A 144,179-nucleotide genomic window follows, 5' to 3' on the forward strand; every position below is an offset into this window, starting at 1 on the left:
GCTACAGGGCAAAATCTGTTTATTTTGGTCTTCCCATTCTAATGTTCAAAGCCAGAAGATACAATTACAGAGAGGTTAAGTGAACCAGTAGAAACAGCAGCCATAGAAATTAAACTCCACCCTCCTGGATTTCAGCTCAGGGCTTTCCCAGTGGCTTTTTCCAGGGTTGCCGGTCCATGGATGAAGTGGAATATTTTAACGAACTGAAAGCATCTGTAGGCAGTTGATCCTACCAGGAAGAGGAACAATTAAAGATAAGGAGTAGTTTGAAATGCTTGAATAGAATATGGTATAGCTGAAGGGTCATCTAAGCCTTTTGTGGGTTAGCATAGGCCTGCCTTTAGCCTCACCCTAACAGCCATTTATAATAAAGAACAAGTTTCTCCCTCTTCCACCTACCACCACCGATGTAGAATAAAGACCATGGTCTTCACCCAGATACTTGCAAAGATACAGGGTGCCACATTTTTTAAAGCTGTGTTCTTTCTCTTTGAAATTTAACTTCCCATAGGAAATCCATTGTTTTCACAAACAGCCTATGATATTTCCTGTCCCCTAAATATTCTCGTGAAGCATCAAAGGAAAAAAGAAGCATTTCATTAGATATCTTCCATTAGGAATGAAACCCAAAACAACCACCCAAAAAAACCCTTTGCATTTCCAAGCCATGCCAGATATTTCCCTGACAACTCATTCAGATGTTTAAACCCTTGTAACTGTATACGACTGCTTCTTATCTGATCCCCAAGAAGCACATTTCCTACAGAGTGCTGTACAAATAACCCCTCCGCTCATTCAGCAGGTCTGAGCTGGGTAATGCTTTCCAGCAATGCCTTGAGACAAATTCTGCATCCCTCTGAGTGGGCCAGGCTCTCACTGATTTCAATGGACTTCGAAGCAGGCTCATGTCCTGTCATCTCTGCTAAGAGGAGTTATGTATTCAGTGCAAACAGAAGCTGCTTCCTTTGGAAGACTCCCGACCCCAGACAGAGTTTCCCTCACCTCCGTACCACAGCCTGCAGAATGAGCCACTGTCTTTAAAACAAACACTCAAGTGCTGTGCTTCTCATTAGCCTGAAACTTTTGTCCCCTTATTCATGGGAAGGAGTACCTTGGCCACCAAGCAGTCATTTCAGTGACGCCTCACTGAATAGCGCCTTATTTATATGTGTGGTGCCTGCCTGGCCTGCAGCTCTGTGTGGCCAGAACTCCAGCAAACTGAAACAGGAATTCAGCTGAAACAAGACACAGAAAGCACCAGGATCAGGCCACAAAGACTTAGACAAAGGCAACAAGCACATAATAAAGCCACATGAGAACTGATCATTACAAAAGGCTGTCCCTACAATCAGAGTGATGTATTGCAAGAGTTTTCATCATGTTTCTCCCTGCTTTATCCAAATCCAGTCATCCCTCAAGTTCAGATGCTTTCTATGTTTTGCTGTCATTTTTTCCCTCTCTGCAGTACTGACCACAGAACAAGGTGCGGACTGATAAAGAGTCTGGTCCCTGCACCCAGCAGCCTCAGCAGGAATGCTTCTATAGTAAACCTGCCTCACCTCATCCTGGTTTAAAGTCACTGAAGATCACAAGCAAACACCAACATTTACAGTCTCAAATAGCATAGTAACAGCTCAAGGATGAAAAGCACATTAAATCCTTTGATTAAGCCAATTATTTTATCCTCTTATTTTTAAGGACAGCCCCAAGTTCAGGTGGGAACCAGAACAGCTGAGAACCTACCTCCCTGCATGTAATCATATTCCAGCCAAGTTCCCAATTTCCTAAAGTTATCAGGCTGCCCCCAAAGCAGCAACAGCAGGTAACAGAGGGGAAAGGTGAGAGAGCGGTTCCAGCATCTATACCACTGAGGTAAGGGAGAAGAAATCCATATCCAGCAAACAAGTTTAGTTCTGAGAGGACAGCAATATTTACACTAACATGGTCAGATATTTTATTTAGACTTGGCATTATTTAACTGACCATGAGCCAAAAAACCAGCTCTGCTGTCCAACAAGTCATAGTCCTTACTCCATTATCAATGAGGCTGTGCCCTCAGAGATTTTTATAAAGGAACATATTAGTTTGGCAATCTGATACCCATCATGTGGAAAAGAGAATATTGTCTGAGTTGCCCTTAAGTCCACTGAATTTTAGCAGAAAGGACGGGTGGTGGGGGGGGAAGGAAAATAAAAGGGAGAGGGAAAAAAAAAAAAAAAAAAGAAGGAATACTGGACAAAAAAAAAAAAAAAAAAAGGGCAATAAATGTGACATGCCTGTGCTGTTTAAGACAAGGCAAAGGAAACGTGGAACCTGAACCCCAACACCTGCTGGACGTAATGGACTCTGAAGTGTTGTTTCAGAATTAATCAAGTCATTTAAAATCATAGCTGTAGTCTCCATTCGCTACTCCTGTGCATAAACGCGCTGATCCCGATACTAATCCATGTCGGGTGACTTGAGCAATATATCACCATAATCACCATTTTAGGGCTGCAAATTGGAGCTAAAATAACCAGATGCAAAAGAGATGGCCATATCATACTCTCAAGATGGATCTTCAAAGTTCAAGGAGAGTTCAAGCATGGAAGAGGCAATAGAGAGGGGTCAAGTGTAAGGAGATTGTTCATGTTCAAGAGGCATTAACTTTACAAATATATTGTTTCTGAGGTGGTAATTGTACCATCTTACAGCAATTCATACCTCATTTAATCTTTGCATTCTTCTCAGCCATTAGAGTGATTGTTCCTCATTGAAATAAATTTGATTTTGACAAAATATTCCATTTAAAACTGCAACTAATTTCCCCAAGATTTTTTGTCCTAAAATAATTCTCTCTGAAACCACACAGTCCAGAACCAGCTGCAAGATCTTGAAACTACAAGCTCAGGATCCACGTGCAAGGCAAAAGCACTGAGACTGCCAACTCGTTTTATTGTCAGGGAAATAGGAAGTCAGACTGGCATATGACAATTAACAAATACAGAGCTTGAGATCTCATAAAAAAAGAGTGCTAGGAGCCATGTTTTTGCACACTATCATGCACTGCATCTGTGGGCCTGGTCTTGAAACTTCAAAGTATTCAACCACTTCAGCTACCATGGCTTCTAAGGTTGCCGACACAGAAATACCTTTTAGGAATCAAGGATATTATTTCCCATATAACTTGCCAAACAGAAGTTCACACAAACAGAAAAGTCAACTGTTCTCTGAAAAAATCAAGCTACAGACATGGAGCATTCAAGGGCAGGACTGTAACAACAGAAACAAATTGTACCACATTGTTTTGCTGAGGCTTATAACAAAGACATACCTGTCATCAGAAAATGGCAGTCCTAACACACCTGCACAGTCCTCTAAAATCAAAACAAAAGGCATTTTAATAAGCTGTAGGGCAAGTGCATGAGGAAGGTTTAAGCTGCTCATGAGCGCTAGTTTAAGTTATTTTCTAATCTGACAGGGTTCTCTTTTTAAGTAGTCAGATGAGCCCTATAATTATGTGTTCCTTTTCTCAGCTTCAAATTGCACCGTTAAAGTACAATTGTTGAACCACCACCAGACCTAGCATTACTGTTGGCATCTAATAAGTCATCCGCAGTGTCTGAGAGAGAAAACACACATACCATTGTTTGTGTAACGCTGGGTCATAAGAGTCTCTACTGCAAAGCTGTGATTTAAACTTGCTTCTGCTACAACTCCAGCAGATAAAGAGACAGCTTTTCAGCCAATGTAAATCAGCACAGTACCATTGTACTTTGGATAGCTATGCTAATTCATCCTGGTGAGGATCTGGTGACCTGAGCATGTCCAAACAATAGCATTACAAAAAGCTAATGTGCTATGGGTTACTTGATAATTTCTGCAGCATAATTGGCCAACATGGAAACGTTAGAAATTATTGAAGTTCATAACTAATTGCAATCATTACCGAGACAGCATTATTTATGATTAACTGCCTGCAGTAGGCCTGATTCATCTCATTCCAGTCAGTTTTTTGACAGGTAGGTTGTGACAGTTCCTGTGTGCCCAGCTTCTGGCTTTTGGAAGAGGCTAGCTCTCATGGTTACAGCTGTGTTTTCAGCAGATAAAGTTCTACATCATACTGAAAACATTAAGAAAGCCAGGTCCTCGGTGCTTGAACTCAAGGCTGAGTGGGAAAAAAAAGGACTGTGTTCAACTTTTTCTTTGATTTCACTGCCAGCAGCACTCTGCTAGCCCACCCCTCAGGTCACTGCCCGCTCCTGGTGCTTCAGGCAGGCTGGTAACTTGACTGTCTCTTGACTCCCCTATTTACATGACTGTCAAGAAGGGTGGGACTACTGCAGCCTCATTTGGCAGGTTCAGCACTGGCATTACTTGTGTTTCAGATTCTCACATGCTGCTTTGTATGGAACTGGAACAGAGCAGACAGATTTCCTCAAAAAGCTCTCACTGCATTGACAGTACAAAATAAATGGCTTGAATTTCCAATTTTTTTTCTGTAGGTTTGACCACTCAGTCTTGACATCAGCTTTTGGGAGCTGGCTTTCTTTTAGAAGTCTGCTTTCAAATATGGGTGCTCAGCTTTGAAACCTGGCTGGCCAGAGCTGACTCACAGCGGATCGAGTAAGTTGGGAATTTCCTAAACAGAGAGGAAAAAAAAAAAAATCAAAAAAAAAAATCAGTGTGAAATTGTAAGGAATGATGGACTGTTGTTTTTGTATAACTAAGAACCTGGCGCCTGACCCCAGCAAGGGGGAAGGACTAAGAGACAGCAGACTATGAATCCTTAATGTAAAACAAAGTCTCTTCAACTAATTCTAGAATGCAAACTGATACCTGTATTTACAAGTTAATCTAGGGGGAAGGGTAGCCAAAGAGCCAGGAGTCCATATTTTAAATAGATTGATAAGGGGAAGGGTATTGTATGTAACCTGAGGCAGCCGTCGGTGTAGTCTGTAAACCCTGCAGTACCCAACCAAGGGGGAACAGGGGAGGGAAATTGCAGGAGGGATTTTGGGGGGACACAAGCAGGAGCTTTTTGCCCTCTTATGTGTGCCTACCTTTAGGTAGAACACCTGATCTTGCAAAATCATTATTAAAATATGCTTTGCTGATAGATCCTGCCTGGGTCTATTCTGTTGGCAAGGTAATTGTTTCCTACAGATACAACTATCACTGCCCTGAACACAGACACATACACAAACATACAAATATATATATATATATATATAAATAAAATATGAAAATCAAGTGTCCCAAAAAGTCCCCTAATTGGACACACTCATGTTTGACACAGCCAAGTCAGAGCTTGAAATCTCTTGTGCAGAATGTACAGTTTAATATCTTTATTTTCATGAGAGCCCTTGTCTAAAAACAATCATCTGCAAATTGTAATTTTTCTCCACTTTTCATAAATATCAGCAATACTGCAGCCCACTCTGCCCCTCTCTTTTTCTTATTCAGGATATCAGGCAGATAAGAGTTATCACTAAAGGTCATCCTCAATTTCTGTACAGAAATGATCTGTCTCCGGTATGTAATAAACATTTATCCATGCCTTTATTAGCTATATTGGATCTGACAGTTCTGTTAAACCATTTTCTTTCATTTTGCTAGGTCATGACGGTTAATGCTGCTAAAAAATCTCATCACTGCTTTTGATCACTGTATTGTCTTCTCAGTATTATCGGGATTTTGTAAAGGTAAGCACTGGCTGGAATGACCTATTAAAGTTACAGCCCGTTGAGTTCCTGGCTTTTTTCACACCACAGTAAAAAAGCGAAGGAGTGCAAAGCATAAATTCTACTTTCGGAGTTATATTTAGTTGTGCAGTTGACATTTAGTAGAGCAGTCACTTTAAGCCCACTTTGCATTGGTTTCGCTCCATCTTTTTCACATCCTTGAGTTTCTGAAATGGTGTTGGAAGACACACCATAGCAAATGAGCCCAGTTAGTGGCACCAGCAGGTCCCAGTTAACCCCTACAATGCCAGCACCGCTTTAGTCATCTGCTCAGTATTTTTAAACAATTCCCATGATTTATGAAGCAGACTCCACCTGCAGACTGAGAAGCATTTAAAGCATTTTCATTCACTCTCACATGCTCATGGCAGAGCAGCATGTGTTCCAAACCTCAGTATGCATTTTAATTCAGCAAAGCACTGGAAGATATTCACAAAGTTAGGAACCTACGTCAGACTTGCTGCAATTCTGATTTCCCTCCACCCAGGTCTATGTTTCAACCACTATGAGAGACTTTGTTTCAGCTTAATAGGAGTCTGCTGCATCTAAGCCCAGCACGCCTTTCTTCAACCTCTGCCCATCATTCTCTGTTGATGCTCACACCAAATTCATCACTATGGTGTCTGAGTACACTAAACTCACTGTTGTCTCACATTACTGAGGGGGACATACAGAATAAATAAAAGAGAAAGCCCTCTGTATGCCTTCTTGGGTTCCTCTTGTCATGCACCATAGGGTCACAACTCTGCAGTGAGATCAACAATCATAATTTTCACTGTTATGGGATCTAACCATTAGTCCTCTTACCAAATTGCTCCCCAAACTGCATCCTCCGATTAGTACAAAGTACGGATTTAACATGGTCTCATGCCCTGTGTCAGTGCACCCTCATTGCAGCTCAGATGTCTGGGCTGGGATGTACCATCATGCCATGACACTGTGCTGCTTATTTGAAGTGAAGCCATGCTTTCCTTCCCACAGAGCAATACATACATATCACTTGGACCTTGAACCAGAGGCCCATTACCCACAGGCCAACCATGGGGCACATCCAACCCATGGACCAGTTCCAACCACTGTCCATTAGGAAAGTTTTCCCCTCAGAAATCAGGAAAAGCTGCTTGCATTAGCAAATGCAAGAGCATTTTCCCCAGTCCATTCTCAGTGAGCTCCAAGGAGTGAGCAGAAACATTGTTCCTTCAGCAGCAAACCAGCTCCCTGTGGTGGATCTGATGGACATGCTCCAGGGCAAGTAATTAAACTACCTCCTCCCACTGAGGTGGGCCTGGTAGCCTGTTGCTCTCCAGGGAGAGAGCAACAGTGACCCTCTCTGGCTCTGCTGCTGAGACTGCTTTGATTCTGAGTTGGGAAATAACATTTCTGTAACAAACAAACAAAAAGGCGTTGATGTCTCTGCAGATATGCTGCTCTGTCAATGCCTCTCACTGATTCCTTGGGCTTCTCAAGACCTCTACAGCCTTCTTTTAATGTTTGCTCTTTTCAAGGTAAAGGTAGTATTTCTCCACTCTGTGGTTCTCCCTAGCCCACTTTATTACAGGCAACACCAGTACACATTCAATTCAGGACAGTGCTTGGGCTTAGCATTATCATCGCAAGTGATCCACAAATTTTAGGCCATGGATTCTCAAACAAGTTATGAAAATGAGCTAAAACAAGAGTGAAGAGCCAGTATGGCTCTTTGCACTCCATTGGAAGTGCAGAAATGTATGTATGATGTCAGTTTTAACTCAGACATTACAGCAGCCATTTGCAGAAGCTGGCATCTTCATGTTATCCCTGGATCCTGGTGCACTTGGAGATACCTATATCCTTAAGTTTAAAAAGAAGAAAGGCACTAGCAACTCTCAAATAAGAGATCCTATAAGAAACTATACCCTCTTAAAGAGACTTTTGCCCATAGTATTTTAGTGTCTCTTGTAACGGGTATTCACTAGATGTGAGGTCTTCCAGTTCTTGCAGGTAATTTCCAAGACTGGTCGAGAGAAAGCACTGCCTAAGGATAAAGGCACAGGGAATATCAAAGAGTGTGCCCTGTTCACAGCTGCTGAGCCTTCACAGAACTAGGATCTGCAAAGGCCGTAAAGGGAATGCAACTAACCTCCAGCATACTTGGGCAAGTCCCATTTTCAATGCAACTCTGACAGTCTCCATGTGAAGTGTAATGTAAGTTTAACCTGCTGTTCCATACTGTGAGGATTTGGGAACTGGTGAGCTGACACCGAGCAAAGGTCCTTTTGGTCTGCTGTCCTGCTAAGCATAGTACCCAGAAACAACAGGTTCAAAGGTACAGATATTTGTTGTGATGGTTTGCAATGTAAACCTGTCCCCAGAAGGAATGACTTTCTTATCCCCATTGAGTTGCAAACGGCTAACATGCAGTTTACATTAAAAAAAAAAAAAAAAAAAAGGCAATATGGGATACTGCAGACAGTTACAATGACTTCACTGGAACTATGTTATACATCCATGGCTAAAACCCTACTTTCTGCTTGAAGCCCCATTTTCAGTTACAGACTGTAACAAGGAGCTTGAGGTCAGTGGTATAAAAAGGCATAATAACTCTTCATGTAAGCAACATGTTGCTTTTCAATTTCCTCAAGAGTTCCCTTGTTTAGTAGCAACAACCCATCTTCACCTCTCCAGTTGCACCTAGCTGTAGCTTCACTGACTTCTAAATGCAACAGGATGGACAACTTGCAGCAACTCACAAGAACAACCAGCACAACATTTTCCTAGTCTCCAGGACAACAAGCATATCAAAAAGACAAATCTCTGAGTGCTTCTTCATATGCTCTTCATCTCCCTGGGTCCTGCAAGTCTGTGTTCACCACAGTCTGTGTGATATATACCTGCAGCAGGAGAAGATATCCTATCTTCTCAATAAAAATGACAAGCTTGTACATACAGCAGACTTACATCTCTGCTGCCACGATACTTGTGAGCCCCAGCAAAATGCAGGAATTGCCTACTCTGGCTTTGTGCATGCCAAAAATCCCACAGCTTTCAACAAAGGAAGATCAAGGGTGTTAACCCCAATGCCCCAGCTAACTTAACCCAAACCTTGTTCCCGGCACCCACATTTGGAGAAAGAGGCCTCTCTTCCTTGTCTCTAAATGGCCACCCAGCATAAGTATCTCCCCATAATTCATGAACAAGCTTCAAATGGTGCAGGCTTGGAAGAGGAGGTTAGCTTAGACATGATTATCCTTTTCACCAGCCTAAGTTAGAAGTGTAGACAATAGACACACAGACCAATAGATGCACTCTGACCTTGATGTTTCAGACCACCAGGCTGTTAAACAAGAGGCAGCACCCCTGTGGTCATGGGAATTTCCAGCATGTGTTTAAAACTGTAACACTGTATTTATTGGTGAACTTTGCCTAAGCTATCTTTAACATTTTTCAGTTGCATGATATCTACTTGCAAAATTTTTTGCACTCTGTACACACACAGACATACACACAAGCACAGGTGAGGAAAAGAAAGAGGTAACTCCTGGTAACAGTTTTTAAATGACCAGTTAGCAGCAGCTACTGCCTGCATTTTTTCATGTATCACTCGTTTCTTTAGTCCGGTTGAAAATAAATTTGCTGCTGAGTCTTATCACACTATAAACAGGTAAATCTATGTCCTAATTTAAGACAACAGTTTTGGATCAGGGCTCCATTTTCTAGGTATTCTGCTTAAAAACAACAGTGTTTTCTGATGGCTGGGAGCAAATGGATTGTTGATTCATGCACTACAGAGAATTCATCTTAAGTAGCCAGCTTTGCCAGGCATAGTTTACTCTCTATACAGTTTTTCCTCTATATGTCAGAACAGGACTCAAAGTGGATATGGGACTAATTCGTTTGGAAGGGCTAGTCTTCCAGGAAGATGGAAATTCTGATATCTGGCTTCTATATCAGCTAGCAGATCTGTGCAAAGAAGCAAGAATATCTATTAAAATCACGTAATTGACCAATTTGCCAAGTTACTTGCCTTTAAAATGAGACACTTAACATGTCCTGCTATATGCTGATGAATTTTACTAGTGGAGAATAAACACAGTCCTAAAAGATAAAATCGATATCCAGATAATGCAGCTGGTAGTTAATGATTACAATATGTGACACTTCAAATATACTGAGTCAATGACATTTAGCTGATTTGTCTTCCTTATTTTTTACTAAGCAAGTTAGCAAAAGAAGAAAAATGATTGATCTACTAACAAGTTTAACACAACCTTGAAATAAATTACATTCAAAAGCTGAAGACTGACTCAGTTTAATAGCTAAATCATTTATTCCTAGGCTAAAAAAAAAAAAAAAAAAATCCTGCCCTGAAGTCATTATCAGCATGATCCTCTATTTGAAGTCTTGCAAAATGTTCAAGGAATGGCCCTTGTGATTTGGCCAAAAGGAAACAACGCACCCAGCAGCTCTATGCAGGCCAAAGAAAACAGAGACTCCCAGTATGAGAATATTAAATTATTATGGCTCTTGCAACAGGGGCCACAATTGTTAGTGGTCCCCTTCCTCTGATGGCCAAGTTATGTTCCTCCCTGCCGTCAGCATTCATTGTCATACCTAATATTTGCATGCTTTGATAATAATAAGATTGTCAAGATAATAGCAGGGAAGTTTCAGTAGAAAGTCAATTTTCATAAGCCAGCTGTGCATTGCCCCAGTCATTTTTTCTAAGAAGATGCCTTCAAAAAGCAAAATTAAGCCTTGCTCATGAGAAAAAAAAAAAAAAAAATCCCTCCCCAAAACAAGAAAAATAAGAAAGGAAAGAAGGGTTACTGGACAAGAGAAGGATGAAAACAACTTCCTAGCGAAATTATTTTCACATGAGTATCAACTCTTTTTGTTCCCCAAAGCATTTTGGTTGGTACAAACAAATACTACTGCAAACAGAAGAGCAGGTCTTAAATCAGAGAATCACCTTTGTGAGCTTTATTGATTGCACTGATCTAGCTGAAAGAGTTCGGGGGCTTTACTCTCTCATCCACCTTTTGGCATGACATTAACATTCAGCAGCTCAAATGAGGTAGGACATAATGTGACTTTTGGAAAGAATGGTAGTATTGTTGAAGTCCACAAAATCTGTATTTCTTAGGGTTTTGGCAAACTTGCTCCTTTGTCCACACAAAATAATGGCTTAAAAAAAAGAAAAAAGTCCACTCCCTCTCCCCTTTTGCCCTTTATCCTTATTTCAGACCATACCATCCTGAGTTATCAAGGCTGAGGGACTTCTAAACATTCCTAAAAAAGCCCAGCAAGGGTTAACATTGTGGGCTAAGCCCTAATTGTACAAAAAGCCAAACCCCAAACTGCCTTCCTGTAGGTCGGGAAGGCTACCCAGCAACCTACAGCAGCTAAAGAACTATACTGTCGCTAGCATTAGGCAATCTTCACGTGTCTCTTCAGTGCTTTTTGCTCACTTTGGACTGGTTTTACACTTTAAATAGCTGTCTTTTTAAAGTAATCTGAATTATTTGTCCCAGTGCCATACACACCTCTCCAATGCAGCTGAGACATAGAATTTAGAATTTTACTTCCGAGTTCAGGAACTTTCTTTCTGTGAATGAATTGCACTGAGATGCGCTGGTCTGCAGCAACCTCTGCCCCAAAGATCTTTTTACCCAACAGAGGGAGAGAGAATCAGTGTCAAAACCATTCTTCCACTAGGACACTGAGCAATGGAAAAACATCTCAAGCCAAGCCAAGCCAAGCCAACCATCACCTTTCTCTTGTTGACTGTGCCACTATTTCTGCAATTCAAATAAGTCTTTATAGTCCTTTAGTGTAACTAGATTCAGAGAGCACACTTCGTACAGTCTGAAATGCAGGTGATTGAATCCCACAACATTTTAGGTCAATTGTACTGAGCAGGGAGAGCTCATTGTAAGATTTGTATTCTGACCCTTTGTAGGAAAAAGACCAACTCTTGGGCCTGCCAGCAGAGATCCACTGACTGAGCCCCCTCAGGTTTTTTTTCATACTGCATAGCAGAAAGCAGACTTTACAGGACATGTGTACAGAGTCTGCTCCATTCTTTGCAAGTGTTTCAGCCTTCAAGCAGCTGATGGGATGACTTACCTGGAAGGCTTCAGACATCTCATGGATTTATATGTTCCTGACCCTTGCAGGCCGCCAGAGAGTCAGAAGCAGGTAGAAACCTACCTATTTTTCACATGAAAATGGGATGTGTCTTTTCATTGGCTTGTGCCTTGTAGAGTTATTCATACAGCAAGAGTGAAATGACGATAAATTACCAACAAGTCAAATGCCTTCACTGACTCACATTTGCAGTGCCTTGCTCGCTGGGCAGGCACAATCACAAATGAGGGAGCACAGAACAAGAACAAAAGAATATGGTTTTACCTAGGCAGAGCTGGAACCTCAGGCAAGACTCACTGAAAGGTAATTTCCTCAAAGGTAACAGTTCCCTGCAGCAGCCAAGAAGCTGCTGAGGGAGCTGCAATTTGTAAAAGCAAACAACAACAAGCAGAGAACTAACTTGACACTCCTAAGGTAAATAAAAATCAAAATAAGAACGGCAAGGTTTGAAAAGCAGATCACATTGCTAATAACTCATTTCTTCCCACTGACTGATGCAGACAAGAGTATTCCACCACCATCTCCCTGCTAGAAGACAACGAAAAGACAATGAAAACGTTTTTTTAAATGCTTTCGAGTTCACCCCATAATTCTAGTAAGGGAGATACAGACATATATTTGTGCAGACATCTCAGCAGCTCAGCCTTACTACTCCAAAAGTGCTGATCCCAGGCAACCAGTTAGCTGAACACTCACCTATTTCTGCCTTTATCATTTCTGTGCTTCAGACAGCAAGTGAACTTTGGTGAGCCATACATGAAGTTCTTTTTTGTTTCATCTTGTCCTAAATTATCCATTTGCAGCAGAAGAAACCAGAAGCATGTCCAAAGAATACATATTTGCATTGGCAACTGCTCCACTGCAGCAATAGCCTCTTTCACAAAGGCAAACTGAGGTATAACTCCAAAGTGCTTGGATTAAGGCACTTATAAAAGGCAAATATATTGCATATATTTATAAATGCACACACATAGACATACAAACACACATACATGCTATGAAAGAAAATAAATGTTTTAGTATAGTAAGCTTACTTGCAATGGGCAATTAAGTATCCAAAGGCACACACCAATTAAAGGAAGATCTTTGTGGCCTTAAATTGTTAATGTTTCTGTATTATACCTTTGCCTGTTGTTCAGTTTCTGTGGAGTTCCATCAGGGTAAAAGAGCAGAAAAGCAGGTCCCTAATTCACCACGTTAAAGTCAATATTTAAAACAGTGAAACTTGTCAAAACTGAATTCATATATTATGTAAATGGACTTGCTGTTATCCTTTGCGGGTGGCAAAGCACTCAAGACAATCATTAGCATGGTATGTATCACCTCTAGGCAGGGGGCGAATGAAAAAAAAAAAAAAAATACTCTGTCATACTCTGTCAGCTGGGATGCCCAGCCTTCTGTAAGGGGAAAAGGGAAAAGCTAGATAAACAACCACTACTGGAGGCAGCACCCTCAGCTAAAGTCAAGAGAGTAGAAACAGCTTGAATTCCCTGACAACTTTATTTCTCTTCCTCTGTTGCCGGGCTTGTGCTCCTGCGCTTTAGCTTTGAATTTCCGATATGCCACTCACTTGTCCTTTAGAAGCTAAAAAGTTTGACATCATCATGCCTTTCAGAAGGAAATCTGTCGATAAGAGCATGAAGAAATAAAACGGGTAGAAAGCAAAGAACAAAACTGCATTTTTACTCCAAAACATAGAAGTAACTTATACAGCACATAGGATTTGAGAGTTTTCCTGGCTTGGACAAGCAAGAGAACATGCATTTTGCTGGGAACTGCTCAGTCTGAAAGGACAATGTTACAACTCCTTCCACAAAACAAGTTTATCCTAAAGCTAGCTGATCTTTTCCTTTGAGAGGGGCAGTATGGGACAGAGAAAGAGGGGGGCTGGGAGGGGGAAGCTTTTCTTTACACTTGTGCTGTTCTGAATGTGGACCATCTGTGCCCCCAGCTGGAGTGCTGGAGATGGTCTGGCACTTGAACCACACCATATTTACAGATCTAAACACAAATGGCTACTGCCTGATTGTTTCATGATTCATTAGTCAGACAAGCTCTCCTCTCCCGCCAGCACAGCTGTTACAGAGTAAACCTTTGTCACTTAATAGGCCTGATTATTACTTTCCATCAAAGGTATTGATCTGTGTCATCTCTACTTAAGGGAAAAGGGGAGAAGCAAAAAGGAAACCAAAATGTGTTGGGAAAACAAGAAGGGGGGGGAAATAAAAAATTAAAAACCAATGACATTTGTATGGTGACTAGAGGCGTTGGTCAATACATTTAATCTCTCCTGGATGTACTGTATTCATGTATTCATTTACCACAGTGACTAGGTTACTCATGGAGATGAAACATTTCACAGGATGTGGAATTTCTTGCACTGCACCAGACTGCTGCAGTCAACAATATGGCCATGCATATAACTGGTCAACAAAATGCAGAATGTGAATGAATAAATAGTATTTTAAAACATAGAAATCAATTAAGTTATGTAGCAGAAGGTAAAAATACAGGTTCATCTCTAAATGGCATGAGATTATATGAAAAGATGCATAGCAAGACTCCAGAGAATCATCCGAGGGTCAAGTCCTTGACCACCCAAGTCAGCAGTGCTACCCCGCTTTACACCAGTGGAGGAGCTGGCCCCTTTTGTTTAGCAAACCAGCTCAGGGTAGGACATGGTCTGCTACATAATTGCGACCTAGAGTGTATTTACCACAGCTTGAAAGCTTCTAGTTGCTTCAGTAGCCGCCTGACAAACTGCCATTGCAGCAGTTTCAGTTTTACTGCAATTTCAATCAGGAAAAGGCTTGCAATTTCCAGATTTAGAGTTTCATTGCCTATCCGACTCACAGCATTGTTATTAGTAGCATTATTGCTTCCCTACTGTATTTGAGGTGGTACCTGGTAGACAGTTCAGAGCCATGGATGTGCCTCTGTTGGGAGGGTTGGCTGTGGGAGTGAGGAGTGAGCTCTTGAGGAAAGATGGCTTCACTCTTTCAATTTTCTTTATGTTTAAGGCATCATTTCTCTGAGTCACAAGGCCAAATCACAAAGCCCTTGTCCAGTCCACTTCCAGATCAAACAGTGTTGAAGGTCCAGGAACCATGGGAGAACAAAGGAGCCACAGCAGAGAACTTCTTGGCTTGCACCCATAGCAGCATCACTACTCAAGCTACTGGAATTGAAGAGGAATAAAAACCTTAGGTGCATCTTTGGAGCCAAATGGGACATACAAAATGTGTGAGAGTTTCAAGTGTGGCATTCAGTTCTCTGTCCCAATTTGGGAACAGTTTCAGGAGCAAGCCCAAAATTTCTGCTGCTTAGCTATTCCAGAACATGTTTGTTCTGGGTGAAATCCACTCCGCTTGTTCCAAGTCTCAACAGCTTTAGGACAGGGCAAGGTGTCATTGTTTTAGCCCTTTTGGACCAGAGAAGTCTAGAACGCAAACACATTCCTACACGGTACAGTGTGCCCTTGGTTATTCCCTGGTTGTATCGACATACACACCTGCAATATAATTCCTGTGTTTTAAGTAGAGACCAAGGTCTAACATCAAACAGGCAATTACAGGATTGGACGTAATTTCTGCATGAGAACAGAACAATAAACAAATGCATAGGCCACTGCTAACTACTTAATAAAGGAGATCTGGTTTTCCTTGTGCAGCCTGTTTGCTGTGCAGTCCTGTGAGGTCCAGCTCAGTTTTCTGCACCTTCCAACAAACTCCTTTCCCCCCCACCAATACCTCTCCAAGAGCAGTCTATAAATACAAGGAACTCTTTCTCAAACCAAGACTTGCATTTTCAAAGCAAAGAGGTCAGTAAGACATTACACAAGGGAATATCTGTCATTTAAGCCAAAACACTGTTGAGAGAATGAAGGAGAAAGAGTGGGAGCTTAAATTAGAGGTGTGGAAGACCTGCTCAAAGCACTTCATTTTCACCTAAGGTCAGCCCCCCTCCTGTGTCCAGCTGAGGTGAGCAGAGTGCAACAACAGATGATGGCCCAGCACATCAGTGGACAGGGAAGCAATCAACACTCTCATGAGAGAAGCACACAGGTATGTTGGCAGCTATGACATGGCATATTCTGTTACAGTCCAGTTTCCACCCAAAGCTCTGAAACACACCAAAAAATACATGCTTTTCTGATTAAATCTGTGCCCCTAAGGAAACCTGGCCCCTCCATCCTAGTAGTTCCCCCAGCCTGCCAAGATCCCACTTCTACCCACTCACTCCCACATCCTAAAGCACATGTATTTTCACTGGATGGAAAGAAAAATCAGACGACTGCGGCATGTGACACCAAGCAAGAGTTGTGGCACACACAATCCATAGGAAAGCATTGCTTGGCAATACTGTGCGTGCTCAGCTTCCTGCCAAGGGACCAGCGTTGTCCCTGTGCCAGGAAATCAGCCATTCAGCTAACAGGCAAAGCAGCGGCCACAGAAGACAGAGAAGCAGAAGGGAGCCGTCAAACTGAAGAGACATGCTTGCTCTCTTCTCCTCATACACTACAACAAATAGCAGGGGGGTAGGGGTGGGGGTGGGGAGTGAGGAACCAGAGAGATGCTGTAAATTTTAGTTTAAACCATTTATCTTTCTAATGCATCAAGGAAGAAAACTGCTTAGTCAGTTGTTAAAGAAGGACCAAACCAAACATACTGAGACAATACCTTAGAGTTAGGTTATGAGCAAAATCCCTCCCATTTATGAGCCGTCTTGGAATGCAAAAGGCTGACATTTTGTCACCAAATGATTTTAAAGTAGGCTGAGTAAAGCAGGCAGAAACAGGCTGTTAGGAACAATCCTGCAGTAGGCAGGTCTTTGCCATTGTCAATGCTTTGTTTTCTTCCCTTGGAGACAATGTTAGATTCTTGTAGTTGGTGACAGGACTAGAGCAAAAAGCCAGCAAAAGAAAAGAAAGACACTGAAGGGGGAAAAGAATTAAAAAAAAAAAAAAGAAAAAAGAAAAAAAGGAGAGAGAGAAAAAAAATCTACTGAAGTAGCTCTTGAATAAAACCCTAGCTTTCCAAAATCTGTCCTTTCTGGGTACTTGCTGAAAGGTTTTATTATTGATTCATAGAAGTGGGTTATCCTTCACATGTCAATGCTGCTAACTAACTTCACTATCCTTTTTAAGAAAGTGCTGCTGATACACCCCAGATTCATTTTTCTTCCTCTTCTCACTTACGCAATTCAGGAACAATTGGACATAAGCACAGCATCACACCTGCTATCAGGGTAGCCCAGTAAGATCCCGGGTAGACAGCATTAGCAGCAACATCTCTTCAACTTCACAGCAAAACTCAGGTATAAAACTTTTTCCTGTAGTACATAACAGAACCTGCCCCAACACCCAGAGTTCTGCATTTTTCTTCTTAAGTCAACAGGCACTATTGGCCCAGGTGGATTTCCTACTTATTTCCAACACTGAGTTTCTCCGTTCCCTGTTGTTTAAAATAAACCCTTCAGACAGCCTTGACAGGCACATGAGGCCTAAGGCACTGATGACATGGTATACCCACCTGCCAAAAGCATAGATCTGAGTTTTCTGAGAGAAAGACACTCAACTACATTGTTTTGCTCTTACTTGTGCCCCTGTTGCTGTGCTCAAAACAATGCTGAATTAATTCACACCTATATAAAGCAGAGGTTTAACAGGTTAGACCAAACGATGTCAACTAATAGAGCTCCCCTGAATCCTAAGGACCTACTTTGCCTAAGTATTTCCTGGCAGGAAGATCCTCTCTCTGAGAAACAGCACAATGCTTGTAGTATTACTGAACATCTATGAGCCATCATCCACAGTTTTGAAAGGACTCAGGAGACATTCCAACACAGCTCTTCAGAGGGCTTCTTCACAAAGCAGAGAGATCTTCTGACCAGCTGCAGTACAAGGCAGGAGCAGACACAGCCTGTCTCACACAGGCAGGGAAGGCAGCTGCCTGGGCCAGCAAAAGTGTTTCTTGACTCTGGGTTGCATGAGTGGCCGCAGCCTGAAGAACATGGCCAACGATTCTCAACTTGCCTCAGGCCACAGGTCTCATGCTGGATCTGAAAGGGACCAACTGGCATAAAACTCCTTGCAGCTAGTGATGGGAGGGGAGAGTAGGAACAAAGACCTTTTCATCTTGGTTGTGATGAAAGGATGTTGAGGCTGCAGGAACACTCAATTGAGTCCATCCCCAGATTTTCCAGATAAATATATAAGTTGTCGCTGGTATAAGTTGCAGCAGACCTGTGTCAGGTTCCTTCTGCAGGTCTTGTCAAGTACCAAGCCTTACAACTGAACTGTGTTGTCAGCCAAAGACATTTTCCGTGGTAGGGGAGGTGGGGGGGGGAGGAAAAAAGTAAAAAAAAAAGGAGGGGCAGAAAGCTTCAGGTCAAACGATTGATTACAGTTTTGAATTACAGGGGGCTATTGATTTTTCATTAAACACCATGTACTGCTGTAAAGCAGAAAAAAAAGTAATTCATTGATCAGAGCTGTGGGCCATGTTCACTTATTGGCTTCCTGCCACATCCCATTATTCCCAGTTCTAAATGTATATTGAAGTCAGTTCATTCTAATCATTGCCTCCTGTCACCAGAAATGTCTCTCAGTAACTATTAGTTTAATCACCCCTTTCTTACAATGGTAATGAGTGATAATATCCAGCATTATGGCAGATTCATGAATATTATTCATTGTATTACAGCATTGCATTTCACAATGCTACAGTTAAGGGTCTGTCAGCATTTCCATTACAAAGCCCCCAGGCCTGAGACTTTATAAATCACTCCTAGAAATTTGCTGCTGGCAGAATTGAGGAGCAGAGGGTGTCTCAGTTCTGGAGAGAATATTGTTGGAACTGCTCTCCGCAAAAATCTTTCTGGCCACAGTTTAGCTGTGTTGAATGAGTGCTGGAAAGGGGAGAAAAAAGGGGGAGAAAGAAGAGGAACTTTGCCAGCTCAAGCTGCTTTTTCCAATTGATTAAAATGCCATCATTTCAAAAACAGGATGATCTTGCTGTTACATTGGATGGTAATTCAGGAGACAGGCATTCTCTTCCTAAAGCTGACACACACAGACAAGACTACCATATTATCTTGCTGATAGAGACACAATAAATTTAAGAATGTCTTATTTAAACCATTTGACTTCTGCAGTATGCTTTTCTCTCTACTGGCTTCTATGTTTGCTAACCTGCAAATTGCTTCCTGTAGGGCCAAGTGTTGAAGTCCTCATATTTTATGCAGTGTTTGCTTAGGTAAAGCTTTGACCTGGGAACAATGGCAGGTACAATTTTAGGAAAAGGTTTGTATCTGATTCCAGAATCCAGCTTGGAGGTTTAGAGGGAAACTAGGCAAATTTGAGGTTTACATCCACACCTATTGGAAGCCTTTCTGTTTCAATGATGAGCAAGACATAAAGGTGTTACTGGAACTATATGCCCTAAAACTGACAGCAGGCTCTGACCCATTATTTTCAAAACCCTAAGCTGATTAAGATTTGCTGAGGTGAACAGTTGTTTTTACACTACCCTCAAGCAAGAGGAGGAAAAGCAGATATTGCAGGATTCAAAACTGTGCTATGATGATAGAAGATAAACAAGTGAAGAGAACAAGAAGCAACAAGGAATATCAAGTGGGCGTGCTGTCTTAGGCTACTCAAGGACTCTTCATGATTTTCAACTTTGTCCTAGTTTTCCAGATGCCAAAAGTATCTCTGGTACTCAAGAACATGTACTTGGACTTTGCACTGGCTGTCTAAAATCATCCTCTGGAAGGAGAAGATGTGCACAGGTTAATAAATATACACCAGATTTATTTATTCCAGTATGTGAAAGCATTTAGAAAGGAAAGATCAAATATAGGAGAAAATATGGAAATGAAACAGATTAGTACCAAACTGTAACACAGCCCTCATGCTAATTAGGTAGAATTAATATAAGACAGACACTCCTCCAGTATCCACACACTGATGGTGATATCAATGACTTTTGTCTGCCACTTTGTAGGCATACTCCAAGCCATCAAGCCCAGTCTCACACAGTGAAAGTCATTTCAATTCCCTGCACATAAGCCTCCTGTTACATACAGGCCAAGTTTTATCTTTATTGCTAAAACTTCAGCTGATTGCTTTCACTGTTTAGTCCAGAGGTGCAAGCGCTACTCTTTCCATCACCATTTCATCACCAACGTGTCTATTGCCAACATTTACTGCTGGTGTGAACAAGAGTCATGACAAGTGGGATTCACTGTTACACCTACCCCAGGTAAGGAGCTCTCATGGACAGATTCAAAAGGGGCAGGCAGGGCACACTGAAAAGGACTGAAGAATGCCACCTTGCCCGTTCAAGGAGACAGAGACCCCTGTGAATGCAAATATTTGCATCAAACACCTGAGGGAGTCCTCTTTTTCATTAGGGGTCTTCAGGCCCTCCAATCCTGCCAGAAAGCAAATTCCAGCTACAAGTAGAAAAATAATAATTCATTTACTTACCCATGTTTTCTTGCATGAAGTGTCATCTACAATGTGTTCCAATACATTGCCTCTCCCTGAAGCCAAACTCCTGCTGAAGCTCTTCACAGTCTGTTGTGAAGGAGAAGATGAAGTCTGCTAATTCCTGCTTTTGAGTCCAGAGCCTGTACTTGAGAGGTCAAGTGGGGCTCAGGGTGACCATCTGGACAGAAAAGAAACAGTAAAATCCAGCCACAAACTTGCTTTTGTACAATGGGGCTCTGGGGTTGCAGGGGTAGAAGGGTCCTATACATGATGCAGCAGAGGAGGTGGTAGCCACTGTAAATAAATTCTAGTGAGGAAAAGAGCTAATGGGTGAGTTATAGTGTGTGGGAATAAGTTAGTGGGTGACTGCAGGGCTAGCAGTAATCAGCTTAGGCACATCAGGTGAAGCCCAAAGGGAGCTCTTGCTTCTTAGAGGATGCTGAAAGGATAAATAACACTTTTTCTTACCAGACACGTGCACAAAAGAGCAGCTTATCCATGTCAGGTAGTTATATGGCTCCTACTATCAAGTAAGCACTTTGCAATCTTTATTGTGTTTATTGTCACAATACCTTGATGAGGGAAGAAAACAAAATTCTTGCAGAAGGGAGCAGGTTCATCTGGGTACTTCGAGTATGACAGGGAAAACAGCATCGTTGAATCTAAAGATAGCAGGACTCAAATTATCAAAGACACTTCAGCCTCTATATCCCACAGAAAATTACTTGGAAGTCAATGTGCAAATACATCTGAGGATTTTGATCTAAGTGCCTAATCCAAGCTCACACAAGGAGACTGCAGCAGAGCAGGAGACTTACCTGCGGTGTTCTCAGGGAAATCTTACTTTCATTGCTGCTAAGACAAACACACCCAATATGGACAGAAGGATCCCATATTTGCATGGCATTCACCTAGCCCTACAAAAAGTTAGAGAAAGAGCAAACAAAGGTGTTTTTTTGGCTGCCTGAGCATTCATCATCTCCCAGAAAACCCTGTGCCTACAGAAGCCAGGTCATTTTAAATTAACTGGTTGATGCTATTAAATCTACACCCTAGGAATGAAGTCCTTTCTGGCAAGACCTGTTTTTTTCCTCTAATGTCCTTATGTCGTGCCAAATAAACAGTGTTGATTTCACGTCATTTGCAAAGGACAGAAATCCTCTGCAGTGATGCAACAAACGGCCCTTTTTCCATGCCAGTATGCAGCATGCACCTCTTGGGGTAATAAAGCCTTCATTTCATGCTTCAGCACACCTGATCTAAGGCTCAGATTCAGCAATGTATTCAACAACAGCTCAGATTCAACAATGGCTTTCACCTAAATTCACTATGAATGCCCCCATATTTTATTCACATGTTTAACTTTTAACCTGGTTTCCCAAGGGAAAAAGCAAACAAAAACCATTCAGACTTTGTACTTTCCAGTTCTCTGGTAACCTTTGTGCATACTGTAACCAAATCTGAAAGAGTACTGACAGTCTTCAAGACAGTTGAGCTCCTGCAAGTGTCATGAAAATAGATGGCTGGTTGCAGAGAATGAACATTTTACTTCAACAGCAACTTAAACCAAATCTTCAGAGTTGACCCCTTCTCTAACTCTCTCAAGCAAGCTACTTCTTGCTGTGTGTTTTGTAATCAGTCTGTATGATTGGTCTATCAGAGTCCAAGAGGATTCAGAGCCCCCAAAAATTCATGTGTGCTTGTCAAAAGCATAACCTAAATAGTTACAGTGCTGTAAATATAAACAGCTGCTGTACTTTACAGTTCAAGGTAAGACAGAATAGCTGATGTAAATTGTGCCAGCGTGCTATCAACACATAAAACAACAGGGCACAATATATCACTCCAAGCCCCAAGCATTTCACATCTGTCTTGACACCATCGTAAGTTCGATAGCCATCAGTTCAATAGGTAAAATACAGCTTGCAAAGGGAATCATTTTGGCCCTGCATCAGACCACTTGTGTCTACCACAGGGCAGGAAGACAGGACTCTCTGTTCAGTCAACATTAAAAAAAATCCAGGCAATGAAGCATGAGACAAATATGCTGATCCGTTCTACAGGAAAATATCTACCAAGACAAGTCTTGGTCCATCTGGGTGCTTCTGCTGGCATATAACCTCAAGCACCTATTTGAAGAGAGCTGCTTGCAGTCTTCAAGTTATGCACATACTTATGTTGTAGCCATATACTAGAGTGGGCTAAAACAGGACCTACCAGACGCTACCTCACTACGGCATTTCAAACAGACTAAACGATATTCCTTGCCAGAGCCAGTCTTCAACACAAATTTCACCATACTCATTACCATCTCCACTGATTTAAAAAGATCACTTCCCCACTCCTGATGGGAAGACTGCTTACTTCCTTCTGGGCAACAGGAGGCTTGCTTAGATTATATATTATTTTAAAGCCAGCAAATACACACAGACACCAAATAGGGTATAACAGTAAAGGCTCATGTAAAAATTGGACATTGGAGAAGAACAATACAAGCCATAGTCAATACCTGCTCTTCTGATCCAAGCCTTTTCTGACCTTGGCATTGCTTGGAAGGGAAGATAAAATAAGTAATTCTTTATACAGTCATTTCTTATGGGGCTTTGGTCTGATAGAAACCCTTGGCTTTCAGCTATTCCTCACTTTATAACCACAAAACCTTTCTCCTACCCTGCTGTGACAAAATCCTTCTCCTCAGGTTTAATTGGAGGTACCTGCATGATTTTACTAAGGTCATTGGCTGCATATGCACTTCCTTGTGTGCATCTGGGAGCTGGGAAGGGTTTTGGGATCCCTGAGTTCGGAGGGACACAACAAGACTGCATGTCTTCTTCAAGTTAGAACTTCAGGGTTTTGTGGAATGTCAAATAAACTGGTTCAAAGCATTCAGATGGTACATTAGCAGAGCACATCACTACAGGCCCAGCTATCACACTAAAGCCTGGCACACATCTAAGCAGCTTGCTGAATCAAGACCTGAGCTCCCAAGAATTTGAGAGCATGGGAGAACCAAGCTGTCACTACGGTCTTCTCCATATTTATTCTGCAATGGCATCATCTATTCTGGACACCATTAGGAGCATTATTGATTTTTGTAGATAATCCCAGTTGCCTTTACTCAGATGTAAACCTTCAGATGCAGATTTAGCCCTAGGGAGTGAATGGAGCAGAAGAAGAGCAGAGCCAGGCACAGCAAGCATTTGTGACTGCTAGTGAGCACTGAATATTGCCAACCATTATAAAGCACAGGAAAATAGCGAGCAAGGCTTTAGTCAGTTTAGATAATCCTGCAGGGAATACTTCCAATAGAAACTAATGCATATGCAAGCTACAGCAAGCTGCCTGGGAAACTGAGCATGTTGCCTTCGGTGTCAGATAAAATGCAACACTTAAACTGCCTTTGGTCCAGCATTACGTGTATTATTTAACATACATATACCCCCAAAAGACTGTTCCCGAATATCTACACAGATCTTATCCCCTCTTGTTAAAAGTTTTAGCACAGGAGGTCAACACTATGTATGTGGTCTGAATTAAGAGTAACTGATTTTGCAAGTCTGGAAACAGTCGAGATTTCTCCCTAAGTACCTGGGAGGAGAATTAGACCATGTGGAGACATATCCCAAGTGACAGCAGTTGCTTTTGTTTTCTTGGGAATAGTCAGTTTCTTCATTTAAACATCCTGCATTGTACTGTTTTACTTGCATTGCCCTAGACCTGCTTGCTCATTCGCTCTTGCTGTTGGTGTAAACTCTTGGTCTCTCCTTCTGCAATCCGTTTCACTTCTTCTAGGAGGGCTGTGTTGCTCTCCATTGTGCAATCCTGCTGCATATGTTTGTAAAACACTGAAGTCCCAGATAAAGGGAGGGTGCATGGGCCCACACGCAACATAATAGGATTGCTATGCCCAGAACAAAACATCCCCAAATGGGGGTGGTCAGCAGTACAAGTGACTATCAGAAAGTCGGTGCAAAATTCAAGAGGCTGAGCACTCTCAATTACAATTAAAATCTGCCATTTAGTTCATCATGTTTATTTAGGCATTAAAAGCAATTTTCCAAGCACATGTCTGTCACATTTAGACACAATGGGCTAGCCTGTAATTAGGAAGTATATGATCTCACTGGCTTTAATTGGGAGAAGCCTGTATCCAATCCATTTACCAGATGATAGAAGGCAACTGGCATTAGAAGGGAAGTTTGGTGTCAGCTGGTAGAATGCAGACGATACCTGCTATAATGGCCCTCAATTCATCATCACTCCCTCTACCATCAGGACTTTGTCAATGGTTTGCTCATCAATTTGCTTGTGAACCAACACAAGAGATCAGGATACAGATACTACATCACAGAGGAGGGCTTTTATCACATATCAGGAAAAAACCCCAAAACAACAGCAAAAAACCCCAAAACAGTAATAGCAAATCTTGCTTTGGCAAGGGAGCAGGGCAGGCATGGAGCCAAAGCCAGGTTTAACCTAAGTGGCTGTAACTCAGCTAACTTTACACCTGCCAGAATTTAGCCCATATTACTCATCAGGGCACACTGTAGGTTAACACACAAGAAAGAAAAAGAATACATTTAGGACTGAAACAGCCTAGTAGAAGGCAAGTATAACAAAAAGTCAATTGTTGTAGAAAAACACAACAAAGAACTGAAAATTCAGCTATATGTATCCTATGAAATAGGACGTACATTTTGAACTGGTTAAGAGCTGGCAGACCTATTTCTCTACCTCCAGTGCACCTCCACTAACTTCTGTAATGCTGCACAGATGCTCCTGACTGCTGGACAGGCCACATAACTATGACCCATTCCAGGCACTGGCTCTCAGAGATAAATACAGCTGTTGTCAGTAGTTTCAAACACAGATCATCACCCTTCAAAGGCATCGATCCGCAGGCCCAAGAAGTCCTGCCAATTGATTTTTTCAGAAGAGGGAGGAGACAAGGGAAAAGCTACTGTGTATAAGTTAAATGTAATTTTTGTTTTAACTGTGATAGCAACAGGATCTGCAGCTCTACTACATTAAGAACATGACTAGTTAAAGACACATGGGCAAAGAACACGCAAAAAAAAAAAGTTAGAGATAAGAGAGGCTCACGTTCCCTTCATCACCAACAATCTCTGTACACTAAAATCACATCCTCTGCATTCTGGGGATCACTTGTCAGCTCTGTTTGCTGGTAGAAGGATACAAGGATTTCCATACCTCTAAGAACAGGTCTCAGGTCAGTCACTGCATTTATTTCTGTTGGCTATACTGCTTTGCCTTGAGCAAAAAAGCATCCACTCCACTCCCTCGACTACAAGCAGCCTCTCTCTTCAGCTAACAATTTCATATCACCAGTAAAAAAAAAAAGCAGAAAAAGTGAAAATTGAGAATTTTCATCTCTCAGGGTTTTCTAATATTTTAAAAAACATATATTGATGAAATGTTAGATGGATAGTTAAGTAGACAGATAGATCAATTATTTTTTACCTCAATTTGAGATAGAAAGCCAAGATCTCAGAACATTTTGCAGAATGAAATTCTGTTTCTGTTGAGCATCCTCCAAGGGGCTAAGACATTTTTCCCTGTACACCAGCCAAAACATTCTCACTTGTGAAACCAGCCAAAGGTCAAATACATCAGCCTTCTTATTACACAGATTTCTCGTACAGCCTCAGTAATTTCACCTCGAACTCAGACAACAGAAAGAGTATGTAAGCACTCTCTTGGCATTATCTTGGAGAAGGGAAACCAGCCTCCCATCCTCCTGCAATTGCAAGGAAACCTTCAGGCACCAAGAGGAGTCTAACCTGTGATTCTGGAAGCCGAGGTGAGCTCAGAACGAAACATGCTCCAAGGTGGGAAATATTGTCAGATCCTGCTAAACGCTGCTGTTTCACAGGAAAGCTGAATAAGCAGCTGGTGTGGAGGGACTCAGCAGCCCCATAATTTGGCTATGCTTGCTGCAGCTCCTGGGCATTGAGGAGGTAATCCATATACCATCCAAAACCAGGGTGGCTGGAAATGTGGTACATCTGCGTACAAGCTTTCACTCTTTTCTTGAGTTCAGACTCTCTGTCCTGGCCAGACCTTTATTTTGAAGAAAACGTCGTATTTCCACTGACCATAACTGCACAAGATTTAATTCAGAGAAGAAATAGTTCAGAGATGCTGGTCAGACATTAATTGAAAGGCAGGGTGAAATATTTACAAATATATTTTTGCTTCTGCTCACTTGGCCACAAAAAACCCAAACAAAACCAACCAAACAAACCTCATACAACACACACCAAAACACCACAAGGCTGACATATATGAAGAGTTAGCACTGTTTCTTAAAAAAATAACCGCCATAAGTGATATGCACCTGCTGCTGATTACTAAGTGACCCATTATAAGCTGCTTGTGGTGAACTCGAGCACAGTGACAGAACAGGTTCACAGTGATATCAGATAATTGTGCTTTGTCATTACTTGGAGTGCAGTGTGCAAATGAGTGATCTGGCAGAAAGTAGTCTCTAGCTAATAGGAACATCCTGTAAAAGAACAACTGCATTCCCAGCAGATTTCCACCTTTGTTTTGGCCTATGTCAAACCAGCTAACTGCTTGGTCTTTTTGTGGCTGACACATTTTACCAGTGCAACAGAGAACCCAACCAAGGTGAGACAAATATTCAGGCACAAAGAAACACAATGAGTATGTAAAGGACAAAGCCACTCAGATCTTCCACATAACTAGTCTGGCTTCTGTTCTTAGCACAATTAATGAGCTCTAATGCCGAGCAACTGGCCTCCTAAGAGGCTGCCAAAGCATGCACTGGTTGTAGCAAGGCCTCTTGCTTCCTTGCATTTGCAGTTCCCTCCTTCATGCCTGTGCTAAAATAACCTACTTCTCCACATGATTTCTGTGTGCTCTTGGCCTGCTTCAGTTTTCCTTCAGCATCACAGCTCACTGGGTTCATCCCATGCTCCTGTCCCAGTCATCCATAGGGTCTGCCTGAAAGACATGACAAAGAGGGAGAGTGGAACTAGTTGCTACAGTGCACCTGATTTGTATGCAGAGCACAACTTGGGGACAGACCCCAGCCTCCAGCCACAGCTTCATGATATAAAGCTGGGCCAGTGTGGGAGAGAGAAGCTACCTGCTTACTGTTTCCAGCAGACATAAATTATGATTCTCAATGTGTGCTCTCATTAAAGAGGGGCTGGGGGGGGGGGGGGGGGGGGCGGGGGTAGAATTAATAGCCATTGAGCATATCATGTAATAGACCGATGAGCTAAATAAGTAACCAAAAAAAAAAGCACGCAGAGTAAGCATACAAGGGGAGGCTTATTACGTTGCTTGCATTAGAGGAAGGGAGCAGACGATGGGCCTTCAGGGCCTCCAGAGCAATAAAACGCCCTTGCTGTTTTTGGATAGGCAGGGCTGGCCATGGCTTTGACTTGTGTGCAAGCCTGCAGACATGGCAAGCACCTCACTGGAAGCTGCTGCACTGACTTGGAGGCATCACATGTGAAAGCTGTCAGTGTGAAAGCCAATTGTTTGAAAGCAGAGGCTGGTGTTGGTGAAGGGGGTGGGAATGCTGGTGGATGGGCTGTGCAGTGCAGAAATGTGTGCCCATGGGCTGGGGCAGGTGATGGGGGGACAAAAATGTGGGGCGGGGGTGTCAATTGCAGAAAACACAGTGCCTGGCACTGTACATGGCTGAAGAGTAGAAGAGAACATAATTTCTTTAAACTCATCTTGCTTTCAGCCAGCTGCATATAAATTTCCCTCTATCTCATCAAGCTCTCACTGTTTGGCCTCCTCTGACTGATATTGGCTCATCATACTTAATCTAGGGTGAAATTTCCTCGTCTGAGCTAAATTACTCGCAGCCATCAAGGGAAATGATATTTATTTTTCGTGGGGCTAATGACCTGTCCCCCAGACCCACCCACTGATGGTTATTTACTAGGGCCCAGATGCTTGGGCTCAAAATGAGTGCTAATGTCAGTGGGGGCCATTTCTCATTCAGGTCTCTGACTGAATTGGAGCGATCCCATTGACATTGACTCTGTGACTTTTAAGGCCATTACCCTCAGCAAGAGATGAACCTCTCATCATTGCTCCAGCACTGACAGCTGATTAGCGACAAATTACAAGCAGGAAGAACCTAAGGCTTTGTTGGGTGAGGGAAGGGTGGGGAAGGAAGAAGAGGAGGGAACCAGAGGAGGCAAGGGGAAAGCACAGAGTTGGGGAAGGTGGAATGAGTAGAAGAGGGGAAGAGTGGGAGGAGAGAGCAACACTCAGAAGCTGATGCAGCCTGTTGCCGTTGGTACTGCTCTACAGACTTTTCTGAACACAGAACAGAGCTCAAAGCCAAAGGCTGGAGGGAGTGGTGAAGATGTATACTGACTGCAGGGCACTTCAGTCAGAGAAGGGCTGGGAGGAAGACAGTGGGTAAAGAATGGACAGCCAGGCCAAAGCCACAGCAAGCAGTCAAAGTGCCATCTGGGGAGCACAGGCAGAGAGCTCAGTAGCTGTGTGCTCTCTTGGGAGCCGTGGGAGATGACAGAAAATCTCTAAGAAAGCAAAAAACTGCTGCTGTGAACTGACAGCCCCAGGGGTTGAGTAGGAGTCTGTCACTAGCTCTCACTGTGCAGCCTCCAGCAATCTGCTCACCTCACTGCCTCAATTTCCCTACTAGGAGGCTGGGCGATCAGGAATGCCAATAATCCAGACAACACCTCCCTACATCCGTCAGCCACCAATGTCTGACACACAAAACACGTGCTGTGGAAAAAGCTGCCTGACAACTCTGCTACACATTTCAGTCATGGCCCTTGCATTTTCAGTGTTCTTAGCTAACAGGCAATAAATAATACATAAACATAAAACACACTGTCACCATGACATATTTTGCCAAGCACGGTGGTACCCAAGCTCCTCTTTTCACCGCTATTATATTAAGGATAAAGTTTTGAATTATTCTGGGCCATACTCACAGTTTTGTTTCTAACTACAGAAACACAGACACTCCTGCTGTGAAACATGGGAGCCAGCCAGTAAAATGCACCAGCTTTCAGAACCAGCTCCTGCAAGGGAGTGAAGAGTGGGTGCTATTTTAAAGCTGTCAGAGAAAAATTCCATACCTTAAAAATGCTACCTGGTGTGGATACAGTTCTTGTTACCTGGATGATTTGTCAGGCAGACTATGCTCCCCTAAGTAAAAGTGAATATTTTTAGTGACACAATTAATATAAATGGAGCCATCTTGAAAGACATCACAAGGAGGCTTGTTGCTCTGCAGTCCTGCATAAGCAGGCTCAGAGACACTTTACAGCTCACAAAACATCAGGCCTATTTAAAAGAAAAAGTGGCATGAAATACCAACGGAGAAAATGCTTGCAAGGCTGAACTGCCACGGTCAAAACTGCACTCTCTGAAATAAAAACTGACTTTGGTTACTCAGGCAAATAAATGCAGTATGGCTAAGTACAGCCTTGGCATGCCATGTAAGCACCAGAACTGTGATATCTGTTCCTCAAGACCTAAAAAATCCAAATGGACCTTCAACAGTGGTGAGGGGTGTTAGAATCTCAGCCCCCACCTGAAGAAATGATGTTCTGAAGGAACTCAAGCCTGTGATCAAAACCCCCCATGATAGTACTTTACAGCTGTGTTTGGCAAGTGTCTGCCCACCATTCCTACAGAAACCCAGCAAAAGCAGTTCCACTGCTTTCCCCTCCCCTGCCTTTCTACCCTCCTCTCCACACCATTTATTTTATTCAGGAGTACACTGTGAAAGATAACACATATTCAGACACCCTAAAAACCTCTTGAAGACTTGGCAACAAACAGTGTAGTGGACTAGCTGCACAACTCACTCCATGTTATGGTCCACGTAGAAAAAACCGTGATCTCATTTATGCTGATTGAAGTCCAGAGCTAATCCATTCAAGTAGATTTAAGATACCCCACTGCAGAGCTGATGGGTTTGTGATCAGGTTTGGTTATAGTTGACAAACTGACATATATTTTGATACAGCAACTGACTAACAACCCCAGACAGTGCTTTTCACATGTTAAATGCACTGTCCCATCTTCTGTCCTGCGTGTTTAACACTCATTAGCTTCCACAGAGTGGAATGCAGGCTGCCTTTTCTTTACATGAGCATAAGCCACTGCAAGCATAACAGCATGAAAGATGTGCTGAGGGATCAATGTCCATCCTCTTGCCAGCCCACATCTGATCCTCATGGGAAGTTCCCTGGAGTACTACACAGGTTTTAAAGGATTCTGGTAACAAAACTTCCACCCAAGGGACCACTCCACGAGCTTATAGCCCACACTGAGGTTCTTCTCATACAGGGAACTCATACTCCAGAAGGTAACTCTCCCTCTTACCCAATTTTTATCTACCCCTACGTAAAGGGCATGTCTCCGGCACTGGTCAAACCTGCTTTGAGAGGAAGCATTGCCAAACCACCATCTCCCAGCACTGCAGAACTATGTAAGACATTTCCCTCTCCTGAGCTGTCACTTGGCCAAACAAAACTCAATCCAGTCACTAACTGCAGCATCACAACACTTGGTTATCAAATGACATCTCAAAGCATACAAGTATTGCAAAAGATTTTGCATTATCTCTTGAAAACAACAACAGAAATCAAAAGGAAAATAAGATTAAGTTTGCTAGTCATAGGATGTTTGAGCTAAGCTGGCAGGTAAAAACAGCTGTGATTTCAGTCTGCTGAGCAGCAGCAGGAAAGAAAAGCTGATGAAGTGCCTGACTGCCTGCACAAGCTGCACAGTTGCTGGGGTGGGCCTGTAAGACTACACATCCAAACAGGCTAATGTTCCCCTTAGCAGCCTGATTGGTCAATTTGGACGACATATTTTGGGCATCTCTGCTTACTCAGTGACTGCGACTTGTACACCATCCACAAATCTCCATCTGCATCTACAGATGGTCCACTTTTTTTTCCCCTTTCTTCATTGTGTGTAACAGCTCTTCGAGGTTGCAGAAAAGAAACAGAGATGCAGTTTTACTGTATCCTGCTCCAGAAGGCAGGTAGCCATTAAATTCAACAGAAATAAGGCAAAGCCAAATTTGGTTTCTGCAAAACTGTCCCCTCTGCACTGTCAAAAGCCTATTTTTCTGGTTCAAGCTCACACACAAAGCACAACCTAAAAGCAGCCTTTAAACACTGATGTTGGAACAAACCAGAAAAAGATCCTGTAGAGCTTTTAACTTTATGGTCTTCATTTAGTGTTTAACATACTTTATTCTACACTTTGTGAAACATTCTCTTTTTCTGCACCTTATGAGGAATTACACGATTTACCCAAACCTCGGAATGAATACTTCACAAAACCTGGAAGATCTGATGAAACAACACAGGGAAATCAAGCTCCAGTTTTATTCGTGCTGCAAAATACCTACCTGTCTTTTCACATTTCCTTGTTCTTATATTTTTTCTTCTTCACTATTAGAGTAGACACACAGAAGACAGAAAAGACCTGCTTCACCACTCATCAAGTTTCAGTCCGCTCTAGCGAAATTGAACCAAAATCAGAGTAAACAAGTTAAATAGGGAAGATGAAAGAAACATTTTCTGCATACACATATACTCACACACACTCTGCTTTCAAACTGCTTCTTCTGAAATGAGGAGTTAATTTACCTGTATGTCAGTATTTTATGTGGGGCTGTTACTGCTGTCAACCAAACTATTCCCAAGACCCAGGGCTTTTGCCTTAGAATTTTTTTTTTTTTTTTTTTTTTTTTCTCCCCAGTATGTGTATTGGGAACAGTCCTGCACTTGTAGAAGCTCACCTTGAATACTAGTACAACTCTGAAAACACATTGCATATGATATTTTGCCAACTGGGCCCAAAACTATTAATCCATTTTTAAAACACAGACCATTTTGTTTTTAATCACACACTTCTATTTTGAGTTGGGTGCACTGTAATCCATAGAGTTCTGTAATTTTCCACTTCATTTATTTTGGATTTAATGAGCTGGCAATAATGTATATTTCCAGCTGAAATGACTGCCTGAAATGTGAAGTGGAAAGTCACAAAAGTAAAGAACTTGGGGAGGGAACATCGCTGCCTGAAGCTTTATGAAAATAAAATTAAGCAACATTAGAACATGGAATATTCAAGCGAGGTCTGATGGATATCACAGAATAAAAACCACAGTTAAGGGCACATTTTCCTTTTTTTTAGTACCTTTTTTTTTTTTTTTTTTAATTTAGTACTAATTAATATGCTAGGCTGGACCACTGAGGAAGTCATGACACACCTCAACACTGCATCAAATACAACTATAATTTTGAATAGCAGAGGGGAAATCCTCTCTTCATTAAAGCCTTTGGCCCAAATCCCATTGAAATCAAGCCGGGAAGCCTCAGATCATGAGCCTCCAAAGCTAGGCTCCTACCTTTTACTTAGGCAGCTAGGCGAGGGGGGTGATTTTTGAAGGTTCTGAGCAACAAGCAACTCTGAAAGATGCTTGAAAATTAGGGCACTTAATTAGATGTAAAAACATGGGCACTATTTTATACCTTCAAGTGTACTCTCAAGCACATGTCATTCCTTTCATGGCTTGAAGACACAAACTGCTTTTCCTTTGCTCCAGGAAAGCAGCAGTTTGATCACAAGCCAAAGCAACCAGAAGTTTCACATATTAAATGCATGTTTATGTCTAGTGTGTGTTCTTTTGCTCCCTCTGGGCATTTGACACCATCACATCATTATACCATTGAAATGTGGTTTGGTTAGCCAAAGATGGCAAGGATCAGATATCTACAAAGTAGCTTTGCTGCATGTGAAAATACATGGGGGTTTCACCTCATTTAATTTTAAAATAATTCAATAAAAATGTTGCATCTTATTGTACAGCAACTTTTTAATACAATAATAGGTGCAAAATCAGGCTAGTTATCTATTCTTTGCCAGTCTGACCAAGCGCCAGGAAAGAGGGAGTATTTCCAGCAACTGTTAGACAACCACGTTCACTGCTAGCACGCGCAAGCCAAATTCTGTGTTTCAGCATGGCTACTCCAGCAAGGATCTGGCCTGATTGGTTCTGTCAGATCTAGACCTCAAGAAGAAACTCGGCAAAAAAACTAGTCTGTCTCTTTAACAGTGAAACTGCTTTTGAAGATTATATTTAAAATATTAGTTTAAATGCTACATTCACAGTCCTGATCTGCAAACTGTAAACAAAAGCTGATTAGCCAAAGACATTTTCCCCATAATTAAATTCACTCCTTGGTTTTTTTTTAAAAAAAAACAACCAACCAACCAACTAACCAAACAAAAAACAAAAACCCACCAAACTCTTAAAAAAAAAAAAAGCCATGTGGTATATTTTCAGTGCTCTAGGCAGAGCACTATGAATAATGTGGCTGTGCTAATTGGTACCCATTAGGGCACTGAATCAGAATCCCACTACCCCAAACAGGCTGCCTTTTCCTAATAATTGTAATGCTAGGAAGCAATCCCTCAACAATTTCGGGGCTAATCACAGAGAATCCTGTATATAGTGTAACGTTACATTATTCAAAAAGGTAATGAAATTCCAGGAAGCATCAGATGCAGCAGGTACATGAAGATAATTTTGTTTTTATAACCAATTTCAGTCAGATAAATACTAGAATCCTTTCCAATTTTCCCCCCATGAAACTAAAGTGTCACTGAGATTTACAGCCCCCTCAAGTTCTCTTTTCAGAGGAACATTCATTTACATAAACAGATAATCCCAGATAAAAATTTCCATTAGACAAAGGTGAAATGGATCAATTTTCTCTGCCAAGACAAATCTTAAATCTTGAACAGATAGGGTCATTATTACACCAGGCCTATTTCAGAAATAATGTATTAAAAAAAAAAATCAGCCGATAGCAGCCATTTCCAGCTTTCCAATTATCTTTAAGAAAAGCTTATTCTGTGGACAATAAAGCACATTACTGCACAATATGATACAGTCCATAAAGATCACAATGTTTTATGAAAGGTTAAAGAAAGCTCAGCACATTTAGGGGAATGTCATAACCCACAAAGTCTTTCAAGACTTAACTGAATCCACACGTAGGCTGTGCAAATATTGTGCTACGGTTTGCAGTGGTCCCCTCTTGGTAGCAAAACAGTGCACTAGGAACCATATGCCATCCTGGTTCCACCCTGGAAATCGGGTATTTGTGTGCCATAAAATGGAAGGTGAAGGAGGCACTTGCACAGCTCTTCGTCCTTCAGGGAGGAAGTTAATTTACCCCTCTCGATGTTATGTGCTAAGAAGGGAGAGATGGTTGCTTGTGAATACTTACCAAAACATGGGGACCTTGTCTTCAAGATCAAATGACTCTCCTTCAACCCACACAGATGTTGGACCACACAAAGAAACATGGGGGGAGGTCACTGTCCATCTCATCCAGCATGTTGCCCCTTCCCTCTCCACCTCGACTGGTTTCAGCATTAACATAGCAGAAGCAAAAGCACAGCCTCTCCTCCCCATCACTGCCCACTTGCTCCACACCTCTTGGATCCCTTCCACTCACACTGGCTGCTGTAACCCCCAATGTGATACCAGCGAAGAGCAACCAGCTCTTCCCCTGGCCCAAAGCTCCAGGGGGGACAGAGCAAGGCAAGGCAGCTGGGGCAGGAATGCCCTGCTGCCACAGAGACACCATGCTGCTCTTGAGTACCACAAAAGTTTGCCAGGCCCTTGGGAATGGAATTTATGAGGGGTGACAGCAGCAAGAAGAAAGTGCTAGAAATCACTGCCTAATAGACACAGCCATCACAGCAAAACCAAGCAGCAAAATACCTGACTTGTTTTTTTCCTCTAAAAGGAATCAGATTAATTTGCCATTTAACTAACTGCTCCTTACAGACATCATGTGACAAACAAGGAGAGCAATGACATGGGACTGAGTGAAACCTGCCTAGTGGCAAGAAATGACATCCCACCATAAGACATAACCTGCAGAATGACTTTATACTGGTCAGTGCCAAATCCAGTCCTATAGAGTGCTAAGCCTTCTTATGAGCTAAGGTGATAAGGCTGCACAAATCCCTTCGAGAGTTTGAAAGACCACAGTGCTTTAGGTCTGTGGATGTGCTGTCACTAGATGTGAAACACAAGAAACAGGAATTACCTGAAAAAGAAACAGAGACCAACAGGCACATCTGGACACGCTTTTCTAAAGTTTGCCCATGTACCACAGTGTAAGGCCAAGTTATTTTTGCTCCTTCATTAAGGGCAGCACAAGACTATTGGGCAAACCAGTCTTCTCCTGAGCGAGGACCTGATTTTCCATCAAGTAAATAAATAGCCCAGTGATGAACTTAAATAATTACTTGAAAATAATCACAGAAAATACACCTGTTGTATCCCATCACAAACAGCAAAAAACTCAGAAACAACAACACTTCAACTTTCTAAACTCTTAGCCTACATATAAAAAAATCATTACAGTTCAAAAAGGATGGAAGAAAGTAAAATATAAAGCAGAACCTCACCTCTGCCAAATCCTATATTTCAGACATAAAGACATTGTGATTTAATTCTCTGCAGTCTAGTGACATGTAAGACATGATAAGAGATATGCCATTTTTGAGAGAGACAAAGTGTTTAATTTGGTAGTAGGTTTAGGCTAACTAGAAGAGATCTCAAAAAGGCCATGTGATTTAGTGACCATTGCACAGAAGTCATTGTAGAGGAGGGACTTGCTGGCCCAGAGAGGGCTCAATGGATCATCTTGCAACTCTAGATTGGGTCCCACATGCTTCTGAATAAAACAAGGTAACTCTTGTACACCAAGAGAACACAAAACAAAAAGCAGGCTTTTCTTATGAACCAATGTAGCTATGGTAAATCAAGATGGGGTCTAATCTGCCTCATCATGCAGCATTTCAGTTGAATTTGATTGGCTCAAGATGCAGAAACCATGGGAAAAGAAAAATAATTTTGATTTTCAAAAGTGTCAGGCAATGTGATTAAAGCTGTCAGGTGCAAAAAACAGCATGGCTTGAATAAACAGATACTTGTGGTTCACTAGAAGAGAAGTGCATGCCTGTCTTCATCATTTTAGAAAATTGCTTTAATTTTGAGCTGAGAAAACCTTCCAAGTAGAGCCATACTTTCTTCATCTGTTATCTGAAACTTTTTTAATGTCTGGAAATACTTACTACTGCAATCACTGGAGTATCAGTCATAACATTAATGATGTGGAGATTGTTGCCTTATAACATTCACAGCTGGGTAGCTACATGGCTCAAGGCTAAAACCCATTTTAAAATCCAATGTTTTAAGAGGGAGAATGTTTATTAAAGTGTTTTGCCCATTAAAAATATATGACATATCATTGGTCATTCCATGTGATGCAGTGCCAGCCTTTTTTAGGCATTCCATTCAAGATGACTGCTGAAAACCTGGCAAGCCTGTTTGACAAGTCCACATCCTAGTAATTTACTATTCTATCAAATATTAAAACAAACAAAAACCCCACAACAAACAAAAAGAAGCATTCCAGCAGCCTGAAAGAAACTCACCAGTGCCCCTCACATAGCATGCCCAGGAACTTGCTCTCACATACAGCCACAGTTGGTCTCTTCATGCTGACAGTCATGATATTGACATTCAAAAAGGAAAAAATTGCTTGATCTCCTCATGTCAGAAGTTACATTGAAATAATAATGAGGCTGTAGGTCTGTCTTTGCCTTTATTTTGGTCTCTTATTTTTTTTTTAAGAGAGGAATGCTAGTAAATATTCTGTCAGCATTTCCATGAGTTGATGCATGTCTTAACATGGAAAACACGAGGATGAATACTAAGAGGCTAAATTATATCAAAATTGCTGTATCTTCTACCATTCACCCATGTGCATTGCATAAAGACAGTGCTTGGTACTCCACAGGAAGGATCTCAGTTTTCATGGGTGAAACTCTGTCCCTCAAACAATTACTCCCACTGAAGCCAGCGAGACTACCAAGGGAATGAGTGATCACTAAAGCAAGTGACAGAGTTGACCATCTGATCCCACCTTAGACACAGCTAGTATGTCTGCAATCACTGTTTGAGAAAATTATCTGAAAAGCTCTGACATAAAGTCAAGATGACTTGGATACAGAGAGATGGATGTGCAGTCAAAGTCATCTATTTTCCCAGGTTATTTGCTGGTCATCCTGCAACTCTCTGCCAAAGGGCAGCTCAGGAGTGTGAGAATAAGTGTAGACTAGACTACCTAAACACAAGGAGGATGGTACGTCCCCACATGAGAGGCAGCAACTGTATTCTGTTTGGTGTTAGCCCTGTCAAGGACAGCCAGACAGCAAAGTTACCTGCCCTTTTTACTCACTTCACAGAAAAGAGGGCCAAGAGCAGAATAAATGGAACTTAACAGCTGTTAAAATGGTTTTCTTGCTGAAGCACAGGTTTCCTCAGGGAAGTTCAAAGGGACACACACAAATATGTCCTGAGGACCCAAAAGCACAGCCCATGCAGTAGTAAGTCTTTGGTTTTAAAAGATCCCAGCTGAGCCTTGGCTCTGGATTAACTCTTCAGCAAAAAGAGCACAATGTTTTGTACTTCAAACAAAAATATCACCGTTGCTAACAACCAGGAAAATAAACCTGACCGCATTGAACATCCTCTTGTATGACAAAGCATGGACACTGTTATTCATATTCAGACTGTACAGATGTCCCCAAAAAGTCAACCTCTCCTAATGATACTAAAGTGATTGAAAATTAAAGTGCTGTTCTGGGCAGGGAAGTGACTCTATTAAAAATAGAGACAGAGGGTGACCACGGCCATCGCCCATAACTGTTCCTAGCTGTCTTCCAAGTTGTATATATTAACTAAGCTTATGTACAAAAGCCATTTTTTTAACTACTGTCAGCACTGCAGAGTCAATACAGCAGCAATAGAGCAAGCTGTTCTGCCTCATGCCTCATCAACATTTCTCACACTCTGTATTAAAGCATGAACATAAGCAAATTCAGTTGCCCTTCAAACTTTCAGCTCCAGTCAGGAGAAAGCATCTGTGGCTGTACATCTCCTTGCAAGCCTGCTGAAAAAAAAAATTAAAACTTGCCAGAAAAATCCATAATAGGCAAGCCCAGTTGTTCTCCGTGACACATGGCCCTAGGACAAGTGAGAGAGCTGTTGAGTTCAGCTCACTTGGTCGCTCCATAATATCCACACTGCACTCCAATTACCCCTCAAAATTGCAGCACAGATCAGTGGGTTAGCTGTAAACTTTCATAAGTCACTCATACCATTTAGCATGTCTACGAGAATCAAAAGATGTTAGAAAGGGAAGAGGCCTACTGCAAATGTTTGTAAGAGCACTGCCAAGTGACATACCAGAAGCTAATGAAATAGTAGCTGTAGTAGCGATATGTCCGTTGTGGAGTAAAAAGCTTTAAATCTACCAGTAGCTCAGAAGGCAAGAACACTGTCAGAAGACATCCATCACTTTTTCAGACAGTAGGAAAACATGAAACAGAATAAAGACGGGCTTTGGGGAAAAGTAACAGAACTTTAACTCCTTATGGCTTAATGTGTACAGCACAAACAGGGAGTTACTTCTCTACCTCATTTTACTGAAGTACAGCATCGCAAGAAGAGACTATATTACCTTTATTCCAAGGTTACAGAAAAAGGAACAGAAGCATAACAGAATTCTCAAGGTGGGTCAAATTCAAGTGCTCTGCAGGAACTTTTGGGACATACTAATGATTCTTGTGTGACCAACAAGATACGGTACAAAGCATAGTTTGTGAACCAAAGGAAACAGCAAGGAAGATGCAACTGGAGAACAATAGAGAAAAATTCTAACAAATGCTTCTAAGATTGTGAGACAATCTTGTATGGATTTTGCCTAATGATTGATGACAACAAAAAAAATCAACATATTAGCTTAAATATGTGGAATTAACTGATGAAACACTGAAGTAATGTGATGAAAAAGGGGAAAATTAGGCAGGAAAGTAGGCTACTGACCCCCCTCCCCCTCTCCGCTGCAGATAATCTTCAGTTCAAGTAATTGCTGAAAAGAAGCATTCTAGGGCTCCCAGTCTCACATCAAGAAAGGACCAGGGCATCTACTAACATAAACAGTAGACAACTAAAAGACATTACAAAAAATATATTAAAAACAACTGCAGGATTTTGCTGCTTACACTGTACTTCATTCTTCACTGACTTCCCAGCACTTCCCAACTCATTGTCTCCTTCATACATCTTCACACTTAAAGGTCTGAATGACTTAAAGGAGCCAGACAGACAATGAGAGAGGGAAGACAAACTGCGTATCTTCGGAAGAACACAATTATGAGATTCCAAATATAGTAATCAAGAGAAGCACAGAAAACCTAAAATCTTGTAAGACAAACTAACTAGCAAGGGGAGAATCCCAGTCGTGGCAGATCAGCAACAGTACACGCAGTGCAGTCAGCAAAACAAGGCAGCTGTTTCCTCCCTGTTTCCCAGATCACTCCACCTCAGGATGTTTTTGGAGGCAAGGCAAACATTTATTTTTGACATCTTCAATTCTCAAACTATACCACTGCTACTTAGGCATTCAGGAAAAAAAAATGCATGCACTTATCTTGGCTGGTGAAGAAAAGACAATACAAAAGTGGAGTGAGATGATCCCAAATGCCAAGTGCCCAAGTTTTGTTTAGGATTCAAGTGGCACTTCACAGGTCAAATTTAAGAGCACATTAAAAGTTTGGAAGGGATTTTGAAAAAGGTCAAATGGATTTAGGCATACAAGTCCTCATTAGAACCAAATGAGAATATGTGTCTCCTGTCACATTTATAACTACATTCAAATACCTACAGAGGTCAGTTAGCAACACTATGGATTTACAACTGAAGTGTTGCAACAGGCACCTCATCCCGTGACACCAAGAAATCATTCTGAGTACCCACACAGCTCATAACATGCTTAAACATCACTGAAAATCCAGCCTTTCTTCTCTCATGCTCTATTGAGAAGCCACTATAGAAATTAAAATAATGTAAGCCACAACTGTAGGACTACTTTACAGAAAGGCTATTTTGACTTTCAACAGTGTCTTGGAAATGACTCAGACTTTCACAGGAATGGCCTGGTTCTTACTTCAGCAAAGTCAAAAACCCACACGGTTGTCCAAGAGTGAAATTACTGTATTGACCAAAGCTGTCTACAAGTCCTGGAGTGTCGCCTTTGTTATAAATAAATCAACTAAATTCACCACAGCTAGAGAAATAAAACCTCTGTGGTCAAAATAGTTTGCCTGGAAATGCCTTCTGTCATGGCACAAATTCCAGCTGTGATAAAATTTTATAGGCAAGCCGGCTGGAGTTAGAGAGACCTTTAAATATGGGAGGGGCGGGGGGGAGAGGATGTGGTAACAGAACACCAAACAAAACCCCAGGCTCCTAAAATTCAGGACTCCAAAGAAAGGAGTTCATTATTTTTCTCCCTGTCAGTTTTACTGGGAGCAGGTTGTTGTTGTGCTAGGAAACACCATCCCACATGATTGAGCCGCTTTCCAAACAGTTTCTTTCTTTCCCTAAATATACTCTAATTTCTAAAAAAAATCCTTTATTGCTCCCTCATCACTTGCACCTTTGTAACCTACCCAGAAGAAAAGCCATTTGTCAATTAATTCCAGTCCTTCACATTCATTACTCTATTACACTGCACATTCACGTGTCTACTTAATATGGAGGGAAAATATGCTGCTAAACAAATAAAAAAAATAAATTAAAAAAAAAAAAAAGAAAGTAGGCTGGGCAGAAAAGGTGCCTTCTTCCATTGTGTGCACAGTGCATTTTTGCTGACTGTAAGCTCTCACACGGCAGGAAGAAGCCCAAATCCCATCCTTTCTCTTACTATTGGCAGCTGTTCTCTTATCACCAAAGAGAATTTATTGTACTACCGACAGATGCTGAGATTCGGAAGATGGAGCTGAAAGCCAAAGGGATTGAATCAGAAAACAAAAAACAACAACAACAAAAATTAAAAAAAAAGAAAGACCCCACCAAAACAAGTCACTTCATTGCACACACATCTCTCCATGGGGAGATGGAAGAGACAGATGTCAGGCATTCTGTTTCGGGCACTCTTGGAAGCTGCTCAAGTTCCATACCAAGGAGTGCACTACAGCACTACAGGAAGCCACAGAGAACTTCACAAAAATCTGAATGGGGACAGTGCAAGGAAGAAGGATGTATCTTCAGAGAAGACGGACTTGAAATCAAGTTTTCTTAGTGTAAAGGTCACTCTAATGATCAAACACAAGGTACTTGCATTCCTAATGCTCTCTCATGAAGGAAGTCTGTGGATTGGGGATATCCCGGGATTTCTATTCTTCCCACATACGCACTCTTTCAAAGACTCTTTGACTTCCACAAAGCTATGAACTTTATTTTCTAATATGCAACTCCACCACATATCAACATCCAGTAGGCAGTTTCACAGATGCTTTGGCTACTTCCAAGAAAGGATGAGACAGGATACATCTGTTTTACATAACAAGGGGCTTTAAATGTCTTCCTCTCCTTGATGTAACTGTCAGTAAACGTGTATTCTATACACAGCCATTTGCAAGTTTTCTTTGCACACTGATACAGAGCCATAAGTGCTTTATGCATGGAAGACATACAATCCCTTTGACCAGCGTTCCCAAATACATTTTCTCAACTAAGGTCAGACAGATGACAGGTTTTATTCCTGGGCAGTAAACTGTCATTTCAGGACAACTCAGAGCAAGCCGAATACTCCCACAGCAGCAGATTCCAATAGGACTCCCAGGGCACCTCCCATTTCTTTGCTTGCAATGAACATGTGATAAAACAGATCCGCATGAACAAAAATCAGGAGATGTTCTGCGAGCACTTCAATAGAATAGAATCAGACACTGAGCCACAGCTGCTTTGGGAACACCAGCACTGACCTGACGGATACTGCTACAGGTCTGCAAGAAACGGCAGTGCCGAGATGAGAACCCAAGTGACGGTCTCAGGTCTTTGTCAATTTGAAAGAGAAGAGGCACCTCCCGGAGCCGGGGAGGCTGAGGAGTCCCGGCGGCAGGACGGTAGGCAGGCGGCCGCCCGCGCGGGTAGCGCGGTGCCAGGCTGACACCTGCGGGCAGAGCCAAGAATAAGCCCGCGGGAGGGACTCGCCTTTCACAAAACCACACACACACACAGGAGCTGCCTCGGATACTCTTAGCACTTACAGCTGCAACCAGCCTCCTATTCTGCAGCTGGAGCAGCTCTGGGATGGGTCTCCTAGAAACAAAGTGGTGGTCGGAAAACATTTCAATGTCTCAAAAATCAGCACCAAGAATATTCTAGACATTTTCATCCTTACAGTTTCAAAACTGAATAGTGATTTTCTGTTGTTCCAATTTTATATGACCATTTGAGATACTTGGTTTGAATAACTGTTCTTCCAAGTCATTTGCCTCTTGACAAACAAACCAGAAGGGAGCAGGGCATAAAAAGATACTATCGGTATTATAGAGTCAATATGAGTTCTTGTTCTTGTGTAACTTGTTCTTTCCTAGGTTTTCCTCAAATTGCAGGCTAAACAGTGGTTCCAAGCTTATACTTCACGTGCCTAAATAGGACATTATACAAGTAGACTGACGACAACAGAAATCAACTCAGCAAGGCGCAGTTACAATTAACAAGAGTTTGACTCATTTGTGATCTCTTCAGCTATCTCTTTGAAAGTCTCCCCTACCTTTGTCTTCACAAGTGGTTCCAGTTTCAACAGAAAAGTATGGAACTCTCAGGCACAATTATCTTTATTCCCAATTAAGCTTATCTGCCTATAAAATTAGGGATACAGTACAGGAATTAGGGCAAGCTACTTACTTACCCAAATAGGTCAATTTAGGTCAAAGCTATCTTGCACAAATGGCTAATTTCAATCACTTATGCATACAACACAATTGTTCAATAAGCTAAAAATAAATAGTTTAAGTAATTAATTTAAAGCTACCCTAATTGTTTCTCAATTTTTCCTATTAATTTAACCTATAACACTTCTGCTATCAAAGCTTCAAAGCTTTAACCTAAAAGCCAATTAAATCTTTTCCAAAAAAAAGTGCTGTCAGCTCTGATTCCTTCTAACTGAATTGTTTGAAGCACTTGAGGTTTCATTTAAATTGGACGGGGCTTAGAAACAAAGTGTTTTTTCCAGGTATAACGTTCTCAGTGAGCTAATGATTTAATGGACAATTAAGACTAATTAAGCTCTTAACTTGGTAGCAACTTTCTAAGCAGCATTTGGCTTGACAAAAGTGAATCACCACTTGAGTGAACAATGAATCTCCTCATTTATCAGCAGGAGCTGGAAAGAACACTTCTCCAGCTCAGTTTTGCAACAGCAATGAGAGACTCCTTGGGACAGTTGGTGTTCACTCACCTGAATTAACATGGCAGCTATATGCTTATTCCATTAAATGCATGTGTGTGCATAAATGCACGTTATCTCCCTCATTCTCCAAATGAACATTGAAAAAAAGAAAAGCCAGTGGAACACTCCATAGGAAAAAAGGTTGCCATCGTGTAGATATTGCTAGCTTGGTCCCACTAGTCAGGTTCAGAGATTATAGCTTTTCAGTGCAACACACTGACAAAACAGGACACCTTCCTATTTTTAGCACAGCTGGTACAGGTCAGCTGGAAGCTGAACTGTTCTTCCACCACAGAACAGAAACATTAACAGCCTATGAATTATTTCCCTTTTGAGTAAGCTACCAAATAACACTTTCATGGCCTCTTAAGATCTTTTTTTCTGAGTAAATTGGCTATCTGATTACTTTTGCGACCCTGTCATGGGCGAGACCCACTGAGCCATCTCAGCCAACTTAGCTCTTCTCCACACTGTTTTGTCCCACAAGGCGCTTTATTACACTGTGCTTTCCTGTGTACCCAATATGACTCCACAGAAAGGATATCCTGTGTTCCATCCTAAACATAGCCAGCAGTACTATCTGGGTCTCTCTCCTCCTGTCAGGAAAGCCATGTCTAAGTATCTTTTTTTCAGTATGCCTTTTTCTATATATCTCTCCTAAAGTATTCTTATTAATTTCATTAACAGCAAGATAAGGTGAAGGGAAAAATAAACAAAACAAAAAAAAAAAACACAACAAAAACCACCACCACAACAACAAAACAGAAACAGAGAAGTCATATGGAAAGGAAGACAGAAACTAATTAAAATATGAATGAGCCATTCAGAGACATCCCAGAAAGATGAGAATATGAAGAAGTTTCTTAAAGCTAAGACTGCTGAATTATTATTATGACACGATTCCTCTGGGTACCTCGCCAAAATTCTGAGGTACATGCAAGAGAAAAATGCACCCAGAACACAGAGCAGCTGAAGAGGAACTAGAAGGCATGAAAAATTGCCAGCAGGTTTGCAGAGCTAGGAGAAATACCATTTTCAGAGCACTGACATTAAGAAATCTCAGTGAATGATTGATTAGTAGAAATATTCAAGAGCTGTTATTGACCAGAACGAACTTAATTTGGGTAACTAAATGGTGTAAACATGGAAATTTGGGGGTGATGTAGCACAGCTGGTTATATTGCAACGCCTAGGATTTGAACACCTGGTCTTTACTGTCTTTCTTGATTTCAAATGCCCATCATCCTGTATCTTTTATTTCACAACACAAATCTCTCTGCCATGGGAAAATCTTTCATACTTGTCATATCACGTTGGAGACAAGCTCTCACATTTTCTTTAATGAAACAGAAAACCTTTGAAGCATTCTGCATGGCATATCACTAGAGAGGAAGAGCAGGTGAATGAAGACTACCATTCAGCACACTTGTTTTCAACTTTGAAAACAAGAACCAGATGTAGCAAAAAGGATCCTATTGATATCCAGCAAATTACTTCTCCCTTGTTATTTTAAAAAGAAAATAATTATAAAGCAGCTAGCAAATAACCCACAGGGTTGTTTTTTTATTTGTTTGTTTGGGTTTTTTTAATATTATTTAGGCAAAACAAATCCTTTAGAAGAGTCTTCTTAACATTTTCGCTGGAGTCCTTTGATAGACAACTCAGAAAAAACCCAAATGCTAATCATCATTATGTCAATTAAGCAGAAATTGCTCTTGCAAGGTATAAGTACAATTCTCACAACTGATGAGATTCCACAACACTTTTTAACTTGAAGTTTTTCTGGCCCTTGTTTAAGAAAGATTTGAAGCACCCAGGTGTATCTGAAGTAAACAGCTGGTTTTCAAAGAGAAACATTTTTCTTCAATAGCTTCTCAGAGATACATCTATTTATTTTTTGCATTATATTATCTACCATGATATGAATGTAAAATTTTACTGTATGCCATATGCTACAAAGAACTACAACCAGAGCATTAGTTATACCCCCACAAAAAAAATGCAAAGCAACGCTGCATTCTGCACCACTTCCATCCAGCCTGGGCCACTGACGGACGTCACACGCAGGCCACGAAGCACCCATTTTGGAGAACGGGTTCCTTCCAAAGCACTCTCGAAAAAAAAAAACAAACCCACCAGCACCTCCTCCACCTCTGACAGCACAGCCCCGCCTGTCCGCAGCCGCCCAACCGCTTCGACGGGAATTACTGGCGGCGGCAGGAGGGCTTTGAGGGCGGAAGAACCTGCGCGGGTCCCAAGGGCAAGAACTGAAGGGACCCAGTCTCCGCGAGTCCCCTCGCTTCGCCCGCCCCGAACCGCCTAACGGCCGCAACGGCTCCGCGCGCGGCGGAAAACAGCGCCGCCGCCCGCCAGCTGCCAGAGCTACGCGCAGGCGCCGCAGCGCTGTGACGCGATCACCTCGCGACGCGCGCAGGGTCGCCGCCAGCCGTGACGGCCGGTGCCGGGGAAGCAGCGTGGGCGGGGGGCGGTGGCCGCCCCGGGGCGCGGAGCACGGGGCGCCCGCGCGGTCCGATGCGGCGCGGCGGGCAGGATGCACCAGAAGCTGCTGCGGAGCGCGCACTACATCGAGCTGGGGAGCTACCACTACTGGCCCGTGCTGGTGCCCCGCGGCATCCGCCTCTACACCTACGAGCAGATTCCCGTCTTCCTGAAGGACAACCCCTACATCACCGACGGCTACCGGGCCTACCTGCCCTCCCGCCTCTGCCTCAAAAGGTGAGGGCAGGACCCGCTGCTCCGCCCCGGGCCCGTCGGGCTGAGCCCCGGCTCACCGCCCCACCCCTGCGCCTTATGTCTCCTCGCAGCCTCTTCATCCTCTCCAACGAGACCGTCAACATCTGGAGCCACCTGCTGGGCTTCGTCCTCTTCTTCACGCTGGGCATCTACGACCTGACGGCTGTGCTGCCGGCCGCCGGCGCCTCCCGAGAGGACTTTGTAATCTGCTCTGTGTGCCTCTTCTGCTTCCAGGTACGGGCCGGATGTGTGTGGGCTGCGGAGGATGCTCGGGGGAGCGCTGCCTTTCAGAAATAAACTCTTAAAGCCCACTGGCAGTGCGTCCCTGTACATTGTGTAAATAGGATTGCATGCATGACCCTTGGCAATAGCTGGGCAGAGCAAGATGGACTAGGGGCAGAGCTAGGAAAGCATGTTTTAATTGCACTGTTGTTAAGGTAACTGATATGCTCACCGTTTGATTTTAATCTGCTTAAAATATGGAATAAACCAGGGAGGACTGAGTGTAGCTGGCTTAGAATAGAGTCAGTGAAAACCACTTGTGCAAGGCCATATTTCACAGCTTCAGCTGGGTATTGTGGTGTCTGATGTGGCTCCCAGACAGCACCAATTATTGCTGGAAATGGTTACCAGCCAGAACATGAAAATCAGCCATGGCCTGATGGTGGTCTGGACTGGCACTGGGGCTTGGCTTCTAACTTTTTGCCTGCTATACGCCAGAGTTCCTCTGTCAGATTAAATTTGTTCTCAGCAGCAGACTTCAAGTGTGTCATCATTTGGCTGCTGAAGCTCTGGTAAAGTATGTTATCCCTAAAAAAGCATGAAGAGCTGAAGAAGGCTGTTTGTATTCCCTGAATAGAACAAAATACCTTTGCATAGCTAGAAATGGGGAACATTCCCTTGCTGGCTTGGAAAGCACTGATGTTGTGCTCTTCTCTATTCCTGTTGAGGGTAGTAGAGAAACAGAAAAAACATTTCTCAGTGAAAAAAAAAAATATGCCAACAAGTAGTCTGTGTTTAATTTCTCATGTGTTCTCTCAGTAAATTAATGTAAGTGCTGGGCAGCTGGAGCAGATTTGGACTTTGGTTTCTGCTTGTGGTAGTTTGGCCAAGCAGAATTCATCATCCCACTGTAGTCATGCAGATGTGGCCCTGTTCCCTTGCATACTTGCTCCTCTCTGGCCTCATCATCTAAGCCTCCACAGTCTAATTTTCTTAGCTGTGCAACTTGGGGTTATCAAGTCTTGAAAGTTTTATTTTCCTCCTCCATTCTGATAGAGAAGCTTATGTTAGTTTCTTTTGATTACTGGCAGGAATCACTTGCACTGTAAAACATGTAACAGGTTAATTTAATGCTCTCAGCCTCAGAGTTCAAGCTTGCATTAATCCAGTGTTCAAGAAATTAATGTAGCCTTGTTTGAATATTCATATAGGTCTGTATGCTTTGCTCAGTGGGATATCATCTTTTCTGTTGTCACCGCTCAGAGAAGACCAGTCGACGATGGATGGCATTAGATTATGCAGGAATTTCCATTGGTATCCTGGGCTGCTATGTGTCAGGCGTGTTTTATGCATTTTATTGTAATAACGTAAGTTTGAAGCACTTGTTGATGTGATGTTTAGTTTCTGTGGTCTCATTGTTGTAGTTCCTGTGCCTTAGGAATGTGGGTTCATTGCAGTGTCCAAACAGAATACTGGTCAGGAGACAAAGATGGAAACTGAAACAAATTCTTTCTGGCAGGAACAGAACTTTGCTTGCTGAAGTGATAGGCAAACTGAGATTTTCCTTTCAAGCTGTCAATCACACAAGCCTCGAGAAAATAGCTGAACTTATATGAAAGCAGGATAAACTTTGCAGGTCCTGCTTCTGTCAAATGCATGAGGCTGAGGATGGGATGTGTCCCTATCACAAGTAATTTACACATCATTTTCTACTAGGTAGCTCACATGAGGCAGGAACAAGCTTATTTTCTCTTCAGCTAACAGAGAGCGAGTAAATTAGTTCCATTCAGAGGCCTAGATTACATCCATGTCTGCAGCAGACACAGCAGTCGGGTAGTTTAACAAGTCCACTTAGGCAGAGGTATATTTAAATTGTTTTAGTGAAGGTAGTGCTTGGAAGAAATGATCAGATGTACCAAAGCAATAGAGTCACTTCCCCTCAAATACAAGTCTATTCTTTCAGACCCTATCATTTGTGCTTGCAGAAGTGACAGGAGAATTGATATATCTTTACTAAATGTAACTTTTTACCCAGAGTTTACTTCTGCACATGATGAGAAAACCCAAAAACTTACTCGTTTCTCCTTTTTTCTCAGTACTGGCGTCAGGTATATTTGATCACTGTGCTGGCAATGATCTTGGCAGTATTTTTTGCTCAGATTCATCCCAGTTACCTCACACAGCAGTGGCAAAGATTGCGTTCCATCATCTTTTGCTCAGTGTCTGGATATGGAATTATTCCCACTATCCACTGGATTTGGCTCAACGGTGGCATGGGTGCATCTATTGTACAGGTAAAAGAAAAAAAAGAAGGAAATAAGATTCCCTTTTGCTTTTCACTTGGCATCTTCCATAAGTCCCATTACACTTTGGGGAATGAGGGGAAAGCAGCGGCAATTAGAATTTCTTAAAGCAGAGAATTCTTTCAGACAATAGGATCCCAATGCTAACACGTAAAAGTTCATTGACAACCAGTACACAAGTTGAGTAGATTAAATCTGTTTTACTGATTTAAACCTGCACTGTGAGAAGGAAAACTGGATACAAATGTGAGTGTGCACACCTGCCTGAGGCACAGAGCAGCCTGTGTAGGGGGACCACACCCTTGGTTACCCCAGGGTGAGGGACGGGAGCAAAGAGCTGACTTGCCTGCAGAATGGGAAGTAACCTGTCAGGCTGCAGAAGTGCTCTGAGTTGTCCCCTCCACAGCTTGAAAGGAGGGAGGGGAACCAGAAGATACTGATGGGATGGTTATTCGTTTCCTGTTCTGTTCGCTGGTTTGCAGTAAATTTGCCTACCCAGTGCTCTGTCTCTTATGCAACCCTTATTTAACATCACTGTGAAGTTAACTATTTTCCTGTTCTTGCTTTACTGCTTATGCTCTGAAAAACAAGAAGCACAGCTAAAGAAAGTATGCTCAAATCTGAAAACCCCAGAAATCATTGCAATTACCCAGTGACATAATTGTGTGAAGAAAACATTTCCTTTTTGTAGTAAGCAGTAACTGTGCAAGTTCTGAGACTGGCCCTGCTGGAGGACTGTCAGCTGGGGTGATGGTTGAGCCTGGTGCAGAGCTGCTGTTGAATGTGGAAGAGCAACATTTATGAATATAGGTAGCCTTTAAACAAGGCACTTAACACTGGCCTCCTAAGAATCAGATAAACAGTAGCCATCCCCCTGTGTCTCCCCCCATTCAGTTTGTCCTGGTATGGCAGAATGGTAGGTATGGTACTCATTTTGTATCCAGACATCAGAAAAACGCTCTGCTTCTGGTAACAAAACTTTCTGTTAAGGAAGACTAAAAGCAACTCATGAATGTGTTGCTTGATTATTTACCTTGGCCTTGGATTCTAGCAACTGCAATCCCAATGAGTAAATGAGAGTTTGCACTTAAGTCATACTCCTCACTTATCCTGGCCACTTTGTGTAAGATCACTGTATCAGATGCCCTTTTACTGAGAAATCTTACATAAACACGAAGCAGTTTGTGTGTTGCAGCTGAGAGATCACGATAAAACAAGTTTCTATCCATTCAGATTTTCCCAAATTTTGGCATTTGCTTCCCCCTTGGATTTTGTCTGTAGATAACATAAGCAGTGAAGTAAGATTCAGTTTTGTTGTGCCTTTTTTATATTTAGAAACTTCTTTTACCTTCCAGCAGAATAGGAGAGCTTCATTTTCTTTTGCAGGAGTTTGCTCCGCGTGTAGTTGTCATGTACTTCATCGCTGCTGTAGCTTTTCTCTTCTATATTTCCAAAGTTCCAGAAAGATACTTCCCAGGTAGGAAATTCTCTTGTGGGTGTTTTTTCTGCAGTTAAGCTTCCTGCACTGCCCACAGTCCTTTCTGTGAGTCCTGAACTTCCTGTGAGAGAACAGGTTGCCTACGTTCTACATGAAGCATGCTTATATAGGGTAAAACACTGCATGTACTTCCATCAAAAGAAGGCAGACAACTTCCAATCAAGTTTGTTAAAGAACTTTCACTGCCTCCCAGTAACCTGAGTGTACAGTTGAACTTTGGAGGAGACTGATTGCTAATTGTGTTGCAAGAGCTATTGTTGAATTTAACAATTTAACCACTTCTTCTTCTCTTAACTCATTTTATTCCCCACAGGGCAGCTGAACTACCTCGGCTCTAGTCACCAAGTATGGCACATCCTTGCGGTTGTGATGCTGTACTGGTGGCATCAATCCACAGTGTACATCATGCAATACAGGCACAGCAAACCCTGTCCTGAATACAGCGCAGACTTGTGAGTGAAGGTATAGCAGTTTTCATACTCACGGGAACAGGATATTTTAACAAGTGTAGGGTTAAATAACCCTGATTGTAGCTTGTCACAAATTTCACTCAACCTCCCTAATTAGCCTCCCCAGGGAAAATGCATACTGGTGGAACACTTGCTCGTAAATCAAAAAGTAGTTCTCTTGATGGCAGGCACTCTGGTCACGTATACCACTGAGGCTGCAATGCCCTTGTGCAGTTTTAGAGCAGCTGGACAGAGGTCTACCATATCCCTTTCACCTGTTTCACAATTCTAATAATCTCAAGCAATCATCAGTCTTTGTTCCTAAGTAGCCTTTTCCTTGGGCTTTTATCAGGTTTTCAAGACTACTCAGCATTGATATGGATTTTTTGGAAATCAGGTAAAAGTTAATTATTTCATATGTGTAGTCAGTGACTAAAGTTGTTTCCTCACTGTATTTCAGAGGCACTCTGATGAGATTTCTGACTTTGAGGCTGTGGACCTTGCCTAATATGCTGAGCTATGAAGTTGAGCACTGAGGCAGTTCCTTTCTGACTTCTGGACTGTTACCCTGGTTGCAGGGACAGCATATTACCAGGAGGTTTGAAAAAAAACAACAGCATTGCACAGGATCCAGGATGCATTTCCTTCTCAGTCTTTTTCTGTTCTGCAATCAAGTACAAAACAGGTCTTCCTGGAGTAGGACAGTGAAAAGGTGGGCAGTAAAACTAAGCATTTGGATCAAAGCGTTATTTTTTTTTTGCTTGCTAAACACAAACAACAGAAGTACCTTTGCTAACAGGCTCATATGCCAGGTTTTCAGGTTTTGTTCAAGTGCATAATTAAGAAACCACTCCTGACAGTGTGCTTTTAAAACCGTGATAACTGTGGGATGTGCTCTTGGCTCCAAATCACAGCAGTTTGGTGTGTTGCATTCTTCTGACTCATTAAGTGATTTGTATACACTTCAGCATTGCTCTGGTAACATATAAAATTGAATTTAGTGGACTCTTCTACTTTCTGGACAGCCGTTTTTGCCTTTTTTTTTTTTCTGGAAAATCAGATCACATTTCATCTACCATAGCTATATCTTCATTTAAAATCTTGAAAATTGCCTCCCCCAATATGGGTAGTGCCATTACTTCCAAGAAATTTCTCTAGCTAGCTCCTTTTGGTAATTTGGAATTAGTATTCTAAAATATTTCAGTAGCAGCACTAACCCGGCATGTTTGTTACTATATTGCAGTCAGTAGAGTTGGTAAGAATTTTAAGTTAAATTTTTTTAACAGGATGAAATAATATGCCCTGAGTAGTGAACCTGCTGTGGATTCAAATCACTGAACTTTGGCCTTTTGCTGTGTGACATGTACTGTACTTGCAGGCTTAGTTACTGAAAATGACTTCTTGCCATAAACTTTCCACAGTGAAAAGGTTGCCTTGTGTTTTATAATTTGTCTTGAAACCATGTTTTATAAACTCAACAGTAAAGAGATGCGAAATATGCTGGTGTTAAGCTCTGTGTGTTCCAGTTTTTCAACCAGAATTGGAATTCTTTGACTTTTTAGGTTAGAACCACCATTTTTAAGTGGCTTCTGTATAGCAGCCGTGCTTGTCGTTACAGCTGGTTTGAGCAATGGTAGCAAATGCTGCTGCTGCCCACAATCCAAGTGTTAGTCAGCATTAGCCATTTGGAGGTTCCTTTGCATGCCTCAAAATGCTGTTACGACTTAAGCCCAAGTAGTTTAAGTTTGGCACTAGAGCTGTTAAAGGGCATGACTGCAACAGTGGCGCTAGCCCTACAAAGTGGGAGATACCATCACTGTTTCTGCTTTGACTACATGCAGAAGCATTCTGTTCTAGGCTTGTAAAGTGTCACAGCTGACCTCACTACAACTCCCTCTGTTATCTGCAGCGTGGCCTTGGAGGGTGTTCTGGCATCCTCTCTCTTATTTTGTGATCAGCTGACAACAGCCAGATGATGGAAGCCTTGTACCATTTCAAGTAAGTCTGACACAGCTCAGGAAGAGACGGCACTGCCTGCAATGGGCTAGGAAAACCCAAGGCAAACATGCTTAAAGCTGCATAACACACAAGAAGCCCTTAATGAACTGTTGGCCTTATCAGTGCTGTGCTATTGCCTCTTTCCTCTCAGAGAGGGTTTTCGCACCCTCAGAGCAGGGGTGAGGCTGGCTTTGGCAGTGCAGGCAGGCTGCGGGTAGGTCCCTGCAATGCTGCCTACTCCTTGGGCTAAACAAGCCCAGCCCCTTCATCCTTTCTTTTCAGGAAGTGCCAAGGAGATGAGGAATAGCGACAGAAATTTACTGTTGGGCACCTGAACGCTCATCAGGGATGGAGAAGACGGGATACTAACCTGTCTGTGGGTATGCTGGACAGTACTGCTAACTGATGGTTAAATTCAGATTAAGTTCAAGGGGTTGTCAGTTTTCTTGGTTTTGGTTTTTGTTTCTGGTTTTGTGGGTTGGTCAGGTTTTTTCTGGTTGTTGTTTGGTTTTTTGTTGTCTTTTTTTTTAACCCCATAAACAAATAGTAGCAAGAACTGACTTTGCATTTAAAAGCCAACTTCCAGACCTTTGAGCCTTCCAGAGTAAACACTGATTTTTATTTAATTTTTTTAAACTTAACAGTTAAGTGAGTTTCAAATGCACTAATTACTGCTACTTAAGACTGACAAGGAACCTGCAAGTAGAAAAGCCTGTTTCCAGTGTTATGTGAACAATATTCAAAGAATGTGTGTTTGTGTATTGAAAGCATACTTACTTGATAATTAGCTAATGTATTTTTTAATGTAAACTGTTAACTACTGTAAGTTTTCACTGGATAAGGAAACTGATGGCAAAGTTGTACATTTTTATTACCCTGACAAAATTTATCAAGCTGCATGATGGTCTTTTATGTACATACTGAACCTGTAAATAAATTTTGGTTCATTGGATGTTTACTTGGAGTAATATCATTCTTGCATCTCACATAGGTGAAATGACAGATGTGAACTCCTCAACCACACAACTTCTGTCAAAAACCCCTGGGTTTTAAATATACAGGGAGACTGGCTCTTGAATTACCAAGACACAGCATGGAAGGGCAGGCCAAGAGTTCAAACTGCACTATTCCAATCGTCGATGTAATATATTCTCAAGAAATCTAGTGTACGGTATGTGTTTCTGAAGGAGGATTTCTAGCTTATTCTGCTGATGAACACAGCTTTGCAACCTTCCACCTTCAGATCTAGATAGTTTCCAGGCAGTGCTTTGTTCTAAAGAGTTCTGGCCATTTCTGTTGCTGTATCCTAAGCAAAAAGGGAAAGTTCATTCTGACTCAACAGTACTATTCCCAGCCTCAACTTTGTAAACGTGCTTTCACCCTAAGAGAAGTAGTTCAACTGCATGCAAAACACAGTGATGAGAAATCACTTATACCACAGTATTCCACAGCTATACCGCAAAAACAAAACAAAATTTTGCCAGAAGATTTTTTAACCGCTTTTGTCACTGCTGAGACCTGAAAACAAATGTTCAACCAGAGATGGCAAGGGCAGAAGACCTTTGACCATATGCAGAACTTGCCTGTGCATACAGCGTGAAGCAGGCAGCGGCTCAGGCAGCAGGAACTACTCTGCTCTGTTCAAAGCACCCATTCTCATTCTGTCCTGCAGCACACGGCTGTTGTTCTCAGAACGCTGGTTACCAGTAACCCTCGGGACTGCCCCAAGTCCCCTTCCTCCTGCACTCTGCCAAACCTTTAAGCCACAGGTAGGGTGCAGATTAAAAGACCACATTATCCAGGAAAAACTATTTAAAGCAGGAGTTTAACGGCAATAATTGTTCATGTTTGTTTAAGCTGAAACCTCCAATTAAATTGTATCCTTGTGGATTTGCTTTTAACAAAATTAAGACTGAACTGGGACATAATCAGAAGGCAGGATGGCCAGGACACCAGCTACTATGTGGTAACTGAGTCCTGTTGCTGCTCAATCTTTTCCTGACCATTTTTTACTCTTTCCTCAGCTTATCCAAGGGTAAAATCAGTACAAGCAGCATCCAGAAAACTGCCCTAGTGAACAGTTGGTAGAAGGGTTCAAATCACATGAAAGTTATGTCTAGAAGATTAAGGGCAGAAATCCATGGAGGCAGCATTGGAAACTACTTAAAATTGTGGCTATAGACAAGGGACTAAGCTTCAGTTACCGCCTAGGAATCAGAACACATTCCTTCAGAACCATTCTGCTAGAAGGCTTTAAGAGTAATAATGAACCTTAGGAATGAAAAACAACACATGATCAATGGGTTAACAAGCTGAACAAAGAAAGATGATTGGGCAGCAAATACAAGTATTTTAAAACATTTAAAAAATAGTAACAGAAGCCTACAGACACTAAAAGCAATCAGTAGAAGCAGCATTGCTTATAGCAACTAAATTCAAGCCTAAATATGAAAACTCAATGCAATGTTTAAGGAGATCTGCAAAGTCATGTTATCATGTTTGTTTATTTAACAACTCCAAGTATTTCATGACATACATCGGTTTCACAAAAAAGTTAAAGTTCTCTGTTTAGTGGTACACAAAAAAGCTTTAGAAACTTGAAGTCTAACAAGAAATGGAAGTATAGTTCAGGAAAGTGCACTTAAAAGCTGAATGCCAGCAATTTTAAAATAGTTTTGTTGCTCTTCAATATTACGTGATGCCTTAGTCACAAATTTTGCTATACACACAATTTCCTTGAATTTTCCTTTACAAAAGAAGCACTGTAGACAAGTAACACAGCAGCTACCCTTTGCACTTTTTTTTCTTTTGCAGCTTTCATTCATACTCACTCTCTCACATCAGACGAAAATGATTGTAGCTGCTATGTCACTTAAAACACAGCAGCTCCAAGAGATACACAATGTATGTGAGCATGTGTATATTTTATATATACTTTTCATATATAAAAATACACAATAAAGTATAAAAGACTCCAGATAAACTCATTCTCACAGTAGCAAATATATCAACTTATTTTCACAGTACTTTGTTTTACTAACCAGGACACCCAGAATGATTAAAAGTTCTTCCCTCCAAAGCTGTTATCAGGGGTCCCACATTACACAAGTCAGCCAAAGCAATCACACACATCTCAAGGCCATTTAAGAGTCTGCAGAAAAACAGAACTATGCTATTTTTCTTTCAGTGACCGTAACCATTCAGGGCTTCTTAGTACCTTATAAGTGACAGAATCTCTCTCTCAAGCAGCTGATGATAAAAGGCCTGGGTTCAGTCATTCAATGTGCTGAAAGAAAAGCTGTAAAAATCAGTATTTTCTGATGCAAGTATCAGTTCCTTACCTCACTATTATTGTCTTCATAGACAGTATGGTACATGTCCAGTGCAGTAAGGCCATTCCTGTGTTACAGGTAAGGTCATAATACACCCCATGGCAAGTGCACATGTGAGCACACACACACCCCACAAATAAAGGCAAAAGGATATGACATTCCTCAACAGTACCACATTTTGTCTCTCTTGAATAGTGGATCTTAGTAGAAATTAAACCCAAACTTGGGTTTAATCGTGTATAAACTAAACTTACCACACAAAGTCAACTTACTGAGGCATACTAATCTCTTTTCAGTCATAAGGAAGGATAATTTTAACTCTAGAAACAAAAATAATTACATTTATGCAAAACCCTGTTTCATAACTAGAATACAAAGAACAAGACTCATTAAGGCCATTAGAGAGCAAATATCATAGGCCATAACTCATAGCCAGCCAGAGGCATTATGCCAGTTTTAGAATAACTTGTGTTTACAGTTTGCTTTTATCTCCTTTTTCAGTTTCTATGTACAACCTCGCTTCAACTTTCCTGTATTGTACTAAAACTGCTTATGGACCCTCTGCCAAAAAAACAAACTGACCCACCACAAAAAGAGTAAACCTGTAGCGCTCCTCAAACTGAAGTCTCAGGGTAAACAAATAAAAAAACCCCATGCTTCCTTCTGTTTTTATTTAACCTGAATATTTAGGCCCACGCCAAGTCCACCAATGCACCACCTTTTCCTTCTGTGTCAAACACCAAACCATCTCTCAGGCAGCGGAGCTAAGCCCCAGTTTTAGTGCACGTTGTTAACCTGCTCCTTTGGCACCAAATTGCCGAGCAAGCCCTGAAGTCCCTTTTCCAGCAGCGAGAGCAGTGGCTGCGTGGTTTCCATGAGGACTAGCCACATTTGAGACTGTGAGTCTGTTGCCTGTTGATTTTTTCTTGTTTTATTTCCACTCAACTGCCCCATTAGTATTCTCTTCCAACAGCTCTTAAGGCAGGTGAGTAACAGTTCAGAAGGAAACCATAGGAAGGCAGCTCATACACATGTGCAGAAAAAGGAAAAAAGTGATGAGTTAACCTGAGTATCAGAAAATGCTACAAAACCTGGTGTGTGCTTCTTACAGCCTTTGGCACAAAAAACCCAGGCGAGAACAGTAGTAATAAAGCCTAAGACACTCCTGTGCAAATAGAGGTGAAACATTTCTACTCATAACCTGCTAAGAGCTTAATTTCTAAGCCTAAAAAAGGCACAGTTAACCAAGCACAGCTGTAATAATTCACTTCCATTGTGTGAGCAAAATGAAAACGAGAAAGATAATGGTAACAAAGGTATGTATGAGCTACTTAAAAATTCCAGGAGTAGGGGAAACAATCTCGCATATATCTGAGGGAGTGTTTTATCAAACCAACCCCCAGAATCAAGTGGCTTGTTTTTAACATGGTGTTTTCAACAAATATTGTAAAGGGTCCACCCCTGACTCTCACAGATCTTGGGATGACTGTATAAACCAGCACAACCCTCAGTATTTAATTTTACCTCCTGTGAAAGAGGGTGGGACAGACATTGGGACACACAATGATGAGTGCTTATGGATTCCATATATAAACATCCAATTATCTACTCATCAGCATTCAGCAGAGCAGGATATCAAGTTGAGACAAGCAAAGGAACCACCTCCTCATGAAGGCTTTCTCTTTAGGATTGTCATGAAAAAAAGGCAAATTGGACCGTCCCAACTCGTACTCACTCTGCAGACACTGTAAATGGCTTGACACAAGTTGTGAAGCAGTTAAGAAGCCATCCTGCTTACATGCAGCATGTGCTTCTATAGCAGTAACAAAATCTTATCTTCGACAAGCCTGTTCACATCTTCCCATCACCAACTAGCACTGCACTTACAAGCTTTAGCCATGTCTCATGCACCTAATGTCTAAGAGGTATTGTGCAGCAGGACAGGAGTCCTGCCTGTAAGGCTTTATGGTGTGAAATGCAGTTTACTGGTACAGTAGCCATCAGCTTCTGCAAGCTACCTGCTGCTTACTGCTTCTGTTCTGAAACAAATCCAGTTTCAGAGAAGTTTCTTCAAAGCTCAGTGCATTTAGCAAAACTTTCTTATAAAATACACCTAAGTACAATAATAGATTCATCAAAACGTAAAGGAACATTAGGTTACAGCAATTACATAAAATTGTTTTAAAAAACAGCAGGTTTGAAAGAATACAAGTTTTCTTTGCAATAAAAATCCAAGAGAAAGAGAAAAAGTATTTTCAGACAAATCTCAATTTGTAATCGAATAAATCTGATGGTTGCATCTCACAGCCAACTATACAAGATATATAAAACATTCCATATATGGAAAATTATTTACTTGTGTAAACTAGTCTTTCTTCCCAGTGTACTGAGTAGTCTCAAAAAGTGCTGCAAACACTGGATGCATGCCTGCTGGTTTACTCCCCTACATTCAGGCTTTCTGTCTTATAAACCATTACATTCTCTGCATCTTTAGTTTTAACTCTAAACTTCCAGTTTGCTATTTTATATTAACGGCACTTATCGTAAAAAACAAAACAAAAACCAAAACCCAAAAACCCCTGAATATTTAGGCACACACAAAAATAATTTGCATTTCATCTCTGCAGCTGCATAGATGTCTACTAGGTCCCAAGCCACAGATGTGCTCTGGAATTCTGGGCCACAAGCCCTTGAGGACTTTGCTTCTTTATTTCTATGATTAACCAAGGTAGTTTAGCTAGGAAGCAAAGACTCAACTATTTCCAGCAGATCAGTCTGGATATTAGTACATTTTGGTTCTTAGGTCTACTGCAACTGAGATGTGATGAACCGTCACAGTTCTGGTAGCCTACCTACACATATGTAAAACTTTTTTCATGTGATCTCTGCCTCTCCCTCTCCCTCCACCCACCTCAGCACATCACAGAGGACTGAAAAGGCAATGCAAAAGTACAAAATGACATCACGTTCCAGGGCTCAAAGTCTGTGACAGGCAATGATTTGTATCTGATTTCTCTTTTAATTCTGGCAGCCATCTGTCATAACCAAATAATACTCCTGTGTTGTTTGTTTGTTTTTTTTTTCTATTTCTCTCAGAAAACAAACAAACTAACTAAAACCCAACAATATAAATTCACCATCATTACATCATGCAAGCTGGCTGTGCCTTCTTGAACTTGAACAAACGGTACAACTCAGGTCCCTGTCAATTCAACCAGATAAATTACTCCACTAATTAAAACCTCTATGAAGCAACTCAGAGAGGTGGAAGGGTGGAACCCATTGGAAGCTTTTATGGTTTGGAAGGAAATGGAGCTGCTCCGAAGGGATCTAACTCTAGTGCCTGTTGCTGCTGGCTCTGCGTGCTCTGCACAACCAGTTCTGTGAAGGGTACTGCACCAAAGTCATCTATTTTCAGCCCGTCACCACTGTGAACAGCTGCATGCAAGGAGCTCTGCCTAGGTCTACCAGCCACTACTGCAGTGCCATGATCTCCACGGTTGTCACTGGAACCTTGATGCTGAGGATGCCGCAACAAGTCTGGTGGGTGGAAGGGTTTGGCTCCAAAAAGATCCAGTAGACTCTCATCTGTCTGCAGAGGGTTGCTCCGATCTTTGCTGTCAGTCAATGAAATGCTTATGTTCTCTTTGGAGTCCGAGATAGTCAGGAACTCATTGCTGCTCTGTGAGTCCCTGCGGCCTGCTTTCTTGTGCCTGCGGGCTCTCTCAGGGGTGCGGTAGCTTGGCTTCAACGCCTTCTTCGTGGTGGTCGGGGTGCCATGGTGGCGCTTCCCATTGTTCTTTGAGACCTCCTGTTTCATGCGCCTTTGGCGGGAAGAAAGTTTCTGCAGGTTACGCTGCTGCTTCACCTTCTGCTGCTGCTGACTCCCTGTGACCTCTTCAAAAGGAACCAGCCCAAATAGGTCCTCTTTACTCCCACCAGTCTTGGAGAGAAGGGAAGGCTGAAATGGGGTGCAGCCGAAAATATCGACACTCTGTGGAGAGGTGGGGGAGAGCAGAGTCTTAGTTTCTGCCACCTGGCCATCTTGCTGAGACACCTTTTTGCTGAAGGGGGCTTTTGTGAAAACATCAAAGTCATCCTGCTCTTCGTTTAGGCTGGGAAAAGCAGTCTGAGCAAAGACATCTTTGTCCCTCTTCTCTCTTGCCTGAGGCTGAAGAGTGAAAAAGGGCACTGCCCCAAACACATCAAATTCTTGGCCAGGGCTTACCTTGATGACAGTACTTGGCACCTCAGACAAGGGTATGTGCATTAAACTGGGTTCTTTGATTTCACCACTGGCAATGCCACCGCTGAACCTACTGCTCGGGAGCCCTTCCACAGTTTTTTGCTTGGTACGACCAGAATCAGAGTCAGAACTTTGCTTCTCTTCCTCCTCTTCCTCCACCTCTTCCTCAGAGTCCATGAGGAGAGGCCGGTGGCCTAAATTCTCTGGTTCTGTATCATTGTCATCATTGAAGTCTCCATTCGCTCCTTGCAAGACTTCTTCATCCTCCTGTTCTTCTTCCTCACTGCTCTTAGGAGAAGGAGGATCAGATTCAAAATCACTCTCTGACTCATTGCCACTTTTTGTCACATCTCCCTCTGCAGTTTTACTCCCAAGGCTCAGCTTTCCAACCTTGTTTGGGCTCCCTAAGTTATTTCCTTGATTGCTGGCTGAGTTATCCACTTGTTTTCCAGGGGAACCTGCAGGTCCAAAAAAAATGCAAAACAAAACTTGAAATACACTCTTAAAATCAACACTTACTCCACACATGCCATAGCCACACATACAAAGAGTTAATGCAAACATATATTCTGTAATTACTGAAGAAAATAAGCTAAAAATCAGATCTAATATTTCAAACAGTAGTCATAAAATTGATTAACAGTCAGACTTTCCAGCTTTACTCCTCAAGCTCAAGATATCTAGAAATACAACACTAGTACTTTTGTGGCATGAAGAAGGGACCAATGGACACAGGTGGTCTCTAGAGCCAGCTTTTCAAATGCACTCATTACGCAGCGGCACCTCTCCAAAGAAACAGGAGCCAGCATGCTTGAAAGATTTTAAATGTATTATTATTTTTTAAAGCAAGCTACTTATTTGTTAAAGTGCTTAGGTTTTGATAATCTGCTTTGACAACCTTAATGCTCTAGTAATAAAAACAATCAGCATAGGCAAAAGTATCCAGCAATTTCAAATAATTCACTTCAGATCTCGGGTACCAGTTTACAGCAACAACAGATCTGAGTGCTCTACTCTACTGACCTACCTACTAGTACATGTGCAATTTCTGCATTCCAGAAACTAAATGCACCTTGTTGACAATCACATCCCTTAAGGCTGCCTTTTGAAGAGGTTCTCCAAATCTAACCCACTGTATGAAGGGTTTCACCACACAGTTGAATACATGTGGCAATACTGACATAGTCAACATCATTTTTACACCTTGTTAAGCCTCCAGTCTTTCCCAAACTTTCATAGCACTAGCCAATCCTACAAAACACCTCCGAGATAATTAGGTTCCTCTAAAGTCCATGAAAATCAGGGACTAGGAAAAAGAGAAAGTTTGTTCACATCCAAGCTGGAGGAAAGATTCCATGACATCCCAGTGTTGCAAAATAAATTTAATCAAACTAACTTCTTAACCATATTGCATTCTTTCAGCAGTATTCTTTTGTTTGAATAACCTTTTGCAGCATAAGTGGCGAAAATTAGCCTGAGTAGCCAGGCTCACTGGAATTCCAGGCTGCATGTTGTGAATTTTATCTTTAACCTGGTTGCTCGGTGATGGAGGGACCTTGAAGACTGGTACAAGGAGCTAGAGAGGAAACTGTCAGCAGAGGCTGAAAACCACCTTAATAAGTACAGTAAAAAAGCTGCCTGGAGGACAGAAAAGAACATCCATTAAGAAACAAAGAAGCCCCTAGATGCAGAATTACCATTGGACCAAAAGGCATGTGGGCGGCACATGAAGGATGCATGAAGAGTGGATGCACAGACTAGGAGGGTTTAAAAGCCCAAGACTCCTTTGTCTCAGGGTCCTCCTCCTTGAGAGGCACCCAGTACAGACTGTTTCTTTGCTGTACCTTCCCATTTATTATTTTAGCCTTTAATTAAATTACTTTTTTTCTAAGCACAGATGTCTGAATCTATGCTACAGGAAACCTAGGGTCAAGAACATTTCTTTAACAATGATCTCTGTCCTGCCCTCAAGGGCAACAACTCCTTCCATGAGCTGAACACGCATGACTTGGAGCCTGCATGCAGCCACAACAGAGCTATGTGGTTTGGGCATTTTTGCCTCTCTAGTGTGTTTTAAGGTATACAAAGGGAAAGGGACCAGACAACAATCCCCACGAGAAGACAGCAAGGTGATTACTGACATAATTATACGGAAATGAAGATGCAGGAAGAAAGATGTTTTCCAGCATGTGTCCTAGTCTGAAATACTCCATCCCTCCCACCCATCAGTGCCAAAACTCTAATTTGGATTGAAAAAATCCCACCAAGAATTAAGCTTGATGGTCACTGCCATTTGTGCATTTTGAAAAGGTCTCTCAAAGTGGCTCCCCTTGGTTTCAGCAGAAATAGCTTCTCTCCATCAGGGCCTTCCCCACCAATAATGCCAACAAAGCACACATCGTGATAGCACAACAACTTTTTTTTTAATTAATATTTACCTTGGTATTTCAAACCTGCGCTTAGAGAATATCTTTTCCCCTAGTGACACTGAAGCTCCACATTGAGGCCCTTCTAACTTGTAGTGCAGCAATTCAGGCCACTCCCCCAAAAGCTCTTGTTTTAACTCAAGCTTGAGAGAATTGTTTCTTGTTTCTTTCTAAATACAATCTGTGAGTTTACTCTCTCTACAGTCTGACACCTTGATCCCTGATATTTACTATCTGACAACTAGGCTAAGAGAACAACTCACTGATGACTCTTTCATGGGGTGTTTGGCTTTGAAATACAGGAAACAATGAAAATTTTACATCAGTAAAGAAAACAGATGGCAAGAGCCCACAGACAAGATAAGCCTGCACAGCACAAATTAGTATGAAACTCGTCAGACTCATTGAAACCAAGTTTCTCCCTATGTTGGAGCCCCGCCACTGCACAGCAATGTCTTCAGAAGCATAACTGATTGTCAGATTTCTATTTGAAGAGACTGAGTAGGACAAAAAGCAAAACACTTGGTCTCAGCTCAGGAAAGCAGATTTGCTCATGAGATGTCCTTTTCTCTAGGACACACATCACAACGCAGCCATGCTGCTCTAAGAATGTATAATTGAACATGTAACACTAATAACAACAATAATAACGCACCTCTTTGCAGAGAGTAACTACTAAAAATTTGTGTGCAATACTTAGAAGTGGGCTATATTACAGTCACTCTAGACTGAATATTACATACGATGAAGGCAGATGAGGGCTAGAATGACAAAACCAACTGCATTTTTGCTTGTGTCAGCAAGGACTTCAACTGAAAACCAGTTTATACTTGCTTAACATTCACCTTGAGTTCCCTTTTACCTGGCTAGGAACATCCATGTATCCCACTTCAAAGCCTCAACTACTGAGATACTGTGCAACATAAACAACACACCATGAGCAAGGCATACAAGTTTCTCTGGCATCTTGAGAACAGACACTAGTTCTCATGAAAGCAATTATTAGAAGCTCTATTCACAGCACTGCACTAGATTGCTGACCCTCTCACCTAATCAAAATTAACACATTCCATTTACAGGTTTGTTAAGCAGTTGCTGGAGTTTAAATAAACTCAATGTCATCACATGATTGAAAAATCTGGGGATGGACGTGTGCACCAGTTCTTCTGAAAAAATAAATCTTCAGCCAGAATCCAGATTGTGACGCTTTTGTTCTTGTAATATATAAAATAATTTCTCAGATAGTTTATTGTTTCACAAGGAAACTAGCATGCAACTTGCAGGCTAGGTCATATTTTTCTCTTTTTATGCTTAAGTTTAGACCAGAATACTAAGTTCTACAAAGTCAGTTCCTTCCTTTTTTTTTTGGTTGGCTGGTTTGTTTTTGTTTGTGGGGTTTTTTGTGTGTTTTTGTTTTGTTGCTGTTGTTGTGGGTTTTTTTTTAAGAAGGAATTAATAGTGGGTTTCTTCATTCAGTAACCATTTTGATCTTTTCCAATTACATTTAAAAAAAAAACCCCAAAAATCAGCAACAATATATTTTATGATGGATTTAAAAACAAGATGACCGAAATGACTAAAAACATCAGGTGATTATGGCTTTGAGCTGTTGCTTCTTTGCTTCTAGTGTCAGATTGCTTCTTATCTACTGTAATTTTAAATACTACATATTTGCTTTACCTACTAAATTAGAATCTGGATTATTCGTCTGCTTACTTTAGATTTCCCAAAGGTACAGCCTTCACATTGCACTATATAACCCCCTATCTTCCAAATCCTGCTGTTTCCAATATTTACTGAAACACTAATGTTAACATAAACACAATGAGATTTCACAAGGGGAAAAGAAAAAAATGTTTCTAGGTTAAAAGATACCACCACTTATAGAACAAAAAATTCAAACCTTTTGATGTATGTCAATATCCACATGAGTTTCCACTCCCAAAGAATGTTTGTACCTTTATACATTGTATCAATACAGTGAAAATAATTTATAAAGTTTTTTTTTAAAATACAAGAACCGAATCACAGTATATCTAACATATCCGACATACCATGAAGTTTAAATATTATTTGTTAATTGCTGCCACAGCCACACTCACTGGAAAAGAAACCACAAAGGACACTTACAGGCAAAGAAACCCAACCTATACTAACAGCCACTGACATGCTAAACAAGTAATTTAATCCACACAATGTTTAGCTCTCAGCAGAAGACTTCTCTGGACAGAACAAACATCAAACAGGACTCAAGGATAGACGGCAAAACACTTAAAGACATTTCCCAAACCCTATTCAACGTGTAAGTACTGGCACACAAGCCCTTTCAACATCTTTTAACTGACACACCTGTAATTGTTATTCTTGCTGAAAATATGCAGCGAATTATTTCGGGAATCAGACATCTAGACAACCTACTTTATAAGGAATCTAGATTAACATCCTAAATTTCTTTCTTGAGCCTAACAGCTACCATCTCTAGACAAACTCAGGAACAATCCACTGAGGAACTGCACTTTCTGGAGATTTGTGTTGTATAGTAAATACATAGGCTGCTTGCTTACTATGTATGAAGCTATGGGGTTTGTTCACATACTGAAATCTGAACCACTCTTTGTGAAAATGTTCAGCATGCTATTCATTGTCAGAGGCAGAAATATGGAAGGTGCTTGAATAGCTAGCAACAGCATTTAAAATTTTGAAATACTTGTTTATTTTTACAGTAGTTTCCACACACATACAAAAAAAAAAAAAATCTATCTTGGCACTAACTAGTCAATTTTGTGGCCTCTTGTTTTATGGGCAACACAGAGCTAAGCCATCACATACTGAATATAACACACATTATACTTTTTGAACCCTGGCAAGAATGAAGAAGCACACAGGAAAAGGAAGCCTGAGTCTGTGCATTTGTCAAGGTCTAACCTTGCACATGAGAAAACACTCTCTTCAGTATCTCCATTCTGAGGCCACTCAAAGATATTGCACGCATTTTTTTTTTTCCAGCTGTAACATCACAGCGCCAGGCAATTAACTGCCTATGAGCTCATCAGCTTCAAACACCTAATTTCAATACAAATTCTGAATTTCTGGCTCTCTAGCCCTGGGATCACTACTTATCCACAACCTTCTTGCCAAAGTTACAAATATTACTTCTTCATCACAGCAGGAACTTTATGTTACTGTATTTTGTTCAGAATAAAAATTATCAAAAAGACAATGGATTTTGCAGCAATTAGAAACTCACAAGCTACAGTAACAGCTCAATGTGATGACAATTTCAGAACCAGCATTTATGACCCTACATGCACCACAAGAAAGCAAGTGCCACACATCAAATGATGCTGGGAGCTGTAAGTGCTCCAGCAACACAGTTCTGAAGAAAAAACTTCTATTTTTGAAATATTTTAAGAGTGGTGATCTCACTGCTCCCACATTTGTCTTTTTTAAGAAAGGGAAAATATCTTGATTTTTCATTTTGAGTTGAGGTGTTATAAACCAACAGAGCCACCTGCTCCAAGCAGACATTAGTCTAAGATACAACTGTCATCGCTCTATAGTCTAACATGGTAAAACTTCATGGAAGAAACTATCTCTACATGTGCTTTCTCATGTGCAGTGTCTTCGGTTTACTCCCAATGACAGAGAAAATTGCAGCAGGTTGGTGTCAAAACCAAAGCAAAGAGATAAAAATATCCTCCCTAGAACTGTCAGCTTTAAACCTATGACAGGAATATTTGGGGAGGGGTTGTGTTTTTTCCTTTATTTCATGTTTTGTTTTACACTACAGTTCCTCATTTGTCACTGCAAAGAAGTCAGCAAAGTAAATAAGTATGAAGAGCACTACAAGTAGAAAGTTAATGGCCCAAAACAGAAAAGACCCTGGTTAATGACAATTTAGTGCTCTGATCAAATAGATTTCAAAAATGAAGTGTTCCCTGATGCTGATTTCATGCAAACTTCCCAACCTCAACTGCTGCAAAGACTGTTCAGATATATATTGATTAAACGAAAAAAAGCTACAAAATATTGAGTAACATCTGTTTGTAACGTACTGTTCAGACTACTACACTTCTAATCAGGTTTGCATCTTGTAGGAGACAATTGTTCTTGGCTCAAATGCAAGCCAGGTGGAACCTCTTTAATCATATAAGAAGATCCCAATCTTCAAGGAAATTTTCTGTTCCGATGTTCTTTTTAGAGACATCCGATTAGAAGAGGATGAATTCCCTCTAACAACTGGCATAATTACATGCCTTATGATGGTTCATCACTTTAGGATATTGCGGGGGTGGCAAAAAAATGGGGCATAAGAGCTTTAAGCTTTCTTTGAATTGGTAACATACTGCCACCATCATTTCAGAACAATTTGCCACATGTCAGGCTCAAGGATTACCGGGACGCTGCAACTTAATCTGCACTGTTTCTTTGACAATAGCCAGAGCAGCAGCTGCTGAATATTGTGATGGATTTACACTGCTTACCACCTTTATTTTAAAACAAACAAACAAACAAAACAAACAAAAAACCCCAAAACACTTCTGCCTGACATCTATTCCTTAGACATTCTTTCATATAACTGGTCTACAGGTCAAGGCATATTTTTTAAAAAAATAGTGAAAGGTGACCATGATTACTCTAAAATTTCACATACACACACACACACACACACACACACAAATCACTGAATCATTTCGCAGGGAAAAAAGTACACCACTGGCACAGCTCACACATACAATTTGTTCTTGTGAAGCGTGAATAATTTCAAGTCACTTCGGAAGTCATCCAGAAAAGCTCAAGTCTAAAGAGGATCTTGATCAGGCGAAACATCCTGAACATGTCTTCTGCAAATAATATGAATACCTGCAGTCACAGCCATGGAAAGGTTATGAAGTAACGTAAGCAATATTTTCAGTGAGTACAAATATTGATACAAACTTATTTTAATTGTTAAACTACCTAAATCTGGACAACTGTGTAAGAGCCATATCAAGTTGCAGGTCTGGGCATCTTGTAAGAAGTAATTGCTGAAGAAACACGAACCAACAGCATGAGCTGTTTCAATGCTGTAGAGGAAATTGGCTCAAGTCTTTTAGTTACTCCCTTTCTCATGTTTGTAATTTCTTGCTATATTATAGCAAGTTGTGTTTCACTTGAAGCTCCAGACTGGACAGTAGTCCAAAGGCTCCAAAGCTGTTGTATAGAAAGTGACAGTGGTTTGAAACCTTGTTAGAAGCCGTATACGAGTAGCCAAATTCACAGTCATCACCCCCACTTCTTCATGCCAAAAGAACACATTTTTCTGCTGTAACATAGTGAATGCTAGTAATAAGCTACTGCAGCAGAGTCCTTTCAGTGATGTATTGTGTCCAAGTCTCCAGAGGATTTCCATTGTACTGCTATTTGGCATGCAGTTAGCCGTTTTTTTGCCAGATCCACACAGTTGTGATTAGCTAGTTACATACCACACCACAAAATGTCTCTTATTCCAAAACAGATGCCTATAATGACAATTTAAAGACACTACTAAGTGAGCACAGTGAGTCTGGAAGTTAAGAGGAAGACACTACAGAACAAAACTTGGTTTTATTCCTAGTTTCTGCACAGTGAACATGCATGCAGTGACTGGGTAGTGGTTACCTACATACATTCAAAAAAACAACAGGGACTCGATCAATTAGCAGCATGTCTACAGTACAGAAGATAAGCTTTACAAACATTCACTAGAACAGTTAAATAGATAACCAGAAACAGAGCCATATCCCAGTAAAAAAAAAAAAAAAAAACAAACAAAAAAAAAAAAAAAAAAAAAAAACAACACCAAAAAAACAAAAACCCAGAAGACAGCTCACTAAGATACTCCATGGGAGCAAAATGCTTAGCAGACAGCTTCAGGTCAGCAGTTGTGAAGAAATTCCAGTCAAGGCTTCCCAACATCTCCATTCCTCCCACAGCCCATCCATATAATTTTGAGAGTTATTTAAAATATTTTATTACTTCTCTGAATTCCAGTTTTAAGCTGAGGGAAGCAAAAGGCAATCTATCCTAGTTTAACCCCGGAAAGAATTAGTGTAAACAAACATGACATGGTGAAAGGCCACTGAGTACAACTCAACAGCAGACTGTACTATGTTCATGATATTTGTTTCTTATAATTTGAAGATATCAGAAAATATGCATCTCTTCCCAAGTTTCTTAAACACTGAACTTGATGTTGACAAAGGATATTACAACAAGAGCTGGTTAACACACACCAGAATCAAAAGTTGCCATTCCAAGATGCTGACTGCAGGAACCGATGTTCTGCTGTTGCTCTCCAGGGGTTCAGGCACTTGAGAACCAGAACGTGTCTTCCACATGCTAGGTGCCTGTCCTTAATGTCCCCTTATGAGCTATTCAACTGTGCAAAGTTCACAACTTCAGTTTTGTTTCTATCAGATTGAGAACTGGGATTCTTTCTCAAGCCAGTTTTCTTTTCCAGGTATCTTAAGTTCTGAGCCATTACTATCTTCCACAAACATTTAGCCATAATATAGGGTATATAGTAAGTTTATATCTATCTGCCCTCTACACAGCCTGTAAAGTGACATACATGTTGTTGCTGGCTCTCCATTCCCAACTGAGAATAAGCATTGAAGCTCTGACAGATAAGCAGCCATAGTCCATCCAGTTCCAGGTTCTCATTCCTGGTGATCCTTGCAACAGCAGTGGCCTCAAGTGCACTCTCAGCTCCAAAGGGGAAATTCCAAGGGGTCACAATTCACAGGACCTCACAGTTTTTTCCAGTGACGACAAAAGATTTCAAATTTCAACTTCTGCATGTTTCTCAGCTTTACGTCACCTTTCCAGAAACACGTAAACGTACCAGACAGCACACACTTTGCTGGACTACCAGCACTTTGTTAAGTTCTTAAGTCAAAAGATGATCATGATCTTCAGCTTCTTGCTCCTATCTCACATCAGATACGAGATATTAGTTAAGTATTTAATCAAATGCTGCTTTCACAAGAGAACCCTGAAGCCTCTGAAACTGAAGTAATAGTCTGGGTGACTCAACTTGGCTACATTCCATATACAACAACATTTATGAACCTGAGACTTATGTCACACAAAAAAAAAAACAAAGCACAAAAAGACCACAGTTCCAACTCAAAGGTTAACACGGTCGAACACATCTTCTATAGTAAATATCACTTTTTAAGGAAGTACATTTTTTTATTTACTTAAAATAATCTGTATCAGTAACATCTTAATGTCATCATAGCTCAAAAATTCAAAATTCAGTAGTCAGAAAGCTGGGTAAATAGTGATAAAACACTCCACATTTCCACTGTAGATACATTACAAGAAAGAAGTTAAACTTGCTCTCTAACTAGATAAAGCCAGTCTCTCACCCAAATGCTGGAATTGTGCTCAAGGTATTAAACCTATGTTCCACTTCCTAGTCAGTCATCTTCCCTTTGATGCCCTGAGTAAGGTATGCTTGCAGCTTACTTCTTAGCTAAATCTTTTAAAATCACCAGGAACAAAACAGAAAGAACACGTTATACAGAAATGTTAAATAAAAATAGAAATAAAAATATTTAGGACATTTGACAGGTTTGTCCTAGAAAGCTCTCAACTAGAAATAAAAATTTATCTAAGTTAAAACCATTCTCCTTTCCTAAGTTACAACACCTCATTTCAAGACATTTCTAAGAACAATTCCTTGGGGAAATCAAACCAGCTTTTAAAAGACATATCATCACATCTAAAGATTTATCATTTGTTTGGTAAGCATAATTCACTGTTAACACCAAATTAAAAATACCTTCCTTGAATTCAAGACAGCATGTACACATGTTTAAATTCCAAGTATGAGTCAGTAGGAGAAAAGGCTAATGAAAAACTTCTTTTTTTTTCCCCATGAAACAGGTATCACAGTTAACAACCAACTCAACATTTCTCAAGCAATCTGGTTTTTGAGCCTTGACTGAACTTGATTCTTTTTCTCCTTAAGAGAAGGTATCTTCCCCTGTTTTTTAGTATGTCAAGTATTAAAGCTTGGATTCAAAGTAACCAAAGCAAAACCTATGACAAAATATAGGGAGGCCATTCATTAAAATCTAAGCTATAACTATGTGAAAAATAGCAATGAGCAAATAAATTTCTAAGACCTAGGTAAGAAAAAATAAATCCCTAGACACATGGGTATGAACACTCACGTCACCACGTCAGACCGAGTGGGGGGTTTTTTGTTTTGCATGTGGATTTTCACTCACCTATAAAACAAAGAAACCTCTCCAATTAAGACTATAGTGTAAATCCTTCTGAACTGCCACCTATAGAGAGAGCAAACAGTTCTTCACTTAAGAACTGCTTTCATATTTTTTTGAACTACCAAATATTAACAGGATGATAGATGGTAAACTTGTTCTTTCTGAATAAGAACAAGAGAAAGACAGTAATAGACAAAGCAGAAATAATTCAAGTGTCTCTAACAACAGACAACAACATTCATGCAGAGATACTTTTACAAATTGCCTTGTAGTGTACAACAGCATTATCCTGTTCACCGTGTATAACACAAGAGCACTTGTAAGCATTAGGCAGCCCTAGTAGATGACAAAACCAAAAGGAAACAGAGATACTAGCTGAGGTTGACCCCAAGTGATCTATTTTAAGATATTTCATCTGAGCCTTTGAACTTCAACAGGAATAGCTTTAAAAAAGTCATGTTAAGGCACCTTTATCATACACTCTCAACAAAATTTAGACAGACATCTAAGTGGCTTCATAAGTAGATGAAACTCTTTTTACTATTTAACTGTCAAACAGACTTTGCCACAGGTACCAAAAAAGTGTTAAAGTGCTGATTGAGCAAATGTTAAAACTGGCACTTAAGTTGCAGGATGAGGCAGGTTCACATTCACAGTCAATGTTCACATACAATATTATTTTTACTTCCATCCAAAGTAAAAGTAGCACAAATTGAACAGAAACACAATTATGAACCGCCCCACTCCCCTCCAAATGTACAGACGACATCAGATATTTTGCTTGTTTTGACTCAAGTTGCATCAAAACTATGCATTAAATGCAGCAGAAGCTTACTGTCTTAACCCAACAAAAGAAACAGCAGGAGCTAGAAGCAGACTACAGGAAAGTAGCAAAATTTGGTCTTATCAAGTAATTTGCATTTAGCAAAAGCTCTTCTGGTTCTACGTGATTTACACTGCACTGGTCCAACGTATTTGCACTGTGAAAACTACATAGTCTGAACACCATGAAAGTACCAAGAATTGGATGCAGAAGTATTTTTTAATTGGAGGTAATCCATGTTCTAAAAAAAACAAGTGATCTGCTGTCATGAGGCAGCCAACACCTTTATCCTTCTTTGGTCATTTAACTGGATGTACACAGTTCAACCGATACATATGTATATATATATACACATATGTACATATATATACACATATGTGTGGGTGTATATATATGTATATGTATACACACACACACATATATATATGTGGTAGTGATGTTACAGATTTAACTTGTCTGGCTGAGAAATGAAAGGAACTGAACCAAAGGGATCTTCAGGAGTATTTTTCTGTGGAGCAGTATGTGACTCCACATTCTTATCTGAAGATGCTCTCCTGTCCACCAGCCCGCCTGTAAAAAAAACAAAACAAAGAAACCCACCCCCCCACACACACAAAAAACAATGAACAAAAAATAAAATAAAATAAAAATGGCAGGTCTTACATCTATGCAAAGATTTCTGCTGTATGGAGTAAGGGAGAAATATATTCTTGATCAGTTTTTTTGCATGGTTTAGGGATATCCTGCATCTTGAATTTACACTTTTGATCATTCAGGAAAATTCATCCACACAAATCTTTTGTTAATTACCCTGTCCCACCAAAGGTACCGTGTACTTGCTGATGGAATGCTTTAAATGAGGATCTCTCTTACAGTTTATTTGCAGTCTATGCACCCTGCAATAGAAATCACTAGTCCTCTGTGCTCTTGAAGTTACAAAGCCAGAATCACTGTGCTTATCTAAAACAAAAAGTCATTCATTATATCCAAGTTTTGGCCAGCCTTTGCCAAAAAGAGAGAAGGTGACAATCCCAGCAAAATAGCTGGCAATACTTCTCATTAAACATGTAACATCTGTTTGTAATTAAAACCAATTTCAGTGTCACATAATATGGAGAAACGCAGTGTCTATTTTGAATGGTGTTCAATCCTTAGGATACCGATTTACTGTCTTTTAAAAGGAGAAATACGAAAGGTGTTTGACAGAGTCAAAAATTAGTAGCACTACAAATGGGAAATACAGGTTTTTCTGTCTAAGCTCCTACGCTAAAACTGCAGCAAACTTAAGACCCAGACTGTCCAATCCCAACCACCACATCACAGCTCAGGAGGGTCCAGAAAAGTCCATCAGCAACTTCACACCACCACCGTGACACGACATTCCACCTTCAGCTATTATCCCACATTCTCTGTGGAGAAGACACCACATTTTGCTCTTCCCCTTTTTCACAGCACGCAGCTGCTCTTCTAAACTATTTGCAGCACAGTCATCTTGACAATTTACCACTGCAGAGATGCAGCTAAACTGTGCCGGAATAACCTATCAAACTACCTACACTATTCAGTCCTTCAAAGCAGCAACCAGGAGGCTTTACTAAGACAACCACCAGGGACTAGAGAGCAAACTAATCTACTTTACATATAGGCATATTAACTCTGTGTACAAAGCCCAAGAGTTCTGAAATTACATGCCAGTTTTCACAGACAAGGGTTCTGTTCATATAAAAGTGACTGTAATGTGAATTGTCTTCCTCTTACCTACTGTTAGACTCTCCAAAGAAATATGAGTGGGAGTTGTTCCATTACAGGCTACCCCTACTTAAAACTGAATCCCAACTGAAGAGGCCTGGTGCAGGAGATGAAGTAGCTCATCTCACCTCAACGTATACATATTGAAATAGGCAGAGACTAACCAATCCAGGCAAAATGATCTTCCAGTGACACAGCCATGCAGAAGAGAATACTAGCAAAGATGAACAAAAGCCGAGCATGTTTTATACCATCAGCTTTGACCCTTAGAGAATAACAACTGCCAAGCATCACATCCAACAGCGGTACTTTTGATTCTAAATAGCCATACTGACATGGCCTTCTCTCTTTAAGGAAGAATGGGTTGGTTTTGTCTTTTGCTTTTTGGTTTTGTTTGTTCTGGGGAGGATGGTGTTTTAATTTGATTTGGTTTTGTTTGTTTGGGTATTTTTGAGTTTTGTCTTTGAAGAAATATGTGCGACCTTCAACAGGCAGACTGAGAGATGCATTTGTTCTATAATCCTTAGTGTCCTGCCTCCAGAGGAAGACCAGATGTCTGCTGCACAACTTGCAGGCAAACTCTAGAGAAACTTTCAAGGCTGCAACAACCCTTAGGAGAGTCCCTGCACATGCTGGCAGATAAAACTAAAGAAGTAAGTTCAAGCCCCCAGATGATAATCAGATCTCCCAACTTGTGCAGCAGGGCTAGGGATAGCGGAAAATAAAATGGACTGAAAGGCTAGGTACACAAGAAAAATTAGGCAAAGTGAGAAAATAAAAAGTTTCAACCCCTCCGTGGCATCTAGACTCACACACAGTGAGGATACCTGTCCCTGGAAAATTTAAGTTTTAAAATCATCAGTTCATCAAATCTAAGGCTACTGGAAAAGGATAAGCCCTTTTCTCAGTATTCTGAGGCTCAGGTATCATTTGTCCACCTTTTAACAAGACCCACTTTATCAGAGCATTTTAGAGAAAATAGTGATGGTTTCTCTAGCTTCATGCAAGCAGAAGTAGATGCAATGGGACTGTCAGTATTAAACATTATTGTTCTTCAGATGGAACTTCCTCAAAATAAAGATCCAAGGTTTTTTTCCCCTCAGTGAATAATCATATGAATGCAGCCCAGACTGCTGCCAAAGACATGACCATGTGCCACAAGGCACAGCAGATCCCTCCATAGAAAGGCGCAGTTATTTAAAACCAGGAACAAGGAATCCAGCTGTTCCATTCAAGTGCTAGGCAGAAGATGCAGCTCTCTCAGAACTTTCAGAAGTATGAGCAGCAGCCATGCACAAAGACAACCTGGTAAGAACCACAGCTCTTTCCTGCACAGATGGCCTAAGTAGTTCCTTCATACTATGCACACTGCAAAGGAGACATGCACAAGGCTTAGTAGGCTTTGCACACACAACTGTCTCTGTTGAAGCACCAAGACAATTGTGGGCATAACAAGCATATTTCTGCAATTCAGAATGAAGGATATGGTAGTACTTTTCCTGGTGAGAAAGCTGACTTGTTTCCTTGGCTCCCAATTCTGCACAGATTATTAAGTGGTTATAGGAGCTCTTTGTAAGAAATTAATTTCTTCACAATGTTGTCACAATCTCAGCATCATGTGTTGCTTCTGGACCATCATTAATGCCAATAATGACAACAGCAATGTCAAAACAACAGTGCACACAAAACCCAGGAACTTTAACCTGTAACTCTGTATCCCAGTTCTCTGCAAAGATGCTCAGTTTAGAAATCTTCATTCAACTGCACATCACTTTTTACAGAAACAGTAATCTTTTTACTATTAAAACTTACACAAAGCATAAGCAAGTTATTCTGTTCTACAATTTAGCTCCATTTTGAAGGAAAAGTGATTATCACAGCAATTACCATGGCATGTGTATAGTGATGGGTAAGACTGATGTTAGCCTGAAAAATTTTGCTGACATCTTGATACTCTAACAAAGGTGGCATATACTTAATTACCTGTGTATTATTGTCATGAACACAATGGCTTTGAAAAAAATTTAACTCACTTTAAGTTATTTTTAATTTATCTATAAAGCATCAGCTTTAACAATACAAACCATGCTTTGGAAAGTGGTTAGAAAAGATTAATGTTCTGAATGCTACTCAGCCCCATGTCACCTTGCAAAAAGACAAACTTATATAATACAGTACATGAGTTATAAAGTACAGGACAGACACTGGTTTTAGTAACAAAATTTAACAATTTAACAAACCCATATCTTCAATTCTCCTTCCTCAAGAAGGCAAAATGATTGACAGTTAAGTCAAAAATGGAGGAAAAAATTACTTGGTAGTAAACAGCAGTTTTGTCACATAGGAGATAACCTACATCTAAAGAGAATTGAGCATCAATCCTTAAGACTTACCTGAGAAAATACCAGAAAGTATTCTACAAGTAAAGACAACTGGCCTAAGCTTTAATGGTACAATACATCTCCCCATTTCTCATTACTCCACATAAGTTTGAGATAGTATCAGTAGACAAACTTAAGTATAAATATTTCTGCTTTGACTGCAATACAGGCATTAACACTGCAAGGTAAGTTAATATGATCTTTTGCACAAAACACATACATCTTATCAGATCTTTGAAGTCTTTGATGTATGTGGCTATGTGCACACAAACGCACATACAGAGATTAAAACAAGCAATGTTCCCCCTCTGCACTGGACCACTTTAACAGAAATCAAGCCAAAAGGCCTAATAAAAGCTGCAACTGCATCTCAGGTTATGTATAAACAAGCCTGCCATCTAGTGTACCATTAGTCCACTCTTTTTTTTTTAAATGTTTTCTGTATTCAAGTTACTAAAAAACCCTAATGCTGGTTATTACTAAGCAGAACTATGCTGTTATATTTACTTTTCTCATACAGCATACAAAGTTTATTTTTACATCCAGCTCTTCTGAGTATTCAATTATCTTAACCACGAGGTAAGCCAAGAACATGGCTAAATTAATTCGGTCTTTAAAAACTTTAGACTATTTTCAAGCATGTTGTACAAAAACTGGACAAAGAAATTACAGTTACATCACTGTACCATTTAGATACGGCAGATAGCAGCATTTAGCTCCAAGTTTTTTTCCTTTACTAAGACTGATGCAGGTCAGCATTGCAGCATATAGAAAGGAGTTGCAATTGGACTGCCTCGTCATGCTCTCACTTTGTGAGCTTGACTTAGGCAAGCAACAACAGTCATGGCCTCCAAATAATTTTGGGGTTGTCTTAGTAACCCTCTGCTTTGCATTTGTAGGGTTCTGCAACCAGTTCTCATAATCTAATCTAAATACAAAGTCTTAAGTCCTAATAACAAGGTGTACAGAAGAAAATACATGTAACTTAGGTATCAAAGACTGCTGTAAAACCTCCTGATTAAACAGTTATATGAAGCTCTCTAGAGCCTGCAAGGAAAAGGAAAAATCTCATTCTTAAAAACAATGAGTTATAAGCAATTGGATATCATTACTTCAGACTGTATTGTGTTCAAATTTGTGAACAATCACACTGTGTAGAACAGACTTGCAGAAGTTTGGTTTATGACTCACCTTATCTAACATTGGCTCTTTCTCCAGCCTACTATAACCAACCTAGGCTGCTACTTCAGGCAAGCACATTTCTTGTATAGCATTTTCCAGCTTTTTTGTAAAGCCATTTGGAATATGCCCTTGATTAATTTCTTCTTCACTACTCATATTTATTTAAGCCACATGTTTTGAGCAAATCAATTTCACAGAACTTACCATAACTACAGTCAGCAGTCCAACGGTCAGGTACAGATTCCAAAAACAGGTAATGTTGTGCTGACCTTTTGGTTGAAGCTAACCTTCTCCAGATTCAAGAAAGTATAATTTCAAAAGACTGCCAAGGTTTCCTTTGGAAGCAGCATGCCTTAAGATATTCACTTCTAAATAATTTAAAATTCTAAACTTATATTCACAAATGGAACTTATTTTTTGGCCAGCACATTAGCCATTTTTCCCAGCTTCCAATAAGTAATTCTACCTTAAAATGTGTGCAGGCTACCTCCAAATCTCAAAAATAGGAGTCTCATTTGATCAACATAGGATACAAGTGGGGAAAAAAAAAATAAAAAAAAAAATCAACTGCCCCTAGCGTCTGGGGAAAAAAAAAAAACAACACACACACACAACAAACCACACAAAAAACCAACACAACAACAAAAAACACCAAACACATCACCCCGCACAAACAAACAAAAAACCCAAACCCAAACAAACAAACAAAAACAATCAAAACCCAAAAACCCAACTTTCCTTAAGGATTAACAGGTAGTGTGCACATCTTGCTCAGTGACATGCAAGCAAACAAAACCAAGAAGAAAAAGACCGAATTGAAGGCATAAGGGTTTTTTTCAATCACTTGAAATTAAATTCTACTGCATTTTTAATTGCAAGGAACTTGCTGACAGTCCACCAAGTATATACAGTATAGATTTTGACACTGTGACATCTTACAAGTCTCACGAATAAATCCAGTCTTGATAAAACCAGTTTTAGGAAGATCATTCAAAGAGTATGTGTTAAGGAATTAAGAAAAGCCTGACTTCAAGAGGAAAAAGTTTATTCAACTATTGCCATATCAGAACAATAAAGCAGCCCTTACACATAGCCACTCATCAAAAAGGACATTACAGAACATTAACAATGTCCAACAAGGTCCATTTTCTTTCAGGCATTTTCAAAGGACATATCAGACCCACAGGATCTTCTGCTTTGGAGTGCAAGAAAGAAGCTGGAAAGGAATAAAGCAAACAGCCAAACTTTCCTTCCCATCCGATAACATACCTCTGCTGTTCTGAGCTTCTTGACAATCAAGGTGACACAAGCAGGACTTAAGAGCTAAGGTGTAATCATTTCTGCCAGTAACTACCAGTTTTAGACAGTGAGTTCCTAGTGGGCGCACATTTTCAAAAAGGGAAAGGAAAGAAAGGAGACAGGCCCAACTCTGTCCTCAAACGCTCCAAAAGAATTTTCTGTACACAGACTGCATGGCCTTTAGACAAGCCAGGTGTTAGAACTGCTGAGCAACCACAGAGCCCTTATTTATTGTGAAGCAAAATAAGCCTTCAAACGTCCCTTACTTGATCTTAGCAGGTCAAATTCTCTGTCCAGCAGCTCCTCCTCTGTCAACTTGGAAAAATTGTCCTCTCCAAATGGGTTCCAGCCTGACATATCAGGTGGGTTATTGATGTTCTGCTTTGAATAGGTGGCAATTGCCTCAGCATCAGGAATACCTGACCTGCAAAGTCAGTTAATGGAAACAAACAAAAGAAAAACATAACAGAATTGTTTATAAGAGTAAAAATCTATTATATGTTTCATTATGCCAAAATACTACATAAAAGTAACACACAGGCATGAACAGCTCATCCCAAATGCATATTCAAGGTAATTGAAGATAAAATGGATCACTTGAAGTATGTGGTTTTGATTGCATAATTTCCGTATAAAATCCTTGGATCTTTTTGCATTTTTTCATTGTAGTCAAAGCACAGAAACATTCATCAAGACAACATGCAAGGGCAAACTGTCTTTTTCCTGTGTTCATTTCTCTACCACCATAGGAGACAGGCTTGTTTTTTGCAATAAACCTCTAATAAATGTCTAAAGTTTATCTGTTCTCAATTTTCAAATTTCTTGTGAGGCACTATAAGCATCTTTAAATTCTACATCCATTCAACTGATACAATTAACTTAAAACAAACAGTTGTCATGACAGCTTCTGCACATATGAGTCTTATCTACACAGACAAGGAAACCTTTGACCAGATGCGTTTTTCCTTTCACGCATGTTTTAGCAAATTACACCTACCAATAACTCTGTTCAAAGTGGACTAAGGAAGAAGGAATCAAGAAGTTACTGCCTGCTAACTGGTTCTCTCTCTATGCCCAGGCAGGCTCTGCAGGCCACACCTGCAGCCCTTAAAGACAAGGGCAATGGGCTCCTTCCTGTCTGCAGTGGAATGGCTGATGCCATTCCACAAGACTACTGGCTCCTTCTGCTGAGAAAAGGAGGACAGGTAGTACACTGCAAAGCATTTAACACAGCAAGGGAAAAGAAACTCACCCCCTGTTCCTTTAATACAAGAAGTCACCTTTTTGCTTTACAATATTATTCTTATGCATTGCAAACCCTTGCTAACCCTCAGTCATTGATGTGAAGCTAAACTTAGCAGGATCAAAATCTTCAGTTAAATATACAAAGAATCCAGAAACATACACATTTACTTCCAGACTAGAATACTTCCTTTCAGAAATTAGTTGAGACAAAAGTAGTCTGGCAATAGACTTGATCGAAGTACAACTGGTAAGTCTCAGATATGGGCACAGAAGTGCAGGACAACCCCCTCTGCTAGGGATAAGACTACCAAATTGGCAAAATAAAGCCAAACAGGTCACAGTGAGATACAAGATTGTATCAATCCTATCTACAGCAGGAAAATACATTGCCTTTGCTCTTTCAATACACTGTAGCCTAGAAAAGACTCAGAATGGCAGCAGCACCTGATACATCTATGTCATTATATGAACTAAAAGCCTGTGTCAAGTTTGACTGCACTGAAGGCTTTGGCACTCCCACAAGTGCAAAGGGTTTCTCCTTCAATATCCTATATTAGTTACCTGTATTGAAATATATCCTAGATCAGAACATGAGCGACACAGGACAAATATGTGATTATTATACATTTATCTTTTTATTAAATTGAGAAAGGAAGGTTTTTTTCATTCCACATGCTGTTTTTAGTAAGACTTCATGGGAAAGTTATTATTTATTATACTTCATTAAGCAAAGGTAAGTCCACAGGCCTCTGTGTCGAGGGTTTTGATTGCACGGTGACAATAAAACCATGGCAGATGTATTGTTAATCTCCTCTCCCCCTGCTTCTCCCTTCAGCCTCTCCCTCTCCCCCCTTCCCGCTGCAGACAGGCGATCAGGAGGGTAAGAAGGACAGAGAGAAGAGAGTTGGAAAAATTAACAATGTTTTACTAATGCTAGTAATAAGAATAGAGAAGATAATACAAAATATACAAAACCAATCTTGAAAGTCCCAGCAACTGCAGAGTCGGCACCCAATGTCATGGATTAGACTCTGCAGCCAACTGGATTCAGTCTGTCACTAGGCCTCAGTTTGCAGGGACAACTAGCAAGATCCTCTCCTAATGTCAGCCATAAGCAAAAGGGGCGAGATCCTCGTGATCTCCCACTTTTATATGAAGTATTCACGTGAATGGGATGCTATACTCGGTCAGTTTCTTGGTCACCTGTTTCTTGTTGCCCCTCTCACGAAATGTGCATCAATTCATTATCAATAACCTCGCATTCCATTGTTATGTTTACCAGAACATGTATCTGGTTTTCCAGGAAAACACAGCTAATATTAAGGCTTTAGCTGACAGGCAAATTCACTAAAAGAGAAACTTGTTTTTAACAAAACAAGGACACTCTGCAAAGGGACCATATCCCTGATTAGGTCTACTCCATGGTATAGCATACTTAAGCCAGACCACTGATCAATGGGCACAAGACTTAGAACCCCTAGCAAATAAATGCCAACTATGAAGCCTCTCTTCAAAAATACTACCCTCCAGACTGGGTCAGAGGACAATAAAGTGATAAAATTAGTGTTTGAGATGACTTTCACATGCCTATTACCTCATTAAACACAGGCTACTGACCATCCAAAGCAGTGTTTAGGAGTCAGCTTCTGAATTAAGTCCATCAAGGAGAAAAAGGGGAAGGCAGGTTAAGAAGATGAACCAGGCTGATCTGTTCATGAGTTCCATGTCACATTCTCCTCCCAAAATAACCTTTACCACTAAACGGCAACTACCTAACTGCTTTCAGGAAGCAAGCAAGTAATTCCTGCAGAAAGGATTCCGTTGGGCTCATCACAACTAGCAATGTGAGCAGTAAGTAACCCTTGGGCACATCTGTATCAAAATACTTGCCTGCTTGCAGGGTAGGGACAATCTGCCACTGTTCCAGCATGTACTGGAAGGGACCCAGGGTAGGAAATTAAGGCTGGTGAGAAGTCTTGCGGAGAAGTGATATATTCAGGAGACCATGCCTGTTGCAATTGCTGTTGCTGCTGAGCAAGCATCTGCTGCTGCAGGAGAGCCTGCTGATATTGCTGCACCAAAATAAGATAACAATCAAGTTACTAAAATTCACCTGGGCCAGCATAAAACTCTTCTGCTGAGTAACAATACCAGTCTTGCCGCCAAATGCACCAAATACCATACTCCAGAAAAGCTTGGGAGCTCCAGCAGAAACAAAAAGCCAAACCTGTCTACTAGACAGGTAAAAAGAAATTGCCCACTAAGTCAGTGACACCAGTCTTCTCTGCCAATGTATTACCACTTAGCTTTTTGCAATTGTTACAAGCTACGTATATGCTACTGCAGCACAAAGCAGCTCGTTATCATCGTAACACTGTTCTTAAAAATCCCTAATCAAAATTTCATGACAATAGCTCCTGACTTTCGAAAAACACGTTATGCCAGTTAGCTTTCTTGCTCTATCTGTACTTTTTATACATGTGTACATTCTTAAATGCAGCTTTAAAGTACTTGAAAATATTAAACCAGTAGAGAAGCCATTGTTTCAAAGCTTCAATGTCAGCAAATGACAACATATTTTCCAGAGTATCCCTCTTATGACACACCTCAGTATGTAACTATGTTGCACAATATACTTGTTAGCAACAGTATCTCTGCTTTCAGCATGCAAGGATTTATCTTGGCTAGACAGGCTTGTTCTGTATAACCTTGGCTGAATTATATCACTCCAGAATATTGTTTCTTTTTTAACAAGCAGCATGCCACCCCTATTTTAAGAAATCCAGTAATTTATGGGTGTCACCTGTATATTTTTTTAATACTACTTTAAGGCTTAGGAATTTTGCATGGTTTCATCAGGTGCACTTCCATCTGCAAATGCCACATAATACAGCTATATAATACATACACAATAGGCCCTGAAAAGGCAGTTGCTGGCTACCTCCACTTAGATTGTTGAACTACTCAGTCATCTTAGGCCTAGAGTAGGAATTTAATGCCACTATGTTTTCCGTCACTCTGTAGCATAACATATCATCATTGCTGTGCTCATTACTGGAAACTTCAAGCACCAAGTAGGTTTCAAATTAGTAAATCGATACTTAATGAAGTATCTGATTAAGACAACTGCAACTCTAGATAAGCTTTTTCAAGAAAGTCTGGATCAACTTTTCTTTCCCCCTTCCCCTCAAAGGCATCCACAGCTCATTACAACTACTCAAACTTCTCTTACTGCATCTTCTCAATATATTTACAAACCACTTCTGTTCCATTCTTGACATACCATAGCAGAATACTGTGAAGGCTGCTGTTGGTACATGGACTGCATCACCAGCTGTTGTTGGACCATTTGCTGGTGCATCGCTTGTTGATACTATATTTGAAAAGAAGAAAATATCTTTAAGAAGTCATGATCCTCACTTTAGGAAGATACAGATGTTTAGAAGAGGCATTGATTAAAATATCACTTCTGTGCCTCAACAGCATTTTTCAGTTAAAACACCACATAATCGAGAATCAGCTTGCAATTCAGTCACTGCATTTTTATGACTATCTGGAATCCTTTCTTTTTCTTCCCTGCCCATCCTCCCCTAGTAATACTTGGCCTGTTTAACAAAAAAATTAGACTACACATTCTGCACTGCCTTTTCTAAGTCAAGTCAAATCTCACATCCCAACTTCTGCAATTTTCACCAGTGCTGAGCCCATTTGGAAAATAATTCAGATCTGCTTTAAATAATAACATGTCTCAAGACAGAAGGAAAAAAAAAAAAAAGAAAAAAGAGAAATAGCAATAGATGTCTTGGACAGAATCTGAAAGTTCTTGGCTGACCCAGTTGCTCTTATATTGTGCTTACAGTTATTTACAGTACGCAAAACTTAAAGGTATGCAAGCTGGCTGTGTTAGAATACACAGTAACCACGAAAAAAACTGTGTGAACAGCACAATTAAGAAGAGGAAGCTTGTCAATGACCAAGAAAAAGCGAAGAAAGTGAAAAATTGCAAAAATCCAACTCAGATGCTGTGTGTGTAATCACCTACTCCAAGCACAGAATTGTCACCTAGATAATTCCTAACATTTACCTCAAGCATATTTACACATACACAAAACCTCTATTTGGGCCACACAGCAGGAACTGGAAGCAAGCTGAGATTCAGGGTCAAACAGCAAAAACAAGATAACACAAAAAAAGCAACTTTCTAGGCTAAGCTTTACAGTGCCTATGAAGAGACAAATGTGCAAAGGTAAAAAAAAGAAGGGGCAGGTACAATGATCCCTTTCTTCCTCCCAGCAGCAAACCAGCAGGCCACAGCAGCAGCAATCACAGAATCACAGAATGTTAGGGATTGGAAAGGACCTCAAAATCATCTAGTCCAATCCCCATGCCAGAGCAGGAACACTTAGATGAGGCTACACAGGAAGGTGTCCAGGCAGGTTTTCAATGTTTCCAGAGAAGAAGACTCCACAACCCCTTTGGGTAGCCTGTTCCAGTGTTCTATCACCCTCACTGTGAAGAAGTTTCTTCTCAAATTTAAGTGGAACCTCTTGTGTTCCAGTTTGAACTAATTACCCCATGTCTTACCATTGGTTGCCACCGAGAAGAACCTGGCTCCATCCTTGTGACACTCACCCTTTCCATATTGATCACTATGAATGAGGTCACCCCTCAGTCTCCTCTTCTCCAAGCTAAAGAGACCCAGCTCCCTCAGCCTTTCCTCCTCCCAGATTGGTGTCATCAGCAAACTTGCTGATAGTGCACTCTATTCCCTCATCCAAGTCATTGATGAATATATTGAATAATACAGGCCCCAGTACTGACCCCTGAAGCACTCCACTAGATACAGGCCTCCAACTAGTCTCTGCCCCATTGACCTCAACTCTCTGGCTTCTCTCCTTCAGCCAGTTCGTAGTCCACCTCACTACCTGATCATCCAGACCACACTCTCTCAGTTTAGCTGTGAGGATGCTGTGGGAGACTGTGTCAAATGCTTTACTGAAGTCAAGGTATCCACTTGCTTGGATCCATCAAGCATCCACTACTCTGCCATCATCTATCTACCTCGTTATATCCTCATAAAAGGCGATGAGGTTGGTCAAGCACGACTTCCACTGGGTGAAGCCATGTTGACTGCCCCTATTGACCCTCTTATCCTTGATATGTCTTGAGATGACACCAAGGATAAGTTGTTCCATCACTTTCCCAGAGATGGAGGTGAGGCTGACCTGTCTATAGTTACCCGAGTCCTCCTTCTTGCCCTTTTTGAAGACTGGAGTGACATTTGCTTTCCTCCAGTCCTCAGGCACCTCTCCGGTTTCCCAAGACTTGGCAAAGATGATGGAGAGCAGTCCAGCAACGACCTCGGCCAGCTCCCTCAGCACCCATGGGTCTATCCCATCCGGACCCATGGATTTATGGATGTCCAAACTATTTAATTGCTCCCTAGCCCAGTCCTCATCAACCGAGGCAGACTCCTCCATTGTTCTGACTTCCTCTGGGGCCTCAGGGGTATGAGGCTCCTCAAGACAGCCTCTGTCAGAGTAGACAGAGACAAAGAAGGCATTCAGTAACTCTGCCTTCTCCATATCATCTGTCACCAGAGCACACACCTCATTCATCAGTGGGCCTGTATTGCCTCTGGTGTTAGTTTTATCTGCCATGTATTTGAAAAAGCTCTTTCTGTTGTCCTTGACCCTTCTCACCAGGTTTAATTTTAAGGAGGCCTTAGCTTTCCTAGTTGCCTCTGTACACCCTCTGACAATAGCCTTATATTCTCCCCAAGTGGCCAGCCCCTCCTTCCATGATCTATAAACTCTTCTCTTCCACTTGAGCTTACCCAGCAGCTCCCTGTTTAACCAAGCAGGTCTCCTGGCTCCCTTCCTTGACTTCCTACGTGTCAGGATGCTCTGATCTTGAGCTTGGTAGAAGCAGTCCCTGAACACTAACCAATTATCTTGGGCCCCTTTACCTTCAAGCATCCTTGCCCATGGGATTTCCCCCAGCAATTGTTCGAAAAGGCCAAAGTTTGCCCTGCTGAAGTGCAGGGTTGCAATTTTGCTTGCTATTCTGTTCCTGCCACAGGAGATCCTGAACTCCACCATTTCATGGTCGCTGCAACCAAGGCAGCCCTCAACCTTTACTGCTTCAACCAGACCCTCCTTGTTAGTAAGTAAATGTTTAACTGGCATGTAGAGTCAAACTGTTATTAACAAGCACAACATATGCCTCTCACAGCAACTTGTATAACACCTTTGACTTGTACCTGCTGAATGTAAGCATCCTGAATTGTAGGCTGCTGCTGCGGCAGATGGTGTAACTGCTGTAGTCTCCAGTCCCCTTGCTGCAGTTGCTGGAGAACTCTGTTCTGCTGTGGGTGATGTTGGTTGGTTCCTGGGGACTGTAACATTTCTTGTCCATTCCCTGGTCGTGTGGTTCCTGTAATATTCAGACAACACTACTAACATACTATCTCTGAAACTGAGCTAGAGAGCTCCCTAGCAGTTAACTCTTTCATTGAACAATTACAAGGCGAAACAATTTACAAACTTCCCTTCCCAGTCTGACAACTAGTAAAGCTGTTAGATACTAAGTTCACTTCTTAAAAATACTTCCAGGCCTGTCAATATACAATTTCTAACTATAACATGGAGGAAGACTCCTTTGGTCTCATCACAGAGGAAGCTGGGTTCAAGACTTCTGCTTTAACTCTTGAGTTTTAGATTCTACTGTCTCAAACCCTAACCCTCAAAGCACAAAATTTGGTATGCACACAAAGCATATATGTTTTTATTTATTTAAGGGAACTATCAGGTCTCTTGCCAAATTCCCTTCAACAGGACACAATTTCGTCAATTCAACTTTTTTTTTGCAGCCTTTTAAGTAAGCAGCTACTAACAAATCAATCTCTCTTGCACACTCTATTCATGTTCTCAAGTGCCCAGGATTGATCTGTTCCTTGTCATAACAGGAAACACTTTCACAGTTGAATGTTATTTGGATCCTGTACAGTACAAGTTGTTTACACCTGGGACACAGATATTCTCAGTGGCCTTTCAGTTAGAGGTTTTCCCAATACCACCACTGAAACTACTCCTCCATGAAACCAATCTACACTTGATAGCCTGAAAATTTAAAATAAAAATAAAAATAAAAAAATTAAAAAATCATCAACAATAGGGCAATATCTTGTCTTTGAAAGAACAGCACTGCCAGGCAGCGTGCTGGCAGTGACTTCCAACCCTAGTTCGCTTAACACTCAAAACATTTATTGCAGTGCAAGTACTGTAACAGATATGTAACAAAGTGTAACTAGGAAAGTATTCAAGAGATAAATTAAAACTGTTTAAGTGAATATTTATTAGTGCCAGAACTCTTTTTGAATGAGATAAAGAAAAACTCAAAGGATTTACTGAAAATCCATTTAACTTGATTGAGTCTCCCTCCATTACTCCTCTCTTGCCCCTCTATCACACTGACAGTGCAATGTGAAATGCAGTGGTCAATCACTAGAGAAGTGAAATTTTTACCTGGTTCCAGTCCAGACATAATACCAACATATTGTGGACATTTCATGACTTAATCAGGCACAGGGAAATATTTTTTCTACTACAATGAAAGCAGTTTGTTACTGAAGATTTCAGTAGTTTTAGTGATTTATTTGAAAGTCAAAGCTGAACATGAACTTATCACACAGTCTGCAGTGACAAAGCCAGTTTAAAAAAAAAAAAATCATTGTTAAGCACAATTATAACAATACCTTCACTTCTTAACTACCTGCACGTAGCTTTTGTGGCATTTGATCAAATTTATTACTTGGACATTTACAGTCTTTCAGAAAGTATGAAGATTTGGGATTTGGCATATAAAAAAACCAGATGAACTAGAGACAATAAAGAAATACAAATTCTTTCTTCGTTTATTTTGGTCCATCTTTAGACTTTGATAAATTACCTTTTTGCCCATGATTACCAAATTCAGCAAGAATTTGTGCTTTGACTGGAGTTGCTGAGTTCTGTATGGTCAGCACACTAGAAGTGGCAGTGCTTGAATTGGCCTTTGGTCTTTGTCGCGGTGCAATTGAGGTTTCTGTTGGTCCAATGGTATCTGTTATTCTGAAACAGCAAGTTTTCCATAGAAGAGACTTGGTTTAAAAAGTTTAAAAACTATTTCTTCTTCAAATTAGACACAATATCTCTCTTAATAGGTCAACTACACCTTAACCATGTGCTGCTCTATTTCTGAATTGGAATTTAACACCTTAACCTTTGTTTCCCAAAATTCCCCTCATCAACCATTGCAGCCACAGGATACATAACTGTTGCAGAACACCATTATGAAGGAGATAGACAACAGCCAAGGAGACCAAGGCACTAGATGAAATTTCACTGTACAAGCTTTTGTGAGGTTACAGTACTGAAAGGTATGTGCAGAGCTTGAATCAGCGATCCTTTAACTAGAGATATGATCACTCTTCATACATATAGGAAATAAGATTAAAAATCTTCTGTTAAGTCAACTCATGTCTATTTTGTTCAAAAGAGAGATTTAGTCTCTGGCAGTTATAACATCCATAAACTGCTCAAAACATTCACATCTCCCATTCAGTACTTCAAGGCTGTTTAACAATCCACCAGGGTAATGAAGATGTGGAAAACCACATGCTTTAATCCTGTTATCAGGTTATAGGTATGCATTTTTTAAACTGTCCAGCTGCTCAAAAACAATAATTCACCATCTAAGCTCCAATACCTAACACCTCATGCTAGTTCCTCACATACTATGTCAAGACATCATCTGCCTTAGCCTGCTGTAACCCGAGCCATCAGAAAAATCGTTTTTAAGAAGCACTGTGAATCTTCCTGCTCTTGTCAAGCAGATTTAGTCAGAGTTTAAAACACTATTACAGTCTAGGCCTGCCTTCTGCTGCATGCTACCAGCTGACAGCACAGCCAGCAAAACCAAACATATCCAGACTGTGACATTAAGTTACAACAGCACAGACACCTGTATATAGCTCAAAAACACAGCTTAGGTGATTCTATTAATTTGCTTCTCAGTCACAACAGGTTAATCAAGCCAGAGCTGCAACAGAGCTGATAATTAGCATTCAATATCAAAGTACGTAAGTCAGACATGTTGGTAGACTCAAAACCCAAACTTCTGTTAACAAGGAACAAAAGCGTAAAGGATTCTTTCAGCATTAGCATTAAGCAGACAACATACACTACAGCAGAAGTATTCAATAAAAAGAATTGCTAGGAATTCCCAAGGTTTTGGTTTTATTAACAAGTAAAAAAAAAAAAAGGAATATTTTGGTATAAAACCTGGAATTTTTGAAAGAACAAAATCCATTTACCTTCAACAAGCACATGATAGCACATTTAAATAAAACGCCTAAGAACAGTTTACATTTACCATATTATCCTCACCTCCCACTAACATCTCTTCATTTCTTAATTCACTCATCCTGATAGGAGAAAATGAGGTAGATCAGGAGCAGACTGCTAGAACTTCCTCATTCCATCACAAAACAGTCTCAGTTTCTCTCTGTAGATTCTCAATGCAATCAAAAAAGCAAGGCAGTGGAATCCAAAGAGAGACTTGAAGCACTTAGAACCGTAGATTATCTATTCTAGTGACGTCTGCTACTAAGATGCTTCTTCATTTATTAGCAAACTGATGAAAATAGGTTTCAGACAAACGCAATATTTAACAGTATTAGTAAAAAAATAAAAGTAAAGCCACATCCACTGCTCACCTTGCTTTTATTTGGCTTTTTCTAGCAGCTGCCTCACTAGCTGTCACGGGTTCAGGAAGAGTTGAAGGGACAGGAGAATGCTTGGGAAAAATAAATTTGAATACATTAAAAAAAAAAATCCTGAAAGAAAAAATCATTATATACTGGAAAGAAATACTTGGCTTCAAGTTTTTCATGTTACAAGGCTTCATGCGGAACTCACTCACATGGCTGTAGAGTGGAAGTGTTTTAATTTCACAGTATCTCTATTTTAACTTATCTGTTACAAAAGTAAAACACAACAAACATTACTGGTCTGTGTCTTAGGGCAACTACTTCATTTACACACTATAAACTATTAACAATAAAGTAAAACATTTTCTCCAAATGTAAGAACACTTATTTTAGCCTCAAGTTGAAGAACTAAAACAAAGCCTAACCTTTGGGTGAAACCACAGTAGTTTTTCAGCCCATGCAGCTCTTCCACTGCAATACAAATTCCAGAAAACAATGCAGTATCTAAGCTTCTGTGGTCCTTTATGTTATCCCCATCTCAGTTTAATTCCTGAATGTTAAACCTAAACTGCACTTAACTGAGGCGAATGGAAGATCTGAGGGAGAGAAAGAATATGCTCACAAATTACTCATATGCCAACTCCTTACGTACAGTAAAGCAAGTAAATTGGAATCTGGCCACAAATAGTAGAGACGGTTACCAGTTTTCAAGTACTGTTTCTGAAGACTACCATCAGGGCTGGAATTAGTCAAGAGTCTAAGAAGAGAGACTCTGACTCTCCCTTGAAAAAATAAGCTGCTGTCAAAGACAGGACATTGGACACAGCCAGCACCTCTTCTAACCTAAAATGGTCACTCTTATATTCTCAATAAACTTCAAGGGGGAGGGTTAGGAGTGCCCACATGCATGTTTTTGTTCTGCTTCTCTTTGAAGGCAGCACCAGGCACTAGAAAGGCAAGTACTACAGAGGAAATCACCAGCAACAGGAACCAGGGCATAGATTTACTGCTATTATAACAATGACATGGTAAAAAACAAACAAACCCAACACACAAACCAACCCAAACCACCTCACCATGCACCCCAAACAGCTTCACTTTGTAAGAATACCCCAGGCACTTTAACTTTTCTATGTCTGTCTCAAGGCAAAGGGCCAAGCAAGCAGGCAATTCCTATCCACAGCTAAAAAAAGGAAAAAAAAAAAATCCAAGAAATAGATATATTCTCAAGTCACTCTAGTGAGCTGATACAAATCCTCCAATAAGTAACATAGTAATGTCCCAAATTATGCTATGCCAAGATAAAGTTTTATACTTGCTCATACTTCAGAATGAAATATTGAAAGGAAAGTGTAGTTATTGCACCTCCTAGCCACACGTCACAACATAATGCAAAACCATTCAAAATACCTGAAATTTAGCCTTTACCTACAGACAGTGGGCACTTTAAGGTTTTCTGACTTGTTTTTAACATACCCTAGGTTTCAAAAAAAAGCAACACATTTACTGAACACCTTCTTCTACAAGGATCAACAACGACAGAATTCAAAGGGATCTCAACAAGTTCACTTGTCTGCCTCCAAAGGCAGGGGTTACTAGAATTGACATCTATTCCAAAATGAATTGAGATAAGATTCTTCCTAATGCCTACCTCAGGAATCACTGAACACCACTGACAGGCCCTCAAATTCCATGGCACAGTAACTACATCTGCACATGAGAGATGATCTTTGTTTTAAAGTCTGAACTTTCTCTCAAAGTTCAAACTCACATAGAAAGTAAGAGTAGGAATGTAGGCTAACCAAGGCACTTTTCTGGTCACTGTACTCCTTCCAATGGATTAACAGAATTGCTAAGAATGATTACGGAAAAGGGTTTATCCAGAACAAACACAACTGCTCTTGACACAACATTAAACTTTCTATTGTCAACAAGTCTAAGTTCCGTAGTATATTTACACATTAATTATACCAGACACAAGAGATTAGTAAGGGTTAAAATCACAAATCAGTTGGTATTGGTGCAGTATCAATACAATTCATTAAGTTATGCCTCAAAACTAAAATCTACTTTGTTCAGAGAGTTAATAGTGTATGGGTACAATAGCAGCTTGAAGTGTACTCTGCTCTGTTTTAAATTTAGAAACAAGGTTTAAAAGAAATTGAAATAGTCTTTCTCAGTTGCTTTCATAGACCTTTCTCAATGCTACCTAGAAAATCTACTAAAAAATATAAAAAAAACAACCTTAAAGACTACTTACATTCATATTAGACACTGGACAGTCCTTTTTGGCAAGTTTAAAGGCAATGTAAGACACTTGAAAGATATCAGGTCTCTGTTCCTGATCTGGTTCAAGCATATATCCTGCAAAAATTGATAGGACGAAATTATCACCATTGGACATTAAAGAGCCTATTGAGGCAGTGTGCTACCAGAAGAAATAAAGCAATTCCACCAACCGAGCTTTCCTCAGAAAGAGTACTACTGATAGTTATGGCATTTTGGGTTGTGGTTGTTGGTTTTTCGCTTGTTGTTGTCAGGGCAGGGAAAGGAGGGCGGGGAAAGGGGGGGGGGGGGGGGGCGCGGTCTGGTTGGTTGGTTGCTTGCTTTGTTTGTTTGTTAATTTACTTTCTGTCAAATACTTGCTTGGGTCAAACATAATTGGAGAATACATACACTGTTTGACATTTTGACTCTCAGTTGTGGAAAGGATAGCTAAACTGCAGTAGTAATTAATAATTTCCAAGTCAAACAACATAAAACCAAGGCATAGTACTAGTATTTCCCAGGGTTAATACAAAATTCAGTGTACCCAACAGAAAATTCACAGATTTCACTGTTTCCATCATGCTAAGGTTCTGTGCCATCTTTTGTCTTGCAGGTTTACTTGGTTATTTACTTGGTTAATATGGCTATATTAAAAAAATACCTAGTTCCATGGATGAAAAAAGACATTTTCCTGAAAAGATACGAAATTTCTGACTTCCTTCTCAAACATTAGCTTCCCAAATTAGATGGTTTGCTGCTTTTTAAGCAAATAAAAGTTACTTTACATTATTTACAATATGACAGAGAACAAAATCAGGAAATCTTGCCTGACTGAGGAACCTAAATAAACAATGAAAGAGATTTTCTAAACAAGCAAAGACTCCAAAATATGTTCAGCTACAAAGAAAATTAACAAAATATGAAAACTTAAGTTCTCAGTTTTGATGAGAAAACACAAGCTATAGTTCCAAAATGCTTCAGTAGTACAGCCCACCATAAATAAGATGATGTAAAAAATGAAGGTTTTTTAAAATTAATGTAATTTTAGACACATCCTACAATTTTGCTCAAAGCCATTATTTTGCAGCCAACACAGTTCACAGCAAGTTTTATTTTCAATGGGTTCTACAAAATACAGCAGATTAAAAGTGACAGCACCTTTAAGCGGAAACAGAACACTTAGGAAGTGACTTCGGCCATTTGATTCTGAAATATTAGATTTATGAGGTGGAGAACATTCAGCTTTTTGGGGCTGCTATTCCAAATGGGAAGGGAAGTTTACATTATTAAATTATTCCCCACCCACATATATTCCATGCCAGTACAGCTCATCTTGGCACAGAACTTCATTGAATCTTAATAAATTAACCTTCATGCTTATATGGAGACAGGATTAAAATCTGTACTCTTCTATAATAGGAGCACTGTCTGACACCAAGAAAAGTATTTAATCATTTGAACATGAATGTCAGTTGTGTCAGTTATTAAGTATTTACAGAAGGTAAATGCTTACCATGGAAACTGCTTCTTCTCAATTAGAAATGTGTGCTCAAATGAGTGTCTTGGATTTGCTATTTCCTATCATATAAAAGCATCACCTATGTGGTCAACACAACTTAAAAATAATTCATAAGAGCTCCCACTCAAACTTCCTGAATTTTTCATATTTTGTCAGTTGCACTCTTTGAAGTTAACCTGCTCGAAGCTGAAAACAAAAATAACTGAAAATACTCATGACTACTGTAAATATTAGATCCACTATCTCTGTACTTGCATAAGAAACTAATCACTAGCCTCAGAGCTTCTTGTTGTCCAAATATTTCCTCCATACTCTTTGTGCTTTCAAATGTTTGTGTCTGACACCCTGGGTTGCACAAACTTTATCAGATTTGTCTTCTATAAACCAAACTACAGTGAAATTCTCCCCAGTGCAATACATCCCAGTACATATGTTGCTACACTAAACTTGCACTTCCAATTCATCTAAGCACAACTGTCCAACTTGAATAGAAAAATACTATGAACAGCCTGACATTCCATAGAAGATACACACTTAGGAGCAAAAAGAACTATGAATAAATTAAGACCTATTATTTTCCTTCCCCTTATCCCTTTGTGGTTTATAGACATCTGAGGAAAAAATCATCCATGCCTGCCAAAGAAACCAAAACATTCTTTTAACTCCAACAAAGCTCTTCTGACATGAGGACTACAATTTCACCTGGTAGGTCTTTGCAGTGTTTATTCTGTTTCAGTCTGGAAGTTATCAACTCAATCATTAAACGTCCAGAATACAGCAGCTGATTTTAACATGTTAGCTTGTCCCTGATCCAAGGGAAAGACTTGCTTGTACTTCATTCACTTGGCTCACTTTTAGCACCATTTCAAAGTAGTTTTCTCTAAGTTTCTGAAATTCCTCTCTAGACTGGCACCTCAATTCTGCACCCTGTAGTGCAGTCCTCCATTGAGCAAAGGGATAAGAAAGCCTCCTTTTAAGGGCAAGTGCAAGACTTGCAAGACAGATGGTAGACAGGAGCAACTCCTGCTGTTCACTCAAGAACCCAGCCAGTGTGCATCACCCATCCCAGTCACTCACCTACATTAGTGGGACCTTTTGTTTTTCATTCGATCGACAAGGCTCAAGAATTGCCATGCTGCCCAGATACTTACTTATCAAACAGTGTATACTATGAGAGTATCGGGAATTGTCCGGAACGGTAAAGCTTCCATCACAAATAGCAACTTGACTTTCTCCAAAGGGAAGCGAAAAGAAACAAAGCTTATACAGCAAGCAGCCGAGTGCCTGTAAAACAAATGCAGGCACTGTAGAGGGATGAGGGCAAGCCATTTACAACATAAAGCAGCACCAACAAGAAACAAATGGCATTCTAGCTACAGCTGCCTTATGAAAACTCTCTGTTGATGTGACAAGCTGACATGGAAAGCAGCTCTAAAAAGGCTTTCTTTCCCACTGGTTTGTGTGTTACGTAACCAACTACCAAAATTGGAACGTACTCCAAGAGCTGCATTCACATTGCCGTATCACCCAGAAATAACAGTAGTGTTTCCACTGCATTTAGTCTTTACTGCAATGGCTCTTAAGCACAACACCTAATAAACGCACCCTTTTCTTATCCTGCTGCCAACAGTTTTCCATGAGAAATCACTGCTGACTATCAAGCAGCAACCTGAGCAGACAAAAGGAATAGAATTCTAAGTTATCTCCCCCTTCACTCAAAATGCTCATCACACATAGTATTAATGTTCTTTACAGAAGACATAACTACCAAAGATGCTTCTACTATCCTCAGCATAGTATATGTCACTTCCGAAGAATCAGTTTTTCAGTTAGTCAAAGCTGCTTTTAACTCTGTCCCGCTTCAGACCCCACCTCTTGAGTCCCTGATCTTTTGCTTACCCAGATATCTGCCTTGGTAGTAATTGGTTTTCCTTCATAAAGATTGATCATTTCAGGAGCTCTGTATGATAGGGTTGTATACCTAGCAGTACACAATTAAAAGAAGACACAAATGAAAAACATGCCTCCAAGCTGGAAGTGTGTTTTCCTGTATCTATGATGCACACACTGTTTGCACTGAAGGTTCAGATACAGGCACAGAACTGTCTTATGCAAGTCAAGCCATTTATTGCATTTGCAGTATCAGAGAGAATATTTGGAGTAGCAACACAATATTTCTTCTTGTGTATGATAACTTTAAGGTAGCTAAAACATGTTTCTCATGTTATTTCCCCAGCACATGTACTTTTGCAAGAATCATTTTGCATAAATAACTGCAATAACCACCATAAGTGGAAGAAATATATGTCACCATACAGTTCCACTGTTTTACTCAATTTACACTAACATTTGTTAAAATTCAGCCATTAAGTTACAATTCATATTAGTAAGACATGTGCACACCACACAACACCACACTGAATTTCATGGTGCCACAAGCATTGCTCGTGATAGGCCACTTAAAAGTGAACTTACTTTTTAATTTCTTCTTCAACCACATGAACACCATCTTTTTGAGGATTAAGATATTTGTTCGTGGCACTACCGAAGTCACAGAGAACATAGTTGCCGCCATCATTTAACAATATATTCTCCACCTTGAAAGGAAATCAATACACAGAAACATTAGAGGAAAAAAATTGTATTAACTTCCCAGGTAACTAATTACACATTCTTTCCATCACACACAAACAGGAAAGTTTGCAGAAAATAAAATTAAAAAAACCAAAACACAACACCGATACACTTGGCAGTAGCAATAAGTGAGGTCTTATGGTTTAGTCTCTCTGTTTACAGCTCCACCAACAGCAAGTGCTTCCCTCAGTAGAAGACAGTGTCTTAGTGATATACCTCTTATATTCTTCATCCTTGTTAACCTAGATCATCAATTTTAACCTAGACAATCCTGTTTTTTGAAGTCCATACCTTTAGGTCCCGGTGAACTATAGGTGTTTTGCACTGATGCAACCGAGCAACAGCTTCACAGGTATCACAAAATATTCTCATTACTTCTGATTCAGTAAAGCCTGTCTGCAGACGCTGATTCATCTGATTCACAACTTGCCCAGCTAAAGAAACAACACGGTAACTTTTAATAATTCCTTTCATGGACAGGAATATAGACTTATTTATGGGCAAAAAGCCCACAATTAAGATTCATGAAAGTTTTCCACAGTCACGGTATTTAAATAAAACAAACCTGTTTTCCAAAATCATACTCTTATCATCCTAGGTAGAAAAATTTATGTCTCGAATGAAAAAAGAATTCATTATGACTGAAACCCACTTGTGACAAAATGCCGCAAACACAAGGAAGCATCCATCACACAAAGATGTTACCTTAAAAGTGCTTCTTGTGTTCAGATGCTTAGCCAAAGCCCCATCAGCCAAGAGAAAACAACTGATTTCATATTCTAGACACTCTGTCTTTCTGGGAGACAAATAAAGAGAAAAAAAAAAACACAAAAGAGCACCCTGAATCCACCTTTCAAGAAAGGCCTCACAGAACCTCTTCAGAGGTTTTTTTTCCTAAGATCAGGAAACATTTCCCTGTTTCTTTAAGTAATTTTACCAGATCACACTAGGCTATTCCTACCACAATGCTCACTTAACACTAACATGGAGCAAGACTTAGTATCTGTAGGGCCTTAGCATTCCATCTAAGCAAGGATGCTTGGAAAAAGTCCTGATGCTGTCAAGTCATCTGACAGCTGACATTCATATGGCTGTTTACCATTCTAACTAAGGAAAGAGTGCTATCAGTAGGGAGTCAGGGAGTGCGCTCTCACAAGGGTACAGAAACTCACCCATACAAGCAGCATAGAGGATCAAAAATTTGGCCATTAGCTTTCAAGTTCTCTTCTTATTTCCTTTCCCAATCAGGTCAGTACCTAGCTATCCTAATTTTAGACCAACTTCAGAAGTTAAACTCTATGGCAAGTTTATTCCAACACATATGTGAGATGGGGGAAAAATAATCTACAACTACATAATTTTATATATTGTTTGAAACAAAGCTAAATTTTAAAGCAGGACCACAGAACTACTACATTTTTGTCCAGTGTTACCAACACTAACTATGCTATGCTCATTTATAATAAGTCACCTGTCAGAAAAGAGTAAACAATCTTGAATATTGTGATCTGAAACAAAAATAGCAGAGGGAGAACAGCAACAAAAAGCTTGCCAATCTTTCCTATCCCATTATGTTCTAGGTACATGTTGATCAGCACAAACAGCAGAACAGAAGGATTTCACTTTATCCTCATACAAGTAATTTTCTTGTTTCTAATCTTACTTAATTACAAAGCCAGGTGAAACTGACTTTCCCATTTTCTCAGTGTTCAACAGCTCACTGCTTAAGTAATAACGCAAACAAAAAAGCAGAAAGAACTGGATTCTAGCTGTGAGATATATGTTATCCTGTTAAAGTAAGGGAACTATAAGAAAGAATCTCAGGGGATTAATACAAACATTTTCCCTGCATTTCCCTGCTGTTTCTTACCTCGACAGTACTCCATGAGAATGAGCACCTCCCAAACATTATCACTGATAGAGTTAACAGTGCAATCCAAATAGCTCACAATATTCTTGTGCCCAGATAACTCTTTCTGAAAGAGAAAGTGCACAGTAAACCTCAGCACAGAAAAATTTAAACAAATAAAAGATAGTAACAGTTTTCAGACAAGCACTTCAAATTCAGTTAGCCACTGCCCCACAGCCTCTAGTCTTGAGAAAGTACCACAAACACAGAACATCAGCTTATCACTGCCAGCAATGTCAGAGTGACTGCTACATATGGAACACAACACTATGACTACTGAAAAAAGAACATCTATGTGCTACCTGTTGGACAGTGCAAACACATTCGAACTGTTGCTGCTAAAACAATCTTACAAATTAGTAATATCAAAAGCCTTGATATGTAGGAGATACATATTACTCCAGCTACTCAGGACCATCCAAAGCTAAACTGAAAAAGAATCTCAGTTATTAAAAAAGGTAGTCAGCAAAAAGCCACAATTCTTGCTGCCTGAACTATTACAAAGGTATTAAACGCAAGCAATCAAAGGTGTCCCCAAGCAAAAAAACAACTTAAGAGCCAATTTACATGTGGAGTTAAGCAATGCTTATTTCTCATTTGACTATAGAAGTGTTGTCATCTGTACTACAGAGGTTCTGCCTATAATGTAACTTGCTGGTAACATCAAATAGGTGCTGTTATAATTAGAACACAAGCAAGCTAGAAGTTTCTGGAGATGGAGACAACCTTCAGAGTACCTGCTGGAAGGCAGTATGATAGCTTTTCTCTTGCCCAGTCAGCAACTAGTTTATTTTTTTTCTTTAATCCTTTTTCTATCTGTCAAGTAATCATAAGCCCAAGTGCACCTGAGTAAACCTTCTAGTTTCTCCTTATTTGCTGATCATCTGCTTAAAACCAATAGAAACTCTGATGATATAAAGGAGTTGTGTTATACTCCTATCAGTTATTTCCACATTGGATGGCAACTTCAAGAAAATGCTTGCATCTACTCAAAACAACAATACCTGTGGAAGCAACCAGTAGTGTCATTCAGCTAACAGAGCTGCAACACACGGAGGGCTTGAGTTTTCAAGTTACCACTGCAGAACTACCAGAAGTTATTTTCAATTGGGAACCAGATTTACTGACTAAATTGACTGTGGTATGAAATACCTTTTTTTACCATTGCTTTAGAAATTATAATAATGCACCAACCCTCAACTGAGCACTACTTTCTGAAACTAATAGTGTAACACCAGGACTACAAGGTCAAAAAGAAAAGTCATCTATAAGCCATTGTCATTGAAGAGGCATTGGGTGTATGTATATTACAAATTAATACATTCTCTAGCTACACAAAACAAGTTTCTTACCATAATTGTAATTTCTCTCTTGCATACGTTGAGATCCATCACATTATTAACATACATTCGTTTCAGCGCACAACGTATCCCACCATGGGTACGTACAAGAAATACAGTTGAGAAGCCACCTGGAAGAAACAATTACAACTGAATGAAGCTACTTAAGTTTTTTTGTTCCTCTAGCCAACACCACTACACACTACAAAATGTATGAGAAAGTATAGATCAGTCATTGCACGAGAAGTAAAAGAGAGATTTGCCATCTCAGTCCATTTCACCTATGTGAAGTGTTCTTGACAAAAATGTAAGGATCTTACAATTTTGTTACAACATTAAACAAAAATACTTGAAAAGCATTTTCATATTCAAATAAATTTATAAAGCCCAGTGCAAACTAAATATGCAAGTTATCAACCCAGAAGTGCTTTCAGAGTCATTCAGAAACATGAACGAAGAGAAGGTATTCTCCAGATCTTCACAAGTTCTGAATCCCCAATACTTGATAGAGGTTAATATTAATTCCCTAAATTTATATCTTAAAACATAACAAGTAAAATACTTAGAAAAAATAAAGTTGTAAGCGATGCTAAAGAAGTCACACAACTTGCCAGCATTCTCTAAAGACTGGTAGAACCTCAACACAGATGGTACAAGCAATCAACTCTAAAGTAGTGTTTTTATTTAAACCCATACTAAATATGCAGTTAAGAATTAAACTTTTTCCCCCAACTAGTCCAATCAAGAGCATTCTTAGTTTAACAGTAGCATGAACTGAAAGCCATATATAAATACTCAAGCCCACCACCCCATTTCCCAGCAGCTGATTTTGTTTTTCTCTTCTCTAGTAGAGAAGAATCATGCAGACAGGAATTACAAACAGAAGCAAAGTGAAACAGCCTACACAGAAAGTACTTCCAAACACTCATGCAAACCCAAGGGAAAAACAACCGCCTCCCATTTTATCTGTCTTCTCTTAGCCTTAACTATTGCTCAAGGCCTCAAAGCACACTATATTAGCATCACCTCAAGGGTCACATGCACAGGTTTCCCACAGTTTTTAGAGATCTGCCTCATAGAAGAGCTCATCTCAATCTGTGCTTTCCTTAATTGACTACTGTCTGATGGTAAGCCAACTATTATTACCATGGGAACTTTCAACTTGTACAAAAACTAAGGTATATAATCAGGACAGAAAGATGTAAATTACAATGATTAACCACTGATAATTATGTAGCCAACTGAAACACATGCTTCATGTTTCCCGATAGAATCTGCAATGTGCATTTATGAAGTATAATGCACCTCATCTGATACAAGTCTCATGTGCTTGAATCAATTTACAACTGAAGAAGCTAAGTTGTATTCAGAAATTCTTTAATTTTAAATATCAATTATTTTTTAACTCAATTGCTTATTTAGCTTAATGAGATGCTACGCTGCCAAAACAGAGTTACTGCCAATTTTAAGACAACAAATTTAAGACAAATTCTGCAAAATTATTATACTTAAACTAGTTTACAAAGGGCTGTTCCCAAAACACTGACAGGACATCTGCTCTTAAAATACTCAGGTTCTACTGCTAAATTCCAGCTTGGGCTGGAATGATCATATAGGGCTCCCCTAAAATCAGCGTAAGGAATTGCTTTAGGAGTCATGTACAGACCTACATTAGTGTAAGATTTCTGCACTACTCTCTCCGTAAAAAGTACTTGACCAAAAAAAAGAAAACAATATGTGGCTAAAGCACAAAAGTCTCACGATGACAAGACAAAAATAACTTCTTGTCTTTTTAACCAGTTTTACAGTCTTAAAATTCTCAGACTAGCAGGAGATCAAGAATGAAAGGCTGGATTTCAGGTTTGCCCAGCAATTGCTTTGATGTAACCAGAGCAGATGTGACTGGGTAAAGACAATCAGTGTAAAGTACTGAAGTAATCTCAGTACCCAGAAAACTGCTCTTCCTGCCATTAGGTGCCAAGATTGAGGAATACTTGAACCCTGAAAGAGCCGTAAAAGCAGACCTAGTGTCCATTTTGCCAAGTAGATATGTGACCCTAAATGGTTTTTCATTCGCAAATACAACTGCTATAAAAGTCCTTTCATCAAAGAGCCAAGTAGCATAACTGAACAAAACCTGAGCAAGTATATTACTATTTACAGGAAAATTAATAGTAGTCAATGTTCAGGGAACCCTGATTCAGCAAAACCCTGCACCATTATACCTCCAATCTTTCCAGTAATATCTGATGTTCAGCTTCACACTGAAAGTACCAAAGCAAGCAAGCAGTGCTGGAAATGTTGGGGAGGGCAGGGGAGAGGGATGTGGTGACACAAAGAGGAGGTACATACATCTCCTTGTCTTATATGGAAAACCAACAAGAAATAATGACTAGTTGCTTTGCCCATAGACTCTGTATCTGTAGATTTAACAGAATTACACTCCTACGTGTTGGTCAGCATAGGAGCTGGCACTTCAACAGCATTTTCGGAAGCTGATAAAAGTGTTTTATTACCTCATGCCAGTGAAGACAGAAAAAGTACTCAGTTCTCCGTAACATAATGCATCCAAAAAAGGGTTAAAACAAAACTGTCATATGCCATGGCACATAAAAAGATGACAAGGAAGTTTCAGATCACATCCTTCTCTACATACTTTCATTCTTTCCCACCCATTGAGACAATTCTGGTTGCCTTAAATTCCCAATACAGTCAAGTCACAACCCCCCAACAGCATCCTACAAGTATCTTCCCACAGACAAGAAACACCACAACGTGCTGCAAATGGTCTCAAGACAGGTATGCAGGTATGAACTGACTAGCATATATCCCTCACCAGCTAGACAACCAGCAACAGCTTTGCTAACTTTGAGGCCTTTTGACAAAAAAGAAAACACTGACAGGCTTGAGGCATCAACCACCTTTCTAGGAAGCCTGTTCTAGTGTATATGATGCTAATCATATGTAGAAACATTTAAATTCTTAATGTACTTATACATTCGCCCTCATGTATGTACACAGGTGTATTTTTCGGTAAAGCATATTCCACAAGTCTCAGTCATGAATGCAGGGCTCCAAGACACAGCTCCATCCAGAAGAGCAGTTGACAGATGTTGCCTGCAAGCTAAAGAGCTAAGCATTCCCAAAGCCAAGAGCAAAAACAGCTCCCTACCTTTAAAAGAATGCATTTCTTCTACGCACACGTATTTTAGAGTTCCATATTTCTCCACTTTAAGTGTGCAGACAATACATACCAAGGGACACAACACTGCTCTTTTTCCCACTGCCCGCACAAATTCCCACTGTGTAACAATCCAAATATCCTGGCTAGTTTAGACAAGGAGTACCGCTTTCTTCAAATCAGCCTCTGCTCTTAAGTCAGCACTGTGAAATCAGCAACTGTGAATCACATACTCCATGGGACAACCTCATGAGCAATTACTCTCACATTTTAGTTCTAGCATCAACTGCTGTCCAACTTGGCAAAAAAATATGATAAAAGCACCTGAGAGTACCTGCAACATCCAAGACACTTCAAGTTACTAAGGTGCTCTGGGAAAGATGAAATAAGGTCTGCTACAGATTTTCATGAAAAGTTGTCTTATTTAGTAACATCTATGCAACAGATATGCCAAGGTGTCACACTAGGGAAAAAAAAATAACCTGGTGTTTTTACTGGGAAGAAAGAAGCAGTTACAATGCAAAGCTGAGCATCCAAATGCACAAATTATTTCTTAGCAATTTAAATATAATTAAATCACCTGATACCATGTGCAGGCATACCCAAAACTCATGGATGCCAGGGATGCAAACAGATGCTAGTATTTTTACCATGAAGCAGTAGTAAAGCTTTGTCCCCAAAGTTCACATACTTAGAGACTCCAACATATCAAATGTACTTTCTAAGTTCATGGCAAAGACATGTATGTTTCTGTGAGAACAAGAAACTAAGATACTATTAACTGGCCTTTTAATAAGTTAGTCTCCACAGAGTCCAGAAGATGTCATTTTTCTTGCTGCAGTTTGACTCCTTTCTGAGAATGTTGCAGAGAGAAGCTTGGATCAAGTCTTCCCATGCACAAAAAGTATTTCTACAGACTTCTATTCTGTCAAGCCACTATTAAGGGCATTTAAAAAACTTATTTCATTGGATGATACAGCCTTCAGAACGTTCTATTTCTACACAGAGCATATCTGTTCTAGTCAGCTAGCATCCTACAGCACTACCCTGCATTGTCAACTAAATCTACTACTTACAAACTGAAGCACTAACACTATTGTTTAAGCACATTTTATCCAACAGGCGGCTAATCAAGATACTCAAGCTTTGATCCAGCCAACAGCAAAAGGAACAACGCTCATTGTTCTGCATTAAAGACAATCATATTACTCACCCTACATGCTTTTCAGAGTATCCTGGTGATTTGCTATCCATAGTTGAGTACTAGAATAACAGAACTGTTTCTGTTCCATCTTCTATCTGCCTTGCAATTCCTGTAAAATTCTGTCAGGGAAAATGAAACTACATTTTCTGATTATATCATTTAATGCATGCTCTAAAAAAAACAACAAGCATCTGATATGCCCTATAAGTAATACATCTTATGCACCCAAGACAAAACATTGTAATTCTCAAAGTAAAACTGATCCCTTCTCTACTCCATACTCCTGTTAGAAGAAATGACAAACCTCTCTACATTTCAATTTTGAATCAAGCTTCCTGAGAATTAGCCACAAACACTGTACTACTTTCATAATATTACATTACACCTCCTCTTGCTATTCACTGAAAAAAAAACACACCCCCACGCATCTACAGCTGTATTTAACAGCTTCCTCCATTTAAGTTAACAAATACTTCCCTTCTCCTTAATAAGGAGAGAGCACAGAACATGACTAGACAGCCACCTAGAGTTCAGCTAATTAACTGTGAAAATTAAAACATTAACCTCTTCACCTTCAGATTTTTGTGAGAGAAGCACTCCTCCTGTTTGAAATAACAGAATTTTGGTCAGCAAGTAGGCCTAACCAAAGTTAACCCTACTGTGAGAGGCTATCAGTGAGCATATAGCACCAAGCCGCAAAAAACAGTCCAGCTGAAGACTGGGCTGATAAGCAGGCAAAACCACATCAAGACAGCAGAAAAATTGACTACAAATCAACTATTTGACACTTTAAACAGCTGCAGCCATCAGAGTGCCTTGAATTCTCCCTCCATAGCAGCTGGCTGCACAGTTGTGATCTCCCCTTGAACAGGGACACCTGTCAAGGATGCCCTTACATGACACCAGACATCCATGGGTTGGCAGGTGACAGTTGCTGCACACATGTAGCATTTAAAATATGCATAGTAAGCTTATGCAATAATCTTTGTATCCCACACTATAAGAGGAGTAAATAGTGGAGTACTGACCACCAATCCACCTGTAGTTATTAAATCTCTTACATACCTAAATGCACTGATTAGAACTCAAACTACTCAATCAGACCCACCTGAGTGATCTCTAACTCTTACCTGGACAATTCTGAAATCACATAGTACAGAAACTACTTGTAAGTATTGAATGGGTCCATTATCTATACTAATAGAAAGTAGAAAATGATGGTAAAATCCAGCAACAAGTCACAATCATTTGGCTTCATCACAAAGTCAGCTCCTACAGCTCTAGGGCTACAGCATCATGCAGACACTTGCTACTTGACTTACCAAAGTAGAGAGTTAAATTTAACACAGACGGAGGGGTACTGCAGTTTTTTCTAACAACAAGAATGAGAGCTTACAGAAACAGTAAAAGCACTTATAATTGAAGAGACTTATCCAGTCTTCTCCCAGCATTGGTGGGGACCAGTGGGGTGGCTTGACCTTGGCTGGAGGCCAGGTGCCCACCAAGTCACTCTATCATTCCTCCTCCTCAACTGGCCAAGGAAGAAAAATATAGCAAAAGGCTCATGGGTCTAGATAAGGACAGGGAGATCACTCAGCAATTATTACCACAGGCAAAACAGACTCAATCCAAGGAAATTAATTTAATTTATTACCAATCAAATCCAAGTAGGATAATGAGAAATACGGACAAATCTAAAAACATGTTATCTCCACCCCTCCCTTCTTCCTGGGCTAAACTCCACTCCCAAATTCTCTATCTCCTCCCCTAAACACTACAGGAGGATGGGGAATGGGGTTGTGGTCAGTTAATCACATGTCTCTGCTGCTCCTTCCTCCTCTCCCTCTCCTCCTCTGCTCCAGTGTGGGGGTCCCATGGGGACAGTCCTCCACTAACTTCTCTAATGTGGGTCCTTCCCACAGGCTTCTATTCTTCAGAAACTGCTCCAGCATGGGTCTCTTCCATGAGGCACAGTCCTTCAGGGGCAGACTGCTCCAGCGTGGGTCTCCCACGGAGTCACAAATGCTGCCAGCAAACCTCCTCCAGTGTGGGCTCCTCTCTCCACGTCATCCCAGGTCCCACCAGGAGCCTGCTCCAGCATGGGGTCTCCACAGGGTCACAGCCTCCTTCAGGCACCCACTTGCTTCAGCATGGGGTCCTTCATGGGCTGCAGCGGAACCCCTGCTCTGGCATCTGGACACCACCTCCCACTTCTTCTTCAGTGACCTTGGCATCTGCAGAACTGTTCCTCTCACATCTCACTCTTCTCGTTTACTGCTGCTGTTGCACAGCAGCTCTTACTCCTTTTTAAACACATTATCACCGAGGCACTACCACTGTCGCTGATGGGTTCAGCTTAGGCCAGCAGCAGGCCTCTCTTGGAGGTGTCTGGCACTGGCTTTGTCAAACATGGGGAAAGCTTCTGGCATCTTCTCACAGAAGCCACCCCTGTAATTCCCCCACTTCCAAAATCTTGCCACACAAATAAGGAATACAACCAGAAAACACTTTAGGACAAAGCAGGCTTATTCGAGTTATCTTATGCAGTTCATTGTACAAATACAGCACAATTATTTTTTTACAGGCACATCAGGAACTAAAGCAAAAAAAAACATTCAGTTCGGCATCTTCTACTTCAGTGTTCAAGGAACCAGCCTCCAGCCTGGGAACAACGTTATGTTCCTACAATGTTTCCTGATTCTGAATGATCTTAAAGCGATTTTTACTTTTCAGATGCACAGTAGCACAACCAGTCCATTTATTCACTCTTTCTTCCTTTGCAAATGTACTTCTCGCATATCCCAGTATGCTTAAACAAACATATCTTCTATTTATAGAGCAGGTCAGCATTTCTCAAGTGACTTCCCTTCATACAAGCCTACCAAGTTCTGTCAAGTATTGCTGTTGAGTTTCCCATCCACCAAGCATTGGAGCAATTGTAATTGCATTTCTTACTAACTCTGCATTTTTAGATTCTCCATAGCTGGCATAAACTAGCTCTTGAGTTAAACAAAATAAAACAAACCACAAAAACAAACACACAAAAAAGAGAGAAGTTCAAGAAACACAATCCACATTTCTGAATGCAAGAAACACTTGTCAAGTGACAACTGTTTGCAGAAGCAAAGTTTTTCTCCAAGGGACAGAGGTTCACGTCACTGATGCTTCCCTTTCCAAACAGTATGCTTCAAGAAAAAACAGAAACCCACACAACAGAACACTACCAACCAACCTGAACACTTTTATTTTTTTTTTTTAATCAAAGGTAAGACTGTTGACTAAACATGTATATAAGGGATTAGGCTGTGTAATCTAGGCCAGAACACTCAATTCAAGTTCCTTTCACTGTGCGATTGAACCTCGAGTCTCTCAAACTTTAGTACACAAGATACATTCCATTACTCAAGATGTAACCAAGGTGATGCCTTTAAGTGGGATGTGCTCTCTGCCCAACTTTTCACAAGAAAGCTTCTCAAGCTGTCCAGTTGATAAGACACCTATAAGTAGCATCTGCTAGCATGGTTAAAAAACAAAACCAAACAAAAAAACCCAAAACAAACACACACACAAAAAAAAAAAACCAAAAACACACACCACACCAACACAATATTTTGAACAGCAGTTGTACCTTCCACATGTGGCAAGGTTTTTTCCCCATCCCTCCAGACTTTCAGTTGGTTCACTGAATTCAGCTCCATCTCTACTTTACTCTAAACTGAAAACAGAGGGAGTCTGAAAAATCAGGATTATGACATCTGCAAATATAGATTAGACAGGAAAATTAAGTTGCTCATTCTACAACACTGAGGCTAGGATCAATAGAACCCATGAATTCCATTCATTTTATAAATTTTATAGATTTCAAATGTCAATTGCTAACCATTTTTAACACACACAATAGTTTGGTTTTAAAAAAAATAGTTACAGAATAGTTTAATCAGTGGGTACCAACACATTATGTACTTCATGTGCCACCACTGCAACTTTCTTAGAACTGAACTGCATTTTCATACTGAGTGGTTACCACCCAATTAAAAACAAACAAACCTTTTAACTCTTATTTGCCCTGTAGCTCATCTTTCATTTTCCTTGAAGTCACAATTTTAATTGTGATTTAAATATGTGAGCTAAGAATCCACAGCAGAGAAAGTCAGAGAATGCATATGTAACCTCACACATTAATAACTCACTGAATACTGCAAAGCTACGACGGCAGAGAAACAAGGCAAAGCATAAAGTACCCAGCTTCAGCAAAATAGTTAGCTCTACAGCACCTTAGAAAAGCACCACCTTTCACTGCAACAGAAACAAAAGTCACCAAGCCAAACAGAGATGGACCAAGCAATTCATAATGCAATTCATTTCGGACTACGGCTGCTGTCATAGGAAATTTCTCCAGATCACTGTTTTTCTAAGGCATAATACACATACTAAATTAGCAAGATGAAATCTCTTCACTGCTACAAAGAATCTACACAGTCTCCCCCACATCTCCACATCCAAATGTCATCACCATTGAACTCACTGACCACTTTCCATAAATAAGCATGATCAAAACTGGATTAACTGGTTGGAATTAATTAAGAATACCTGATACGAATAGTTGAGGCTATCAGTAGAAGGATTTTCATTATCTCACCTCGTGAGCTCGTCTGTCTGTAAATACTGGTGTACATTTGAACTCTAAACATACCAAAGGAGCAGATACAGACATATCTGGAATACGAACAACAAGGAGCCAATACACTTTAAAAGCAAAATAGCCGAGATTCAATCTGCTTACACGAATAAATAGAATTTAAAAATATTTGAGGTAATAATACTTTCTTGGTACCTGCATGGGGGCAAGCAGTCCTTAAAAGTTCTATTTGGTACATGTTGAATTCATTTGAATACTTCAGTTGGCATACAAAATATCTCTTTATTAAGACTGTGATCCAATCATTCTACATCACATTTATGCTCAGGATCAATTTGCTAAAAATACTGTAAATTTAAACCAACATTGGAAAAATGTCAAGAAGTCTACAAGAGTAAACCAAATTAGATGAAGAACACTTTTCTTTTGATAAGTTCCTACATGGTTACACTGCTTTTAGAACTACCATAAAAATATAAACCTTATTTTCTTTCTTCAGAGCACCTAAGTCATCTCTGGGTATCTCATTCTGAGAACAAACATCCCCCTGCTGCTTTCATAAGTTCTTATTAAGTAAAAGCCAAGTGATAACACACAAGTGAACTGAACTCAAGGTGAAGGTGTCTACTCCACAGGCACAGACCATGCTACTGAGGTCTACGGAGAGAAAACAGGCTCCAAAGGATACAGATACTTAATTTTTTTTGTTTGTTTGCTTCATTTTGTTTTTGTTCTTCCCCAAAACTATGTTTTCCTGCACATCATGCACAAAACAGAACTGATCCCCTGTCATAACAAATTTCATTAGTGTTTCCTATTTTTGCCTGTTGGAACACACGCTATATTCAAGTCAAGTCCTTCTACATTTGTGTCAGTAAATAAGGGCCTTATGTTCTTAAATCATCTATTTGGTTTATATCCGAGTCATTGAGTTCAAAAACAAAGCACAAAGAGAAATCGCATCCTGTGGTTACACAACTGCAATCCAGAAGAGCACCTGCCTCAGTCAGAGTTCTTAAATAGCACAAACTAAGCCCATGCACATTTAGCAGTTACATGATTAGCTCAAAGTTTTGTTCTTCCACAGCTTGTCTCTCCAAAGAAACACTGCTTTTATTCAGTTTCAGGCATATCATTTAGTAATTATCAAAAACCTAAAGCAACATAACAACAAAAATTGTTTAGCAACCATTTTTCCAAACAAAAGCATATGCAGTTTTTCAACCTACAGGAATGGCAAAAGAACATAAGAAATGTCATACTGACCACTGACTCAAAATTATGAGAGAAGTAGCAAAACACTGCAAGAATAACTTTTTAGAACTGCTGCTGAAAGATAAGATGCAGAGACAGAAATCACAGTCCAAACAAGAATTAAACCAAGAACTGGACCATTTCTGTATCTATCTTAGTGACTTGTGCATTAAAGTTTCAAGGCACTACAGGAACAAAGTTATCCATTAAAATAATGGGCAAGTTTAGAAGGAAGCCCAACATACACACTATGCGGAACAAAATCTCCTCAAGGCTTGGAAGATCAGAATTCCTTTCATGGTTTTGTATATGGCAATCAAGGCACAGCGTTTACAGAAGCAATGAGAAATGTCCTAGAGCCAGGACATTCCCAACTCTACCCATAGCTCTTGTAGGGACCTGTTGGATGATCTGGGGCAAATCTCTCATGTTCCTTTGTTTCTTCATCTGCAGGATAAGGACACTCCCTAAGGGGATGCCACATTCTAGAGATCAATATTAGCTTGGACACCTCTCAAAGAACAAGACAAAAAACGCTAAGAGGTGTGCACTCTCACATGAGTCTACATAGTCATTTCTTCAATATTTTTACCATTTGCATCAGAAGCAGCAAGGCAAAAAGGATGAGAATCAAGGCTGAGAAAATGCCATCATATCTTTACAGGGAAAGCACTGCGAATTAACTAGTTTTCAGTTCCACAACACAGACAGTGTTTTATAACGTGTTGATATTGCTCAAGAACAAAGCAGCAGTAAAATGTCTTTTCCTACTCAAACCAAAATAAATATTCCCCACTTAATTAAAACAGACCTCTACGATCAAGTTGGCTTTTTATTTCCAGTTGTTAACCTGTATGTTTCAGTGCATTCTCCTCCACACTGCTTCTGTTGAGAGACCCAGTTTCACAACTGACCTCATCCTTATCCAAGACATCCCACTGCTACTAGTAAAAAGTAACTAACCTAGACAAGTAAGACTAACCAAGACACACATGAATCAGAGGAGAGGAAGGGAAAGGTTCCTACCTTCTTAACTGTCAGACAAACACTCCAAACACCAGGAGACTGACATCCATTCTCAAGACAACCAGGAAAGCAGAAGAGGAATTCACTTGCATTCCTTGTCAGCAGGTAGACATCATGAAGAGAAATAACAGAACCTAGCCCTTCAAGAGAACAGGGGTTTCATGTTCACAGCCTATCTTCTTAAGCTATAGAAAAAAATACAGAACAAGCCATCTCAGACTAGAGATCACATCACCTGTGTCAGAGCCCTGGTGCTTAGCATCCCTGTCATCTGGAAACTAGTCTCAGACTTTCAGCTTAACGTATCAGGCAAATACTCCAAGCATTTCTGGAAGCAGCTGTTCATCCAGTATATTAACAGCTCTTATGCTAAACCTATAGAAACACAGGAGGAAAAACTTTCCTTAGAAAAGAGATGGCTGCAAACCTAACAATTCCTTAGAAAAAGGACAGCACCTCAAGTTTGCCAACTTACAATTAGGAGACTGACCATGTCTGTGTTCCCAGTTAGTCCCAAAAGCAGAATAAAATTTGCTCACTGGAACCATCTGCTATCTGACACCCTTACACTCTGCATTTTAGCAGGCCTGGAGCATTCACAGTGTCAGTTAACACAGCTTCGTTTGCACACAGCAACTCAATCAACTACAGTAACCTACTTATCTAGTCTATTACGGAGGCAAAAAATAGCCACAACAAATAAGATACAGTCCAAGGTTAAGCAAGTAAATATTTTCAAGAAGGAAGACAAAAAGAATGCTGTAAACCAAAACAATGCAAGAGCCAAGAAGCACAACCTAATTGATTACATCAAGCATCTTTCCTCTGAGTTTGAGGTAAAATCCATTTAGCAAGAACTGAGGCAGTCATCAGCATGTGTGCACACATTTACAGCTAAAACAAACATATACAGCAAGAAAAATGTCAAAGTTCATGCACTTAATATTAAAGCATGCTCAATCTTCCCAGATACGAAAGGAAAGTAAGCCTGTAATTAAGCTGCTCCGTAGAGACAGAGTTCCCCCTCTGCTATTAACTTCAGTTCTCTATGCACAGAACTGTGTAAATACTTCCATATGGGTAACACACTAGTTTATGACTGACAGTTCTGATATTGCAGTAACAAAAGCCCAAAGAAATAAACATACACTTCCCAGAATCACTGGTTTCTAATTAACATCCATCTGAAAATGAGTTCTACTTTTATTAACTAATAAAGACTTTGTTTTCTACACTGACATCAAAAATACTAAGGTCTAATAAAAAACTTGAAAAGTCAAACCAACAAAACCCACACATCCAAAATAAGAACCTGTGCAGCTTCTTTTAAAGCCAGGCCAAGTCCTCCCCATACAAAGCTAATCTGTCCTCTGTTATTACATGCTGCCTTACCCTTTGAGGGTGTCCAGGAGTTTCACCATAAAAACACCTGCACGCATACACCCTTTTATGACTACTGTAACAGTAACATACTTTATCAGAACACATCCACAAGACAAAAAAGCCAGTAGATGGCACATACATTTGCTACATCTGTCTTTTGTCAAAATTTGGCAAAGGAAAAATGGTTTGAGTTTGTGCATCATGTTACTATGACAGTGCTACAGATCAAGCTGCTGCTTCTAATAGCACCATCTGACTATTGGCCACTATCCCAAAAACTTACCTCCAAACTACAAGATTACTAAGTACTTGCTCAGTATTTAACTACTTCTGTGCATGCAAAAGTTAGATGGATGATCTTGAAAAAGAACAGAACAATGATGTGCAGTTAACAGAGGTGTAATAGTACATGTTCATGGACATTGCAGTGCAGAAATGAGTGTCCTTAGAGGATGCAAATACGTATAACTTGACAACCCAAGAGCATTAGACCATGCGTGTGTAAGAGCTGAGCTTGGTCTTAGCTGTACAACAGAGACCTTTGTCAGCTTAAAGAGGTTTCCTAATCTGTTTACTTCTTCATCTATGTAGAAGAGGCACATGACAGCTCTGGAGAGTAGGGTGAGAATTACTGTTCTACTGAAGAACCATCAAAGTTCAGGCAGTATGCTAGCTATCCCACTAACAAAACTCCAAGCTTTTATTTGGTGTGCTGTGTTACATGAAAAGACATTTTTAACTGCATCTTCATGTAAGACCAGGATCCCATGTACATACCCCAAACTACTTCCTGCTCTGTTTTCCTGTTCATTACACAGAATATAGCCACATACTGTAACGGGCAAAACAAACCTCTTGTTTCAAGCTGTTAGCTGCCTGCCTTAGGCTTGAAAAGCCCAAAGATCAATCCCAAGTACTACAGCATAGGCTACCTGTCTTTCATCAGCCAGAGATCAAGACTTGCTTTAGCATCTCACTGCCTGCCATTCTGAAGCTACACTTGAACTAAGGCAGCCATGCATATTATTGGGACTGCTAAGAGCTTTAAGTGTATTACACTATATTCTACACCAAAAGGAAAATCAGAATGTTTTACTTGTGCTGCTTTTTTCACCCTTCATCTTTTTAACTTGAACAAACCATTTCTGCTACCCAAATATTAGCAAAGGAAAACTGCTGGAGGCAGAATAACAGGTGTGACCTTTACAGTTATGGGGGAACATAGATTCAGTGATGTTACACACTGGGGGGAAAAAACAAAGCAAAACAAAACAAAACCAAACAAAACCCCCAAACCCCACAAACACAAAACCAAAAAAAAAAAACAACTCAACAAAAAGCCCACCAAAAAAAAACCAAAAAAAACCAAAAAAACCACAAAACAAAACAAAACCAAAAAAAAAAAAAAAACCACAAAAACCTATGACCAATCCCAACTCAAATTCCACAAGTTATCTTTCAAGACAACCTTCCAGCTCATAATCCATTGGAACAACCGAACTAAACTAGATTCCAACTGAAATTAAAACTGCAGTTACTGCAAAGAGTGGCCAGTAACATGCTCCACAAACAATAAAGGAATGAAAAAAACAATCATGAGTGTGTCATGAGATTGCCATGCCACATAGTCATGACAGGAAAAGTGACTCTGCACCACCTATATTCATAACACCGGACACAAAACTAAGCTTCCCACTGTACAATCAGAATCTCACAGTTCAAAAGTCAGTCCAAACCACATTTAAAGGCTTTGAAGTACAAAGTTAACAGATACTATGGCACTTCTCCCTGTTTGCCTCTTCAGCACAAAGCATGACCAACAAGCCATGTCTCCACAAGAAAGCAAGCAGTGTATGCTGTATAGCAGCACACTTAAGATTTTATAGCATCTTCTGGAGTTGCAAATCCCAAAGATACCTTACTCAAAAGACTTAAAAATCAGGGCATGAAAGGTTTATCAAAATGGGTCTTAACAAGTCATTCTAGAAGGACAAGAGCCACCTTACACACATCAGAAAATTCATCTACTTAGACTACAAATTCCACTCCTACTGCTAAGACATGTAAGGTTTAAAAAAAAAAAAATAACCAAAAAAAAACCAGACAACAAAACTTTCTAGACTATCCTCATTTTAGGACTGAGGCTGAAGAACTTACTACACCTCCCTTCTGGAAAATAGGCAATTCGACCTTTACCACAGCTGTAACACTGATCACATATAAAGATTGCCCTTCCTCCCTTAGACAGTTCATTGAAGAAAAACCTCCAGTAAAGGACGCAGCACTAAAGATTAGCATGACAATCTACAAACACACAGCACAAGATCTCACAAAACAGAACTTGGATTCCTCTGCACAGAGGTGCTAGTTTCCCTATGCCTCAACTGGAACAGTATGAAAATAAGATACCAAGTGAATAATCAATGTCATCAAGTACTTGCAGAGACTACATGCTCCATTTAAGTAGGATGGTAGAGCTTGCAAGAAGTTCACGCCTTCACTAGTTTGCCAGTAATGACTCTAAGAGGCTGCAGGGCAAGTTGGATTATAAAAGAAAGCAGAATGAATTTCCAGCCTTATAAAGGGAAGACTCAAGGTTTTCACTTGTCTTCTGTATTGAGAGGTTCCTCTTCACAGAAAACTGTGCCTTAACCAGCATGTTAAATACATGAAGCAAACTTCCTGTGTCATACTAACATTAACTCACTAACTCAAAACCAATTATCACATGAGTGTTTTTTCCCTGCCTCTCCAGTTCGACATAGCAGGTCACTTAGAAAAATAACAGCTTCCGAAGATAAATCATGAGAAGACTCAACACCACACAGCTCCAAACTCACTATTTTATCAGCTAGAACAATTTAAAAAAAAAAATAAATAAACTACACAGTATAACCACTATCATATGACTTATTTCCACATACACTAGGGCAAAGGAAATAGAGAAAGTGACAGTGCAAGAGCAGTAATGTGTCCTGTTCAATCCTTCCTTTCCAAAGTTTCAAGACACAGAAAAGCTGAAGAACAGCCTATTGCCTTTTCTAAACACAGTGACACTACCTACCACTACTTTACATTCAGTGTGGATACTTCTGGGAGCTAGCAGCACAGGGTGTTACCCAGTCTGTTCTGTGTAAGTCTCTAGCATTTTACCTCCATTTCCATCAGCAATGGACCTACTGGTGGGAGGGTGAGAATGGAAAAAATTGTACTGAATTAATGGCAGGAGATTTTTGCTTCCTCCAAATACAACAAGCCCAACATAGTCCTTCCCAAAAAAGAAGGTTTTCAAAGGCAAGATCACCACCTCTTTTGCTATATTAACAGCACACTAGGATAGACAGGAGGATGGACATAGGACTACTGCCTGACAGGGAGTTACCACATTTCTCTGTTGTACTAAAAACATATCTGGGAAGCACCCAGATATGGTAATAATTGTCCTGGAAAGCAGGAGAACAACCAGCCTGAAGAATGCCTTGTAACTGTGGTACTTGAAATACCAAACCAAGACACTCAAGACACTGGATGACAGTTTATTACCTGTACCACAGGAGACAAAAACCACTACACAGTACTTGTTTTGTTGTTGTTGGTTTTGTTGTTTTAGGTTTTTTTAATATAAAATGCAACTGCATATGCTCCATGATTCCATGAATTAATTCTAAAGAGCAAAGAATGAAAGCAATATGATGAGCATCTTTCTATGCTCACAAAGTAGCTTCCAAACCAAGCCAGTCATGGTCAGGAGTGAAGCTTGACAATCTACTGCATATTTCATGTACAGTCTCCTTTTTTTGTTTTGGTGGGGTTTGTTTTTTGAGTTTGTTTTGTTTTTAAACCACTGCAACTGTCTCTGCTTGCTTTATCTGCACTCATTAAAAACATATCCACATACTAAGTTGCAACAAAATGCCCAGCATGCCCACTTCTGTCTGCTACTAGTACAAAGACAACTTCAAACCTGGAAAAGTCTTTATTTACTTAGTTTAAACACACTGAAGACCTGCCAAGCCATCAAGACGAGAAAACAATTTAATATCTTCCAATGGCTACCCTTACAGTATCCAGTAAAATTAGTTACACTGCACTTCTTACACTTCACTATCTCCTTTCTGTTTAAGTCAATGCAAAAAATGAAATCATATTACCTCCATGTCAAGCTACAACTTTCTACCTCCTTCTTCTAGAAACCAAAAACAGCTTAGAAAGTTGCATATTTTTACTTACCTTTTCACTCTTGACAACATTAACTGTTTTGCACTGACATTTGAGATAGATTTAAAAGGATGTTTCATAATTTGTCACATCCAGCTCATGGCAATTTCTGAACCAGGAAGTCTTTTTCAGTATTGGAGTCATCATAACTAACTTTGGAGTCCCTGTGCACCATCTGTAACTTTGAAAAGAAAGAATTCTCCATGTATTTTTCAGATTTTTCAAACTTCAACTGCATTGCATATATTCTTATTCAACAAAAAGATACAAAGAAAAGGCCTCTGCTCTGCCTTGATCAGTCATTATTTCACAGACCTTTGAAATGGATAGGAACTCGCTGTCTACACCAAAACTTAACCCAAATGGATTTGGTTTTCCCCATATCTGGGTAATCAACCTTAACAACAAACACCTCCATCCAACAACACACTGACCCTTGGGCAATTAAGGCTAAGAAGTCACCAGAAGAGAGATGTGTTTAAAACAAAAGAAACAATCTAGTAGCCTACTATGGATAGCACTTGAACCTTTATACCTACTTTGCTACAAAAGGCTGCTGTTCCTCTAGACAGTAGTATACATTTTCTAGCAAAAGAGCTAGATTATAAAGCTACATATTTTTGCCTTCACGACACCGCAATAAAACAATATCAAAGATGACAGAAAGTGTTTTGTGGGCAACATCTGTATCAACATGGAGAATTTACCAAAGATTCATTCTTGCATCCTAAAAACATAATTACTCCTTGAGCCTTTTGGCATCTCTACTACCACCAGCTCTAGTTAGAGAGAACCTTCCCAGGACAATTCAGATGCAAAATTTGGAAGGGGTCTATGCAGGGGTGGGGTGTCTAAACAGTTCAAATCTGGCTGACACAAAATGGTATTGACCCTAATAGCCAGCAAAAAAGCCTATCCATATCGCTGCTAGCAGAACATTATATATCCATTCCGAAACAGGCTTGTTGTTCACTACATTCATTAATTTATTAACAATGCTTTGTGTTACACAACCCAAAACCCTGAAAGTAACTTGTCAATGGTTTTACATCAGTACTTAATAACAGAAACTACCTGACCAACTGAAGACCCTCAGTAAAACGGGGTTTCTGAAAATGAAAGGGGACTTGGGGGTGAAGAGAATTTGTTTCCACCCATCCCCACAAAGAAGAGAGATTCTTAAGCAGAGGATTTATTAAGTATTAATTAAGTATTAATCATAGATTGTAATATGACTCATATAACATTAATAGCATTATTCACTCTTAATCATTACTATTAAGTCCAGGGAAAACTTGACTGTAAAGAAGTAATTCCTAGACAAAAAGCAACTTTTTCACTCATAAGCTATTGTGCCCAATTAGGAGTACCAGAGTCCCACTTGAAAACTTACTCATAGTGACCTTCTCATCAGCCACCACTGGGCACACATGGGTTCCCAACACACACACTTTTAGCCCAGTCCCAAGAGTTGAGAGAGCATCATTCCCCTGGCTACCTCACTTCTGCCCTACTACCTCAACCACACAGTTATGCCACCTGTTATTTTCTTCTCCTCTAAGCCTTTTAGGGTCCATCCTACTGAATAGCTCTAGTGTTGACTGTCAAGACTTCACCCAAGACGTAGCAGATTTTCACTGCTCTGACTCTTATCAGTTATAGTCCTAGACACCTGTATTTAAGAGAACACATGAATGCTGTGGAAAACTTTCTATTTCTGTCTCAAAAGTAAGGAAGCCAATTTGTACAACACCCCACTGTTAAAATTATTATGCTCCCTGCCCCCAAGACCCTAAGGACTATGAGTTTGTTTCTGTGAGCTACATAAAGAAGAAGAAAAAATAGTGATCTATAGTGGCTCTTCAAACTGCACATTATGAGAAAACTTTGAATAATATGCTAAACTGAACCCAGCACCATGCAGTTTTGCTGCTTTCCCCTACATACAAGTTTACTGTTGTGCTCTCAATTTGTTCAGGAGCTTTTTTTAAAGACATCTCTGTCCTGTAAGCAGCCCTGCAGAGAAATGACCTTCTGTCTGACTGCAGGGACTGTGAAGGAGCTCTCAGCAAGAACCACTTATATTTTAGGCAACCAAGTATGCAGTTTACTAAGCCCTGACCTCATTTTCATAAGTCAATGACAAAAAGTACCAATTCCACTATACTACTACAACTTTTTCAAAAGAGTAATGAAAATTTAAGTACTCCCTATATGGCTCCATTTTCTACCTGCATGTTCTTGTTCAAACTGCATCTTAAATCATCATCAATAAACACACTTAAGCAATAAGTTTACCAGTACATTTATGCATAAACTAGTCCAAGCAATGCACAAACATAAAAGTGACAAAGGTAAATTATTTTATCCACAACATCCGAAGTAGCATGTTCTAGTGCTGCAAAAATTCAGCATCTACCAAGTACATGGGACTAGCCCTCTGCTCAGTGACCTAGGAAGACAATTATGCTTTCTACTTTACAACATCATCTGCCACAAACTATAAGATATCAGCACTGCACTGCTTCCCCCACCCACAGAGTGCAACTCAAAGATGGCTGTTGTCAAGATGCCCCATGCCAGTGTCTATAAAAGTTGCAGAGCTGACAAAGTCTAGCCAACTCTGTGACTATCCGAACTCAAACATCTTTATAAAGACCCTAAAGGCCTAAAAACATGAAATGCAAGTTTCTGACAAGAATTACAAGTCAAGCACCCTGCAAGAAGGGGAGAATGAGGATTAGCTGCAGCAGAAGTTGCTAGCACTGCAAGTTCACTCGTGACCCAGCCAGAAATCTACTGCATCCCAGCAATAAAGATCACGAGGTTTATTTGTTGCATATCAGTAGAAGGAAAAAGCCTACTACAAGATTAAAGCACCCTGTTCTGAGGCACGGCTTACCGGCCACACCGTCTGCAACCCCAAATGATCTGACCGACGAAACACCAAGCCCGCGAAGTCATGCTGTTATCTAAGGCATCTAACACGACCCTACCCGCGACAGTATGCTAGGAAACTCTTAAGCCACTAAATGAGCCCATAGCACCGGTCATCAGCCGAAACAAAAAAAATACCAACAAAAAAAAGAACTTCAAGATAACCACCCCTAACCGGCTTATAGAGGCTTATTCAGGGACGGGAAGAGCGAGCGGCGGGCAAGGAAGGCGGCTGCTCGTCCCGCTGCCCTCGCGAGGGCGGCACGGAGCAGGGCAGCGCCCCCCGCCTCTCCCCATGGCCGCGCTCGGCCTCCGCCGCTCCCGCTCTGCCGCTCTCTCCCTGTTCCACGGGCACCCCGCACAGTAGGGCCCGCGTTCCTGCGTTACCTTCAGCCAACAGCTCCTCAGGAGTGACCTGGTAGCGTCCGACGGCGAACACCTTGCCCAAGGCGACGCCGCTCCCCCCGCCGCCGGAGCCGACACACGCCGTCCCGCTGCCGCCACTGCCCTCGGACTTGGGCATCCGAGAAAACTTCTTCATGGCGAGCGGAGCCCCGCCGGGCCCGCGAGACGGGCGCCGGGCACAGGCGGCTGCCCGGCCCCGCGCGACGCAGGGCGGCCGAGGAAGAAGCCGCCGGGCGGGACGAGCGTAAGGCGAGGGCGGCCGTTACCCGCAGACGGCCGCTGCCCAACGGCTGCCGGAGACACGGGGGACGGGATGGGGGCTGCCCTGGTTCACGAGCCGGCCGCGGCCCCCGCCCCGCGTCTCCTCACCCGCTCGCCCGCCACCGCCAGCTCCCTGCGCCCGCAGCGACACCCCCTCCAGGAAGGGAAGGAGGGGGGAGAGAACGAGGAAGAGGGCGGGCACAGCACAGCCCAGCCCAGCACAGCCACAGCGCCGAGACAGGGGAGGTTCCCACAGCTCCGCTGCCGCCGGGACGCTACGCGCACTTCACCCTCGCTCGCGCAGCCGCGAGGGCCGGCGCGCGCCGTAGGGAGGCGGGCGGACAGGAACAGCCGCGCTGCCGGGAGCAGCCGCCGCTCCCGTTTGCGGCACGAAAACGCATGCGCAACCCCAGCGCCCTCACACTCCAGTGTCCGTGTGCTCCACCCCTGCCGCCTGGCCGGAAGTGAGGTTGTCAGCCTCGGGCGAGCACGTGGAGCGGGAGTGGGGGAGAGCGAAGCGCACCGTGCAGCCCGCCCCGCTCGTTCGCGCCCCCACGCGCGTGGCCACCGTTAGGGGTCCCAACAGTGTTACCAGCTTTGCGCCCTCACTGCGAGGCGCCGCTGCCACCGCGGGGCCCGCGCCTGTTCGCTCCTCCGGAGCTGTCGCCATGGTAAACACACGTGGGGCGGGCGGGGCCGCTCGACCTTAGCCGCGGCCGCCTTCACGGCGCTGATGACGCTTCACTGACCCAGCCCGGAGCAGGACGTAACCCCGCGAAAGAGGCCTACGAAGAGGTTGGGCCTGGCATGGTGCAGCAGCACCATTGTAAAGCACTTCTGTGGTGAAAACAGCTGTGAGGTTGCCTGTAGATCCTCTGGGGTCTGTTGAGTGCTCCCAGGGGAATAACTGTAAAAAGCCTTGGTGACGTGTGAATTCCCAGTGGTGGGTCTCCACACATGCTAAAGAGAGGTTAGGAGGTAACTGACTCTGAGAAAGTGCTGTAATGATGGATCTGGACAGGAAAGTATCAGCCGTGAATTTCACACTGTGGTAGGTACACTCCATGGACATCTTCCCTACAGACACTGACAAAGCAACCATGGGAATTTGTCGCGGTTGAGACAGACAAACGACATGGACCAGGTTCTTTCAAGATTAAAGTAATAGAGCGCCATTTATTGCTACAAGTGCATTTTTATACAATTCTACCAGTTCATGTGTCTTTTCACTATTGGTTACAAGTTACAGCACTAACATCTCATTGGTTAATTTTTCTATCATCCATGTTATTCTTCTATCCCCTTCTCTCTCATGGGTACATCTCCCCTCTCTCCAGATACTCCTTTACTCCCATCCTTCTCAAGGGTAAATCTTAATATCTCAAGGCTGATTTCTACTGTCATATTTTCTGTCAAGGATTCCACAGACCCGCTGCAGTTTCCCACAGGAATTCCCCAACATAAGTTTTGTTTCACCTGTTACGTTTTTGTTAAATAAGAATTGTATTTGAGGAACAGTTTCTGAACCACCAGAAGCCCTGTGTCATCAAGTCGCTTATCAGCTTGACTGGCAAGGTGCAGAGCCACAGCAGCCATGGAGCTGCCGGCTGTGAGGTACTTTATTATCACCATGCTACTAGATGGCAAGTGCAGCTATTTAAGGCAATATTTGTCACAGTTCCTAGAAATAATATTTGAGAAACACCCTACACTTCCAAATTATTTCTCTCAAATGTCTGATTCAAGTTTACAATCAAGACTGACACCAAATTTCAAACTGTCCAAAGTGCCAAGGATATCCATTTTGTATACTTAAATAGTGGTTCTGGTCCCCCCAAAATGGCAAGAAATGAGTCATTGAAAAGGTAGCCGTATGGGGATATAGCGGAAGATTTGGCGAGGAGATTAGTTAAATGTAAATATACTCAAGTGACTTACACCTGTCTGTAGAAAAAGCACACACATCACACTAATTGTTTTTCTGACCTTGTGTGCTTGATGAGTAGAGCCTCTGTGTTAGATAACATAGGCCTGTGAGAAACTCTAGACACTTTATCACTATGTCTGAGATTCTTGCTTTGTTGCAAGAAAGAGCGGGAGGCTGCCTCTGCCTGAAGCCTTGAAATACAGGCAAGCTCAGCAGGCCAAGCAATTTTCCAGCAGGGCTGAACTGACCAGCGCCTACGTCCCCGCTGGTGTCACCTCTGCCTGGGAGCTCAGGTGTGGCTTCAGAGATCCCCCAGGAGAGAGGTAACTAAAATAAAACTTGCTCTTTGCAATGCATATGTGGCCTCTGGCTCTTCTTGCGACGTGCCTGCATATATGTACACATTTGGCGTGAGTTGGCAGTCGCTAGAACCAGCCATGCTGTGGTTTGCAAAAACGCTGGGGACTGGGGAGGCCTTGAGGCTGACTCCCCAAATTCCGGGATTGCCCAGTATGGAGCGCTGGGCTCCCATGGCTGCACTCCTGTCTGAATTCACTCCACTGGAGGCATGGCCTCAGATTGATGATAGGGTGGTGATTACCCCCCAGGTAATTCAAGCAGCTATGCAAAAGTTTCCATGGAGAGCGGCATCGACTTCTTTTTGCAAGTTATTGGGGAGATTGGGATGGTTATTTGTTACCAGTCTTAGAGCTCTTTATCGTGACGTTGTTGCAATGCAGAGTAAAATACGAGAATTGGAAAAGGAGGTTGAGATTTTACAGGATGCAAAGGTGGTCGCACAAGAAGTAATTACTGTTCAAGCAGAGCGGTGCTATGAGCTGTGAGATAATGTAGACTGATTGCTAGCATCTATTGCTAAGGAACAAAAGGAAAAATATGCAAAAAGTGAGTTTTTGTGTTCTCAGATTTGTACTCTTACCAGAAAACACTCTTGGAATCCCAAGGAATGGGATGGAAATATTTGGAGTGAATCCTCAGACTCCAATATTGAGTCTGAATTTGATCCTGACTTAAATGTCAGGGAGGTGGTGGGAGCACAACCCCCCATACAAATGATGCTGCAGCAGGAACAAGCAGATGGGGGGGGGGGGGGGGGGGGGGGGGGAGGGCAGATCGCGCATACTCACTCTCCGAAGGAGTTAACGGCATTTTCAGAAATCTCTTAGCAGATGAGCGGGGAAAGAATTCCAGCACAGATTTTGCCAGCTTGGGATAGTGGAGCTGTGTCTATCCATTGATTAGCAGATGAAAAAGATTTCTTAAGCCCTATAGCCTATGATGTGATCAGATACAATGACAATATGCTCAGCTGCAAATTGTCAGAGGTCCGGACAGGCAAGTTATTATTGCACCTACGCTATATCAATGTTTGTGTGCAGCAGTTTTAACAACATATGCTGAACCTGTTGTATCTGTGTTGTCCTGTGGAAATTGGTGCACTATGGAGGAAAGTATTGATTTAGTGCAGCAGGTGGGGGTGATGTATGCGTTGATTACGGGATCCGATTCAGACAGAGTAGCAGTGACAAGTGCTACAGGTAATGCAGGCACTCTAACAAATGCCTTGAGGGGAACTGGGGCTGTAATTTCAGGACCCTCTGTTTGGGTGGTGGATAATGGAAATCTGGCAAAACTGAAAAGAGTTACAGCACAGGTGATGAGAACACTAATGTGGAATGATTTAGTACAAGCTAGTATCCCATGATCAGAAATAAGTGGGATCATACCATCACAAATTTTTTGCTGCTGGCAAAAGTTAATGCTTATGCAAAAAAGCCAGCCAGCCCTAGCTCCCCCACCAACACTGCACCCACCCTCCACTCCACCTGCCACCTCAGTGCAAGACCAGTTTGCCTTTACCTGGCAACAAAAGCAATATACTTGCCAAGTATTGTCTCAGAGATACAAACACAGTCCCTCCGTTTGCCACCAAAGGATAGTGGCTGATATAGCGCTATGGTTGAGTACTGTTACTAATTGCCATGATATTGATAATCTGTTGATTATGGCAGTGTCACAACAAGAAACCGAAGCAGCTGCTGAATTTTTGAAGGTGCATTTGCAGGACCAAGGCTAGGCAATTACTGTCATGCAAATGCAGGGCCCTTGTGCTACTGTACTCTTTTTAGAAATAGTTTGGCATAGGCAGCTTAGAGAAACACCAGATAAAGTACAGCACACAGTCCAGCAGTTTTCTGTACCAGCTGCAATAAAACAATTACATGCGTTTTTAGGATTTTTATAGCATTGGAGAATTTTCATCCCTACATCTTCTATGGAGGAGGATTCCCCTTGTGAAGGGTTAATAGCAGAGCACAATAAAGTTGATTCATTTGAGTCTCAAAATAGTAAGAAAGCAGATAATATGACCTCTGCTGAGCTGCATACTCAAGCTCTAAATGTGCATATAGCTTGTGGACATGGATCAGCTTATGCTGCACATGCATGGGACATTGGTCACAAACGCCTTTGTTGTTATATACTTGTAAAACATGCTCACATCATTGTGCTGCTTGTACACAGCTACATTTAAGAGCATGGGGAAAGGTAAAATGGGGTCAGTGGGCCTTGAATACCTGTCAGGTTGACTATATTGGCCCCGTACCCCCATCTAGGAGGTGGCAATATGTATACACTTCCGTGGATACAGTGTCAGGATTAACTACAGGGGAAATGAAATTATTCACACCAATGGATTGTGAAGTGGGATTGCAGCCTATTGATCTAGATGTAAAAATTCATATGACTCCAAAGAATGCTGTATGGTTTTGTACCCTGACTTCTCTTCTTACATTACATCCTTTGCTAATATTGGATTCTCGACTTCTTGTATTTCAGTTATCTTCAGTGAACACCTGTGCTTTATCTAGAGGAGACATCACTGGAACAATGTTATTGGTGTCACAGACTCAACATCCAACTAAAGTCCAGTCTGAAAAAGTACAGGCCACAACTTTCCAGTCTGTGTGGGCAATTAACCCACAGCGGGTTGTTAAACCCAGAGTGATACCAGCTGAAGGAGCTGGAGCAGCAGCATATATATTACTGGAAGGTGACAACCGTCATAGCTGTGTTACAGAATTGTGCTATGCTAAGGGATTTTAACATTAATGTTTCTTATTGTTGTTTCTCTGAGTAGGTAGTGGCTGCAAATGCTGCATTGATTTTGAAGGCATGTGTTGCTTCAACACAGAAGATGAACTAGCCAGCATGGAAGACAACACCTCCCGTCTTTGGAACTAATGCAGCAAGTGAAACGATCTACTGATAATGCCTGGCTGAATGACTCGTTTAGTTCCTTGACAAGACGAATGGGACACATGATTATTGTAGAAATATGTTTTTTCCTTTTTCTGTATGTGTTTATTGTGAGCCCCTGTAAATTGTTCTGTGCTACACCTCACAAGCCCAAATGAACAACTCTGGCTTTGTCGGCCCCAGCAGAAGCAAGTCACTTGAGCGAGGGGGTGGAATGTATGGGGATATAGCGGAAGATTTGGCAAGATTAGTTAAATGTAAATATACTCAAGTGACTTGCATCTGTCTGTAGAAAAAGCACATACATCACACTAATTGTTTTTCTGACCTTGTGTGCTTGATGAGTAGAGCCTCTGTGTTAGATAACATAGGCCTGTGAGAAACTCTAGACACTTTATCACTATGTCTGAGATTCTTGCTTTGTTGCGAGAAAGAGCGGGAGGCTGTGCCTGCCTGAAGCCTTGAAATACAGGCAAGCTCAGCAGGCCCAGTGATCTTCCAGCAGGGCTGAACTGACCAGCGCCTACGTCCCCGCTGGTGTCACCTCTGCCTGGGAGCTCAGGTGTGGCTTCAGAGATCCCCCAGTAGGGAGGTAACTAAAATAAAACTTGCTCTTTGCAATGCATATGTGGCCTCTGGTTCTTCTTGCGATGTGCCTGCATATGTGTACACAGTAGCTTTGTTTCTAGTGTGTTCTCCACAGGAATGAATGAAGCTGCATTTTTGGCATCTCTTGTGGAAATTTAAGAATGCAGTCTTTCACAATGAACATCTAGTTTTCGATGGACATCAATTACAGCCATCAGTTCAGTAAAAGCTCCTGAGATGTCAGAAGCTCAAATCTTTGGGTTAATGTTTCAATAATCAAATTAGTTTTGACTTAATCATATTGCCATACTTACGAGTCAGTAACCAAATGACAATATTTCTCTTCTGAAGTGACAACTATTCATACATTGAAAGCACCAATACAGCTATTTGCATAAGTAGTCCCTCTTCCTGTAGTTGTTGCCATCCTTTCAGTAACTAGAGATCAGTTTTTCAGCAGCAGATACTCTTAATTCACAGTTTTCCTTAGAAGAGAAAGGTATTTTGACTGCAGATGAAAGAAGCAGAGTACTGTGAGGAGAAGGGCATAATCAGTGGCATTTCATTAATAGGACAGTTTTATAGTGATATCTGCCTACACTCCTTAGATAGATACTTTTAATTATGTCTTGGAGAAAAATTGCAGGTAGGTTAAAAGCATATAAGTTTAGCACCAGTGAGTAATGCAATTTTGCTTGTCCTCAGTAAAATTAATGTATTTTCTAAAAGTCACTGCAAGAAGCTAGGATTCACTTTTAGGTTAACTGGTTAGTTTTTCTTTGTTTTGGGGGTCCCTAGCATAGCCCATATATCTTTGTTCTTTTTAAAGTAAGAGATTAAATTATTGCTTGAGTTACTTATTTATAGGCTGGGCAAAATGAGCACTCTTGTTATGCTGGGACTGAATACTACTAACCTTTGTCTTGACATGCCAGTGGACGTAGAGGTCAACTGCTAGGCACTGTAGGCAAATAAGTATATCACTGTTACACATGGAGTTGTGGCAAAGAATACATAGATAGCCACAGAAGTGTGAGTCTCTCATGAGGATCTCCAAGAGCCACACTGCAGCTACCTTATGATGCTCCACAGCCCATTTAATCACAGACTTGTACATGAATGGTCGTCTTCTTTAAGATGCCAGCATGTTGTGCAGAGGTTTCATATTAAGGATTCCCTTTTATTCACTAGAGGTCAATGAGGTTGAATAATAGAGACAATTTTGACAGGTGACTAAAAAAAATGTGCCTGATCCTCCAAGCAGGTGAGCAATAACTTTGAATAAGCGAATAGGCCCACTGACTTTAGTTCCTCACCTGAGCAGAATGACATTTTGACATTTCTAGAAGATATCTTAATTTCCAGAAAGGAAGACCTGCGAGGCATCTTTCAGTCAGGGTATGAAACCCAAAGTAAACTCTGCTCTCCCGTACTGAAATGAAACCTCCTGTTTGGTTCAGGCAGAGCAGGGATGCTTCAGTCATTTACATCTGGAACACATGCAGTAAAACCGACCTCTTTAATGCTTGACACTGTGACAGCAAGACAGACGGATCAGAAAAGTCTTTTCACTAATTAAAAAAAAAAAAAAAACACACACACAAAAAAACAAAACAGACAAACAAAAACAAAACAAACAAAAAGCCAAACCAAAACCACAACAACAACCAACCCAAAAAAACCCAGGTAACAAATTTTAAAACCTTGAAAGTACCCACAAGCACAGTTATTTTCAGGGTGATGTCAAACAGTAGATGGTCTGAAGAAAAAATCCAGTGACAAAGGACAGCAAATCAAAAGTATGAATCCTAAAGTGAGAAGAGATGAACTACAGGGGTGGAAAAGATGGGAGGATCTTAGTGCAGAGGCTCCATTGAGGCCAGGATATCAGTTATCATTATGGGGGGGGGGGTGGTATAAGTGTCTTTTTCTTAAACTTTCAAGAAGTCATAAGAGATATTCAGCTTTTGTTATCAAAAACCATAAAAGAGCAATAAAGGTCACCTTCTGCTTTTTATGACTGTGGAGTCAACAGTGAACTTTGATTGCACAGAAACAGGAGAGAAGACAAGTGTCCCAGTCACATGCTGTGTATGTCTCCATTAAATATTGGTATATCTTGCTTCTTCCTTTCTTTTATCACCTGGGGTCTAAAATGCTGATGCTTTCTTCCTGTTTTAGTGATTGCATAATGGTAGATCTATAATAGCATGTAAGCTATTCCAATTACTGCCTTTATGCAGCACATAGTATGCATCTTGAAAATTCTCACAGTTAGTTTCACAAAAACAAACCTCCACAGGTTTTTTCATACAATAGTAGCTGTCTTCTCAGTGTCAAGGTAGTGAGAGTCAAAGCTCATGTCAGATAATGCATCCATGGCTTTATTTCATTGTGCTTGACATCCACATCCCCCTCCTGTCTCTTCGATGCTAGATGGCCTTGAGCATGCTGTGCTACCTCAAGTATACAAAAAAGTTTCCTGACTATAAATCAGGATAAGGTAGCTTTAAGTGTGCTGCTTCACCTCCATACAGGAAGAATTTTCCCCTCTATGAAATTATGGTAAAAATTATTTACTCCACTATAAAAAGCTTTGAAGATTGATTGATCGATTAAAGCTTTAGAATTGCTGCTAGTTTATGCCATATCTAAGTAGGTACATTAAAATTATAATAATAATAATTCATAATTTTGCAAGAGCCTTTCCTGAAATAGGCTGTCCGTTGTTCCACTATGCAAAATGATGGAGACAGTGATATTACGCATCCCAGTGACTGTCATTTAATGCTCTGCAGCCCAAGTGCATATTAAATAGGATAAATAAATCTTTGGCGTGAGATGGGAGTTCTGGAAAGCAGAAAAGCTTGTTAGGAGAACTATGTTGGATCTGGTTTTGAATATGTTGAAAGTAGTCATAAAGCTAGAAGAGTCAAGTGTTTTGAGTGAAAGTGATCACAAAACAATTAAGTTCAACGCGTAAAGAAAGGTGTAGTAATGATAAAGCAAAGGTAGAGAACTTCAGAAAAAGTCAATAAGTATCAATGGAACTTATGGATGAGACCTTGGGATAGTAAGCCAAAGAATAAAGGAGTGCAGAATACCTGATGACTTCGGAAAGGTCTATAACAGACTAAGCAACTGAAAAGATGGGCAGCTTAGTAAGGAAATTATATAAAAATCTGAGATGGAAACTTTTTAAAGGATTATCTAAATAGACTGAAGAATTCATGCTAGGGTTACTATTGCTTATTTGGCTGTGAACTGGGGCACTGCAGTATAACAGAATATTTCAGCTGGAAGTAACCTACAACGTTCATCTTGCCCAACTGCCTGACCAACTTCCCAGCTGACCAAAAGTTAAGGCCTGTTATTAAGGGCATTGTCCAAATGCCTCTGAAACACTGACAGGCTTGGGGCATCAAACACCTCTCTAGGAAGCCTGTTTCAGTGTTTGACCACCCTGTCTGTAAAGAAATGCTTCCTAATGTCCAGTCTAAACCTCCCCTGGAGCAGCTTTGAACCATTCTCAGGCATCCTGTCACTGGATACCAGGGAGAAGAGCTCAGTACCTCCGTCTCCCTATCTCTTCCTCAGGAAGCTGTAGAGACCCATGAGGTCACCCCTCAGTCTCCTTTTCTCCAAACTAGCCAAACCCAAAGTGCTTAGCTGCTCCTCACAGGACATGCCTTCCAGCCCTTTCACCAGCATTGTTCCCCTCCTCTGGACACATTCAAGGACCTTCACATCCTTAAATAGTATGTGCTGGAATGGATTTTATTCAATATTACTGGATAGCCTGGCTGACAGAAGAACACATACTTCCAAACAGTTTGGGTGAATCAATACCTGAACAGTGCTGAAAGTTCTTTGGAGGAGAGAATCCAAATTTGGTGGGATCTTGAGAAATGGTATGAAAATAACTATATAAAAATCAGCAAATACAAATGCAGTAGCTAAGGACAGGAGGAAAAAGCTTATTCAGTAAAAAATCAGAAGTATCTGATGAAGCAGTAGGCCTGTCAATAAGGATCTGAGGGCAACAGAAGCTCACAGTCTGAACAGAAATCCCTAACCAAGAAACAAAGGCAAAATTCAGTCCAGTTTACACTGAAAGAAATAATGTCTGAAGGACATGAAGGTAATTAATTTGCTGAGGATTCATCTGAAGTACCACAGCCCATTTTGGGTATCATGCATTAAGACGCATTATTTTACATCAATTAGTTCAGAGAAATGCAGCAACTACAAGAAGGTTAGAAAAAGTGTCCTCATTAAACACAGCACTCCTATCAAAGAGGCCACAGAATCTTTAAACTTTTTTGGTTGGTTGGTTTTTGTTGGTTTTGTTTGGTTTGCTTGTTTTAAAGGGTAAATAGACAAGTATCAGTTCAGAAGATATTAAGCTTGAGTTGTAAATACACATGATGCTCCTCAGTGTGTGGTGCTAGAAGAGCTAATTAGATTCTTCTCAACTCTGTATTTCTACATTTGCTTTCAGGACAAGGAAACACAAACCAGATTGAATTTATTGTGATATCTAACAAAAATGGCACAGAACTTAACAACTAATGGCTCCAGCCTGCAGCATGTTCCTCTGTGCTTGGTTGGAAGGGGCCTTCTGTCTGCTGTGGTGTTGACTTCACTGGGTAAGCGATTCACATTTTGATTGTTAAGTCGTACAGGTTAGCTTCCAAAACACATGAAAGCTAGTTTTAACAGCAAAAGGAAAGACAATTTTTGCCGCAGAAAAAAACAACACAGGCCTATACATGAAGATTTGTGACAGGATATACTTGGAAGGAGGGACTGTGAGCTAAACTCAGCAAAAGCATAAAATGTTTGTCAAGTTCACTTTTTAAGCTGGCTTGGAAGTTGAGAGAAGATTGAAACAATATGACAAGCTCTCAGGACATGCATTCTTTTCAGAGCATGCATTGGCTTTCCAATGCCAATAAAATTGTGTAATCCATTTTAAAAAAATCCTTCCTGCACTTTTTTCCCCTTGCTTTTTTCCCAGCTTGCAGTAGCAATTTCTCTGCAGGATCTTGACCCTTCCCTTCCTTCCAGCCTTTTATTAGTCTCTAGGAAACGCCTATGCCTAGTCATTATTGTTTCATTGGAGTGTCATCAAATAGTAGTTTCAATCCTTACAAGGATGATTGTGTGAACCAATGCAGGCACATTGCAAGAAGAGCCAGAGGCCACAAATGCATTTGCAAAGAGCAGGTTTTATTTTAGTTACCTCTCTACCGAGGGATCTCCAAAATAGCACCTAAGTTCCTATGCAGAGTTAACACAAGTGGGGATGCAGGCACTGCAGCATTTCAGCCCTGGTAGAAGATCACTGGGTCTGCTGCATTCGCCTGTATTTCAAGGCTTCAAGCAGGCGCAGCCTTGTGGTCTTTCTCATAACAAAGCAGGAATCTCAGGCACAACAATAAGGTGCCTTAGAGTTTCTCTCATGCCTATGTTATCTAACAGAGAGGTTCTACTTTTCAAGCATATGAGCTCAGTAAAACAATTAGTGTGATGTATGTGCTTTTTCGACACCACAGCTGCAAGTCACTTGAGCGTATTTACATTTAACCTCCTCGCCATTCTTGCACAAATCCCATACAGTGATGAATTAAGACTTGCAGTGTCCTTGAGAGGAGAATGAGTAACAGCAATCTGACAAGGCAAGAACAAAACCTGGGTACTGCCCACATAAACACAGTTATTGCTGACAAGAGCAGAAACAAAAATACATGAGCACTTTAGACTGCAACCACCAGAGCCTGGCTCTTCAGCAGTGAGTGATTCTTCATTCATAAGCAATTCCTACTCACCTCTAGACCTTCAAACAGACCAGGTGCAGGTTTTTAGCATTTAAGTTCTACATTTTTTTTTTGTGCCCTAAGACTTACAGCCAGAATTGTCTGAAACTGCTAAGCATTATGACAGTTTCTGCAACATCACTACTCCAGACCTCCTGCCTCCTGAAGACACTGCATCATCTCTAGTTCATTTTGTTCACAGTTACAAGGCCGTGAACTTGCAACAGTCCGTGAAAACACAGGATCAGACAAGAAGATGTCAGCCAGCCCAGGAGGTTAGTTCTAATTATCATTTGTAATTAGGTGCTCTAGCTACTACTCCACACTGAGTTTAGTAATCCCAGTGGCAAAAGTAGCTTCCTTCAGGCTACAAGTCTCTTCCTCATCAACATGAACAGGGGGCTAGTGCACAGGATAACAGAGCCACTTCAGTGTTGACTGTGCCCCTCCACACAATACAGTGCCCGAGAAGCATCAGAAGAGAAGGGATCAAGGCTTGGCAACAGCTGTTTACCCCGTGGGAGCAAAGGGAACATCTTGACTCCTGCTGGGTCTTTAATTTTGATTTTTAGGGACAGCCCAACTACGCATTGCACCAAGCCCAGGTTTGACAGTAACATCCAGCCATGATAAAGACTCTTTACTTAATTCACATTAGCTGATATATCAAACATTCACCAGTGCCAGTAGTCATTAAATTCAGGGTGCTCACATTCACTCCCATGTAGCAGCACTGATTTAGATATGAGCTTAATTAAATCACTGCAGCATGCACATTGCTTAAGCAGTTTTTAAAGTTATTTAATTCAATCAGTCAAGGCAAAGTCTTTATTCCAACTTTGCTCAAGTATTTCATCTGTGATCAAAGCGATCATTTCCCCCTGTTCCCTGTGAGCAGTGGGTATACCCAGAGAGTAGTGTGGCATTCGTGTTTATTTGTCACTACCCTGCTACCACTCAAGTGTCTACAAAATAAATCAGTAAAACGGCCACATCCAAATCTAAAGCAACTATGTCCATCACTAATATCTGTTAGTGTTACTATAAGAAACACCAGGGAAAGACTATGTGAGGAAAGTTAGGGGGAACTGGACTGGGTAATGTTGATAATGCTATGACTCTAGTATTGGTATATAAAAGAATAATATAAGGACATTTATTTAGCATGCTCTATATTTGCATTCCAAAAACAAGGTAGTGAATTAAACCCCAAAGCAGACAGTTTGAACTGCTTGTGGAAAAATGTAAATATACAACAGCAGACATACAAAAATAGAGATAGAAATAATATTATGTATGTATATGTCATGGTTTAAGCCAAGCTAGCAATACAACCATGATAGCTGCTTGCTCTCCCCTCTCCTGCCCCCCTGCCAACAGGGGAGAGAATCACAAGGGAAGGGAGAAACTTGGATTGAGATAAACACAGTTTAATAAAATGACAAAATACTACTACACTACTAGTAAATATATATAAAATAGAAATAAAAGATACTCAAGGGAATTCATCACAAACTGTGTCCATGACTGAGCAGCCAGTCCCAGCAAACCACACCTGGTCCTAAAGCCGATCCCAGAGAGAGAAAAGGGAGGAGGTTTGGAGTGCACAGGAACAGGCTATACCAGTGTGCCGAAAGGCTAGCCGGCGGGGAAGACAACTGGCTTGGCTAAACAGGGAGATTTTGAAGGAAATCAGAAATAAAAAGAGACTTTACCGACTGTGGAAAAAAGGGCTGGCTACTTATGAAGAATTTATGGAAATAGCTAGATCATGCAGAAAAAAAAACAGGGAAACAAAAGTGCAATTTGAGGTTAATTTGGCCAATTCTGTCAGGGATAATAAAAAGTCCTTCTTTAAATATGTTAATAACAAAAGAAGGGGCAAGGAAAACCTCCATTCTCTTTTGGACTTTGAGGGAAATATAGTTAACAAAGATGAGGAGAAAGCTGAGGTACTTAATACCTACTTTGCCTCAGTTTTCACCAGAAAGACAGGTGGCTCTCAGGACAACTGGCCTCTGGAGGTGGTTGACAGAGATAGGAAACCAAATAGGCCCCTTGTATTTCAGGAGGAAATAGCTGGTGATTTACTGAGCCATCTGGATCCTCACAAGTCTATGGGACCAGATGGGATCCATCCTAGGGTGATGAAGGAGCTAGCAGAAGAACTTCCCAAGCCGCTCTCCATCATCTTCCAACAGTCCTGGCTCACTGGGAAGGTCCCATATGATTGGAAATTGGCCAATGTTACCCCAGTCCACAAAAAGGGCTACAAAGCTGACCCTGGCAACTACAGACCTGTCAGCCTGACCTCGGCGCCTGGCAGGATTATGGAGCAGATCATTCTGAACGGAATCACACAGCACCTTCAGGATGGACAAGGGGTCAGACCCAGCCAGCATGGGTTTAGGAGGGGCAGGTCCTGTCTGACCAACCTGATCTCCTTTTATGATCAGGTGACCCACCTGGTGGATGAGGGGAAAGCCGTGGATGTGGTCTATCTGGACTTCAGCAAGGCCTTTGACACTGTCTCCCATAATATACTCCTGCAAAAGCTGGTAACCCGTGGCTTGGACAAGTGTACTCTACACTGGGTTAAGAACTGGCTAGAGGGCCGGGCCCAGAGAGTGCTGGTGAATGGGGCTGCATCCAGCTGGCAGCCAGTCACTAGTGGTGTTCCCCAGGGGTCAGTGTTGGGTCCAGTCCTGTTTAACATCTTTATTGACGATTTAGATGAGGGGATTGAGACCATCATCAGCAAATTTGCTGATGACACCAAGTTGGGAGGGAGTGTCGACCTGCTGGAAGGCAGGAGGGCTCTGCAGAGGGATCTGGATAGACTGGAAAATGGGCTGATTCCAATGGGATGAAGTTCAATAAGACCAAGTGCCGGGTGCTGCACTTTGGTCACAACAACCCCCTGCAGCGCTACAGGCTGGCGCAGAGTGGCTGGAGAGCAGTCAGGCAGAAAGGGACCTGGGGGTACTAACTGACAGGAAGCTCAACATGAGCCATCAGTGTGCCCAGGTGGCCAAGAAGGCCAATGGTATCCTGTCCTGTATCAAAAATAGCGTGGTCAGCAGGACAAGGGCAGTGATCCTTCCCCTGTACTCTGCATTGGTGAGGCCACACCTGGAGTATTGTGTTCAGTTCTGGGCCCCCAGTTCAGGAAAGACATTGAAGTGCTGGAGCGGGTCCAGAGAAGAGCAACACGACTGGTGAAGGGACTTGAACATAAGACCTATGGGGAGAGGCTGAGGGAGCTGGGGTTGTTTAGTCTGGAGAAGAGGAGGCTTAGAGGTGAGCTCATCACTCTCTATAACTACCTGAAGGGAAGTTATAGCCAGGTGGGGATTGGTCTCTTCTCCCAGGCAGTCAGCAATAGGACAAGGGGGCATGGGCTTAAACTCTGCCAGGGGAAATTTAGGCTGGATATTAGAAAGAAATTCTTTACAGAGAGAGTGGTCAGGCATTGGAATGGCCTGCCCAGGGAGGTGGTGGACTCGCCGTCCCTGGAGGTTTTTAAAGTGAGGTTGGACATGGCACTTAGTGCCATGATCTAGTAAACAGACTAGAGTTGGACCAAGGGTTGGACTCGATGATCTCTGGGGTCTTTTCCAACCCAGTCGATTCTGTGATTCTGTGCGATTCTGTGAAAAGGACATAAAAGCCCAGAGGTCTCTGCAAAATGGCAACAGGCTGGTCTAAATATCCCAACCGAAACTCCCCCAGCTCAACAGCAAGCAGGACAAAGTGGAAGAGAAATCTGTAAGATCCCAACTATCCTTATATAATTAGCATGATACTAATGGGGTGGAATACTCTTATTGATCAATCTGAATGTCTGTCAAGCTCTGCCCTATCTCTGCCACACCTCCCTTCCTCAATGCCTCACACCTATGGACAGAGCACTCAGAATGTCCTTGGCTCTCAGACCAGAGCAATTAAAAACATTAACTCTGTGCTGGAGTGTTATCTGCCTGTTTTCAAACTAAGTCCAAATAATGAGCATGCTAGCTATGAAAAAGAAAGGTTTCTAACTGCATGAAGAAAATTAACCCATTTTCAGTCAAACCAGCACAGTATATAATACTGGACTAACCTGTGGAACTCTCCACCACTAAGGTTGTGGAAATAAAGAGCTTAGGTATATGCAAAGGAGACATCTATTTTGATAATGAGAAGAGTCACAGTTACCTCAAGCAGCTTGATAAATGAACCATTAATTAATGAGCACTATTAACTTTAGTGCTTTGTTCCTGGTAATGAGAAAAGTGTCTTCATTATTGTCATACAGATTGTTTATTTTCCCCTTTTTAGGATCTGGTATGGTTCCCTTTCAAAGTCCAGATGAATCAGTGCCCATTACCAAATGATACTTCATACAACAATATATTCTAATATAGTTATAGGAATATTCTAATTTACCTAAACAGCACATCTATCTCCAGAAGACATCTCCATGTGCACTATAATTTTTAACAGTAATGAGATGTAAAAGTTTTCCCCCAAAGTGGTCCATTTATTTAAAAGCAAAACCTGTTGGGAGGAATTTGTGTTCTATTGTGGTAAACAAAGTGTTATTGTTTTCCAAGCTTTGTTACATTAGATACTTTGAAAAATGGGGAAAAAATGTCACAGTTGTGCTTCATTTAGTTTGGATCCATTGATTCAGGAAGAGCTGTTTCCAAAAGCATTTTCAAGTCTCAGCCTTAGCGTGCGTAAGAAGATTTCTGCTTCCATTTGTGAACAGTATGCTTTCAAATATAAAACACTTTAGGATCTTGAAGAATAGCCAGCCTAGATTGTCTTAGCATAGGCTTGCTACTGAAGGCACCCATGTCTACCAGAAAAGCACATTATGATGCCCTTTTTTTAACAACAATGTGGCAAAAGTCACAGCTTCATGACAGGACATTTGAGTAGTCTACAAAAACGAGATCCAGGCTTTGCCTTGCAGAACCCATTCATGAAGGCTAAGTAAATAAAATCAGATGTTTTGCAAATCTTTGTATCAGTATTTAAAATGTACAAGTTACCTTTTTTGCCAGAGATGAAAAGAAAAAAAGTAAATCTTCCTTTTAGTGCTACATAACTGTTGTGTAATAGAAAAGCGGGTGAGAGGGGCCATTTTTGCGATGATCTGAACTCAGCTCTTTGTCAAAGAGGAGAACATAATACCAGTCATCAACATAAACATTTCCATGTCCATGGTGAACACGTGCCTGTGTTTAGGACAGAAGTCAATAACAGCATATACTAACAACCTGCATGACAGAAAACCATTGAGGACAGTTAACTGCAGTACAGGTTTTCTTCTTTTTCTCGGTAATGATGTCTGAGGTTCAAAGCTACATTCTATCATCAAATGAAATCACTGCTCACCTAAAATGAGGTAAGTTGACTAACTTGGAGGCAAATGAACCCCTAAGTGTGGTTTTGCAATTTGGAAACACTAATGCCGCTAATCAATGGCAGAAGACCGAAAGGGGTTGCACTGATTTCTGGAAAAGCACAGAAAGCACCATTTTTCCACAAGTTTCATCCTCGTCTTTTACCACAGCACCAAACTGCTGTCTGAATTCATCAGCATCATATATGTACAGTGAGGAAAGCCAGTGTATCCTTCAGAATCAGCTTATACCCTGTCTGGAGTGCAGCTTATCCTCTGATGTGCCTCATCATCCCTGATGATCACATATATCTGCAGGTATTGAAATATTCCAGTACACTAATGTTAAGCCTGGGCATTCTGAAGGGCATCAGCGGAGACAGAACCATGGCAATAACTGAGAAGCAAATACAACAGGGGGGCCTCCCCATGCTGAGCGCCAGAGCATGTAGAACACCCATCCATTCCAATGAAACAGATCACACATGGTCATTCTGCCCTGTGTTCCTGGGCAAAAGAGAGGCAACTCAGCATTTAACAGAGTGGGAAGGAAGTGGTCTTTATATTAGCATTCTACAGCTGAAGCCTCTAAGAAGGTAAAAATCATGCTACAGAGTACCAGCCTGATAAACAGCCACCACAATACCCCAATCTGATGAGAGCACAACTCTTCTGCTGAGCTGTGCTCTACAATTTTCCCCAAACACAGTTCGTCTCTGGAAAAATGCGTGTGCAGCATCATTAAAAGCAAGATACAAGCTTGCCTGTCATTGATGAAGTAGATAAAGGATGGTTGATGTTCTTTGAAGTACAGAACACACAGCATATTTAAGAGTCTAGAATAGATTGCCTAATATAGTCTAAGTGAGAAATAATATGTCACATTATTAAAGACACACTAATGCACAAAAGAGCAGGCTTAAGGCGGCAGACTCAACTTGGCATTATTATTTCTTGGGCTTTTCTCTCCCAAGTGGTATATATAATTACATTACAGCTGCAGGACCCAGTGGGAATTTGGCTGTTGACTATCATAATTCCCTCAATAAGTATCTGTAATGAATCAATTATTTTTTGTTGTTTTTTCAGGAGAGGTTGAGCTTGCATCATCCTTTCCCTGCAATTCAATGAACTTTATTCTGTCATTTACCTCAACAATAGCTTGTCTAAGGGTCTACTTTTAACTGACAGAAAGCTAAAAGGTTTCAAGTCTGCATAAAGGAGGCAAATGTGCAGCATTATTTTAAGACGGATTACTACTTGACCTCCTGTGAACCACTTATACTTTGAAGAATGAAGACTGAAGGCTCTAGTGTCTCTCTCAGCTGGTATTAATGCACAGGCTAACTTCTGTTATACTGGTTTTTGTTTCCATGATTGCTATCCTAGTGACAAGTAAAGCTCCCATTGCCCATCCAGGTTTACAATGATTTAACCAGACAGCACAGCTTGAACTTCCTCTCTTCCTCCACTGCCAGCTCAAGTGGAGAATTAAGCCATGTTCACAAATATAATTCCAGCCATTTGATTTGTAACCTCATACACCAGTCTATGTTAGCAACTGTGGACAAAAACATGTACAAACACTAAAACAAAAGTACAAAGAACAGATTAATACTACAGGAAGCAATTATAACAGCTGTCTTGGTTTATCCTTCCCACAGCACAATGTTTTCTTCATTTCCCAGCATCTCTCTCTGTTTCAAAAAGTAAAGCAAACCTTTGTTAGTGCCTACCAATTGGGAAGAGCTGGATAAAGTTGACAAAGACTTCTTCATTTGTTTCCCCTTTAAAAGACAATATTTTGTTGCCTTTTACACTACTGTGAGGTTTGTGTGTATGTAAGTTCATGCTTTCAATTCGCAGAAGTTACTTTTGTACAGAAACTATATATATATGGAGAGTCACTATTATTTGCAGGCTTAAGAATTCTTAGTATCTTTGGAAAACAGCTTTTCCCCACAATATAAATGGCCAAGAAAATAGCAGACTCCCTATGAGAAACAATAAAGTTGAAAAAATATGATGCCCTTTCTCTCCTTTTTCCCCAAATATAGAAAATACAAAATGACCAGGTTTCTACAAGTATTACATTGTGCTGAAATCATTCAAATAGGAAGAGTTCCTTTAACAAAAAAAAGGAGAATGAAATATGCTAGAAGTGCATGTGAGAGCTATACCTTTTCCATATTGGAATCAGTCTTAGAGGCAGAGTCCAGTTTGTCATTAATTTGCCCAACATCCTGTGTTTATTTTTCCTCTCCTCCAACTTTCATCTTGTAACCTTTGCCCTTGTCTGGTGAACTCTTTTGAAGAAGGAGCATAATTTCTCATATTGGGAAAGCACACGGCTCATGGAGACATTCTATCAACAGCTGAAGACAGCAGCCTCGCAATTGAAAGTAAAGAAGTTCATGGGGTTATCAGAATTAATAATTCCACAACTTCATCTCAGGTCTTCTAAGAATTCAGTCCAAGTCACTTGCACTAAATACATGGGCTAAAACAAGGAGGGGAAAGCTGTTCATACTGCACTGTATCAGAGGGATGATACGGGTGCTCTTGGGCTTTGCAGGACATTGAGGAAAACAGTGTTCAGGGGAAGACAGGGAAGAGCATTCCCTCTGCATTTGAGGGCACTGGAAGTGACAAAGTCAGAGAAGCCACTTCGCAGCCAAAGCACACTGCCATGTGAGCCTAAGGCTTAGTTCCCACTTTACAGTTGATGCTGTTTCCTGACACAAGCAATAAATCCCATTGACCACCTCTAGGGACAATAGTATTAAGATAGCCAGAGGTCAGACCTGAGTATCTTCCCTGCTGCAGTTCTCTTCCATCCCAATGATGGCACACCTCATTACTGCAGACCTCAAAACACCACTGGCATGAGTTTTACGGGCATTTTGCAGCTCTCTAACGAAGCTTATTAAATCCACACAGTGCCATAGAACAGCACCAGGCTGTATAATACAGCTGTATCTGTTTGCATCAGCAGCGTATCTACCTGGTTATTTCCAAATTTGATATTAACATACAAATCCTGCTTCTAGTTCTGACTTGAGGTGCATCTTGCCACCTGACTTGTCAGAGAACTCCAGCCAGTAGAGCAATACTGATGTTCTACTTCTGAGACACTCTGCATGCAGTTGCAAGCTTGAACACAATTTCCTAGGCTCAAGTTGGGCAGAGAGGGAGCAAGCGTGTTACCAAACATGCCTGCAAATAAATTCTTGAAGCAGGTTTTCAAGTAACACAGCTTTCTTTAAAAAAAGTTGACAGTACAGCAATAGCAGGTTTCAAACTAACACCCCTCAAGCCTGTGTCCACCCACTGCACCTAAAAGCACACTGGTGCAGTTGCTTGAGAAAGACCCCACAGCACTGAAAGGTGGCAAGCTTTCAGCGTGGGACATAAAAAGGGACAGAGCTGACAACTAGCTCAGTCCCAGTACAGATGAGGTACTTCAACTGGCCACAATGCAAGCCAGGATGGGACAGAAGACCAAATCTCTCCAGTTTTAATCTATAACTTTCAGAGAGTGATGTTGTCCCCCTTATTTCCAGTGCCTCTGTTTCTTTACAAACTTACCATGAGGAAGCCATGTATTTTTCACCACAAGATCAAGTCCCAGTGAAGCTGTTACAAAATTAGTGAGAAGTGAATTTGGTCTACACAGATCTCTTTAAATAGATACTTTCCAAAAATAACCTGATTTCAAAGGCTTCAGCAAAAACACGTACATAGAAGTTGTTTATTCTCAGAGAGATGAACCCAACTATTCTCTGCACTCTGAAGGCTTTTCTAGAACTGGATTCTTCCCATGCCATCTTTTCATTTTAACACGTTTTATTTTAAGTGGTATGTTTTAATGTGTATCTCTTTTGAACCTCATCCACCTCACACTCAGCAGGAGTATCGGTGTTCCTTATGAGATAGCATTGTGGCATGTTTTATATGCTATGACAAGCAATCTCTTCTGGTCCAGCATTTCCTGGGCTATTTAATTGCAGCTTTTTTAAAATGGAGTGTCCTGTAAAAGGAAATCATGTTAGAGAGAAAGCAATAAATGTTTCATTCAGTGTGCTTGGCCTAAATAGCTCACTGAGCCATGGACGTGAAAGACCCATGTCTAGAACAGTACAGACACAATTACAAGCACAGGCAGGATGGTTTTGTCTAGAAGGGGAATATATCTTGTAGCATTAAGGGGGAGGGTGATATCTCTTCACAGGTAGGGTGATCAGTTTGATAGTCATTATGACATTTATAATGGGGAGTGGGGAAGAGATGGGAGGTCAGAAGTGCAAAAAGGGGACAGCAGAGTGAACCTCTCAGCTTCATAAGGAAAACACTTCCTCATGTTCCCTTCCTATCTTCCTTAAGATAATGTTTAGGATAATTCATGACAGAAACATTCCAAGGAGAAAAACCCATCAATTCTCTCTCTCCTCCTCCATCGTTCTTTCTCAGCCCTACCTTGGAAGTTATCACACCTTTCTGTTTCACCCTTCTCTTCAGTTGTTTGTATGTTACTCCTTTTCCCTAGCACACTGTTCTGGTTTGCACTTTGCCTTCCATTGATACCCCCTTCATCCCGACTCTCCCTTTTGCCTCTCTGGCCCTAATCTGCAGTTCCCCTTTGGTTTATTTTTGTAGCCTAACTTCCCTCTCCTGAGGGATTCATGTTGTAGGTGGCAGCAGCAAAAGCAAATTGAGATGCACTTTATAGGCCTAAGCCACAGGACCTGGACGGTGGTTTGCCACAGTATCAGATCCCACAGGGATATCATCTGGTGTCAGGGGTGAGTCAAGACTGATGCCTGCTTTTATTTGCCATCAGTTAATGGCTCACCAGGCCAACTAGAACTATCCCACAACATTCAAATAATTATAAACACCATCTTGCAGAACTGCAGCAGCGCTACAGACCTCACAAAGGAAGCTGGACTGAGGCTCAGCACTTCATGAGATTCATTTTCTCGTTTCCCTGAAAGTAACTCACAATTTAGTCTGAACAAGAAGGACCAAGCAAGCAGCAGTCATGCCTCAAACAAACATTTTACTCTAATAATGGAGCTATACGCACACACACACACACAAAGTTAGTCTTTTGGTATGGCTATAAATGCCAAGAAGATGTCAAATATAGGGAGTGCTGCTCTGCACATCTACAATGCAATAACTGTTTCTGAAAGGTTCGTTCAGATATTACGGCATTTTAGTCCGTTCAAGGAGCACTGCTTCCAGCTCCTCCTTTGATAACAAATTCTCTAACAGGACTGCATTGGAAAAAATATTGTTACTTGCATGCCCTTTTCAGGCTATACTCTCTTCATGCTCATGATCACTAGACTTCTGTGAAAAGTACAGGCTGCAGAGACAAGCCTTATTATTCACCCCACTTGGCAGTACATAGGACATTTAAGGTAGAGCAGTGCATAGTGCAGTGAACTATGCATGGGACTCACAGTGAGGAGACCCAGGTGCTGTTCCTGCTTCTGCAGACAATCTGCAGTGACAGGAGACTAAAGAGTCTGTGATCTGGCTGTCTACATGGACAAAAACATTCTGTGCAACAGTTTACTTGACCACCATGAAATCTGCAAAGATAAAGAAGAATCACCTGTTTTTAGTAGGAAGAAATAATATTCCATTTCTTGCCACAGCAACAGAATTTTTAAAGACAAATTGCTCTCGTAGTCCTCTCCTTTGTAAGAGCAATAGGATGCGATTGTTCCAAGGCAAAGTGCTTTCTGAAGAGGCTGTTGCATGCTTTCCAGATCTCTCCATACCGTTAGGGTATGCTTAGACAGTACTGCCAGCAACAGGAAGCTGCTGATATGCTTGCTGGTATGTTTTGAGATGCCCTAAGGTGTGGTGCCAAATTTTCAAACAGAGGTTTTTCTGGTTTGCGAGCCAAATATTTCTTAAAGAAAACATGCTATGTTTTCTCTTGTCTGTGATATCACTCATTTCCCCTGCTGGCAGGGATGTCATGTTCAAGTCCCGCTGCAGAATAAGAGAAAACAATTTTTCCTTTTTTTTCCCTTAGAAGTGGAACCAAGTAAGACACATAAATAGTTGGTTAAATTACATCTTCATATTGGACACATTTCATAGAAAAAAAAAAGTCTGCTGATATTGCTATCAACTTTCAGATAAATAATTACCTGTAGCAATCTCAGAAGTACTCCCTGACCTTGTTTTCAAATGGAAAGTTGTCATGGCACATGCAAACATTATGTCTTACACCACAGTCTAGACATGGCCAAAATTAATCTCAGCCTTTACTGACACTGTTATGGCAACAGAGATAAGTCTGTAATATAGCTTTTCAACTCACCCAACACAATGCAAAAAAAAATTTCTTTAACTGGAATTAAAATTAACCCAGACGACAGAAGCATCTTGGCCTACTAACACAAAGCACGATTATTTTTGCCTTTACATGTCAAAATGAAAAGTATGTGGCTCTGTTCATTCTTTTTATGTTATAAATAAGAAATTTGTTCAAGACGGAAAAACGTAAAAAGCCAGAGACAATTCCTCAGGGAAAAAGCATCCCCTTCTCCCCTCCCCAAAAGCAGTAGAAATTTACTCAAGTAAATATATGGCAACTCATAGATATCTGCTTAGTCTGAAATTAAAGGTTTAAAGCACATTTTCTCACCATGTGTATTGTCTGATCTCTGAACTGTCAGGCACAAAGTATAAATAGAAAGCACCAAACTCTGATTTTAGCTTTAGTTTGTCTTTAATTGCTTTGGGGATTTTTCCTCTATTACTCAGTTTACCTGTGTGTATACATACACATGTATAAACACATAGAGAAAAGCTACATTTCTTACATAACAAGGTGACCACAGAAGCTGAAACAAACTAATTCTGCAAACCACGCAACATCATGCGCTCAGATTCAGCCTATAAATCTGCAAGCAAAATATGCTTTGCTCAGACCACTGAGTCACATAGATTAGGTTTACCTGGTCTCTGCTGTCAATTCACTGGATGACACTGGGGAGAGAGAAAAACAAACAAACAAACCAACCACAACACACCACACACCACAAAACAAAAACACACACGCACGACCCTGACTGTCTCTTTTTAAAATGAAAGTGATACATATCTCCCAAGTCCCATTTGCTTACTTCAGTAGGAGTTTTGCTTGATGACAAGTTGTTTAAGTATAGGATCCATTCCCATATTAGCCTATGCTAGATGGCTTGTGTGTCACAGATACTATTCTGAGTCACTAGCTGCTCAAAACAGCTCTTTTGAAACCTCAGAGTTTCCCTTTAAGAGCTGATGAGATCTGTGTCATTC

The 144,179-nt window shown here is 40.8% G+C and overlaps 2 protein-coding genes across 5 annotated transcripts; one reads left to right on the forward strand and one right to left on the reverse strand.

The window, feature by feature from the left end:
* Nucleotides 1-45,755: 45,755 nt before the first annotated feature.
* On the forward strand, nt 45,756-54,103 carry PAQR3 (progestin and adipoQ receptor family member 3). 4 transcript variants are annotated; one of them, XR_013922121.1, is made up of 10 exons: nt 45,756-46,490; nt 46,580-46,742; nt 47,942-48,097; nt 48,827-49,024; nt 50,420-50,510; nt 50,845-50,993; nt 51,441-51,692; nt 52,890-52,978; nt 53,261-53,358; nt 53,970-54,103. XR_013922121.1 is itself a non-coding variant. In XM_080344363.1 (7 exons), exons 1-6 carry the CDS (start codon nt 46,306-46,308, stop codon nt 50,985-50,987), a joined length of 936 nt encoding a protein of 311 aa, XP_080200489.1. In that variant the 5' UTR covers nt 45,756-46,305; the 3' UTR covers nt 50,988-50,993; nt 51,441-53,936. The 4 variants fall into 4 exon arrangements, 1 of the variants encoding a protein (XP_080200489.1); XR_013922122.1 differs by lacking the exon at nt 53,970-54,103 and having other exon boundaries at nt 53,261-53,936; XR_013922123.1 differs by lacking the exons at nt 52,890-52,978; nt 53,970-54,103 and having other exon boundaries at nt 53,261-53,936.
* Nucleotides 54,104-59,602: 5,499 nt separating this feature from the next.
* On the reverse strand, nt 59,603-119,978 carry BMP2K (BMP2 inducible kinase; the record flags this gene model as incomplete). Its single annotated transcript, XM_080343427.1, has 16 exons — nt 119,570-119,978; nt 99,353-99,471; nt 97,962-98,067; nt 96,383-96,525; nt 95,933-96,054; nt 95,357-95,438; nt 94,609-94,741; nt 91,931-92,034; nt 89,677-89,756; nt 87,870-88,030; nt 86,182-86,354; nt 83,203-83,292; nt 81,810-81,991; nt 78,941-79,098; nt 72,520-72,633; nt 59,603-61,014 (listed from the first exon to the last, which is right to left on the reverse strand). The coding sequence occupies exons 1-16, from the start codon at nt 119,721-119,723 to the stop codon at nt 59,603-59,605; spliced, it is 3,333 nt and encodes a 1,110-aa protein (XP_080199553.1). The 5' UTR covers nt 119,724-119,978.
* Between the last annotated feature and the right edge of the window lie 24,201 nt (nt 119,979-144,179).

This window comes from Nesoenas mayeri (assembly GCF_963082525.1).
Source record: "Nesoenas mayeri genome assembly, chromosome: 4".
Classification (NCBI taxonomy): Eukaryota; Metazoa; Chordata; class Aves; order Columbiformes; family Columbidae; genus Nesoenas; species Nesoenas mayeri.

Bases quoted from the DNA above. Each gene is read 5' to 3' on its own strand.
- PAQR3 (XM_080344363.1), top strand. From the start codon at position 46,306: ATGCACCAGAAGCTGCTGCGGAGCGCGCACTACATCGAGCTGGGGAGC. The intron at 48,098-48,826 runs GTAAGTTTGAAG...CTTTTTTCTCAG, and splicing joins ATGCATTTTATTGTAATAAC to TACTGGCGTCAGGTATATTT. The intron at 50,511-50,844 runs GTAGGAAATTCT...TATTCCCCACAG, and splicing joins TCCAGAAAGATACTTCCCAG to GGCAGCTGAACTACCTCGGC.